Source organism: Mus caroli, unplaced genomic scaffold, assembly GCF_978045245.1.
Source record: "Mus caroli unplaced genomic scaffold, Mus_caroli_1 scaffold_13, whole genome shotgun sequence".
NCBI lineage: Eukaryota > Metazoa > Chordata > Mammalia > Rodentia > Muridae > Mus > Mus caroli.
The window spans coordinates 79,755,110-79,898,741 of record NW_028227268.1 but is presented as its reverse complement, the minus strand read 5'-3'; the positions used below and the strand labels follow the sequence as shown (position 1 = coordinate 79,898,741).

Here is a 143,632-nt window from a genome sequence, read left to right as displayed (position 1 = left end):
GGACCAGTTTGGTGTTAAGAAAAAATAAAATAAGAGAAATATATCTAATCAGATGTGGTGGTGCATGCCTTTAATCGGTGTGCTCAGGAAGCAGCAGCAGGCAGATCTTCGTGAGTTCAAGGCCAGCCTGATCTACATAAATTCTAGAAAGAGAGAGAACTCAGTAAGGAAGCCCTGATTGGCATGTAGTTTTCGTCCATATAAAAGCTGTTATGTCTCTGAGCCCCTCACACCCCAGAAAGGGTTTATGGCCAGTCTGCCTTTCTTTTCTCTAATTTGCTTTCTTGGCCTTGAGACCTTATTCTGTTGACTTAACTGATCTGTTGAAGGATGATAGCCAGATGGCTAGTGGAACATACAGATGACTTTACCATAGTCTTCTCTTCCACAATCAAAAAATACCTTTCTGCACAATGAATAGCAAATAGGGATTAGAAAACCAGGCCTAGTGACTCGAATCTGCTACTGAAGAACAAGGGAGCTAAGGTTAAAAGAATGCTGTGAGTTTGAGGCCAGCCTGGGCTACAGAGTAAGATGCCATGTGTTTGTGTATGTGTTTGTGTGTGTATGTATGTGTGTGTGTATGTGTGTGTGTGTGTGTGTGTGTGTGTGTAGTATAGACACGATCTGAGCCAGCGTGACATGGTAAAATCAAGTATGAGTTGGAATCCCTACTGCAAAATGAGGCCTTGGGTAGACAGCTTGATCTATGTAAGTCTCCACTTCCTTAGTGTTTCATTCAAGCAACAAATATTTAATAAGTTCTCAATGATGTGACAATTTTACCGCCACTCTTAACCTTCCAGATTTCATGGGTTATATAAAAAAACATATAGAATTGCTTTACAAATTGTAAATTATAAACATGTACCATATGTTATTAAGACAAATTTCTGATTAACTGGGGTTGGAGCTGAGGTCAAATAAGAAAATGTTGCCAGATTCTAGAACAATCTGAGAGGGGAATCATTATCACAATTTAAAAAGTGCCCAAAGCTGGCTCTTAGGAACCACACCCAATAACACAAACTGCTGACAGTCAAAAGAAACAATACTGCCCTGAGCTAAGGAAGTACACACACAAACATACACACACACTCACATACACACACACACTCACACACACACACACACACTCACAAACACACACGCACACACTCAGACACACACACACATACAAGTGCCTTAGAGAAAGTGGAGATTAGGGACCCAGAGCTAAGAGGACCAAAGGTGTAACACCAGAAGCCCCAGTAGCTTCTCATCCCATCCCCTGCCTGGGCCTTCCTTCTAGTGTCTGAAATTAAGGGCCAGAGGCTAATCCCTTAACCTCTAACAACACAAGCAAATGCAGTCTGAGCAGACCCCAGCCAGCGATTCAACCTCCCTTATTCCCTCTGAGTTTCCACACAGAATTCTAGGTGCTTATCCAATGCAAGCAGTGAATAAAGACAGGAGTGAGATTAATAATAATATTAATAATAATTAATAATAACAATAACGTTGATTCTGCTCAAAAGTGCAATACAATACCAGGAACTAGAGAACAAAATATCAGCAACCAGAAAAGACTGAGACAAAAAGCAAAGCTGAATAGGAACAGATGAATAAAACAATATTGACTGGAAATACCTCAAATGTGAAGAAAGCACTGTAATAAATAATCCTGAGGCCCATGGGTTTCATGAGAGAAAATTTTACATTAATGTCAATTAAAATACAAGTCAAGTTTAACAGAAAACAATGCTTTTGAAAAATAAAAAATTCCTTTTACAGACAAGACTGAAGGAAACCAAGAACAGCCATACAATAAATAAAGTTGTATGTCATAATTCCCATGCACCCCCACGCTCCATATTTGACAATGTAATTTTTTTATTACTGTCACTAAAAGAAAATTGATGACTTGCCAGATAGGAGCCACAATCCCAGGATTTAAGGAAGCACCTTACTGTATCACCCATATTGCCATCCCACCCGAAAGTTACAAAAGGCTAAATTATCTTCCTTTCAGAAATAGACCCATGCTTTAACTATATTACTGGAAAAATTTCTAAGCCACTGACATTTTTATATTTACAGCCCATGACAAAAGTCTCACCTACTTTAACTCTAGTGTCACTCACTACGCCTTGAACATCTTGATTATATCTTTAATGCGCCATTCGCTCTGCAATAATCCACTGTACAAAAGCTGGCTGACTCTCAGACAACAGATAGGTGCATAGTAAATCAGCTGGCAAGGACTATTTTTCTAACCCCAATTCTCCGTGAGCTCAAATCCCAGTTTCCCTATCTTTTCCAATGTGGCTTTCCTTCTTCTCCCTACCCCTCCTCATTTTGCTGCTTCCTAGGCACCCACCCCCTTGCCGTGGCTGCCTGGCTGGTTTTACCACTCCAATGGACCCCCGCTGCCGCCATCCAGGGAGAGAAGAGAGATGCCAAGAGCCTTCCAGAAGAGCATCTTTCTCTTGGCTCACTGGGGCAGAGGAAGGAACTCACAGGCCAATTTGCATATGCTTTTATTCCATTCCGCACCCAGCGAGCTAACTCTCTCTGGAAAGTCCCTTCTCAATTCCCTCCTCGTGGCAGCTAGGGAGGAAGCGGCTGAGCCGGAATCGAAGGTTCCAGCCCAGCCAGGCTGTGTCAGCATCTTAGGGCAGAAGCCAGCAGCTCCCACCTTAAAGCCAACAGAGTCTAGACCCATGCAGATGCCCGCAGGGACCCTCTCTCAACCAGGCGGGCTGCTGACTACAGCTAGAATGGCCTGCACATTCTAGACAGTTCGTTGCAAGACAGAGTAAGCTCCAGCCTCCCCTGAGGAAGTGCTGGTCAGGCGCTGGGTCCCTGGCTTCCTGTCTGTACTCTCCCTAGCCTGTGGGGAAATCCCGAGAGCTTTGTCGGCTGCCCAACGAGCCTGTTGGCTTTTCAAGTAGGCGTAGGCAGAGTTTCGACCAAAAACCTCAATTTAACATTCAGATAGATAGATAGATAGATAGATAGATAGATAGATAGATAGATAGATAGATAGATAGATAGATAGATAGATAGATAGAGTAGCCTGTGTCCGGATATTTTAAAAGAGAAAGAATTGGCCTCTGGGGAGGGGCAGGGGGCAGGGAGGGGATTAAGCCGAAAGATTTGTGCCTAGCTTCAGACACACAGGCGTGGATTGGTTCCGCAGGGGAACAAAGAGGTGCTTTCAACTACGAACTGACAGCTTAAAGTGAATGTGGACCTGGCAGGCAGGAAGGGCGCTCAGAAATCCATTTGTTCCCAAACATCCATCTGCAGAAGGGCAGTCCCTGTCTCTGTTGATGGCAGCAGCAACCTCTACATTTTAATGAGGTCCCACCAGACAGCAGGCACTCTGACAAGTGCTTCACAAACAAGATCTTTCCCGACTCCAAGGTTTTAATCTTTGGTTAGGGGTCTTGCCTGACGTCACAGAATCCTTCTGTGGGTACCCTTCGCTGCTTGTATCCCCAAGTCAGAAAACCCCTACAAGGTCTTTGGAATGTGCAAGGACAAAGTTCAAATTCCCAGTCAAGATAAATAAATATAGCCGCCCTGGGAAATTACCCACAGGCAGAAAAGAGACAGGTCAAGATGGTTGCTGCCCTGAACTCTCCAGATGGTAACCATTGCTCATCTTGCTGGGGTAATAACACTTTGTTTAAACTTCTCTCGCACCTAGCTTTTTGGAAAGGAAATATTTGTTGAGCATCATTGAAAGTCAGACACAATGCCCTATTTAATCCTCACCACCACCACTACCACCACCACCACAACAACACACACACAAATGTAGTTACTATTCTTAATCCCTGGGTTATAAGTAAGGAAACTGGGGATCTGAAAGGCGCTTGCCCATGGTCACCCAGAAATTAGCAGAGCTGGGATTAGAAAGGATGTGTGTTGTCTCCAGGTCTCTGATGTCCCCATATGTTACCTCATACCCCCACTCATGGAGTTCTACACTCTAGAAAGGGGCTTCCTTGGTGTAGTAGAGGCATAGCTCCAGGCATCGGAGTAGACTCTAAGCCAAATTTAGCATTCCCTGAAATCCTGGGTGTGTGGAAGAGATGAAGCATCCCGGTAACCAGAAAGTTAAGGTAGAAAAGACCTACTTGTGAAGCTGTCTCTGAAAGACCAAAAGCTACAGCATGTCAGTGACAACCTTATTTTAAAAATGCTGAAACCGTTTGGAGCCATTGGGAGCGGGGGGTTGGGGAGTGGACAGACACGGATTTAAATGGAATTATCAGTGGGAGCTCTAGCCTGGCCAGTGTCTGCTGACGGTTTCACTCCCCGGTTTGACTTTGCTAACTCCTGCAACCCAGTGTCTCCTTCTCAACACCTAGGTTCCTTCACTGTGGCTTTCAGAAGCAGTCAGGAGGACGCTCAGAGCCAGATGTGTAACTCTTTGCTGCCAGCTGCACGGGTTTCCCATCGCCTTCCTTTTGCCTCCGGAAGCAGAGACTAAAAGCAAGAAGCAGGCTTTCATATATGAAATGCGAATTGAGCCTCCTCATTCCACTATAAAAATTTTAACATGGGGGGGGGGGGTACAAGGCAAAATGACAAGCCTAACTATCATTTGTGAAACTTATGATGCACACCAGGCAGAGCGCTACACACCTATGTGTCATTTGATCCCTATCACATGGCTATTTCTAACCCCTAGAAAGAAACAGAAGACAGAAGCTGAGAGAAGTTAACAACTTAAAGGGTGAGTCTGGAGGGGCTGGGAGAAGAACTGCTGAATGAGTAGGAGGCCATCCATGTAAGAATACTCACTATCTTTCTTGGTTCAGAGCCCCAGTCTAACTAAATGCCATTGTGGGGGTTGCAAGAATGGCTCTGTGCTAGTTAAGAGTTCATACCGACCAGCGGGTGATGGCGCACGCCTTTAATCCCAGCACTTGGGAGGCAGAGGCAGGCGGATTTCTGAGTTCGAGGCCCGCCTGGTCTAAAGATCGAGTTCAAGGACAGTCCGGGCTATACAGAGAAAGCAGAGAGAGAGAGAGACTCTATGTTAGTTCATATTTCTCACCCAGGGTACCAAAGTCCCCAGCCATCTTCAACTTTGACATGTTGAATCTTGACTGATCCCTGAGCTTGTCCCATCAATTCCATTCAACATCTTTCGAGCCCTGCGTGGTTTTTGTTTTGATTCAGCCCCCAGGTCTCAGCCCCCAGTTCTGCATTGTATTAGACATCACGAAACACACACACATCCCACAGTCAGTATTGTAAACCGGCCATTCTCAATTTCACACAGCACTGTATTACCTGATACTTGCAAATATCAGAACCAGGAAGAAAGCTGGTGCTCAATGCGCGGAGTTCTGATGCCACACTGCGGACGCATTTGACTACACATTGTTCCGTTTTCATTCTGTAGTTTCCCTTTTGAATTTTCGAAGCAACTCCCCCCCACACACATACCTCCACACACCCACTGTGAGCCCTGAAAAGCTATGCACCCAGTCCCCAGAGTCCCTGGTGTTGGTACCTAGGTCCATGTTTAAGTCACAGTTTTGTCATCTGTTCTGAGGAAGGAGGAAGTGTAAGGACACTTGAAATGTCACAGTTCAAAAGTATGCAAATGTACAACTGGAGAGACGGTTCTCAGGCGCACCCCAGGCACAGTGGGGAAGACGCCACCATTAGGGAGTCCTCAGACTCGTCGCTCTTGTACATGGAAACTGTGAGCGAGACAGCTCGGAAAAACACCACCAAGCGTCATGACGAAGCTTATATCTCCAGCCTACTCAGCAGCTGATACACTTCGGGCTCTTGAACCCAGGAAGTACAAAGCCAAATCTGTAGCTTCTGTTGGGGTTAGAGTGGGTGCCTATCAGCCGGCGGCTGCGTGCAGCCTTCTTAACATTTCATTCGTGCACAGTTGTTCTTACTAACGGATTTACACACGTGTAAATGCAACAGAGAGTAGTCTAAATACCCACGCCTTGGGCTCCAGCTGAGACAAAGCAGCTCAACCCCTTAAGTGACTCTTCCAATAAAATCAAGAACACCTAACCTGGCAGAGTTCCACTGACTATTATATTGATCTTAAAGTCAACAAAGTACCGAATGGAATGCCTGGTCCACCATACGCCAAAAGGACAAAGCCAATAGCTGGAGTTTTAGACAGTCGTTAGCCACTTCACACAGGGTGTGGGCAACAGGACTCAGGGACTCCATAAGGACACTAAAGTGCTCTTAACCGCTGAGCAAGCTCATACACATACTCACAAATACTCATACACAGACTCAAAACTACTCACACCATATAGATTTACCTTCTGTGTGTGAGTATTTTGCCTACATGTTTGTAGATGCTCTGCAAGCATGCCTGGTACCCTTGGAGGTCAGCAAAGGGCTGATGGTCCTCGTCCTTTGGAACTGGAATTACATGTGCTCCACCATGTGGGTTCTGGGAATTGAACCCGGGTCTTCTGTCAGAGCAACAAGTGATCTTCACGGCTGAGCCAGCCTCCCTAAATATACATTTTAAAGGAATTACAAAAGGCTGTGGTTGTCATTTAATGTCTTTGTGGGCGGGGAAGCCTTGAAGACATCAAGCACACCAAAAAACTAGTTAAGAGTAGCTCTTTGTAGACTGGCAGTAGATAGAAATAAGAAAGCTCTTTCTTAGCTTTCGACCCTATTTTCTATGCTAATAAATAGATTTTTCACTATCCCTCCTCTCCTCCAAACCCAGTTCTCCAGGTCTGTTGCAGACCATCTGCTGTGCCTTCCCCTTCCCCTCCACCTCCAGCATCAAGCAAATCTCCCACAGGCTCCCTCACCACCTCAGCCCTTTGTCTCAGCAGCCAATTCCCACAGACATTCCTTAGGATCCTGCTTTTAGGAACCTGGCAAGCTGTCAGGGAAACAGGCAGAGTGGGGAAACAAAATGGAGATCTCCAGATTTTCACTCAGGCTCCTCTGCTCCAACTCCAATGTCCCAGTCTCATTGTCAGCTCTGTAGCAGACTACCAACTGTGGGCTCTCCCTGCTCCCTGCCTCCATCCCTGAGGACTAACCAGATCCTGAAGGCACACCCTACTTTCCATCCTCCTGTGGATCTCTTCTAGCACATCTGAAGCCCTAGTGTCAGCTCCCATTATGAAGAAACACATTCTATTTGGAACCTGCAGTGGCCACATGTGACAGGATCTCAGAAGCATTCCCTACCAGACAACACACGGCATCCACACTCTCCTAAGAACCACAGAGGGAATAATACTAATAAGGAACAGAACACTCGCCTAACAAAGACCAGATATTCTAGATAAAATTCTAGATATCAGCAACTAGAATTACAGTCTTCCCAAACCCAGATGCCTAGACACCAATGTAAAAGCACGATCAATGACAACGAGGACATTGTGTCTTCATTACAGTCCAGCAGGCAGACTACAGTAGGCCTTAAGTAATACAGTACTGAAGGGAGCGCAAGGCAAGGACTTCAAAATAGCCTTTATCAATATGTTAGAAGTCCTCAGAAAGGAAACTAATTAATCCATCAAAGAAATCTACAAAACATGAGCAAACAGGGGAGAGAAATGAATAAAACAGTTCAAGACTTGCAAGTGGAAAGGGAAACAACAAAGAAACCCCAAACTGAGGGATAACTGAAAATAAAAATTTTAAGAACTCCAATGGAAAACTTAGAGACAACCCTTACCAACAGAATACAAGAAATGGAAGAGAGAATCTCAGTCACTGAAGACAAGATAGAAGAAATAGATAACTCTGTCAAAGAAGTTGTTGAAATATATATGTGTGTGTGTGTGTGTGTGTGTGTGTGTGTGTGTGTGTGTGTGTGTGTATGTATGTATGTATGTATATTTCAGGCACAAAGCATCCAGGAATCTGGGGTTGTATGAACAGACAAAATTGATGAATAATGAGAACAGAGGAAGAAGAATACAAGGCCAAAGGCACAGAAAATTTTCTCAACAAAAATCTTATAAGAAAAACTCTCCAACCTAAAAAAGGAAAGAAATGCCGATCAAGGTAGAAGAAGCATTCAGAGCACCACACACACTGGGCCAGAAAAGGAATTATGCCCCACAGAACATAATAATCAAAACACTTAATGTACAGAACGAAGAAAGAATACTAAAAGCTGTCCCTAAAAGAAACACAACTACAGCTTAAATCACATATTGACCTTCACACAATGACTGGTGGGGGGCGGGGGGGGGGGTCAAAATCCCATTCTCACCAGTAGATCATTCAGATAAATGCTATTGGAGCTAACTGGTGTCACAAACCAAATGGACCTAACAGATATTTACAGACTATTTCACCCAAATACAAAAGAATAAACCTTTTTTTCTCAGCACCTCATGGAACTTTTTTCTAAACTGACAATATACTTGGACACAAAGAAAATCTCAACAGAGATGTGAAAACTGAAATAACTCCATGCATCCTTGCTGACTACCGTGGGTAAAAGCTGGATATCAACCACTGCAGACACAACAGAGAGCTTACTAACTCATGGGAACTAGACCACTCACTATTGAATGAAAAATGAATCAAGCCCGAAAGTGGAAAGACTTTCTAGAACTTACTGAAAATGAAAAGACAACATACCCAAAGTTATGGGACACAATGAAGTTGGTTCTAAGAGGCACGGAACTAGCACTAAGTACCTACATAAAGAAGGGGGCGGGAGACGGCAATGAGAGATCCCGGTAATCCCAGTAATTTAACGGCACTGAAACGGACTGAAAGCCTTAGAACAAAGAGGAGGAGGAGGAGGAGGAGGAGGAGGAGGAGGAGGTGGAGGAGGAGGTGGAGGTGGAGGAGAAGGAAGGAAGGAAGGAAGGAAGGAAGGAAGGAAGGAAGGAAGGAAGGAAGGAAGGAAGGAAGACAGGATGAATGAAAGAAAGAAAGCAAGTCCAAAGGAGTAGATGACAAGAAATAATGAAACTCATGGTTGAGATCAATAAAATAGAAAAAAGATACAAAGAATTAATGAAACAAAGAGGTGTTTCTTTGAGAAAAATCAATAAGATTGAGAAACTCTTAGCCAAATTAACTAAAAGGTAGAGAGAGAAGATCGAAATTAACAAAGTTAGAGACAAAAAGAAGAACATCACGACAGTCACAGAAGATATTCAGAGAACCACTAGTTCATACTTTAAAAACCTATATTCCACCGAATTGGAAGATCTAAAAGAAATGGATAATTTTCTTGATACATACCGCCCATCAGAGTTAAATCAACACCAGATAAGCAATTTAAACAGACCTAGTGAAATCCAAGCACTAATTAAAAGTCTACCAACCAAGGAAAGCCCAGGGCCAGATGGTTTTAGCACACACAAAATTCTACCAGACTTTCAAAGAAGAGTTACCCCAATACTCTTCAAATTATTCCACAAATAGAAACAGAAGAAACATTTCTCATTTCTTTTTATGAGGCCACAGTTACTTTGATACCCAAACTTCACAAAAACTCAACAAAGATAGAGTAAAATGGACCAATTTCCCTTATGAACATAGATGTAAAAATTCTCAATAAAATACTTGCAAATGGAATCCAAGAACACATCAAAGAATCATTCACCAGATTGAGTGTGCTTCATCTCAGAGATGCAGGGACGGTTCAATGTACATAGGTCAATAAATGCCACCCACCAAGTGAACAGTTTGGAAGACAAAAATCTCATTAGATACAGAAGTAGCCTGAAATAAAATTTAACTCCCCTTTATGGTAAACATCCTGGAGAGATACAAGGGACATACTTAGACATAATAAAGGAACTTGGCAGCAATCTCACAGGCAATATTAATTTAAATAGAGAAAAACTCAAAGCATATCCACTAAATTAGGAACAAGGCAAATTAGGAACACTCTTCCTATGCCTATTAAATCCAGTACTTAGATTCCTGTTTGCTTTCTAAGGAGAGACAGGATATGGAGCTAGATAGAAGGAAAGATGAGGAGAATTGAGGGAAAGGGAAAACAATAACTAGACTATATTATATAGAAAAAAACTATTTTCAATAAGAAAAAAAATTTTAATAAATAAATAAAGAATAAAAAATAAGTAAATAAAAATGCATGATAATTTACAGAAAGGGTAGACATTTTAGTTTGAGAGAGAGAGGAGGAAAGAGGAAAAGGGGGAAAGAAAGAAAGGAAATCAGATCACAGACACATCCCACCAAGCTCCTCCCACAAGGCTCCTCCCCAGGCTGTGCTCCTCTGCTCTGCCTCTTCAAAGCTTCAGGGCAAAGCCCAACAACACTGGCCAGGCCCTTGGTAAAACACTGCAGATGATGAACTAGGAGCTTGCTAGCAGCAAATATTTACAGATGAAAGATAAGTACAATCTGGGGGTGATTTTAAACACAAATTGCTTTGTCTTTTCCACAGGCTTCTAAAAGCATGAAAACAGTCTGAAATTACCCAAAGGCTTTCAACTAAATGGGATGGCACACAGCGATGCCAGCGTCATTTTCTTCTGAAAGCATCTATCATTTCTAGCACAGAGTATTAGGGAAATGGTTTTGTGGACCAGAACCTCTTAGAGAGAGGGTGCCACCTGTGTAGGGTAAACACCATGACTTGGTGTTGTCACCGGGAACTGCACTGTCTAGGCCCATGGGAGCCAGGGTGGACACCTACCAGATTTCATAATGCTGCACTGTTTCATGCAAAAGATTATTAAAATAGCAGGTCTCAAGGGGCTCTTTTTTTTCCTTTTTATATTTATTTATTTATTTATTTATGTGAATATACAGTCACTGTTTTCAGACACACCAGAGAGAGGGCATCAGATCCCATTACAGAGGGTTGTACGCCAACACGTGGTTGCTGGGAATTGAACTCAGGACTTCTGGAAGAACAGTCAGTGCTTATGCACCAAGCTATCTCTCCAGCCCCCAACAGGCTCTTCTTAGGATTAAATTAGTTGGTGCATGCACACGTGGTACAACACATTGCCTGCTGTAGTCCCTATTTCCCTCCCTAGGACTATCCCAGATCGCTCTAATAGAAAGACAACCTTGTTATTTTTGGTGGAATTGATCTTAGTCTCACCTCTAAATCTGGGCACCGATTGGCTTCAAACAAACTTCTTAACAACAAGGATTGTCTCAGGAAAGGGGTCATGATCTTGACAAGCCATGTAGAGAGGAACAACCAATCCTGAGGTTTAAAGAAACACCTTCAGAAGAGGCACTGCTGTAGGTAAACGGGATGCCTTTGGCTGCCATGACGAAAGGGGGCTGCTAGAGGGGCCCTTGTGAGAGATGAAATGATGACATCAGTGCTACAAGAAAGCACTTGGTGATGGATCCCTGAAATCCCTAGACCCAGCCTCACACACCCAGCTCAGCTCTCCTGTGGAACATCTCACTGAATATGGAGCATAAATTGACTGTGATTTAAGCTGCTTGGTTTCGTCTTCTATCGGCTGTGTGTAAGAGGCTTTACTTCATGTGTTTTTCTGAGGCGAACAATTCTTTGCATTTCCTTCTCTGCACAATGACCATATTCACGGCATTCTCTGCGTTAATAGGATTAGATATGAAGAGATGAAAGAAAATGAAAGCAAGGCTTTCCACTGCTTCCTGTCCTTCTTAACTGCTTCAATCCACCACAGCTTCCAAGGCAGTCGCCTTCCAAACCTAACCATAAGATACATGGATGGTTGAGGCATTTGAAAATTTGGAATAAGAAACACGGGAACTAAGCCAAATGTGTGAAACTCTGAATTCAAATTACTTGTGTGTGTGTGTGTGTGTGTGTGTGTTTGTGTGTGTGTGTATACATGTACAATGTATGTGAGTGTGTGTATATGTATAATGTGTGTATACATGTACAATGTGTGTGAATGTATGTGTATACATTACAATTGTGTGTACACATGTACAATGTGTATGTGTATACATGTACAATATGTGTGTATGTACAATGTGTGTACAATGTGTGTGACTGTATGAGTATACATGTACAATGTGTGTGTACACATGTGCAATGTGTGTGTGTGTGTGTGTGTGTGTACAATGTGTGTATACATGTACAATGTTTGTGAGTGTGGGTATGGGTTTTGTTCTGTTTTTTTGTTTTGTTTTGGGGGGATTGTTTTGCTTGGGGGGTTGTTTGTTTTTTCGAGACAGGGTTTCTCTGTGTAGCCCTGGCTGTCTTTGAACTCACTCTGTAGACCAGGCTGGCCTCGAACTCAGAAATCCATCTTCCTCTGCCTCCCAACTGCTGGGATTAAAGGCATGTGCCACCACTGCCCGGCGAGTGTGTATGTATATATGTACAATGTGTGTGAGTGTGTGTGTGTATGTATATACATGTACTGTGTGTTTGTGTGTGTGTGTGTTAATGTGCATGTGTGTGTGTGTGTGTGTTAATCCAGTAACTAGTCAGAAAAAGCCAAGAATCATGTCTTGCAATAATACAGTTACTCATTTTGAGAGGGTTCCACTCTGAATGTTTCTGGGAGTCATGATGCGTTGTTCCTAAAAGACTGAGGCCCATTGATCATACAGCTTTGACTCACCTCCACATGCAGGCTGGCGTCACAGCTAACAGATGCCACCACACTTGCAGGCCTGAATGACCACTACAGAAGGGATGCCATTTCAGACTATATCTGTAACCATCTATTAAGCACCCATCACCCACCAAGCCCTGGGCAAGTACCTCCGAGCACTCCTGACCCTTCATTCCTATTTATACAGGAAGAAATCAGCTCTGGCAACTTGCTCAAGTCCAGGCAGGTAACAAATGATGGTACTAAGATTAGAGCCCTCTCATAATATATAAAAGATCCATTGGCAGTGTGGCTTGCATCACATGAGTATCAGTGGATGTGAGAAAGGTCATATAATCACAAGATTCAAAGGTCAAGGGCAGTGGTATTTCCGAAGTGGGAGGTTGGGTGATGTAGAAGGGGAGAAAGCAGAAGTTTGTACAGCTGTGGTGCGATCAAGCCCAGTGACATCAGCAAAGCATCCATTCATTCTTTTGTCCAGTGAGTACTTATGAAGTGTCCTACCAGCACTCAGTCGGCATCAGTTAGTGGTACAAGTGTGAGTCTTCTTATAGCACTTTCAAGGATCTTAAAGCACAGAGATCATCTCATCAAGTTCTCCTTTGACTCTGGGATGGACTAAGACCCAGAGGCAGGCAGAGACTTGCCTAAAGCTACACAGTGAGTTGCTCAGTGGCAAAGCTGGACTGAAAGGCAGCTCTCACCCATATTTCTCTGTTTAGTTCTTGTCCAGTGGCCTTTCCATTGGTGGGATGTGGGTATTGAAGTCTCCCACTACCGCTGTGTGAGGAGGAGGGTGGGGATGGGAACAGGAGGGATGGGGTGGATGGAGGGAGAGAGTATTGGTAGAAACAACTAGGGTTGGAGGGCATTTAGGGGATAATGTGGAAACCAAGTGCAGTGAGACAAGCCACGACAGGAAGCCCATGCCTGACACTTCCTGGAGGGTCAGGAACCAGAGACCTAGGATAGAACCAAACACAACTGGCAAAATTAAAAAGAAAAAGTCACTGAAATTATTTCTAATGATTTTCTGCTATACTCATAGGTCAGTGCCTAGACTAATTATCAACAGAAGAGAGGCTTCTTACAGCAACTAATGGGAGCAAAGACCCACAGCCAAACATCAGGCAGAGCTCAGGGAACCCCGAGGAAGAAGGGGAGGAAGGATCATAGAAGCCAGAATGGTTGAGGACACCACAAGAACACAGCCCACAGAATCAACTAAGCAGGCTTCATAGGAGCTCACAGAGACTGACTTGACAATCAGGGAGCCTTTGTGGGTCTGACCTATGCCCTCTACATATATGTCATGGTTGGGTAGCTTGGTGGTTTTATAAGACTCCTAACAGCGCAAATGGGCATAACTCTGACTTTTTTGGCCTGCTCTTAGAACCATTTTCTTCCTACTAGGTTGCCTTATCCAGCCTTACTATAAGGGAATGTGCCTAGTCTTATTGTAACTTGCTATGTAGTTTTTGTTTGATATCCCAGGATGGCCTGGGAAGGCAGATGTAGTGGAAGGATATAATGTATATGAGAAGAATAAATAAAATTGTTTCAAAAGAGTCAGCTCTCTATTTGGCTCATCCCACTGCTTCAGACACGGGAGGTGTCCCAGCCTTATCCAGCGCAGATAACTGACATAGGGGATCTGAAATCAACTTAGAAGGTTCATTGTGATGAATGAATTGTCCATCCCAGCAGTCAGGGGTGCACGCACACAATGACACTAGAGACTGCAGAACAGTGCTCCAAGTGAAGGGCTTCTTAAGTGAACTTGGCACATCAATAGAGTGCATGCTTTTGCTACAGAAAACGAAATGAGAGCCAAGGTTTGATGTATTGTCTCGGCCTGGAAGAGGGTGTTTTGTTGACCGGTAGGGAAAGCAAGCTGCAAAGTAATGAATTAATCCCACCTCTCGTTCCTTGTTTTTAGATGAAAATTTAGATGTGTTTTGTACACCCATGTTTGACCACAGAAAGAGCTGTTAAGGAGGCTTTTCTCAGACAGTGTGAGTGGAAGACATAAGCAGGGAGTAATTAACAGCCTTTCGAAGCCTGGTTATCACTGCAACTGAGAACTTACAGAGACATGCCTACCTCTGGTTCCTTTGCTTTTCTTTGATTAAAGGTGTGCATCACAATGCCTAGTTTTCAACTTTTTCTTAATATACTGCCTATATCATCTGACTTGAGACAGGTATATACTTTTTGTTTTGTTTTGGTTTGGTTAGTCTGTCTGTCTGTTTTACAATACTGCAGACTAAACTCAGGGCTTCTCGCTATCCCCTCCCCTATTACGAATTTGTCAGTCTTGGTAAATAATCCTGTCTAGCCTCAAACTTTCAATTCTCCTGTTTCAACCTCCCAGGTAGCTAGACTTACAGGCATGTGACACCATATCTGGCTAATACTTTATTTTTGAATAGGTAATATTATTCACATGGTTCAAAGTCCAAAACAAACGTAACAGAGTCAGTGGTAGAGTATGTACCTAGAGTGTGTTCAATCTCTAGCACCATAAAAAATTACACTAAATAATATTCAAATGAAAACAAAAAAAGGTTCTACAGCATCATATTCTAAACTCCAGAGTGGGCACTGAAGCTCCCAGCAGCCATCAGATTCCTATGTACTTCGACAGCCTGAAGTCGTGAATGTCATGCTAGCAGTTCACTCTGCTAGTGTGATGTTCTGCACTGTATAAACACAATAAAGCATTTATTTCTTATGTTCTGGGGCTAAGGTCTGAGATCAGAGTGATAACATCCACCAGGGTTGGAAGTGGATGTTTTCTTGTTGAATTGGGGTAGTGGGGAAGGAGTGAAAGAGAGGAGAGGGAGTAGGTGTCTGGAGACTCAAATTACCTCCCAAAGGCCCCACATTCTGATACCACCACCTTGCAGATGAGGCCGTAAACTCTAAATCTGGGAGAATAGGGTTGTAGAAATATTTAATCTCAATCTGGGTGTCTTAGTTAGGGTTTTACTGCTGTGAACAGACACCATGACCAAGGCAAGTCTTATAAAAACCACATTTATTTGGGGCTGGCTTACAGGTTCAGAGGTTCAGTTCATTATCATCAAGGTAGGAGCATGGCAGTATCCTGGCAGGCATGGCGAAGACAGAGCTGAGAGTTCTACATCTTCATCCAAAGGCTACTAGTGGAAGACTGACTTCCAGGAAACTAGGGTGAGGATCTTATGCCCACACCCACAGTGACACACCTACTTCAACCAGGTCACACCTATTCCAACAAGGCCACACCTCCAAATGGTGCCACTCACTGGTCCAAGAATATACAAACCATCACACTGAGTTACCCTGCCCTTGACCATTTAGTTCCCGGATAAAAGACACATACAACCTTTATATTTATGATAAGCCTTAATCATCACAAAAGCTGAGCAGATATCTGTCCTCTATATGCTATTATGTCTATTTCCCAGCCAACAATCCCATTATATAATTTGCCATGTTTTGTCTGGGCTACTCTTAAATTCAATTAGCCAACCCACATGGCCATTATTTTAAGGTTCTTACCCCATGGCACTTTCTTCTCACTTCATCTTCTTTTTCCTCCTTGTGGTTTTCTCTGGTCCAAACAAAGCCTGAGAACCCTAAACTCTGCCTATGTCTCTTCTCACAGCTATTAGCTGTCAGCACCCTTATTCACCAATCAGAGATAACCTGGGGGGCAAGGTCAAATACCACTGCCTGGGTATGGTCTCTGGGGGCAACCAGTATCTAGCATATCAAAAGACCATACCTCAACAGAGAAGCTTATGTTCAGTCCTTAGTTCCCACCACCTCACACACACTACACTTTCTTTGCTAAAGCTGTGTTTGTTCAACCAACTGCTTACTGGTGGTCATCTAAGTAACTTCTGGTCTTTTATTAAGTGCACAATGCTCAAAAACTAACTTGTTTGAGACAGGATACCATGTAGCCCAGGTTGGCCTAGAACTCACTGTATAGCTAAGGATGACTTTAACTTTGAGCCTCCTGCCTCCAGCACCCAAATGATGAGAACACACCCACGTGCTACCACATTCCCGTTACACAACACTGGCAGTTAAACCCAGGGCTTCACCAGTGCTATATAGGAGCTGTACTAACTGAGCTACATCTTTAGCCCCAGAATAACCTTTGGAATTGGTCTTTCAAAGTTATTCTTCTACTCAAAAGTCTCTAGCGGAACCAGGTTTTATTCAACCTAAGAATAAAAGGCCTTTCTCTGCCCATCCCAGTAGAATCTGCTCCCCTCACTTTACCTGTCAAGCCTGGGACCTTATTTCTACTGCCTGTCATTTGCACTGGCTAACAAAGAGTCTGTTGTGGGTTCTGGGAGCTCAGCTCCCAGCTGTGTGTGCAGGTCACTACCACTTCTCCCTCAAGGGACCACTCTAGATCTTCTCTGTGGCTTAGCCACACTGTAAGCAGCACATGCTCCAGGGCCATTATCCCACTCCACACCACGGTTATACAGTGCTAACCATCTTCCAACACTATCTAAACTGCTTATTCTTCATATTATTTCTTTAACCCTTACTCCCCTAGCTAAAAATGTAACTTCCTTGCAGGTCAGGATTTTATCTGACTTAATCACTGGTGGGCCTTCAGTTCCTAGAATATAGTAATTAGTCCATGGTAGACACTAAATAAATATTGGGTGAACATGATTGAATCTCCTATGTGTATGAATGTATTGTGTTGCATACTGGGACAGGGGGAATGTTGAGATCGGGTGTTTTGTGTAGCCTTGGCTGTCCTGTAAACTGGGCTCCTAAGAGATCTCCTACCTCTGCTTCCCAAGCACCGGGATTAAAAGTCTATGCCACCACTACCGAGCCATATGCATTGTTTTAACATTTAAAGAAAATTAAAAAGAAGGAAAGATATCTCTCAGGTAACCGCCATGCAGACTTGTAGCACACATACTTAAAAAGGTCTTTTGTTTTTTTAATTTATTTATTTACCTTAGAGCAGAGGTGAATTGTATCTGATACCCTGAGCTCTGTCATCTGGCCCACAGTTCTCTCTGTCACCTCAAGGAGCCTTGCAGGACCCCAGGAGTGTCCTGGTCCTAACGCCCCCCAGGAGGCCTGTGGGTGGCTCCAGGATCATCCAGCTTAGACCCCTAACCCACTAACCCACTGCCAGTTGGGTCCACCTGGAGCACAGCCAGCAGAGGTGAGGTATGTACTGTCCCCTGACCTCCATCATCTGGCCCAGGGCTCTTTCTGCCTTCCCGAGGACATTTTGGGGTCCCAGAAGCATCAAGGTTAGACCCCTGCTCAGTCAAATGTGTGCCTGCTGGGTTCAACTGAGCCAAAGCCAGCAAAGGTGAGGAGCATCCTATTTCCTGAGATCCATGGTCAGGCTCTGTCTGCCTCTCCCAGGCGTCCTGCTGGCACCAGGAACATTCAGCCAATACCAAGGACAGGCAGATGGCTGAAGGACAGCATAAGAACACAACCAACAAGAACCAGGACAATATGGCACCACCAGAGCACAACTGTCCTGCTGCAGCAAGCTCTGGATATCCTAACACAACTATAACAGAAGATGACCTTAAATCCAATTTTATAAAGATGATACGAGCCCTTAAAGAGGAAATAAACAAATCCCTTAAAGAAATACAGGAAAATACAATAAAACAGTTGAAGGACATTGATAAAACTGCCTAAGAGCTGAAAATGGAAATAGAAGCAATAAAGAAAACACAACTGAGAGAATTGGTCTGTATGAGGAGATAAGCTTTTGTTTTTCCTCAATTAAATGTATGGCTTTTATTTCTGAGTCGAGCACCAGAATAACTCCATATTTAAGCATTCTAATCTAGTCCCGAAAATATGGAGGCTTCTGACCACCTCTCTCCAATTCCTTGTTCATAAATTTTCCTAAATACCTTGGCTTCCTTATGTAAAAGGGAATTTATCAGACCTGCCCTCAAGAGTCCACATTTACATATAAAGGAATACAGAAATAAATGATATTACCCATCAATAATTCACTCACTTAAATTAATCACAAAGCGAAAAGCTCCATAGAATACTAGGCTGCCCTTAAAGCAATAGATTAACTATGTGTTAAGGGAAGTCACCTCCAAAATCCATTTTCTATATGAAAAAAAAAAAAAACCAAAAAGCAAGGGAAGAGTCACATATACACAGCTCCCAAGCGAGCTTGCTTAATGATAGCCGTATTCACATATGCTGATTTATACATGGAATGTTTCCAGAAGGATAAACAAAGAAACTGGTCCTAGTAGTTGCCTCTGGGGATTAGAGTGGGCAGCCTGAGTACTGAAAAGGAAACTTAATTTCTCTCTATATGCCCTGTGCTGTCTTTTTATCATCCAAGTACAGAACTTCTATTTGACCAGATTTATGTACCATGTTGTTCTCAAAATCATAGTGACAGGAGATAATAGAAGATCGATTAGAACCCATTAACTCCCTGAAGGCTGGTGGCCATCTACTATATATGTGCAATCGCCATGCAGAGATGTCTGAGACAACTTCCTTTAGTCAGGAGGGTACCAGAGTTATCTTCTCAAGCCCCCGAAGGAAGGAGAATAGATACAAAGTGTCCCCAGGACTCTCACCACTTCTTTGATGGTGACTGAAGGAAAATTGAATCACAAAAATATATTCTAAGAACTTACTATTCTCTACCACCCCAGCCCCATGAGAAATAAAGGTATCAAAGCAAGTGACATGTTCTAGGTTCTTCACAAACTAAAACCATGGGGCATTACTGTGACAGTTCTTAACCTCTGGGTGAACTAATGTACTGGGTCTTTGAAAATCAGAAGCCTTTATATCTTTTGTGTGTATAGCATGTGTGTGTGTGTATGCATGTATGTCCCAGGTATGTGGACACATGCACATGTGTGTGTACAGGATTGAAGTTGGCATCAAATTTCTTCCTCCACCACTCTGCACTTTACTTCTTGAGGTAAGGTCTCCTGCTGAACTCAGAGCTCACTAACCCAGCTGGTCTAGCCAGCCAGGTTACCCAGTGGATCCCATCTCTGGAACCCTAGTGCTGGGGCACGAAAGAAGCCGACACCAGCCTTTGTCATGGATTCTGATGGTCCAACTGCCAGTCCTCACACTTGTGTCCCAAGTGTTTTATCCACTGAGCCAACTCCCCAGCTGTAAGGACCTTTTAACTTTTGATAGGCCACAGTCACTTCTTCAAACTTGAGAATGTAATAGTCAGAGAGTGAAGGCCATCTTACTGTGCAAAAACTTAGAGGATCTGAGATAATTCCCAAGAGAAAAGTAGGACTTCATAGGATGGGGCAGAAGGGAGCAACATCAATACAGAGCAGCAATAAATATAACTACGGGATAGCTAAGAATCCAAAGTCAACATGGAGACCAGGGAGTGAAGTGGGCTCAAGTTTCAATTGCTACAAGGAGAAACACACAGAACAAGGTAGATACTGATGCTGGTGAATGAGAAGCAGTGGACTCTAAGAAGCAGTCACAGGCCAGTGAGTGATCGTGGAAATAATGCAGCAAAAGCTGACAGTGACCCAGGATGTGGCCACCACCTACATTATCTGAGCACTGGTGTTTATTTGGGACGTTAAACATCTAGAAACAGAGGAGTTAGCAAACTGGTTAATGCAATAAATCCAAGTTTTTCATGAGAGTAAGAGGGAGAAATGGGGACTTGTGAATGTATAACACTGCCAAGCATGCTTTACTGTTGAGTCCCTACAACATCTGGAATCCTTGAGCAAACATTTTAAAAATTCTTTCAATAAATGTAACATCAACGGCTGTTTCATGAATAAGCCATGAAGAAGACATGTATTTATTGGGGGGGAGGGGGGAGAAAGAGAGAGAGAGAGAGAAAGAGAGAGAGAGCCACATGTGTGGGTGGGTGCTCACTGAAGCCAGAAGTGGGTGTCAGATCTCCCAGAGAGGAGTTAAATAGGCAGTTGTGGGCCACCCATATGGATGCTGTGAACCAAACTTGGATCCTCTAGAAGAGCAGCAAGCACTCTTAACCACTGTGCCATCTCTCCAGCTCCTGTCTCTGGGATCTTTAACATCTCCTAGGGAGTTCCAGATAAATTAACAGCCCGTCACAATCATGCCAGGGTAGGATAACTCCTGGCACATTGAGATATCAAGTAAGGGCAATTCAATTTGTATATCAGCAAAGGATTCAGAAATGACTTCAAAGCTGAGAACAGAACAGAGAAGTTTGATTTAAGAAATGAAAACCAGCCAGGCGAGCTGGAGAGATGGCTCAGTGGTTAAGAGCACTGACTGCTCTTCCGGAGGTCCTGAGTTCAAATCCCAGCAACCACATGTAATGAGATCTGACGCCCTCTTCTGGTGTGTCTGAAGACAGCTACAGTGTGCTTAAGATATAAATAATAAGCCAGGTGTGGTGGCGCTCGCCTTTAATCCCAGCACTCAGGAGGCAGAGGCAGGAGGATTTCTGAGTTTGAGGCCAGCCTGGTCTACAAAGTGAGCTCCAGGACAGCCAGGGCTATACAGAGAAACCCTGTCTCAAAAAACAAAAACAAACAAGCAAAAAATATATACATATATATATATATATATATATATATATATATAATCTTGAGAAAGAAAGAAAGAGAGAGAGAAAGAAAGAAAGAAAGAAAGAAAGAAAGAAAGAAAGAAAGAAAGAAAGAAAGAAAGAAAGAAAATCAGCCAGGCATAGTGGCACACACCTTTAATCCCAACCTCAGGAGGCAGATTTCTGTGAGTCTGTGGCCAGCCAGGTCTGCCAAGCAAGTGCAGAACAGCCAGAGCTTGTTACATAAGAAAATACCTGTCTAGGAAAGGAGAAGGAGGAGGAGGGGGAGGAGGGGGAGGAGTTAAAGACTAAGGAAGCATAGCAAGCAGCAAATGTGATTGCTAAATAGGTGAAGCATGGCTGACTAGAGAACAGGGATAGGATGGGAGTGGGTGAAAGATTTGTTAGGACTTCACAGAAAGAAGGTATTCTGTGGGCATTTCTCAGTACCAGCATGAAGCTGCAGGAGTCCTGTGCCTATAGCTCCCGTATGCATCCTGAAAAGGAGTGCCCCTGGCACACAATCCCACAAGCTTTTTCCCAAACCCTAGCCATCACCAAGCCTGTGCAGAAGTCCAAACCGGGCGAGTGAAGCAGAGCTGAGCTCTGATTTGAAGAGATAACTTTACTTTTGTATTTGGTTTTTTGTTTTTCCAGCCTGGCCAGTGTCATGTGTACTGTCTCCTTTCACCTATCATCTTTGAAAAAAAGGAAACAATAACCCTTATGCAAACATTCTATCTGTATGAAGGCACTATTCAGACATGACAAAATGGGACATTTAATAGCACAGAACTTGTCACTTCTTTGAACTATGTCAACAGCTCCAAGACGTTCCTAACAATCACTCCCCCCTCGGGACATAATAAGCTGTTTGCATTTGGTATTAGCTCTGATACTTTAATTGCTATGTAACCTGACTGAGGTCACCTAGCATTCTGTGGGTCCCTAAGAACAGAATCCTTGGCTTCCTTGTTTTACTGCGGAACTCTCCCACTCACCTCCTTTCTGCTATTTTTATCTTTCTCACTCTTAGTTGCACATAACGAAGTCTTCCCTTCCACCTCCAGTGATGGAGGGAGGGTTAAAAGTGCCGGCGAATGAATAAAGCACCACAACCAAGAGAACCTGAGCTGTGATGAGCAAAACTACTGCAGAGAACAGACCGGAAGATTCGGCTCTTTTCCCAAGGAAGCCTCGGTGCGTGCGGTAGGACATTCCCTCCCTCTGCCGTTTCTGAGTCAGCCAGTTTCAGAAAGTTGCCATTCCTTGCTGCCTCCTGCCACCCAGCTGCACAGTCTTGTTTCTCAAAATCTGGTCCTGGAGCAGAACAGTGTCTCCTAGCTATGACAGGGATGCTGCACCCTGGAACTTAATGACCAACTGCCTGTATAAAATCTGCACAAGAGCAAGCCAGTCAATACCTTGGCGTGGAGCCAAGAGGGCTTATGAGCCCAACCCCTAACCAAGGAACTATTGAAAATTGAGGGCTTCTTGGGGAAGGAGAGTCCGTTTTCTTCAAGGTTATGACTCCCAGTTGATTGATCGTGCTCCAACAGATGACCAGATAAAGGCAGCACAAATTGGACTCAATATTTTTGATGTTGTTTTGCTTTGTTTTGTTTTTTAAAAGGGTGCACAATGTTAAGAAGGAGTGAGGGGATGGGAATGTATCTAAAAGAAGTTAAGGGAACGGGAGGAGGAGTTGGGTAAATAATATCAAAATACACTGTATGCATGTATTAAATTCTCCAATAGTAAATACTATATGAAAAAGAATATCAAGCTACAGACAGTTAGACATATAAAATGAAGATAACTGGATCTGGGAAAAGTCTGTGTGTGGGGGTGGGGGGTGAATGACTAGGCAAATGGCCTAAAGACCCAGGATTATGTGAATAATATAACAAAGCAATTTAAGTTAGATGCTAGAGTAAAATGACCTATAATGGCCAATTTAAGCTTTAATGCCATCCTCCAGCTACATGAATTTTATAAGATACAAAAAGAAAAAAAAAAAAAAAACCAAAGGTCAAGAATGTTCTGCATGCAGATTTTATGGCTTTATAAGAAAAACTCAAATACCTCAAATTACATGAAGAATTTTGTAAAAGAAAGTAAAACAGAAACCAGCAAGTGTGAAAAGGAGATGTATATTACAGGCATAGAAATGTGTTTCTGGTAAAAAGAAAATGTTTTTTTACTAAAGGGGGAATTATATGGTGAAATCCAGTTTTACTTTACAACTAAGGAAAGGACTGTTTCAAATGGAAACAGGGGGAAAAGTAGGACAAAGCCAGGAGGTTAAAGTATGTCACAAGAAATTAGAACTTAGAGATGGTATGGCCATGACTAAATTGACCATAATCCAAAATTATTAAAATTTCCTAAGATCAGGATTTAATGTACTGATGCAGAACTGGAGCCCAATTTTCTGTCTACAAAAAAAGGTTTTCTTAAATGTTGACCTATTCTCTATAACAGTTACCAAACACCAGCTTAGAGAAAAGGGATTTTACATTCTATCAAGGTAATTGCTTATATTATCTGCTGTGTTTTTAGGGCTTTTAACTACTTAGGAAACACTCCCAAAAGAGCAGTGGCTCCCAACCTTCCTAATACTTCGACCATTTAATACAGATCCTCATATTGTGGTGACCCTCCAACCATAAAATTATTTCTGCTGCTGCTTCATAACTGGGACTTTGCTACTGCTATGAATGGTAATGTGGTTTTGGAAATAGAGGTGTGCCAGGGAGTCATGACCCACAGGCTGAGAACCACCATAATAGAATCCTGCCTATCTGCAAAATCTGTTTTGTCCAATTTTATCTGAGTGTTATACAACAACTATATTTTAAGCCACTGTTTGTGATTCAAAACTACTTCTTCTAATATAGGCGTCCCTATCATCTCAGTACTTGCAAGTAAAGGCAACAGAATCAATAGTCAAGGTTATACTCAAGTTCATAGCAAGTTGAAACCAGCCAGAATGGATGAGACCAGGCCTAAGATGAAACACTAGTTCAACGGATCTGAGTCTTTGCCAGTCACACATTGTATGCCAATGCCCAAGGAGCTGAAAAGACAGCTAATATTTTGACCCCATACCCCTTCCTTGTCCATTATGTCCCACTGGACTCCATTAAAAGCATCCCAAAGCTTGGGAAGCTCATGTCTTCTTGATCAGAAAAGCTACGGGCCTTTGGTTAGTTTGGACTCTAATAGATATACATCATGTGAAGAGGAGAGTCGATACAGAGACGAATACCCTCAGTACCCCCAAGGGTACCAAGTATGCCCACAGTCAGTGAGACCCTGACCCACATCAGCACATGGCAAAACTAATAGAGCAAACACTAAAGTCGATAAGGGACCTTTCCCACATCCCTAAAAGTAACCTTGAGGAGATTATTAGGTTTTTGCAAGCCTCCTCATTCACCCCAAAGCATGGCTACTGACATGTCAGGATTACAGACCAGAGCTATAGTGAGACTGAAGGATTCTGGTGCTTTTCCTAACCTAACTGTTACGGATGCGTTCTGCAGCCTGAAGCCTGAAGCCTGGGGAAGCACTTCACCCCCTAATCAGTGATCTCTCTCTTATGGGCTTTTAACTCCCTACAAATCACCCATTAATACCCTAGTGTTGGCCAAAAAGTTTAGTAGAGACTCTGGAGCAGTGAAGCTGTGTGCCCAGGCCTCTGTATACAATTCCTTCTAATGACCAATGATCACTGTCCTGCATCTTAAAGATGCCTTCTTCCTGTATGTCTCCATAGCATCTGGGTCTCAATTCATTTTTGCCTTTGGGTGGACCAGTGTGCAACATCAGAATAGGCACCTCGCCTAGACTTTTCTTCCCTGGGTTTCGGAGCCAGCACCCATGCTTTTGGACGGGCTTTAGCTAGAGGTCTAAATGACTTAACTTTAAATAATGGGATGGTCTTACAATGCATGGATGAAGTTCTTATATCTGGCCTCCTTCTTTAAATGAATCCTCAAATCACCTAATGCAGTCTTTAAATTCCATAGCTGACAGAGGGTATGGTAGAATCCAAAGATCCAATTATTATCCCTAAAGGTATTAAATTAGAATTTATCTTAACTCTAGAGCATAAAGCTCTTTAGATGATTGTATCCAAGCCATCCAGGCCCTTACAATCCCCAACACTTAGAAAATAACCTAGGGTCTCCAGAGGCCTTTGCAGGACTAATAGACTACTCAAAGCTTCTAAGTTCTGGATATGGCCTCATAGCTGAACTTCTATATGGATCCCCAAAGGGGAATAACAACAAGAATAACAAAAGCTTGTGATAAATTAAAAGCTTCTTTTTCTAAAACAGGGTTACTATAATTTGATGAGCTTTTAAAGTGAATGTCAGTGAGTAATACTGAGAGTCTCACCAATACCTTGAAATCAAAACCGTCTGCCTGGCGGACACTTACCAAAACTGCTTGACCAGGGATGACCAGGATTCAGTAGGCTAACACGTGCCTCTGACATAAGGAACACAAAGCTGTATGGCTTCAGATAACCTCAGCCCTCGGGAGTAGCTGTTGCCATTGTTACCAAGGTCAAACACCGTGTATATATTCCCCATAATCCCACCGCTGCCTTGTCTGCATTAAGTGATTTGCAAAATCAAATTGAAAACATGTCAGATGCCAGCGATGCCTTCTTGCTAACAGCTTTTGAATGGGATCTCTCTCTGGGTGTTTTGTAGTAGAAATGGGTCATGCCTATTACAATCTGAGAAGTGATTCTATTCATCTTTGGTCCTCTGTGTTTACCTCGTCTCCTAATTTTATCTCCAAACTGTGTTGCATCAGCCCAACTCCGTTCTCTGGCTCCCTTGATCACTTTCTGAGGGCTGAAAGTTAGCAAGAGAGTAAACCCCACTCCATGCTCCATTTTAGCCAGAATTGGCCAGATCAACTCAATGTTCATCTGCTAAATGATTTTTGGGTCTCAGGTCTTGATGGACATTGTTATGTAGCTAGTTGGAAATGAGCAGGCTTGGATGTCTTTGGAACTGTGGACCCATTTCTCATAATCAGCAGGTTTTAAAACAGGGGTTCCCAACCTTTCTAATGCTGTAACTTTTTCATACAAATCCTCATGTTGTGGTGACCCCCAACCATAAAATTAGTTTTGTTGTTACATCATAACTAATTTTGCTGCTGTTATTAATGGCAATGTAAATATGTGTGCTTTCCCACGATCTTAAGTGACCCCTGTGAAATGATCATTGGCCCCATCAAAGGGGTCACAACCCACAGGTTGAGAAATGCTGCTTTAAAGTCAGAAACTGAAACTAGAAGACTGGTTATTAGCGTGGGTTCCAAGTCCTACTTCTCACCCTGGAAATGACATTCTGACTGTCTGGGAGGTCAGTGACAGATAAACATTTACACCTGTAATATCTACCCCTGAGTAAGGTCTAACCAAGGCCTTCTGCTAAAGAACAGGAATGGCTCTTGCCCCTTCCTGTAAGGGCCAACCAAATAGGTCTATCAATTATATGGACAGAAAACCATGCCTGCTGGAAAGCTATGTGCTCTAGAAAGTTTCAAAAGAGCATACGGCCTGCCTGGAAATGTTTGTTAGTGTAACAGTTCCTCTGGCCTTTATCTATTCTTACCTCTCAAACCTGCCACTTTACCTATAATAATTCTACATATCTCCTGCACACACACACATACACACACACACACCATACACACCACACAAAAACACATATATACATACAACACATATACAAAACCTATACCAAAAAAAAAAAAAAAAAAAAAAGCCAGGCAGTGGTGGCACACACCTTTAATGCTAGCACTTGGGAGGCAGAGGCTGGCGGATTTCTGGTTTTGAGGCCAGACTGGTCTACAGAGTGAGTTCCAGGACAGCCAGGGCTATACAGAGAAACCCTGTCTCAAAAAAAAAAAAAATACAAACACACACAACACATACACACATAAAACTCATACATACACAATACATATACACACAACAGGAAGCCCAAAGAGAGGTAGAGAGAGAGATCACTAAACAAAAAAATATTGACAATATATAAATATGTTTATAAGATATTAAAAAGCACAAACATAACATAATGGCTCCAGGAGGGAAGAATAAAAATAGATTGTAAGTTTCTTGTGCTACACATAAAATGATACACTTTCATTCAGGGATACACTGAGACAGTTAAGGAAATATTCTATAAATACCAACAATGTAACCACTAAAATTTACAGCCAAGTAGATAAAAAAGAGATTTCCTCTTTGAGACAGGGTTTCTTTGTGTAATACTGGCTGTCCTGGAACTCACTCTGTAGACCAGTCTGGCCTCAAACTCACAGAGGTCCACCTGTTCCTGCCTCCTAAGCAAAGAGCATTTTAATAGCGCTCAGCTGGGGCCAGTGAGATGGCTCAGCATGGAAAGCGCTTGCCTCCAAAGCCTAATGGCCTGAATTCTATCCCTGGAACTTTGCAAAAGGAGAAGGAGAAAACCAACGCCACAAAGTTGTCCTCTGACCTCCTTATATAGACCTTAGCACAAGTATGAACATACAGGAGTAACACCCAAACACACATGCAGGTGAACTCCAACCCCTTCTTATCTCAGAGATCCTGCAACTGCAGTCTCCTCTTTCTCCCCTGGATCCCCAGCAGTTGGTTTTATGACACACCTCTCAGCCTGTAAGAACCCTCTTGGTCTTGTTCAGGGGATTCCCCTCTACAAGCTCCTTCCTGGGAAGCAGAGAATAACATTCACTTTCTTACAAGTCTTGAGAGTAGGATGGTTCATCACAGAACTCTCTGAGTGTGTGTGTGTGTGTGTGTGAGAGAGAGAGAGAGAGAGAGAGAGAGAGAGAGAGAGAGAGAGAGAGAGATCTACTCCAACATCTTCTTTTGAGGGGTGAGATATAGAGACCCAGAGAGGGCATATGCACAGAACAGAACATACAGCTCTTAAGTAGACCCTACCTACACTCCGAATCCAGGGAGCCACTGACCACCCCACACCTACTCTCACCCCGCCCCCACAATGACTGGCTGTTTGTGCACAGGATATGGGAAATGGTTTGAAGGCTGAAGGATGCTTTATAGAATGTCAATATACATGGTGGGAAAATTATTCATGCTGCATTGCTGCTCATCCGATTGGCTACTTGAAGGATGGTCAAGACTCTGCACTAACTTGTCTTTATGCAGATAAATCTTTCCCTAGACAAAGCTTTAGTGAGAAAGAGACCAGACAGGGTCAGGGTCAGCAAGAATTTAGTAACACTGTTTCTGTTTTCTTCTCTCTCTCTCTCTCTCTCTCTTTCTCTGTCTCTCTCTCTGTCTCTCTCTCTCTCTCACACACACACACACACACACTCTCTAATTATGTCAATGATGCAAGTTTTATGCCTACACATCACTTAAACATTAAAAGTTACCATTTAAACACATGTAATATCAGGTTAAACAAAAGTTTAAGTCGATTAAAAAATTATTCAGTAAAGACTCATCACCGGCTATCAAACATAGAAAAAAACCCTATTTCGACGAGAGTAAATGTGTTAGTTCATTATCACCTTGCAGAAAAGTGACAAGTAACAAAATTAAAACTGTCAAGCACATAACTGAAGTCATGGTGAATACCAGGTGACTAGAAATCTACCACACTAAGTTGGGGGTCATCTCTATGCTCTGTGACTTCCTCTCTTCACTTCCCTTACCATCCAGGAGACCTCCAGTCCTCTAACAGAGACCCCTTGTCACCCACAGAAAAGGATTAGGAACCAAGCAATTTGCAGGGGTTGAAGAGGGTATACCGCCCTCTGGTGGAATACTTGGGAATTGGTGCCCACATGCTATATACCTTTGGTACTGGCAGCAAGTCATATATTTTTTTAGGATAGATCCTTCTTCAGCTGGCCACATCCCCAGTGGTGGGTGTACAAGGATATGTCACCACGGCCAGCTTGCGTGGAAATCAGGTCCTCACTTTACTGACTGAGCTATCTCCAGACCCAGGATTCTTACATGGGGCAGCTCCAAACACCAGAGCAGATTCTGAGAGCTCCAGCCAACAGAATGAACACATAGCATTTACAGGAGAAAAAAAGTGAGACATGAAAAATAATTGGCTACACCTTAGTCGTCAGCCCGGAGCTCAGTTGCAACTTAGTTAATTGGCTGCAAGGCCTCGGTGATTGAATTCCATATTGGTTTGGTCTGGTCTGTTTGGCTCAAAACAAACAGCCAGCCAAATTACTTATCACAAAATATTTGTTACAGAAAGCATTGTGTCTGATAAACCCAGGAACCACTCTTGTAGAATAAAACCCCAAACCTATGCTGGGCTTTTCTTACAGCCAGCCGGGATATGGCCCTGGGGAGAACCACTCACAATATCAAATGTCCCGTCAAGACAGATGTAGCAGAGATTACTTAACCAACTAGATTCTGAGCTTGCAGTCATTAGAATACAAGTACAGCCACCCTGCACACACTGTGGCCCCGCGATTCCAGGAGATGCCCGTGAAATGCCCTTGGCATGGATCTGGTGAGAAAACAGATGCTCTGGAAAGGCTGGGCAGTGGCAGCGACGTTCATCCCACCGCCCCAGGTTTATTTAAAGACATTTCAGTGGGGCTGTCGAGATGGCTCCGTGGTTAAGAGCACTGACTGCTCTTCCAGAGTACTGGGATTCAATTCCCAGCAACCACATGGCAACTCAAAACTCTCTGTGACTCAAATATCTAACACCCGCACACAGACACAAAACATGCAAGCAAAACAACAATGTATATAAAATAAAGTCAAATTTAAAGCATTTCTGTAAGCATTGCTAATTTTAAAAACAAGAGACAGTCTGGATGTGGCAAAAAACAAAAATGTGCCTGTCATCTTAGCACTTGGCAGAAGTCAAGATCTGGGAGTTCAAGGCCGGCCTCAGCTACACGTTTAAGGTGGGCCTGGGCTACGTGAGACCCGTGTTTAAAAAGACTATTTCTCAAGCAAAATGTAAGGCAGCCATCAAGCTAAACATGCCTCACATCACAGCTAAGACTGCAGAAAGAAAAGCAAATGAGCAAGAAATGAAGGGGGCGCCCTCTAGTGGCTGATTACACTATCACAAGAAGACAGATTCTGGAGGCGGAATAGAAGAGGACTTGGTGCTTGTCTTCAAGGGAAAGGGAAAACCGCCTGATGTAATGGACGGTACGCCTGAAGTGGACACGCGGAAATGTGTTGTCCCTTCAGTGGATCTCTATAAAGGCATATAGTCTGGCTTTTCCCAAAGAAAGTGACTAATTCGAAATCAGACCATAAATCCCAGGCAGGTTCGGAATCTAACCCAAAGGTACAGACTGACAACCTGGGCATCTCTGCTCTGCTGAGTGACAGGACCCTTTTAGAGTGGGAGCTGTGACGAACGCCATTGTACAGCCTTTACAGCACTTAGCAGATGGTTACCCACAGAGAAGACATCCCATCTTTTTTTATGATAAGAATAATTAGCATTTTTAAAACGATCAGTGTCCAGTGCTATCTTTTGCTGGTCTCAGTAACTGAATAAGGAAAGTAACGCTCTACAGATAAGGAAATTAGGTCTCAAAGACGGTCAGTAACTTGCCTAAGATGACAATGGCGGAGTCTGTACCCAAACACTTAAGCCCCGGAGTCTATAGACCCTGAACTAACAATTCTCAAACGGGTTGGGTTGATCTCACGAGTCTGTTACTGTGGGATGGCTCTGTCAGTGTGGTGCTTGCCTGCGAGCACAATGACCTGGGTTCAATCCCAATTTAAAAGGAAATAAAGGACTGAAAAGATGGGTCAGCCATTAAAAGGTAGGCTCATAACAAGAAAGAAAGAAAGAAAGAAAGAAAGAAAGAAAGAAAGAAAGAAAGAAAGAAAGAAAGAAAGAAAGAAAGAAAAGAAAGAAAAAAGAAAGAGAGAGAGAAAGAAAAAAGAAAGAAAGAGAGAGAGAAAGAAAAAAGAAAGAAAGAGGAAGGAAGGAAGAGGGAGGGAGGGAGGGAGGGACGGAGGGAAGGGCTGGCTGGCAAGATGGCTCAGAGGGTAAGGGTACTTATCACCAAGACAGGTGATCTGAGTTTGATATTTAAGATCCATGAAGTAGAAGGAAACAGCCAATGTCCTGCAGGTTTGTTCTCTGATCTCCTTATGTAAAATAGTGGTACATATACCACTCCATACCCATGCCCCCCCCACACACACACACACACAATACACGTAATTACTTGTAAATCCAGGCATGGTAGTGTGTTCTTTTCATCCCAGCATTGTAGACGCAGACAGAAAGCTCACTGTGTTGCTGGTCAGACACTCTAGTGACTTGCTTAGGTCCATGCTAGTGGAATAGCCTGTCTCAACCTAGTGGTAGTGGTGCATGCCTTTAATCTCAGCATTCAGGAGGCAGAGGCAAGGCAGATCTGGGAGTTTGATATTAGCCTGGTTCATAGATTGAGTTCCAGGATAGCCAGTGCTATACAGAGAACCCTATCTCAAAAAAACAAATCAACAAAAGTGCATGGCTCCAAAGGTCTGAGATTTTTCTCTCTCACACACACACACTTACACACATACGTGCACACAAATGCATCTGCACAACGATGAACATACATACACACAAGTATTACAAAAGATTACTAAAGACTACAAGAGGTTGTATTTGTACAGATTCTGTCCATATGTATAGTGATAAAAAATAAATCTGAGGAAACCTTTTAAATATTTACTAGTTGATTTAAACATGAGTATAATAAGCCTGTTAATGTTAACACAAAATATTCTACGAAAAACCACCTTTCCCTCAAAGGAAAGAAAACAAGTGAGAAGGCTGGCGTTGCTTCGCATGCTTGCATGGCTCGTTAACATCTGGATCATAGATGACAGCTGGAATCTTGGAGATTCTTCTGCATTCAGTCAGCTGTGCTCTCACACTTAAAGTCCTGTCTGGAAGAATGGGAGAGAGATAAGAGGTAAGCAGGTGCTGCTATCAACAGAATCGACTCAATCTCATGAATTCCTACAAAAGTCTTGAGTACCCCTGGGGTTCCCTAGACAACCATCAGGAATTGCTACTCTAAAGGACAGATGACAGACAGAGGCCTCTGCTCCCCCAGTAGTCATGTATCCCGGGGAATTCGTTGTGCCTGTCATTTTCTTGTCTACTTTCCCTGGCAATGTTGTGCATCCTGGGCAGATCTCTTCCCCTGTGCTAGGCATGCAACCACCAGCAAGATGATGACCCTGAAGAGAATCCTTCAAGCAAGGAAGGTGGCCTCTGGCTTAGTCCTAACAACTCTTGCTCATTGCGACCAAGAATAACAACCTGATGGCTCCTATTCTGTTTCTAGAAAGAGAACTTGTGGGAAATCTTCACACAATCCCATGGAGTCTAAGAAGTTTGGTATCAGAAGCAACCCACCTCTGCATGTTGATGAAAATATGCAGCTGGGGATGCATGCCTGCAATCCTAGCATCTAAATGCTGAGGCAGGAGGATCATGAGTTCAAGACTAGCCCCAGATACATAGGGAGATAACTGTCTCAAAATGTGCAGTGTGTGTGTGTGTGTGTGTGTGTGTCCATCCTTAACAGCAGCATGCTACTTAGTATTTTGTTAACTTGACACAAGACCACCGTCAGCAGGGAAGAGGAAATTTCCATTGGGAAAAATGCCTCCATCAGATTGGCTTCATAAATGGTTGATGAGGGAAAGCCCACACACGCTGTGGGTGGAACAACCCCTAGGCAGATGGTCCTCAGTGGTACAAGAAAACAGGCTAGGGCTGAGGAGATGGCTCAGCTGCGAAAAGCTAGGCTGATGCCAAAAATATAAGAAAGCAGGTTAAGTGAAGCATTGCGCATGTCCGTAAGCAGCACTCACTCCTCCATGGCCTCTGCTTCAGTTCCTGCCTCCAGGTTCCAGCCCTTGAGTTCCTGCCCTGACTTCCCTCAAGGTTGTTACAAATAAATTCTGTCCTCCCCAGGTTGCTTTTGGTCAGAGTCTTTATGGCAGCAATAGGATGTACACTAAGATAAGCCGTCTCATACAGGACATACCTCATACCCAGATTACCAGACTGCCCTCTGGACTCCACAGTCTCTTAACTTACCAAACTTCACATCTCCATGAGCATCAGTGGAGAAATCTCTGTTCTGCTGTCTTCTCGGGTCCTCACTGGGGTACCAGCCACACTCCCTCCACGTGGCTTGAAATTTCAGGTCATTTCGCAGTACCGTTTTTTCTCTTCCTCCCATGAACACATTGGTCTGTTCTGGCACAGTTCCTCTAACAGCAAATCAATTAAAGAGGCTTGAAAGGGACCACATTTGAGTCTCCAGTCTCTAACCTCCAGAACTGTAAGAATAGATCTCAAAGGTTTCAGCTACCCAGCCTGGTAGACTCCTCTACAAGAGCCAGAGTGCACAGCATCCATCAGGGTCATTGTTAAACTTCGGAGATGCTTCCCCATAAAGTTCAACAGCCCCAGGCTTGCATGCCCACCTTATGTGATTTTGTGTCTGCTTGGTTAAGATTTATTTTCAATTATGTGAGTTGGGGAGGCCATTTTGTGCGCATGTGTGCAGATGCTCAGAGGCCACAAGTGCTGTAAACTGCCTGGTGTGGTTCTGGGAACCACAATCCCACTCAGTTACTTGTTCCTACCTAACTAAAGAACCATGTCTCCTTATCTCTGTTTTCTTGGTTTCCAGTCTCCTGGCTCTTTCTACTGTCATTTCTCTATCCAACTGCCCTGTCAGCATGACACCCGTTTCCTTCTGCCTCAATAACAAAGTGGGGCTGGAACGGCTGCTGTAAGTATTGCTCTAGCTCAGAGGCTCTCCATCCTCCCAAGGCTGTGACCCCTTAATGCAGGTTCTCATGTTGTGGTGACCCCAAACCATAAATTATTTTCATTGCTACTTCATAACAGTAATTTAGCCACTGTTATGAATTGTACTGTAAACATCTGAAATGTGACCCCTGTGAAAGGGTTGTTTGACCTTCAAAGGGGTCGACACCCCCAGGTTGAGAACAGGTAGCTACATGCCACGCTTTCAACCTGGAAATGTAAAACAGTGCTCAATTGAATCTTTCCAGAAAAATGAAGATGTTTCCCGAGTCAGGTGCCCTTGCCATTCACTTCTGGTTAGTGTTCCAGCCCCACTACGATTCCCGCCCAAAGGTCGAGGTACAGCTGTGGAAGATAGAAGCCAGCTACAACCTGATCTCTGAGCAGCCTGCCAAGGGCAGACAGCTCCCACTTCTGCATCCAGCAGCAACCGTGAGGTAAGTGGTAAGATCTGCCATCACCATGGAAACCCCCTCCCTCCCACTCAGCATATTGGAGGGCCTGCAGCCTGTTCCACTGTGTGGTCTGAGAAGTGGACCATCAATCCCTACCTCCTCCCATAGGACAATGAGGCCTCTTCATAAGGTATGATTCGTCCTCGAAGTCGTGTGTACATAGAACAAAGGACACTTTGCAGTCTTCTTCCTTGCAATCCAGTTCCCCAAGCTGATAGTTTATCTAGGTCAGTCTCTAAGAGACTTGGAGACTAACAAGGTTGAGACCCTTGGTAAGAGTTGACTCTAGCTGGACAGGAGGAACAGGTCCCACATCTGGTTGTTCCAGTCATTTGATCACATGTGGCTGAGGTCTCCAAAGCCGCTGAGTGCAGCCTATTCAAACATCAGCACTGGGGCTGGCGAGATGGCTCAGCAGGTTATAAAGGGTTTTGCTGATAAACTTGACAATTTAAGTTTTATCTCAGGTAGCAGAGACTCCCAAAATTGTCCTCAGACCTACACACACACATACACAGATTTAAGTTAGCTTTGGGCTGAGATGCCAGCCCTGAGCAACAAGCACCCTGAGAGGAGGGAGGACTGAGGAAGTTAGCCAGCTTCTGGGGTGAGTGCAGGAAAAAGCCAAGTCCACGGCTGCCCAAGAGTTCCTCCCTTCCTGCAGTCATATGAAGCTGTGAACGAAGACTGGAAAGTCATCTTGCCCCAGCTGCACACGGCCTAAGGTACAGAACCTGTAGGCCCACTCTGCCACCACTGGCCAAGCAAAGCATGGCAGGAGAGAAGGCTGCTGGGGCACATCCTAGAAATGAAGAGTGTGGTATCCTTTCCCACCCCATCATCACAGTACTGAAGACACAGGATCACTGGCAGGTGGAGATTTACCTCAACTTGAAGACTGCTAACCTGCCTCCAAGTCCGGAAACTCATCAACGTGGGACACCTGCTACGGCAGCCCAAGCCTTGGAGACTTAAGATCCTGATGTGGTGGGAGACCTTCATCTACCCTGGTTCTCTGAGGTGCTCAGAGTATTGAAAGGATCTCAAGGTTGTGCCTGGAAGGGTAGACTCCAGATGGCCCCTTGTGGTGGGTAGTTTTGCCAACTTGATTAGGTTAACAAATGCCAGCAAGGATCACCCGAGAGTAACTGAGGGGGTTTTCAAGAGAGGATTAATTTAGAGAGACCCAACTCTGGAATGTAGATGGCTCCATCCCATTGGCTGGGATCCTGGATTGACTAGAAAGGATAAAAAAGCAAGTAAACTAAGCACCAGGCCCCCTTTTCCCTGCTTCCTCGTGGAGATGTAACCTGATGCCATGGTCAGCAGGCACTGCAGCCACCATGCTCTCCTGACATGATGGACTCTCTACTAAAAAGTGGGACCAAGACATGGAGTCACTGCCGCAATTAACCTGACAACGTGGTCTTGCAGACGTTGGGGAACAGGTCAGTGTAAGGGAGTTAGAAGAGTTTGGAGATGCAGAGCTTAATGGATCGTTCTGGGAGGAGTTCAGAAGACTGGAACGCTGCTGGAAAGATGGCCAGAAGGACTGCTCCCCGGGTTAGGGAACAAGCGCGCTCAGCGGGAACTGAAAGCCACTTGTGTTAGATTTGGTAATGAATCCACCTCCATCCCAAGCAGACTCCGAGAGCTGGGTGGGGCTGAGCTCACAAGTGGACTACCTTATTGGTGGCTACAATTAGGACAGCACAGAATTCACACTGCGACTCGGTTAAGAGCTCACGGCTTTACCCAGCCTCTGTGAGAGCGGCAAGCACAGAAAGGAGAAATGAGGCTTGAACCCAGTTAAAGCAGAGGGCAGGGCTGAGGCAGATGTGGCTCTAGTTTAGAGCCCACTCCTATCAAGGAGAATCTTCAGACTTCACACACAAGACTGCACCCACCCAGAGCTCCATGGGACAATAATTAAAACTCACTTTTAAGGGAGAATGACCCCCCCCCCAAAAAAAACAGAGAACCCTTCCAGGCACCCTGCTGGAAACTGGCTTCCTGGGGCCGTGTCTTCCCGGCTGCAGATGCAAAGCACAGCAGAGGACTTCATTCTTCCAGCCCTGAAGCTCGGAGCTCCTGATCATTCCCCATTCCCACACGTGTCCTATACCACATCCTCGAGAGGTAAATTAAGATGCTAGGCCCCTCCCGCCTCAGGACTGAAGCCCCACATCGTTTGCAAAACTTGTCACACTTCAGAGACCAGCATGCTGTGACAGTTGCAAAACATAGTTCACTTGAAAACAAAGATCCCAGTCCCATAATGTCCAAGAATATAGGCTTAGACGTCAATAACACTAATGCTTATCAAATACTTATGTGCACTATTGGATACATAACCAACTTCTATAGTCGGGGAACGAACCCTACTGTAAGTAAATTATCTGCAGTGATCATTGAAGCACCAAGAGACCCTGCGGAGACGGTTCTCAAAGATTCAGAGCCTTTCAAATTCTGGTTACTGAATACTAAAGTCATTAGAACTAAACCAATCTGGTGGATGCCTAACAAGACCAGGCAGTGGTGGCGCATGCCTTTAATCCTAGCACTTGGGAGGCAGAGGCAGGTGGATTTCTGAGTTCAAGGCCAGCCTGGTCTACAAAGTGAGTTTTCCAGGACAGCCAGGGCTATACAGAGAAACCCTGTCTCGAAAAAAAAAAACAAAAAAAGAATGCCTAACAAACACTTAATGAGCTGGGAGTGACTCCTTAATTAAGAGATCTAATAACTGTCACTAGCTAACAGCCACAAAAAGGTACACATTGAGGGGTCTACTTCCAAAGGAGAACAGTGGCGTCTCCTAACGCCTAAAAAAACAGGGTTGATTAAGTATTCATGATCTGAACATATGCACAAATGCTTTATTAATACAACATACATACAGAAACTATAAAGGAGTAAGAAGTTTAAATATCTGCATCGTAACAAACAGGCGGCAATTCAACATCCAGAGTGGAGAGGGCACTGGGAGGAGAGTACAGCGGATCTGGAGGAAGAGGAGTTTCTTGTTAGATTCTGCACGTCCTTTATAGCCATCATCCATAACTAACATTAGCTGCTAACTTTCATCCTACATTCATCTAATGAATCTCACGCACAGATGCAGATCTTTTACATGCAGCATCAGTGTCGGCATCAGTGGGGGCAGTCAAAAAGCAGGTCTTTAAAATACTCAGAAGCTACTTGTTCTCCTGAGCATAAAGTCTCATGAAATCATAAAATCAGACCGGCAACCCATCTCATCTGAGGCACTTTCTCTCTCTCTCTCTCTCTCTCTCACACACACACACACCTGTTCTAACTAAAGCCTTAAGCTTTCAGTGGTTGACAAGTTACTGTCGGTCTACACTGGTCCTCTGACAGCCGCAGGTGGAACCTGGAGTGCTCATCCAGTCTCAGTTACCACAAACTTCAACTCCTAGCCTAAGAAGCTCTGTGTTCAACTTCACCGGCTGCTATCACCAAAGGCTGGCCAAGGTTCCAGAAAACCTTCTTTTGGGACTCAACCATAATGACCGAGGGAAGTTCTTATTCTAAACTTGGCCCCAACATCCCAAAGCTGCCCACAGACTCACCTGTACAATTCGGTCCCGACAACAAAAACGTGTCATGTGACAAGTTGCTGTTACAACCCGTGTTTGAACTGACTCCCTTACCAGATTCCCATGATAGAAAGGGTGTCTTCAGAGGGCTAGGGGGGCCCAGGTGCAGCAGCTTCTCCAGCCCTCTCTCTTCATTCAGGGTCATGAGCGGCACGCCATTCAAGGGGAGACGTGAGATCTGGTGCTCCTCAGGCAGGTCAAAACTCTCAAAGTCTGCCACAAAGGGAAGCCAAGCATGGGGTAGTGCTCCCTGGGCCAGGGAAGTACATCCAGTCAGCCTATTCTCTGCCACTATTCGCCATTTAGAAAAATAGACCCTAGGGGCTGGCAAGATGGCTCAGTGGGTAAGAGCACCCGACTGCTCTTCCAAAGGTCCCGAGTTCAAATCCCAGCAACCACATGGTGGCTCACAACCATCCCTAACGAGATCTGACTCCCGCTTCTGGAGTGTCTGAAGTCAGCTACAGTGTACTTACATATAATAAATAAAATAGATAAATAAATTTAAAAAAATAGAAAATAGAGCCAACTTAACAAAAGCCAGTTAGATAATAAAGTTACTGCCCCAATGTAACTATTACTTTTGCCAAACTTGAGGGAAAAGTGTAATTTTCTTTCATGTATATATATATATATATATATATATATATATATATATTTTTTTTTTTTTTTTTTTTTTTTTTTGGTTTTTCAAGACAGGGTTTCTCTGGGTAGCCCTGGTTGTCCTGGAACTCTCTCTGTAGACCAGGCTGTCCTCAAACTCAGAAATCTGCTTGCCTCTGCCTCCCAAGTGCTGGGATTAAAGGCGTGCGCCACCACTGCCCAAAAAAGTGTAATTTTAACAGTCCAGACCTTAAACAGTCTCTTAATAGGTTCTGGGAAGTATCATGGCGGGATGTGGCTATCATCTGAGCATGGGAGAGGGTGAGAGAGGAGCAACATCACTGTGAGTTCAACACTGAACTACAGAGCAGCTTCCCATTCCCTGTCAGAGATTCTGCAATGAGAACCTCTGCACACCAGAAAACATGACAAGCGTGCCGATGTCGCAGAAAATGGATTTACAGTGATCTGAGCTGCAAGCCAAGCCTGGGGTTTTGTTTTTGTTTTTTCCTGGAAGGCAGTTTTCATCTGAAAGTTGAAAGTTACTTTATACTTGGCCTTTTCTTTTTTGGTTTATTTCAGAAAGGGTCTCTCTACATAGCCCTGGCTGGCCTTGAACTCAAGAGATCTGTCTGCCTCTCCCTGGGACTAAAGGCATGCATGTCCAAGCGCAGCTATACTTGGCCCTTACTGATGGCATAAGAGGGGATATCAAGCAATGCACCGTCATGGTTGCACCACAAGACACAAAATGTTTCAATATTTGGGTATCTACATCTTTTCTTTTGAGAAAGGGTCCTTCTACATAGCCCTGTCTGTCCTGGAACTTGCTCTGTAAATCAGGTTGGCCTTGAACTCACACAATGATGACCTTGAACTTCTAACTTTTTCCTCAACATCTTTGTTCCCTTTCTCCCCCATGACAGAAGGTGATGCTCTGGCAAGTGAGTCCCCCAGAACGAGTCTATGTATTCAAAGTAAGTCAGGTTCAGACAGTCTCAGACTCTAGGGCTACACGTTAGAGTCGCACGGAGTTAGAGTCTAAGAGAAACCTCAAACTGAGGGCCTGCCCATCGTGCCAAAGACATTGTTACCTAGAGGATTGAAAGGGAAGAACTTTTCTATTTCTGGGTAGGCATCATCAGGAGCAGGAACCGAACTTTGTGTCTTAGTAGACTTCTCGGTGATCTAGAAAAACCCAAGAGAACAAGCACTGTGAGAATGCAGTCTCACCCACCTGCAAGGTAGCTTGAGGTTGGACAGCCTCTTCCAATGATGACATCACTACTTCAAATTTGTTCATTCTGTGCTGTCTTCTAAGAAGTCACAGTCCTTAGTTTTCAGGATTCAGTGTAAAGGTAAGGAGAAAACTGACTCCTGGAAGTTGTCCTCTGACTCTGATATGCATACCATCACACGCACCGGCCCTGTCCTGCCACACACACACACACACACACACACACAAAGCAGACGGGAAGACGGCTCCGTGGTTCCAAGCACTTGCTGCTCTTACAGAACTTAGGTTCAGTTCCCAGTACACACAGGGTGGCTCACAACTATCTGTAACTCCAGTCCAGATGAAGCAACATCTCATGTCTTCCTCAGGCACGTGGCACACTTACATACTGTGATGGTTTGTATATGCTTGTCCCAGGGAGTGACAATATTAGGAGGTGTGGCCTCATTGAAATATGTGTATCACTAAGGACATGGGCTTTAATACCCTTGTCCTCGCTGCCTTCAGATGAAGATGTAGAACTCTCAGCGCCTCCTGCACCATGCCTGCCTGTACATTACCAAGCTTCCCACATTGATAATGGGCTGAACCTCTGAACCTGTAAGCCAGCCCCAATTCATATTGTCCTTATAAGAGTTGCCTTGGTCATGGTGTTTGTTCATAGCAGTAAAACCCTAACCAATACATATACCATACAGGCAAACATCCAAATACATAAAATAAAAGTATTCTTTAAGTCAGACCTCTTAGCACCTGTCCACATATATTATCAAGAATCCCGAGCAGGGTTAATTCAGAGCTAATCAACTCAACTGTTCAAACCTAACAGTGGACAAAACAGGCTTGAGGCACCCCAGAATAGGGGCTAATCCTGGAAGTCAATTTGACCTTATAAAAGTGTCATTTTTCTGCCACTAATTATTTACTTGGTTAATACTAACAAGTTTGTGTTCCTTAAGAAGCAGCAGAACCTAAAACATCCAAAGAATTACCAGGCAGACAATCAATAGCAGCAGGTCAAAACAGAAGCCTGGGCACTCTTGATCCTATCCGATCTGTGTGTATGTATGCCAGAGTGGGGGCATGTAGTTCAGGCTAGCCTCCAGCCAACCCCTCCTCCAGCTTCAGCCTCCCAAGTGCTGGGATTGCAGGTGCTTATCAAGCCCAGCTAAGTACTTCACACATCTGTCACATGGCCTCTAACCAACTGCTTCCTGGTACTAGTTAAGAACAGCTGAGGCAGAATCAGGGTTAGCTATTCCTAAAAGCTGCGATCTCAAGATGTTGAGCAACTGGAAGTACCAGCCTGATATTTCTCTGTGAGTTTGTGGACCTCTCTTTACCTCCTACTGAGGGGAAGAAAGGCAGATGGGAAGTAAGTTTTTAAGCATCAGAAGTGCTACAGTGGGGCTTAGGATGGCTCAGAGGTTAAAAGCACTTGCTGTTCTTCCAAAGGAGTCAGACTCAATTCCAAGCACCCAGAGCCCTCTTCTGGCCTCCTTATGTAACTGCACACATGCAGTATTCATCTACTGCTACGTATACATGAATAAAAATAAGAATAAACTTTTTTTAAGTGCCAACACATGTACAAATATTCATATTCATAGCCCGCACTCACCTTTTTCCCAGTCAAGGTTGGCTGTTTTAGTTGGAGGGGTTTACCAGTCTTCACAGGCTTTTCGGCAACTCTGTTGACTGTCCCCAAAGCCTTTCTGCTGGCTTTAGGCAAGGCTGGAGCATTGAACACTTTGCCGACTCGAGGCGTTGAAGCCTGCAATTTCCCATCTAAGGCCTTGACTGTTGAAAAAAGGATAATCATAAAAAAAAAAAAAATCACAGACTCAGTGGGTAAATAAAGGAGCTTTCGGCTAAACCAGACAACCTGAATTCAGTCCCCAGAACCCACACAGTATAAGGAGAACCAATTTCCACAGGTTGTCCTCTGACCTCCACAGGCACACCACAGCACGAGTGTGAACCCACACATACACAAATAAAGGTAATAAATGTATTGCTCTTAAAGATTAGGCCATACAACTTAATTCTTACCCACAAACCTGTGCCTCATTTGGGGCAGTGACTTAGCACTCTTAAATAGCCTCATTAAGACAATAAGTATGAACATAGGCACCATGGCGCACGCCTTTAATCCCAGAATTTAGGAGGCAGAGGTAAGTGGATCTCCTGAGTTCAAGGCCAGCCTGATCTGCATAGCAAATCCCAGGCCAGTTAAAGCTAAGTCTCAAAAAATAAAAATAAAAAAACGATTTAAGCAGAGCGCCTGGACACTTGACTTAGTAGCATTTGAAAAGCTCCAAGTTCCATTCCCGGCAGTGCATATGCCAGGCACAGTGGCCCATGCCTATAATCACTGCACTGGGCAGGTGGAGTCAAAGGATCAGAAGTTCAAGGCCACCCTAGGTTACATTGGGAATTATAGGCTGGGACCATTCACAACACCTGTGTATCTCAAGGCAGGCAATACTTACCACCAGAGCCCAGCTTCAACCCATCCTTAGATGCCAAACGGCTGCCGGGTTCTTCATTATCCTTATCAACAAAGATAAGAGTAGCCATTCTGGATTACTCTAAGGGAGAGACCTGAATATTAGGATACTGGCATTGAGGAAGGCTGGAAAAACTACGCAGTAACAGAGACCAAGCTTTACCCAGGGCACCTATGCCCAAAAATGTATAAGTAGCTGGAGAAGTCAACAGGCTTAATCCAGATCCTAAATCTTCACGCCAGGGTCATAAAACACTCAACTCTTTTTTTTTTTTTTTTTTTTTTTTTTTTTTTTTTTTTTGGTTTTTCAAGACAGGGTTTCTCTGTATAGCCCTGGCTGTCCTGGAACTCACTTTGTAGACCAGGCTGGCCTCGAACTCAGAAATCCACCTGCCTCTGCCTCCCCAGTGCTGGGATTAAAGGCGTGCGCCACCACGCCCGGCCAACACTTAACTCTTACAGAAATCAGTTGATGTTGGCACCCATCAAAACTGTCTCCAGCCTACAATCTCAGCTCTAAAGAGAAGCCAAGAGGATGCTCAAGCTTGGCCTCCTGCTACATAACAAGTTCAAAACCAGCCCGGGCTGCTTGAGATCCTGAAGTGGGGAGGGAGAGGGAAGAAAAGCAAAAACAGCGTTGCACGCCAAGAGCGCCTCGGGACGCGGGGCCGAGTGAAGCACACGTCCCGACCCCGCTTCAACGACCCTGCTTCAACCTCCAGTCCCGGGTCTGCCCTCCCCCGCCACCCCAAGCTCGCCCAAGATGCCCTCACCCACGACAAGCTCGCAGCTAAACTCACCCAAGACTGCGCCACCAACGACCCGGCACACCGCAGTTTAAACTGTAACTCGCGCCTCAATTGGTCCCTCCAAGAGGAGGTGGGGCCTACAGCCTGAGAACCAATGAGAGCAACGGAAGTTTTCAGCCACCGCCCCGCCCTCGCGTCTGTCTCCAAAGTATTAAGGAAAAAAACAAAACAAAACAAAAACCTAGAATCGTACATTGTCCAAAACTCCTGTGAGAGGCTTTTTGTTTGCCACGACATGGACCTGCGAAAAGGTACTCACCCAATAAACGTCTTGTCCCTTTAAATTTTAAGGGCTTTTTTTTTTTTTTTTTTTTTTTTTGTGGAAACAGGTTTTCACAGGACTCAGACTGTCCTTGAACTCGCTGTGCAATGAATGGTGAATGACTTTTAACTCCTGAGACTGCTTCCGGTCTTCCAAGGACTAGATTAGTGTCTGTGCCACTGCTCCAGGCTCACTTTTATGGTTTTGGCTTCTTTGAAAAAGTCTCTTACTACCCAGTTCAGGCTTTTCGGGAACTCACTAGCCCAGGCCTGCTTCTGACTCAAGATTCTCCTGCCTCAGAGCTCTGATCAGAGTCGCCAGAGTGTATTCTCTAGGGGAACAGGCCTGCACAGTAGATACTGGAGTTTGGGAAAGACTAGTAAGGCATAGTAGTACAAGAGACCAACATATACATAAAAACTTAACTGAAGAAACCAAGAGGTTTAATCCAGACCTTAAATCTTCAAGTCAAAGTCAGAGGCACTAATCTACTGAGAAGATGGTTTGGGTCTTGGATCGGCCCCCACCAAAACCTATCCAAGACTGGAGAGATTCCTGGGCAGTTACAAGCATTTACTGATCTTGAAGAAGACCCTGGCTGTCCTGGGAATCACTATGTAGACCAGGCTGGCCTGGAACTTAAGACATCTGCCTGCCTTTGCCTCTTAAGTAGTAGTTAATTTCTGCTTATTTGGCCGATCCAAGACCCAAACCATCTTCTCAGTAGATTAGTGCCTCTGACTTTGACTTGAAGATTTAAGGTCTGGATTAAACCTCTTGGTTTCTTCAGTTAAGTTTTTATGTATATGTTGGTCTCTTGTACTACTATGCCTTACTAGTCTTTCCCAAACTCCAGTATCTACTGTGCAGGCCTGTTCCCCTAGAGAATAAAGTTCCTTAGTCTCCTTTGTGTGTTCCTGAAAACATTCTAAAGTTCCATGATTGATACTGGGATACTTGTACTAGGAATTTCACCCATCCCCCTCCTGCTGGACAGACCCTTTCTACAATGGTGGTGACAGCTTGTAAAGTCCTCAGCTCTATGGAGCCCCAGGAGATGCTGATGTGTGACTGGTGAGTGGTAGATCAAGAAAGCTTGCTTGCTTGCTTTCTTCTTCTTCTTCTTCGTCTTCTTCTTCTTCTTCTTCTCTTCTTCTTCTTCTCCTTCTCCTTCCTTTTGTTTGTTTGTAGAGCATGAGTTTAATATTTTTAGCTGTTAATATTCAATAAACAGAATAATTATTTTAAGATATATTTCATTGTTATGTCTCTCTTCTCATTTCTGATTTTATTAATTTGGATACTGTCTCTGTGCCCTCTGGTTAGTTTGGCTAAGAGTTTATCTATCTTGTTGATTTTCTCAAAGAACTAGCTCCTGACTTTTTTTGGGTTTTTTTGGTTTTTTTTGTTTTTGTTATTTTGGTTTGGTTTGGTTTGGTTTGGTTTGGTTTGGTTTGGTTTGGTTTGGTTTGGTTTGGTTTATCGAGACAGGGTTTCTCTGTGTAGCTCTGGCTGTCCTGGAACTCACTTTGTTGACCAGTCTGGCCTCGAACTCAGAAATCCACCTGCCTCTACCTCCCGAGTGCTGGGATTAAAGGCGTGCACCACCATGCCCGGCTTCTGATTTTTGTTGATTATAGTTCTTTTTGTTTCTAATTGATTGATTTCGACCCTGAGTTTGATTATTTCCTGCCTTCTACTCCTCTTGGGTGTATTTGCTTCTTCTTGTTCTAGAGCTTTCAGGTGTGCTGTCAAGCTGCTACTATAAACTCTCATCAGTTTCTTTTTGGAGGTACCCAGAGCTATGAGTCTTCCTCTTACCACTGCTTGCATTATGTCCCATAAGTTTTGGTATGATGTGTCTTCATTTTCATTAAATTCTAAAAAGTCTTTAATTTCTTTATTACTTCCTTGACCAAGTTATCATTGAGTAGAGCATTGTTCAGCTTCCATGGGTATGTGTGTTTTCTGTTGTTTTTGTTGGAATTTAAGACCAGCCTTAGTCTGTGGTGATCTGATAGGGTGCATGGGGTTATTTCAGTCTTCTTGTATCTGTGGAGGCCTGTTTTGTGACTAATTATATGGTCAGTTTTGAAGAAGATACCATGAGGTGCTGAGGAGAAGGTATATTCTTTTGATTTAGGATGAAATGTTCTATAAATATCTGTTAGGTCCATTTGGTCCATAAATTCTGTTAGTTTCACTGTGTCTCAGTTTGGTTTCTGTTTCCATGATCTGTCCATTGATGAAAGTGGGGTATTGAAGCCTCCCACTATTATAGTATGGCATGTGATGTGTGCTTTGAGTTTTAGTAAAGTTTCTTTTATGAATGTGGGTACCCTTGCATTTGGAGCATAGATATTCAGTATTGAGAGTTCATCTTGGTAGATTTTTCCTTTGACCAGTATGAAGTGTCCTTCCTTATCTTTTTTCATAACTTTTGGTTGAAAGTTGATTTTATTCGATATTAGAATGGCTACACCAGCTCATTTCTTGAGACCATTTCCTTGGAAAATTGTTTTCCAGCCTTTTACTCTGAGGTAGTGTCTGCCTTTGTCATGGAGGTGTGTTTCCTGTATGCAGCAACATGCTGGGTCCTGTTTACGTATCCAGTCTGTTAGTCTATGTCTTTTTATTGGGGAATTGAGTCCATTGATGTTAAGGGTTATTAAGGAAATGTGATTTTTACTTCCTGTTATTTTTGTTGTTAGAGGTGGAATTATGTTTGCGTGGCTATCTCCTTTTGGATTTGTTGAAAGATTCCTTTCTTGCTTTTTCTAGGGTATAGTTTCCCTCATTGTGTTGGAGTTTTCCATCTATTATCCTTTGGAGGGCTGGGTTTATGGAAAGATATTGAGTAAATTTGGTTTTGTCATGGAATATCTTGTTTCCTTCATCTATGGTAATTGAGAGTTTTGCTGGGTATAGTAGCCTGGGCTGGCATTTGTGTTCTCTTAGGGTCTGTATGACATCTGCCCAGGATCCTCTGGCTTTCATAGTCTCTGGTGAGAAGACTGGTGTAATTCTGATAGGCCTGCCTTTATATGTTACTTGACCTTTTTCCCTTACTGCTTTTAATATTCTTTCTTTGTTTAGTGCATTTGATGTTGATTACTATGTGATGGGAGGAATTTCTTTTCTGGTCCAAATAGACTATTTGGACTTCTGTAGGCTTCTTGTATACACATGGGCATCTCTTTCTTTGGGTTAGGGAAGTTTTCTTCTATAATTTTGTTGAAGATATTTAGTGGCCCTTTAAGTTGGAAATCTTCACTCTCTTCTATACCTATTATCCTTAGATTTAGTCTTCTCATTGTGCCCTGGATTTCTTGGATGTTTTGGGTTAGGAGCCTTTAGCTTTTTGCGTTTTCTTTGACTGTTGTGTCAATGTTTTCTATGGTATCTTCTGCACCTGAGATTCTCTCTTCTCTCTCTTGTATTCTGTTGGTGATGCTTGTATCTATGACTCCTGATCTCTTTCCTAGATTTTCTAACTCCAGGGTTGTCTCCCTTTGTGATTTCTTTATTGTTTCTATTTCCATTTTTAGATCTTGGATGGTTTTGTTCATTTCCTTTGCCTGTTTGTTTGTGCTTTCCTGTAATTCTTTAAGGGATTTTTGTGTTTCCTCTTTAAGGGCTTCTACCTGTTTACCTGTGTTCTTCTGTACTTCTTTAATGGAGTTATTTATGTCCTTCTTAAAGTCCTCTATCTTCATCATGAGAAGTGATTTTAGATCCGAATCTTGCTTTTCTGGTGTGATGGTGTATCCACAACATTCTATGGTGGGAGAATTGGGTTCTGATGTTGCCAAGTAACCTTGGTTTCTGTTGCCTATGTTCTTATGCTTACCTCCCATCATCTGATTATCTCTAGTGCTACCTGCCCTCGATATATCTGACTGAAGCCTGTCATTCCTGTGATTCTGGTTGTGTCAGAACTCCTCAAAGTTTAGCTGTCTCTGTGATCCTGTGATTCTGGGATCCTGTGATCCTGAGATCCTGGGTGTGTCACAGCTCCAGGGAGTTAAGCTGCCTCTGGGACCCTGAGATCCTGCTGTAACCAAGCTCCTGGAATTCTGTTATCCTGGACATGTTAGAGCGCCTGGGAGTGGAACTTCCTCTGGGTGTTGTGGAACTAGCTGAGGAGTTCTCACCCAAGGGCTTCTCAGGACACCGGCCAAGATTGGAAGGCAAGAAAGCTTTCTATTAGGAGTAAAATAGCAAAACTTTATATTGCTAGTCAAATCCTCCATCTCATTCTCTGTGATTCTTCCTCTCATTCTAGACACAAAGGGGCACCTTTGTTTCCTCAGCACCAACAGATTCTGCTTAGCTTCGAGATCTTTGCATAATTCTATCCAAAGAGGTTCTTCAAAATGAAGAAGCCAGACATAGTGACACACACCTTTAATCTCAACATTTGGGACACTGAGTCAAAAGGATGTCTGTGAGTTAGAGGCCAGCCAGGTTTACATATTGAGTTCATGTAGCTATACAAGACCACATGGTGAAATCTTATCTCCAAAAGAAAAAGAAGGAAATGTTCAAAGAGAAGTAGTGGATATAAATCTTGGTTTTGTGAAGTGACATAGACAAACATTTTGGTGCTGATAAAATTTAAGAAATGTATACTTATTTTGAAAAGTTTCATATATATGTACATATACATAGAGAGAAATAGGTAACACTATAAAATGCATGACTGCTTTTTACATTTATAATCAAGAATTTCCAAGGCTAAGGCCCAGTTGATAGAGCACTTAGCTAGCATGCTGGCTAAGTGCTTAGCATCCAGTGAGGTGGCAGACAGGAGGATCAGAGGTTCAAAGTCATTCTGTGCCATGTAGTGACTTCAAGGTCAGCCTGAGAGAGCAGAGAGAGGAGGAGCGGGGAGGGGACATGATCTCTACCTTTAAGAAAGGAATTATGATCAGACTTATGTCAAAGCACATTTTTTTCCAGAGAGACTTTTTGGGCATGATATTCTTAAGCAGTCTTCTGAGGGCTGAGTATATGGCTGCATGGTCGTGTTTGCCCAACATAAGGAAGGCCCTAACCAGGGTGGGGGAGATATTTAGAAACTCAAAAGAAGAAAGTAGCAAGACTGTTTTCCTAATGTCAACTAGATGACTGTTCATCCAGAGAAAAAAGGAATCAAATCTAAATTTAAAGGGAGAGAAAACATTTGAGGAATGGCTTTACAGCCATCAGTCTGCAGCTAAGGGAAATGAGCACGCAATTGTCTACTTTCAACTAAAAAGGGGGTTGGGGAAACCTATAAAGTGAGACGGGGAAACAGCCAATACTGGGTTTAAACACTCGCAGTAGAGTAGAATCAAAAATTAGGAAGAGCAGGAATCTGGGTAGATGCAAGAGCAGTTTGATGTGTGTAATTCCTTTACAGTTGGGGTTGAGAGCTATTCCCTACACAGACATCACATCAGACTGGGATCTGTCTTACTACACTTCCTTAAATCTGTTTGTGCGCAAAGGGATGTCCCTAGTAAATATGTAACTCAAGCTTCCTTTAAATTCATTCAGCAAATATTTACTGAGAGCTATGCTAATCATCAAAAGAAAGAGGAGTTGAAGAATAAAAACAACACACGGGGGCCCGCACGCATGGACACAAGCACACACGCACCACTTATACCTTTACTGGCCCTTCTATTCCCTGCTCCTTTTATCCCCTCAACCTGTTATTTTCTCTCTGCATCTACTTCTGAATTAAATCACCAGCACACAAAGAGTCTTGCTTTCAAAAATAAATCTGTATACATTCCCACAGCTTTCACGTGAACATTGTCTAATTCCTTGAGAGCTTTTCTTCCCCTCTCACCAACAGGAAACATTGCTTTTCCCCAGTCCACTGCAAGTGTAAATTATATCACCAGCCTGTCTCTAAAAGGACATGGTTTTCTGAGTGATGGTGTCCCCAGGCCAGCTTTGTGATTCCCCACTTGTTACTGGGAAATAATGTACCTGGTTGGTAAACTTATAATAGAGTCCTCAGCTAATACAAGTCTCTCCTAATTTAGTTTTACAGAAAGCATTCATCCAAAGATAATCCCTGCCTTCTTGGTCCCTCTCTCAAGCCTTGCGCTCTGAGTGAGTCCGCAGGACTCTGCTCTGCCTATAGCTGCCTTGAAAAATCAAAATTATTTTTACATTCTTAACACACTTCAAGTTCCTTTTTTAAAAAGTCTACTACTTTGGGCTGTTTGACTGAGGTCGTGGGGACGTTAGCTATAGTCCTGTATATTTGAAGAGCAATTCATGTAGGGGAAGTATAAATAACCACAAGACAGCATAAAGAAAAATTTCCAAGCAATGGCTCAGTAGTCAGTACAGGTCATTCTTGCAGAAGCCCCCGGTTTGGTACTCATTCTGGTTCACAGTCGTATATCTGTATTTCCAGTCATAGATGATCTAATGTCAATGATGTGCAAACTCACACACATAAAACATAAGGCTTTTTTTTTTTTTTCTGAGACAGGGTTTCTCTGTGTAGCCCTGGCTGTCCTGGAACTCACTCTGTAGACCAGGTTGGCCTCGAACTCAGAAATCCACCTGCCTCTGCCTCCCAAGTGCTGGGATTAAAGGCATGTGCCACCACTGCCCGGCATAAGGCGGTTTTTTGTTTTGTTTGTTTGTTTGTTTGTTTGTTTTAAAGAAAAAAAATCCACCAAAGTCACCTATTTTCCAGGAGTTTGTTTTTTATGGGGATTTTTTTTTTATTATTATTATTTTGTTTGTTTGTAAAAAGGGTCTAACTATGTCACTGGCCAGGACCTCAAAGATACGCCTATCTCTGCTAGGATTAAAGGTGTGTGCCATTACGCCGATCTTTGCAGCATTTTCAATAAACATTTTTGCTAAGATTCTGTGCTGTAGGCTGGCAAGGTGGCTCAGCAGGTAAGAGCACTGACTGCTCTTCTGAAGGTCCTGAGTTCAAAACCCAGCAACCACATGGTGGCTCACAACCACCATGAGATTTGACGCCCTCTTCTGGTGTCTCTGAAGAGAGCTACAGTGTATGTATAATAATAAATAAATCTTTGGTTGGGAGCAAGCAGAGACTGAGCGAGCGGGGTTGACGGGAGCGAGCAGGGGTCCTAAAAAAATTCAATTCCCGACAACCACATGAAGGCTCACAACCATCTGTACAGCTACAGATTATCCATATACATAAATAAATCTTTAAAAAAAAAAAAAAAAAGATTCTGTGCTGTTCCAGAAAGAAAGCTGCACTGCCATCACTTCTCCACAAGATGTACAACGAAGTCCTTGCGCGGACCGCCTTTCTGGGTTAAAAAAAAAAAAAAAAAAAAAAAAAAAAAAAAAAAAAAAAAAAAAAAAGCCAAACGCTTGCAAATGCGCATGTGCCGATCTCCCGGAAGCTATCGCTGCGCAGCCGGAAGAAGACAGGGAACCCGGAAGTAAACATCGCCGAGTCGCTTCGTTTCTGGCGGATGGTTTTGAGTGGTCTGTGGCGGGACTGGGTAAGTTGGGGTTCTTAGATTGAGCAGACGAACTGGGGACCTCGGGGGAATCCCCTGCAGTGAGTCCTCGCGGTGATGAGCCGTCGTGGAACGGTGGACCCGGGAGGAGACTCCTCAAGGAAAAGTCCTGGTCAACGTGGGCCGGACATCCTGAGCAGCCCGTACCGAAGCTGAGTCCTCTGTCCCCAAAAGAGTTCCTTTGAGGTTCAGTTTTTTCCGTTAGGTGGAGATTATCTTATTATGTGAGGGCCAAATTAGAATGTCCGTATTGCATCAGTGAGTGGGAGCTGTTAAAGTTCTAACTCGGAGAGAGCCGGACCCTCTGCAGAGCAGTGGAACCTAGTGACAAAACACTTCAGTCCTTCTTAATCTTGAATGTGACAGACCTGCACTCCAGTGTCTGTGGTTTGTAACAGAGGTTGAAGGACCAACAGTAAAGTCAGGCTTGGGTTTGCGATCTGTCGTCTCTCACTAATGTCTTGTTGTCTGAAGGTGTTAACCCCCCGCCCCAAACTTGTTTCCTCGCCATAAAATAGGGTGGTTGTAAAGATTTGGTGACGGTCTGCATGGTAAATTAAAGAAATGGTAAATGTTAAAATGAAGATGATTAAATCAGTGCCTCTAGTATAGACTACCACGGATTTCTAACACTTCTATTTTTATTTTTATGTCTATTTTATTTTAATTATGTGTATAAGTAGGTAGGTGGGTTTGCCCTTGTAAGAACGTGTGCAGTCTTGGAATCCCTGTAGCTGGAGTTAAGGACAGTTGTGAGCCACCTGACATAGATGCTGAGAACTGAGTTCGGGTTGTCTACAGGAGCAGTAGGTGAACCGTCTCGCCTGCCCCATACACAGACCTCTATGGTGGCATATGCCTATAAAGCCAGTACTCGGGAGATGGAGGCAGACTCAATTTCACAGGAAAGTCATGGAGTTTAAGGAATGCTGTGGATAAATACTTAGTGTTCTGGGTGTGAATGTCATGTATACAGTTGGTTGTGTAGATTTGAAGATCAAATGAAAAGTCTGGGGCAGAGAGATAGTATGGAACCCCTACTGTCCCTCCTGAATCTTGGCACTGGTATTGTTTAGAGTGGTGAGTGAGGCTCTTGCTGCACCGTAAGGAATCAACCTCTAAATAAATGTGTGCAAATAGATGAGCCTGCAGAGGAGCCGAGAACAGGAGAGGCGTTCACAGAAAACCAGTAACATGTTATAGAAGCCAAGGAATGAGAATCTCGGACAAAGGAAGGCATGTGACTGAAAGGTGTTCAGTGAACTTAGATGCTGATGGTTATTCACTTGGTTAATGTCGTGGTGGCTTTCATTGGAATGGTCAGGAATGGAAATGCAGTCAGTGACCAGGGCAGAGGAGTGCAGAGCAGAGGTGTAAAAATAGGCACACTATGAATATGGGTGATTTTGTGGTGTGTGTTTGTGTGTGTGAGACAGAGACAGAGAGAACTAGATATGTTAGGCATCCCTGAATGTAGAAGGACCCATCTATATTTCTTTCTGACAAGGTCTCATGTCTTGAACTCTTTATATATGCAAGGGAGACCTCGATCTTCTGGTCCTATATTCACATCAGATTGCTGGATATCAAGTATGCACCACCAGGCCTAGTTTTTGTTGCACTGGCAATCAAACTTCTGTGCATGCTAGGCAAACACTCTGTCAACTGAGGCTTCATCCCCAGCCCTGAACTTTGGTAATTCTTAAGGCATTGGGCCTTCAAGGGGAACAGTGATGCGCTCTGTTTTTTTTATTTATTTATTTTTTGTTTGTTTGTTTTTTGTTTTTTTGCTGTGGAAGAAAAGTTTGAGACATGCAGGAGGGCTAATTTAGGAACATCTGTATGAAAGTCTTTGAATTTTTTTTAAAGATTTATTTATTGTTATATGTAAGTACACTGTAGCTGTCTTCAGACACACCACAAGAGGGCATCAGATCTCATTACACATGGTTGTAATGCTGGGATTTGAACTCAGGACCTTTGGAAGAATAGTCAGTGTTCTTAACCACTGAGCCATCTCTCCAGCTCCTTAGAATTTTATATACATGGCTTTCTCTGCTTACAAATTGGAGTGTTGAGAGAATTGTCACTAAGAATACGTAAAGATTTTTTTTTTTCTTTTTGAGACAAGGTCTCACTATATAGCCATGGCTAGCTGTGGATTCAATACGTAGACCAACCTAGTTCCAGACTAGCCTCCAACTCCAGAATATCCACATCCCTCTGCTCTCCAGGTGCTAGGATTAGGTTGTATATTCCAGTGCCCAGTTTGTAAAGCCTTTTGAATAAGGAAAACCGTTAGAACCAGTGAGATGGCTCAGCAGGTAAAGGCACTTGCTGCCGACCTGATGACCTGAGTTTGATCCCTGGGACCCACGTGGTGATTGGGGGAGAACCAACTCCTACAAGTTGATCTCTGACCTCTGTAGTGATAATTTTGGAGTTCTGGTTTCTTTTAAAAACATAGAAATATTATAAGAATATGTTATCATTTTAATCCCATGTAGGGCTGCTTCAGACTGTTGCAGTAGCTGACTGATTTGCTTCATGCCCTAGCAGAGGCTTTGCCAGCAACTGCAGGTAATTGCTGTGTTCATATGACATTTGGAATTCTGGGGACTTGGCCTTAAGGGTAAATAAATGCTAGAGCCCCAAGAAGTGGGGTGGGTTGTTGTTGATTGTTGGGGGTTGAGGTTTGTTAGGTAATCTTGTGCAGACAAGAAAAAAAAAAAATCAGATATCCTGACAGCAAAGATCAAACTTGCCCCAAGGAACTCAGTGCCCCAATCAGCAGGAAGTATGCTAACGATAACCTCTCCCCTTCTGACTCCTGGCTCTCTTCAGGGATCTCTTTCCTTTCCTCTCTCTCCTTTTCTCTCTTATATCTGTTGATAGGGGGTTGAAAGGGTAAAAGAAAGGGGATGGAGAAGGAAGGAGAGGAAAGAACCCACGAAGAAGCCAAATCCCGCTACAGACCTTCCCATAGAGTTTATGGCACTCTCGGTCCTTACCGCACCCTTCCACACGGCTGCACACAAAACAAATAAATAAAATGGAAAGAAACCCTCCTTTATAGGCACTTTGAAAGAATAAGAACATAGGAGACTGGAGAATGCTGTTAGTGCAGCAAGGACCCAGTTTTGATCACAACACCATAAAAAGTTTGTGAAGTATCCATGCGTGGTGGCGCACGCCTTTAATCCCAGCACTTGGGAGGCAGAGGCAGGCGGATTTCTGAGTTCAAAGCCAGCCTGGTCTACAAAATGAGTTCCAGGATAGCCAGGGATACACAGAGAAACCCTGTCTCAAAAACCAAAAAAAAAAAAAAAAGTTTGTGAAGTAAGAGGGAGAAAAAAAGTGTAAGCAAGAGAGACCCTGGTAAAGCTCACCATGCTCAGACCCCGTTCAGTAGTGTCAGGGTGTATTCCAGGAGACCTCCATTACTGTACAAACTTCCCTTTTTTAGAGGAAACCAGTTCACCATGTCGGCGACCGCTGTGGACCCAGTTAGTGCGACACCCATGACGGGATCAAAGGAGATGAGTTTGGAGGAGCCGAAAAAGATGACCCGAGAGGACTGGAGGAAGAAGAAGGAGCTAGAAGAACAGAGAAAACTGGGCAATGCTCCTGCAGAGGTCGATGAAGAAGGAAAGTAAGTCTTGTCTTGCTGATGTGTTTAAAAATCCACCCCCAGTTCATCAGGGGCCCACCCTTTGCTTTGGTAGGGGTTGTCCTTTACTGTTCACAGAATGTGTGTTCTTCTTTCTTGTCTCCTCAGACTCATAAGTATGTAGTTTAGTAGACAAATGCTACTAAAGAGCTCATAGTGACTAGCAGTTGCCCTTTTTTACCTTTTTTCTGCCCCCAGCCTAAAGTGGCTACTTTTCCATGCTCTTATTTTGAATTTTTCACGTCTCTGAATTATAATGCCTCTGTGATTGCTTTACTCAGTTGGCTGTGTGCACTAGTTTAACTTTCAGCTCTGATGGAGGGAGCTCGCTAACCCCTTCCTCCGTCTCCTTCCAATTGTACCTTAGTCTCCGCATCTCTATTAGAAAGTTCCTCGGTGTAATATGACATCGTACATCTTTATTCTTAGTTCTTCTGCTAATGGAGATAGCAACCGTCTTCCCTCTCCATCCCACGGCAGGGTTTCTGTTCTTAGCCTCTGTGCTCACTACCTTTGTGGTTAAAATGCCATTTTCAAACTTCCTTCTTCACAATTTCACTTAAATTTTATTACAGAGATATCAACCCTCATATTCCTCAGTATATTTCTTCGGTTCCATGGTACATTGATCCATCAAAGAGACCCACTTTAAAGCATCAGAGACCACAGCCAGAGAAACAGAAGCAGTTCAGTTCATCTGGGGAATGGTACAAGCGAGGCGTAAAGGAGGTATGTGGGTGGCAGCCTGTGTGCCCTTTTGCCAGTGGAGGTTTTTTTATGAAGAACTTAAGAACTTTGATGAGATGCTGTTTAAAGTAGGAAGGTGTTGTGTGACCCTGGTGTTGAAATTCACAGTGTATACAGTGTTAGTTCCAGTCTTTTCTTATTTCTTCTTTTATATTATTAAAACCTTTAAACTTGGTCATCTCAGAACATGAAGGCTACCTGGTCTTCCTTATTTTAAAGATTTATATTTATTAAGTATACAGCATACAGTGTTCTGCCTGCATGTATTCCGACAGGCCAGAAAAGGACCCCAGATCCCATTACAGATGGTTTTGAGCCACCATGTGGTTGCTGAGAATTGACTCAGGACCTCTGAAACAGCAGACAGTGCTCTTAACCTCTGAGCCATCTCTCAAGCCCCTGGTCTTCCTTTTATCAAATAAAGTGTTTTAGTAGACAAGATAGTAAGAGCCAAAGTTACCTCTGATAAGAAGTTTGTTTTGTTCTTTTCTGTCCTTGAACAGAATTCTATAACTACCAAGTACCGCAAAGGTGCATGTGAGAATTGTGGAGCCATGACACACAAGAGGAAAGATTGCTTTGAGGTAAGTTTACTCCAGTCCTGGTGGGAAAACGTCAGCTAGCCTTTTGTTTTCCCCTTGATGGAAAACTTCTATTTCCTAAAGTTGTTTTAGAAAAATAAAAATGAATTTGCTTGAATTTAGTCTGGTATCATTACAGTTTCCTGTCCAAAGTCTGCCTGATAATTAAAGACACTAAAAATGCCACGGTGTGTCTGCGCCAACTCTGTAAAAGTTGCAGGAAGTCTTCTCTGTGCTGCAAGTTCTTAGGGAAAGATCTGCTGTCTTTCAGAGACCGAGGCGGGTTGGAGCTAAATTCACAGGAACTAACATTGCTCCAGACGAGCACGTCCAGCCCCAGCTAATGTTTGACTATGATGGGAAGAGAGACCGCTGGAATGGCTACAATCCGGAAGAGCACATGAAGATTGTCGAGGAATACGCCAAGGTTGATCTGGTAAGCTAGTCCCCTGCTTTCTACTCCCTAGAGAAGATCCATTCTGCTGTGTCTCTAACCTGACAGCGCTTTTGCACATCTTGGGGTGCTCTGAAGATGGTGCCATTTCTTATGTAGCATGTCTAATTCAATGGTGAAAGTGCTGTGGTGGCCCTACTTGGCAGCAGTGTATCCCTCACCCCCTCCCCATCCCCTGAAACAAGGTCTTTCTATGTAGTGCTAACTGTCTTAGAACTTGTTGTGGAGACCAGGCTGGCCTTGAACTCTTGCATCTGCCTCCCAGATACTGTGATTAAAGGCAAGTACCACCACACCCGGCTGGCAGCAGTTTCTTGAGTCTTTAGTTCCAGTGTGACCAAAGACACTAGACCTGTAAGAACAGACTGACATCCAGATGTTCTATTTACTTGGTTTTTTGTGGCAGTCTCATCATGTAACCCTAGTTTGCCTAGATCTCACTATGCAGATCAGGCTAGACTAAAACTCACAGAGGCCTAGCTGCCTCCTGAGTGCCAGGATTAAAGAAAGGTGTGACATCACCACACACAGCTGATTCTGGCTTTTAGAAGTTCTGAAGTCTTCATCCCTAAGCTGCAGCTTGTGTCTAAGGATGCTTTATAGTTGTCTCACATCCCATATAAGAATAGCTGATTGGAATAGTTGATTCCTGTACTAGGAATATGGACATGTGTCAGCATGCCTGGCCAGATCACGGGACAGCATATAAGCATCTAGATGTCATGTTTTTCTGAGCGTTGAAGCATACAGACAGAGACCTGACCCTGCTGGAGATTGGTCAGCCAGCCACTGTGAGTCAGCAGTGCCTGCCAGTGTTGTTGGGGCTCTCTCTGCAGTTACATCTAGGCTTGTTCATGCAAGAGGTTAACTCTCTATAAACCTGCCTGTCCTTTCCCCTCCTCCTCCTCTTCCTCTTCTTCCTCCTCCTTCTTTGAGATCCAATATCCTACAGCTAGCTCTAAGTGCCATTTCTTTTTCTTTTTCTTTTTTTTTTTTTTTTTTTTTTTGGTTTTTGAGACAGGGTTTCTCTGTATAGCCCTGGCAGTCCTGGAACTCACTTTGTAGACCAGGCTGGCCTCGAACTCAGAAATCCACCTGCCTCTGCCTCCCAAGAGGACCATTTCTGAAAGCACTAAAATCACCCACTTTAAGTATGTACAATTTAAATGGCCATCTGAATGTTGTAAGTAAATGTCTTTTTTTTTAGGCAAAACGAACATTGAAAGCACAGAAACTGCAAGAAGAGTTAGCCTCTGGAAAATTAGTGGAGCAAGCTGTAAGTAAAGATACAAGATATAGTCAAGCAAAATATTCAGACTTTTTAAAACAGTGGTTCTCAACCTCTGGGTCATGACCCCTTTTGGGGGTCAAACAGTTGGTTCACAGGGGTCACCTAAGACCATTGGAAAACACAGATATTTATATTATGTTTCATAACAGTAGCAAAAGTGCAATTATGAAGTAGCAACAAAAATTATTTAATGGTTGGGGGTCACCACAACATGAGGAACTGTATCAAAGGGTCACAGCATTCAGAAGGTTGGGGACCACTGCTTAAAACAACGAAGTGGAAATTAGAGCAAGAATTCACGTTATGTGTCTCTAGTTAGGTTGGAACTGAACTTCCTATCTCCGTCTCCTGAGCACTGGAGTCACAGGAGTGCACTGTGTACATGCAGGCTTCCCTCTTAAAGTAGCATTTATTCAGACCTTCTTAACAATATTCACTGTCATATATTTTAGTGATACATGAAAGAAATAGAAGACCACTTTAGAAAAAGATCCATAAATTCATGGTATTTTTTTGTGTAGTTGGTTGGTTGGTTTTTTTGGTTTTGTATTTTGGTGGTTGGTGGTGGTGTGGTTTTTTTGGTTTTACTATTTTGCATATGTGTTGTGTTGGGGTTTGAACCTGGGTTGCAAACATTCTGACAGCATTTTCTATTTGAACTTGATTTTTAGAAACCTAGCAAGGTTAGGGGCCAGTGAGATGGCCCAGTGGGAAAAGGCAGTTGCATGGATTTGGTCTGAGTCGCAGCGCCCACATGAGGTGGCAGAGGAGAACTGCCTTGATGGACTTGTCCTCTGACCCCGACATGTGTACAGTGGCATGCACTGGCCCAGTAATAACTAGAAAGGAACTAGTCAGGCTTAGTGAGTGTGATGGAGCCAAAGCCTGAACCACATGGAAGTGAGGACCTCCGGGTTCTTTAGTCTTCTCAAGCTTTGTATGATTATAATCTTGTCCCAGGAGGCCACAGAGCTGGCTCCGTGGTTAGGAGCACCGCTTGCTCTTACAGAGCACTTGAGCTCCGTTCCCAGCACACACGTCAGGCAGCTTACAGCTGTCTGAGACCCCAGATCCAAGCAACTCAGTGTTCTCTTCTGCCCTCCAAGGGAACACACACGCATGTGCATGCACCCCCACAGACACGTACATATGAAACACATTCTACATCAATAAAGTAGTTCACAGTAGCTACTGTGTCAGAGTGTATGTGCTTGGGTCAGGTGTGAAGTATTAGAGCGTGTTGTTGAAATGAACCAGCCAACCTTCCCTTCCTCCCCCTCCTTCCCTTCCCTTCAGTGCTAGGAGTTAGACTCAGGGTCTGGTGCGTGCTAAGCACACAGCAAACTTCTCACATATACCCACTTATAGCATGTTTTTTAAATTTGAAGTAATCTAAATTAAATGAAAAGGATTTACAGTTGTTTTCCTTCTGATGCAGAACTCTCCGAAACACCAGTGGGGAGAAGAGGAACCCAACTCGCAGATGGTGAGGCGTGCTCGTCCTTTCTGGCTGCAAGCTCTCCTAGCTCCACTGGCTCGCAGTAATCGTGGTCATGTGATAACTTTAAGTCACACAATGAGCCTTTGTTTAAAGGGGAGCGAAAACAAGACCTCAGTGCTGCGTCCTCTTGCTCAGTTTTCTTGTCCCCAACTCTTCCTTTCAGGAAAAGGATCATAACAGTGAGGATGAAGATGAAGACAAATATGCGGATGACATTGACATGCCTGGGCAGAATTTCGACTCTAAGAGACGCATTACTGTTCGCAACCTCCGGATTCGAGAAGATATTGCAAAAGTAAGTCACGTTAGCCTGACCTCCGGCTCTGAGAGATAGAGGTTCCGCACTTGCCCTGCCTGTGCAGTGTCTGTGTGTGGTTTGATTAGTGTAATCAGAGGTACTTGGAAGGCCGGCAATGTCAGCTTCTCCTTGTACAGGACCTACACGTACTCTTGGTTAATCAGAGCCTACTCCTCTGCCCAACTGAGCCCTTTCTTGCTATAAATCAGTGGTAACACAGTCTTCAAATATTTTTCCTTTCAGTATTTGAGAAATTTAGATCCAAATTCTGCCTATTATGATCCAAAAACCAGAGCGATGAGAGAGAATCCTTACGCCAACGCAGGAAAGAATCCAGATGAGTAAGTATCCAGTTAAACTTACTGACTTTGGTGTAAAGGGTTCTGTGCTTTCTAATTTGATTTTATAAATGAGTTTTTCTTAAAACAGTCTCTAACAACTGTGCTTTCAGAGTGAGCTACGCTGGAGATAACTTTGTTCGATACACAGGAGATACCATCTCCATGGCTCAAACACAACGTAAGTGTTTGTTCTATACCAAGGCCTTTTATTTAGACTTTAGGGATGAGGACCAGCAGGATGGCTCAGGGTGCCTGCTGTCAGGCTTGATACCAGAGTTCTGCCCCCAGCATCCACACGGTAAATAGAGAGACTCGAGGTGTCCTCTGACCTCTCATGTGTTCTGTGGCATGAGCATTTGCACATGCAGATAAATAAATGTAAAAAAGGAAACTGGAGATCTGAAAACAGGCATGATGGCATATGTCTATGACCCTACTACCTGGGACACCAAAGCAGGAAGATTGCTACAAGCTTAAGGCAACTGTCTCAGAAAAAGCCAGCAGACAGAAAGAAAAGAGGGAGATAGGAGATGGATGGTGGCTACTTAAAGCTTGCTTTAAAAATGCAAAACCACAGGGAGCTATCAACTCATTGAGACACTTTGAATTCTTCTAGTGTTTGCTTGGGAAGCCTACGACAAGGGGTCTGAAGTGCATCTCCAGGCAGATCCGACAAAACTAGAGCTGCTGTATAAGTCCTTCAAAGTCAAAAAAGAAGACTTCAAAGAGCAGCAGAAGGAAAGCATCCTGGAAAAGGTAAGGCTAAGAAACCTTTACCTACCACGTTAGAGGCATTAAGCTTGGTGTGCAGTATGGAGAGCCCCTTTTAACCTATGAGGCTTCTCTTCCTGTCCTTCTGGCAACTCAGTTGGTGCAGACTTTTGCATCACTCACAACCCTCCAAGATGGAGTGCTAAGATAAATGCCTGCTCTTTCTCACACGTTGTTATGGCAGTGGGTCCCTGAACCAGCACAGCTCACATCTACATCACAGTCTTGCTTTCTCAATCCCAGCCCAGCATTCTAAAATGCTTTCTGAGGGCTCCAGGGCAAGGCCACAAAGTATGTCCCCATGTACAAAACACACCTTTGCTTTCGTCACATTTTCTAGCTTCCACACATCCAAACTCCAGGGATGGAGAAATTGGCTCCATCTCTTGATGGGGAAACAGTAAAGTTGTGAGGCAAAGAATATCAGGCATGTGCACACAAAAATCTCTGGCCATCTTGAAACTACCAGATAACTAACAAGGGAAACTTCTTATTTACCATAAAGATTTGATATAAAAGTTTGGTTATAAAATGTGTTTTAAAATGCTCAATGTCCTTTAGTACGGTGGCCAAGAACACCTGGACGCCCCTCCAGCTGAGCTGCTCTTAGCCCAGACAGAAGACTACGTGGAGTACTCCAGGCATGGCACAGTCATTAAAGGTCAGGAGCGGGCTGTCGCCTGCTCCAAGTACGAGGAAGACGTGAAGATCAATAACCACACGGTCAGTGCTCGCTGGGCTCTGGGCTATTTCTCTCTCACGTACTTGAGATGAGACAGGCTGACCATCGGCTTCTCTTTGCTGCTGCTGCTGCTGACAGTTTAGCTTTGCTTTATGATCTGTTTTCTGAAGTGAAAAACAATATTATTTCATCTGCATGCTTATCCAGAATCAACACAGTTTTTGTATGTTGTACCATTTATACTTTGTCTGGGTTTGAATATACACACTTGCAAGTTGTATTTAATAGTTTTCGGCAGAAATATTTGGAAATCACAGGTATGACATTTCACTCAAGCACGTCTTCTAAAAACGAGCGTGCACATGTGCAGGGGTTAAGTTAGAGTTGACTTCCTCCGTCCACTGTTGTGTGCATCCCAGGAATCCACTCAGGCTCATCAGCCTTGTGTGTGAGCACATTATCCTCTGATCCTTCTCAAGTTAAGCCTGTATTGATCACTGACCAAGTCTGGCATGGAAACTGTCTCCTGCTCTGCATCCGCCTGTTTCCTAACAGGATCATAATCTCCCCCTGTTCCCTACATGCCTTAAAACAAGGATTGAGGGCCAAAGCCCAGATTTAGTAGAGCCTAAATTTTTGGCAAGAATATATAGTAGATGATACTGTGTCCCTTAGAGCATTACATCATAAAGCACGCACACACACACACACACACACACACATGTATTTTTGGTGCTGGGGAGTGAACCCAGGGCCTCAGACATGCTTAGCCATGGTCTGCCACTGAGCTACAATCTTGACCCCATTTGTTGTGAACCTAAACTAACAAAACTTTAAACATCAAGGATCAATAAACTTACAAACTGTGGCTGTACTATGTAGAGTAGAAAGAGCCAAACAGACCTCACACACTGTCAGCATAATATAGTCTAACAAGGGTCTACGCACTGTTCAGCAAAACCACTTATTAAAAGTAAAACCTTAGGTTTAAAATGTTTCACACCTTAAGAGAATCAAATACTAAATTTTTTCATAGACTTTTTTGGGAGTTTGTGGGGTGGGAGTCAGTTTATTGAGACATGGTTTTACCCAGGCTGGCTCAAACTTGAATATTCTGTCTCCATGCTGGGATCATGCCTGGCTTTTGAGAATGGAACTTAGACCGTTATAACTACAGTGCCCAGCTTTCCAGCATTTGACATTGACCCACCCTCTGTCTCTGTTTTACCCAACAATGGAAATAAATTCAAGGTGGCTGCATCATTTTATACTCCTGCCAGCGGGATGGAAGAGTCTCTAACCCCAGGCTCCTTTCCAGATAACCTCTGTCTCTCTCTCTCTACAGCATATCTGGGGATCTTACTGGAAAGAAGGCCGCTGGGGATACAAATGTTGTCACTCGTTTTTTAAGTATTCCTACTGCACTGGAGAAGCTGGGAAGGAGAGTGTTGTGAGTATTGCCCTCTAGCTTTTCTCTCTCTGTGGAGGAGATGAGTAAGGAGATGAGATGGGGTTTCATGTAGGCATGGCTAGCCGAGAAGTCACTCTGGCCAGCGGTGCCCCTGAGCTTCTGACTGTGCTGGTTATGCATGTGCTCAGGCCTGGCTTTAGGAGGTGCTAGCTATGGGGCCCAGGGCTTTGCAGGCTAAGCAGGGACTCTACCAACTAAGACACACCCATAGCCCTTGCCCTCTAGTTTTTAAAGGTATAAGACAGTCAGGCTGCATAAATCATATCTTCTCATGTTTCAAATTCTAACCTGTTCTTCAAGTGATTCATAACTATAGTCTTCAACTCAAATTATATTTCTTTTCCCACAGAATTCAGAGGAATGTATTATAAATGATGCGACTGGAGAAGAGTCTGTGAAGAAACCTCAGACCCTCATGGAGGTCAGTGTGTGATCGTCTGCTCTGGATCACTAAGTCCTGAGCAGGTGTGGAAACGTGCCTGAGCTCTTTACTCACGTAGCCTTTTATTCTCCTTCACAGCTGCATCAGGAGAAACTAAAAGAGGAGAAGAAGAAGAAGAAAAAGAAGAAGAAACACCGCAAGAGCAGTTCTGACAGCGACGATGAGGAACGGAAGCAGGAGAAACTGAAAAAGGTACTTTGTGACATCTCAGTCAGGAAAGTGACAAGCAGCAAGCCAAACAGGGGCAGGGGTGGGGAGTGAGCACTTGGGGCTGATGCTGCCGTTCCTGCCTGCCTGCAGAGGAGACCACCCTGAGTGTGCATTGTTTGCCCAGGTCATATAAGTGGCAATTGAGTGAGTCTGACTGTGTGTGTGTGTGTGTGTGTGTGTGTGTGTGTGTGTGTGTGTGTGTGTACACTCATGCAGAGGTCAGAAGACAGCTGGCCCAAGTTGGTTCTCTCCTTCCACCATGTGGATTGTGGAGATGAAACTGGAGTCATCCGGCTTGGCAGCAGTTGCCTTTATGCACTGAGCCATCTCGCCAGCCCCTTAACAGAGTTTCTTTAACTTCTTAAAAAATGTCATAGAACACTTTGTACTCTATGGAAAATAGTAGATGAGCCAAATAGTAAGTGGTTGTTGTTTCGCAGTGCAGGGGCTGACTCCATTCTTTCAGACAGTGGGGTTTTTGATAGAACATTTCTATTCCATGGAGCCTTTTGTGTTCCGGTGTGATGGAGATTCGTGGTGCTGATTTTTCACATCTCGCCACAGGCACTGAATGCAGAGGAGGCTCGCCTTCTTCACGTGAAGGAGATCATGCAGATTGACGAGCGGAAGCGGCCCTACAACAGCATCTATGAAACCCGAGAGCCCACAGAAGAGGAGATGGAGGCCTACAGGATGAAACGGCAGAGGCCGGATGACCCCATGGCCTCTTTCCTAGGACAGTGACTCGTCAGGATTGGACACATACACAGCATGTTCTTTCCAGCACCTTGTCACCGAGAGATAGAAAATCTTATCTGTCCTTCTTGCTCCCTGACATTAATAAATTTTTCTGAAGTCTCAAAGTCTTCTCAACAGTCAAGAAACAAAGCAAGCAAGCAAAAGCATCCAGTTGTGATTAGGGTTAAAATCATCCATCCTAATTAATGATTTGAAAAGAGTTTGACTCTCTTCCTCTCAAGCGTCTTGTGGAGTCTGCATTATGGCTCATCTTGTAATGCTGGCACCTGAGAGTGGTGGAGACAGGGGGGTCAAGAGTTCAAGATCAGCCGAGTATGGTAGTGCACACCTGTAATCCTGGCACTCAGGAGACTGAGGCAAGAGCCTCATAGCATTAGCTACATAGCAAGTTTGAAACCAGTCTGCACTACATGAGGCTTTGTCTCAAAATGAAAAAGTTTGAGACTATCCTAGGCTACATAGCAAGAAGATCTCAAGAAAGAGACGAAGGAAGGAAGGACGGAAAGAAGAGAAAAAAAAACAAAGTCATTTGTTCATAGTGAGGTCTCCAGCTATGTGCCACCAGTCCTCTGGTCTCTTGTATGTTGCCCCACCCTGTAGGTCCTCTCAAAGCCAGAGCCCTGTTCTTAAATTACTAGTGATTCTAGTAGTGACATCATTAGTAATTTAACTCCATAATTGCAGTTACAGCATTTGGTTTTTGCCATCTAAGATTTTCTTGGTTTTAAACAAAAATATTCTATCTTTATCTGCAGCACAGAGGGAAATCTGCCGGGCATGCAAATATCTGTGTCCCCATAATCCTAATAATAAATCTGTTTTTCATTCAGTTGTTAAACGTTGGATTTTCGTACATTTCCTTATACCTTACATCTTTTAATGGTCGTTGACTGCTTCACACTTACCTTGCTGAACATGAACTTTCAGACCTAGAAGTCCCTTTTATGATTTATGATATATGATGTGTTTTTTACTATTGTATGTCATTTAATTCTGATCTGTTTAACGCTACAAAAGTAAAGTTGTAAAGATCTAAGACATCTAGTTACCTAGACTGTGTACCCAGCGGGTATCATTTGGTAAAAATACAAGAGCAAAACCACTTAAGACTGAAGGTTCTTTAAAGACCGTAAGGATGGCTTCCGACGTGTCATGCTGCTGCTGCTGCTGTGATCTTCAGCCTGCCTTGCCTGGAAACATGGCAAAGACAATGCTGACACCACTCCACTGTGAGAGCATAGTCTGGGGACACTGACTCGGTGAGTGTGTTCCAGACTGACTTCCAGGACACTGTGTGACGTCAGCATCTCAGACAGGCAGGAGAAAAGCACCAGATACCTGGCTCTCCATGGTGTGAGCATTCAGACTGAGATTAGAACCGCAATGCAGGTTTGGGGGATTGGCTCAGTCAGAGAAGGCCTTGCTTTGCAAGGATGTTAAAGAGAAAGCAGGCCAGCCAGACGCAGTCAGTGGTGTATGCTTGTAATCCCAGCCCTGGGGAGGCAGAGAAAAATACCTAAGGCTCAGGCTCACCAGCTCCACCAAATCTGCAAGTACCAGACCAGTGAACAGCTCCTGAGTGACAGGTTGTTCTCTGACCTCTACATGTATGCCACGTTTGTACCCACACACGCGCACACACACAGAATTATAATGCAAATAGATCTCTGATCATAAAGGCCAAAATTGTGTTCTATCTCTACCTCGACATGGGTGGTTCAACACAAAGTCAGTTATTGGTGTCTATTTTGTGTATTATCTCTTGTTAATAAAGATGCAATTGAGAATATTTAGCCATGAGTTGTTTGAAGTACCCCTAACTGTTTGGCAGAGAAATGGATTATGGGGATGCTGAAGAATGTGGCTAACTTTTGTGTTTACAAGAAACTTTCAGCATCCTTTATCAAACTTAATGTTTCTCTTCCACCCTGAGGCCTAATTTACTCTGCTTTTAGAAAGAATTCTAGAATACCCCTAGTCATATTACTGTTAAGTTGGGGAAGGGAGTGTAATGTGCAGATCTTGTAGCTGAGGACAAACGTCCTACCTCCAGCTCCCAAGTGCTGAGGGTACAGGTGTACACCACTGAGCCCTGCTTTGTGAACTTTCATTTTGTTATCTCAGAAACAGTCACCTTTCCCAGTGTTGGAACTGTGAGCTGGAGCTGTCATGTTGTCACAAATACATCTCATGGAGGGCAAGATATTTATATTTTACAGTTAGCATGAGTCCTTACCTCTAAACAGCTTGCTTGACGGCTAACAGTTAAAGCACTGCAGCCAACTTATGTCAGATCCAAATGTTGCCTTCTGTCAAGGCTTCGGGTTCAGGCTTAGATAGCTGCTGGTCTTTTGCAATTTCTCTGACAGGCTTTCTAGTATCTACATTGACATGGACATTGTAGTGGCTATTCCTGGTTGTCAACTTGACTATATCTGGAATGAACTGCAATCCATAATTGGAAGGCTCACCAGTGATCCTAATCTGGAGGCTGGGAGATAGAAGTTTCTGATCTGGATCTTGGTATGGAGATCTTGAGGCATAGTGGCTATGGATTCCAGAAGATTAAGACAGGGATATCTTCAAATTCAAGGTCATCTGGGATTAAAGGCATGGTGATACACACCTTTAGTCTGGGCCACACCTGCTGGAGACCATATAAGGATATTTGAAGAAGGAAGATGGCCTCTCTCTTGGCCTGCTTGCCGTGTGGGACTGAGCAACTACTAGATCCTTGGATTTCCATTCACAGCTGCTGCTGACCATTGTTGGGAGTTGGACTATAGACTATAAGTCATCAAGAAATGTCCTTACTATATTGAGACTAACCCATAAGTTCTGTGACTCTAGAGAACCCTGACTAAGACAGACATTGACTTTTAATAAAGTCGGTAGTGTGAGGTCATGACATTCCCCAGGCTGGAGAGAGTGGAAGAGCACTCACTGCACTGAAGCATACAGACCTCAGTTTGGATCCCAGTACCGTGTAATAGCTAGCCGTGCCTGTACACACCCACTGACCTCTCCCTCCGGCCTCCATGCACAATTAGCAGGAACACCAAGAGAAGTTCTCAACTGTGCCTCTCTCAGGGAAGCGAAGATCAGTGAAGACTGAGACCCACAAGCATTGCACAGCTAGATGTTCCTGCAAGCCAAGCTCTGTCTCCATCACTCCTCTGAGTCCTATTTATACCTTCCAAACATCACATGTCCTCCATGTCCCTTGCCTCAGGACAGGTCTTGCCTCAGCACATGCATCCAGTCAGCCCAAGTCCTCAGAGTCCAAACAAATGGAACTCAACTACACAGCGTAAGGCAGACTAATGCAAGTGTGTTGTTAGCAAAGAATCCATCATGTGTCCTTTCATGTGTTTTCTTCTCTAGCAAAGCATCCTCTCTCCTGTGTCTGCTTCCGTGAAACGTTCCTTCACGAGTCTGCCTTAGTTCTTCACCTGTGTCCACTTCAGGAAAACACTCCTTCACGTGTTTGCCTCAGTAAAACACCACCCCACACAACTGACTCTCCAAAGAACCCTTAAGTTTCCACTTCATATTCCTGCTTAATCCTTATTAAAAATATGAGCCACTTTGTCAAAACTCTGCCCTTCCTTTGAGTGTTGGGTGAATCGTTCCTTTATTTAGTCCATGGTTCTTCACTTAGTGGATGCAAATCTTTGGTACAGAATGGATGGGAGAGATGATCGTGGGGTATTCTTCCTAAGAGATTCAAGATAGATCAGGTTTATTTGTAATATTATTGAAAACAATTGTCATAAATACAATTTTATAATAAAGGACTCATAGATATTAATAATTTGCCCGAGCCCAACTCTTCCATGTGAGAGTTGTTGGGAAATCACTTCCACCAGGACATTAATTCTATCTCAGTGGCTGGCTTTGAGTTGGATTGGCATGCTGCCTGGACTTTGTCACAGGATGATACTTGATGTGGAAGGGATAGCATGTAGGGACAGGCCAGCTTGTAATGTGGCTTCATTTTTAATTCAGGGTTATAATGTACTCAAAAGCACAATTCTGTGATATCTCTGGAACATTCTCTGAAAATGTTTGTGTCCCATGTGAAAGGAATGCAAGGGGAAGATAATTGTTACTGGTCCACCTGTACAATGATGGAGGTGGTACTCAGCGTCCGCGGTGTGTGGTGTGTAGCAGTGCATTTCAAACATTAACCTCTGGCCATCAAAACTGTCAGACTATTTCAATGAACATTGCCATGGTATTCCCAGACATAATCTCCATAGGCTGAAGCACAGTCAAAAACACTTGGATCACTTGAGAGCACCTTACCCCAAGCATCATATTAATTTGAATATTTATGTGCCAAGGAGTAGTATCCTCATACCACTGCTGAAAAAAAAATCATCAAATCTTATGCATTTGAAATAACACAAGTCAGAAACAGCACAAATCTTTTGGGGCCCAGATGTCCAGAAGAAACTCAGAAGTACCTTTGTCAGACGGTGTGATCCATTTCAGAATTGACAAAATGAGCCTGGACATCCAACAACTAGTTCTATAAGATCTCAAAGCCAGCCCTCTTACTGTGGGCATTCAGCTTGCTGAGGCTGTGGCGTTGGTGAGGCAGCCACTAATGGCATTTGTGCAGTACCAAGGTAAAAGGGAGAGAGAGAGCACAGAGGAGTTTCTGTTCTGCCGACCTTCGTGGTTATCCGAGAGAGAGAGAGAGAGAGAGAGAGAGAGAGAGAGAGAGAGAGAGAGAGAGAGAAATATCTAACCAAATTACTTTTTAAAAAAAAAATTAAATAAACACCCGAACATTAAATATGGTCTGATAGGTTAGGAACTGAGCCAAGAAGTGGGTTGGCCTGATGGTGTCTCTATTTGAATGCTAATATTGGTTCATTAAGACTGGTTGCCCCAGAAACAAGAGTCCTCATGTAGACACCATGTGAAGTTGCCCCCAAGTTATTTCTGACAGGTAAATAAAGATGCCTACAGCCAATAGCTGGGCAGAAGAGAGGTAGGCAGTTTTAGGATTCCCTGGCTGGGGGTCAGAAGAGGACCATGAAGAGAGAGGAGAAGTCGAGGAGAAAAGAGGAAAAGGTGAGGAGGAAGGAAGAGAAGCCTGCCATGGGCTGAGTGAGTCATGAAAAGGTGGCCCTGAGGGCTGACCTGTTGGAGTTAAGAGCAGCCCAGATGAAACAGTAAGTAGTAACTCAGGTTATTGATAGGAAAGTAGATTCTAATAGCATAGAGAGTAGGCATCTGCCCAGCTCTTGTGCCGTTTTAAGCTTATTGCAAATATAAATAATGTGTGTGTGTGTGTGTGTGTGTGTGTGCTATCTGGGAACTAAATGGTCAAAGGCAGGGTAGAAACCCTGGATTGGGATTAAATAATTTCCATAACACCCATTCTTAAGGGCAAACTGACAGTGGCCCCTCCCTTCTCTGTGAGGATTGTTACCAGGAAGCATTCCCAACACCACTGTGGATTATGAAAGAATGTAGTAGAAGGGTGGAGTGTCCTGCATAACACTTGACTTCTAAATTTACTCTCTGGAGTCAACCTCAGTGTCTTCTCCTTTCTCTCCCATGCTGCAGATGTGACAATCCTGAGAAATACCTAAGTACCGCCCATTTTAAAAATTATGTCAGTGCTCAAAGTCAGTAAGCCTGCTGAGGGTTTCCTGCACCTCACCACACAGATTCTGAAGACAGTCCTGTGGTAAGATGAGAGGAGAACCCACTACCCAGAGTGCACCAACCTCGGCTGCTTCTCCTACCCCTATTCCTTCACCCAATATCTTCACATCACACATTTCCTTAGATGTACTTGTCTAAGACAGCTCAAAGGTTTCGAGTGACTAGAGTATAAATTATAAATAAGATGGCCTGCATATGTGACACTCACACAAACAAACAAAAAACACATGCACCAACTTTCCATAATAATATCCATCTTGGCACAGATCAACCATACGTGGTCTTTTCTGACTTCTTCCTTAAATTAGTTCAGACAGATAATGACAGATTATAACCAGTAGGTGTCACTATCTGCAGGTTTGGGTGGACGCAAACTTCTGAGATATGTTAACGTTAAATATTTATAGAAAAGGTATTAGGGGCTGACGAGAGGGCTCAGCATTTAAGTGTATGTAATGCTCTTACAGAGTGTCTTAGGGTTTTACTGCCGTGAACAGACACCACGACCAAGGCAACTCTTATAAGGACAACATTTAATTGGTCTAGCTTATAGGTTCAGAGGTTCAGTCCATTCTCATCAAGGTGGGAACATGGCAGGGTCCAGGTAGGCAGGGTAGCTGAGAGTTCTACATCTTTAGCTGAAGGCTGCTAGCAGAATACTGACTTCCAGGCAGCTAGGATAAGGGTCTTAAAGTCCATGCCCACAGTGACACACCTACTTCAACAAGGCCACATCTTCTAATAGTGCCATTCCCTGAGCCGAGCATATACAGTCATAACAGAGGATCCAAGTTCAGTTCTCAGCATCCACAGGAGTAGGCTCACAACCACCTGTAACTCCAGAGAAACTCTGTCTCACAAAACCAAAATAATGATGATGATGATGATGATGATGACGACGATGAGGATGACGATGATGACTGGCCAATTAATTGTCTCTTTTGACCTGCCCAACATTCATTGGTTCATCTGCTGATTTTCATCATAGTGTCTTTATTTTGCATGAGACACTTTCTTTCCCGGTCTGCCAGTCCTTCTGGTCTGTTCTTGGCTAACCAGATTCAGCCCCGGTACTTTCCCTGGAATAAGTGCGGAAGATGCCGTCCATGCTAGATGCGCAGGATGTGTCTAAATCCTCCAGGAACTGCAGCCAACAGTCAAAGGGGAAAGATCCCCGATCCGTTGTTCCAGCTGCTAAATGCAGCCATACTCACTGCTCCCCGCTCCACTCTTTGAGGCCTCACGTTCCCTATGTTGCAGGCTACTTTCCATCACAAACCATCCAGAACCCACTTCCTCTGTTTGCCTTCCAATATTAGGACTGAGTAATGGGGAAGGTTCCATTCCAGTTTTGTTACATGGTTTGGGGCAGCTCTTACTTCTTCTGGGCCTCAGTTTTCTCCACTCTAAAATCAAACACTTGGAAAGGTTTTCTCTATAGAACCTTTATGTTTCCCCCCCAAAAAAGTTTATATTTTATTTGCTTAATTATGACTTTTTTAAAAATGCACTAGCTGTATAAAGACATTTTCCTAGCTCTACTCAGAAGTAGGGATCCGGTTTGTGGTATTTGAGGATTTTTTGATAGAACATCAGTTTGATTGGAATGGTCAGAAATCCATTAATTACATCCTAACCAAAGCTCTGTCTGTTCTGTTTTCAGAACTCGATCTCCCATGTCTTTGTTTATTCTTACTGTATGTATGTGTCATATGTGAGTTTGTCCATGCACATGTGGCATGGCACATGTGTGGAGGTCAGAGGATTACTCTATGGAGTCAATTCCACCTCTACTTGGGTTCCTGGAATCAAACTCAGGTGATGAGCCTTACACAGCCAGTGCTTTTACTTGCTAAGCCACCTTGCCACCCCATCCCACACCAGAGTTTTATTATGAAAGATTTCAGGTATATATACATATATGTATTCATAAATATATTTGTTATATAATTATCTAGTATATATACTATATATTTTTCTAATATACAATACAACAAAATACATTCATATAAAAATACATATTACATATAACATTTTTATATTTTGTATATTATGTATTTATTATAGTTATATAAATACTATTAAATATCTCTTATATGTTAAGTATATAAAATATATTAGTATGTGAAAATATTTCATATATATTTTAAATCATTAATAATAAAACACTGATGGAATTAGTAATAAAATATATATTATTATTAACTCCCAATTTCAACTATATGATATATTATAAATTATATATTATATTTGATATATATTTTATATAATAGATAATGTTGGAACAGGAGTATTGTTAGCACTCATATGACTGTTTCCAGACTTAAAAAACATTAACGTTTGCCATAACTGTCTCTGTTTAAATGCATGGGTCCAATCAGGAAGCCGAAACCTCACCTGTTTTAACAACAAGTAGAATTTAATGTAAAGAATCGGGAGTCAGCTAGTAGCAAACTGTAAGGGCCTAAGGGGATACTGAGGTATCACAGAGGCAGCAAATATAGGATCCAACCAGCAAACCAAGGGCTGGGTGGACGGGAGAGGTTGAGATCACTGAAGCATAGAGAAGGGTCCCTTGGAATGATACTCCTTGGTCTCAAAAAGATCACCTGCTTGGCTGGCATTGATGCCCTAGCAGCTCAGAAGTCTAAAGAGCAGCTGCCAGTCTCTGTGCTGCCAGCCCTGAGCATACCGAGGGAGGGGCCCTGGGGAGTATGGAAAACCTAGAAAGAAGTCAACTACCACTTGGAAGGAACTTATTCTCAATGTGAAGAATCTACAGCAAGCAGGAGAGGTGAGCAAGTGCCCTGACCTCTCTCTAGAGGCCTCCTATGTCGTGCAGTTCTTATTTATAAAATAAGGGGTAAGGTGGACAGTAAAGAAAGCCATGGTGTGGGGCTCTATAGCCCCTGCATCATAGGGCATACAGTGAGGGAAGGCTAACACTGCAAGCATTAGATTAATAGCTAGCACACTCCATTACTTTGGCTGGTTAACATCCTTTCTACTCATATTGAAAGTTCTTCTAGGGGCAGGTGCCAGAGAGATGAGTAATTTCCATTCAGTAAACAGTTTTGTTAAACAGGATTGCCCTTTCTATAAAGGTAGTTTCTTCCCAGAATAAAAATGCAAAAAGTCTCAATCCTCAAATTTACTTAGTAGTAGCATGAACTATTTTCCCTAAACACTAAATCCTTATATCAACTTTAGTGATAATCTTTACATAAAATAGTCAACCACTCCTGAAATCATTCATATGTCTTAATGTTGAGTTACACACAGATCCTGTACAAATCAGGATGTGTGACAGAGCCAATAATGGCCTAAGTCCTAAGGCCTTAGGGGAGTTTCAATTTCAGATCCTGAAAACCCAACTCTTTCCACCCCAAGGGACTATGGTTATTGGTCCCAAGGCCACTGTGTGCTCGGTTTGTGGTGCCCTTAAGAAATCCTGGGTTCCCCTTTGTGCAACATTGTCTGATAAGTTTCCCACTGACTTCATCCCATTGTATGAGAGCTTCCTGCTGACATTGTCCCATTTCTGCCTAAAATCTGTATATATGACACTGCACTTCTTAATAAGCATGCTTAGCATAAGACATAGCTTGTGCAAGACCTCCTAATACCAGTCTTTTCTTTTCTTTCTTTTTTTTTTAAATCATGTTTGCTTTAATAAGATACTGGTCGAAGGGGTCACACTAGTACATAAATTAAATTTTCATAGCCCCAGGACCAAGTAAGGACAGAGCAGTTTGGTATCCTTAATCTTGAAGGGTGATGATTCCGGGTTAGGACCATTTCTTCGAGATGTTGAGATGTTCTAGCTGGTCTGCAATGTATCTATGCTTAGGGAACTTGGAAGTGGCCGCTGCCTTGATGGTTCAAAAGCCTTGGCCCTTCGCTAAGTGGCATGGCCGTACTTTGCTGTCATGTAGGGCATGCTCAGCCAGTAGTGGTTCTTGGCCTCCACCTCCAGGCGACAGATCATGCTCTCCTTCGCTTGGAAAGACAAGGTCCACGGCCACTGGTGCTTCCCGATCCACTGCCTGCCCGGAGGAGGACAGCGGTGAGGAACATGGTGCCTCCTCACATACCAATCGACCCTGGACACTCTCCCCCTCGGCATTTTGCGTACACTGACTGACGTGGCCGATCTCAGTCTTTTCTATCTCATTATCTTCTGATCGTCCAGTCCTCTCTCAGGAACCTGCCACTGGAGAAGGACCTGCTGCTCCAGATAGATCAGCAAAGAATGAATTAGAAGGAAAATTAGAAAGTATTTTGAAATGACAAGAACAAAATGTCATATGTCAAATCATGAGATGCATCAAAATCAGTGCTCAAAGGGAAAGGTGGAGCTGTAAATGCTTATATTAAAAATAGCCAGGCTTGGTGGTGCACACCTTTAATCCTAGCACTAGGAGGCAGAGGCAGGCATATTTCTGTGAGTATGTGGACAGCCTGGATCTACATAGTGAATTCCAGGACAGCCAGGGTAACATAGTAAGACAGACAGACAGACACACAGACACACAGAAAGGAAGAAAGAAAGAAAGAAAGAAAGAAAGAAAGAAAGAAAGAAAGAAAGAAAGAAAGAAAGAAAGAAAGAAAGAAAGAAAGAAAGAAAGAGAAAGAGAGAGGGGGAGGGAGAGGAGAGAGGGAGCGAGGGAGAAAAGGGAGGAGGGAGGGATGGAGGGAGGGAGGAAGAGAAGAGAAGAGAAGAGAAGAGAAGAGAAGAGAAGAGAAGAGAAGAGAAGAGAAGAGAAGAGAAGAGAAGAGAAGAGAAGAGAAGAGATAACCTGGACTTGTCCCTTCAGAAATAAAACTAACCCAAAGCAAGAAGGAAGAAAAAGAGAGGGCAGAAATAAATGAAATAGAGAAAAATCAATAAAACCAAGAGGCAGTCCTCTGAGAAGATCAATAAGGAGCTAAGGGCATGACTAAGGGTATGAGCATTTGCTCATCCAATCGATCATATTTGTCAATTAGATAAAGTACTCTACTATTTATCCTGACTTAAAAGTTTATAATTCTATGCTTGAATTATGCTTTAACTTTTAACTTATATTACTATCTGAAAACTACCCTTTCTATATCATCTTCCTCGATGTTAAACAATGTGAGTTTGATTATGAGACAATAAGTCATCTTCAACCTTATCGGACATCCAAGAATGAATTAAGTATTCCCTGAAGATACAGGAAGGACAAAACATAGATTTCAAAACTTAACTGATTTGTAGACAGCTAACTACTTGGAAAGCCCCTCATTCCTCAAAATGTTGGAGCATCAGTCTTTAGCGTTTAGGTCAAGAACCAGCTGACAGACCTTGAAATGAAGAAGGAACTTTGAAGGACTTGTTTACTCAGTCTTGGCAGAGCTAAGCTATTGACTATGCTGTATCCTGTGTCTGTTCTTGAACAGTATTTTTTGTCTGTAGATGAATAGGGCAATTTTTGTCCAGGTGCTACATTGCTATAACTGGAGCAACTCCATATGGAGGTTTTGATGCTCAGTTTCTTCTTTGAACTAAGAAGGGGTTACTGTCAGGAGCAGACATGTCTCTAGTCAAATGATCTTTAATAATGAATTAATATCAAGTGTTATATTCTGTGGATTTCTGATGTTTTAAAGACTATCTATCTATATAAAGTGTATCTGAATTGTTGAACCTTGACTACTCTTTGCTATTTTCATTTGAATATTATAGAAAGCACCTTAATATAACTAGATCAGAATCTAATATAACCATGAGTTTATTACCTGGCCTTTAACTTGAGCTATTTAATCATCTTTTTGTTTGTTTTTGTTTTGTTTTGTTTGTTTTTTAAGATGGGGTTTCTCTGGGTAGTCCTGACTGTCCTGGAATTCACTCTGTAGGCCAGGCTGGCCTTGAACTCAGAAATTCTCCTGCCTCTGCCTCCCAAGTGCTGGAATTAAAGGCATGTGCCACCACCGCCCAGCTTATTAAATCTTCTTATACAGTTTGTAATAGCAGTTATTAGACGGACTGACTCTAAGCCTTGTATTCTTAAATGAGTTGTATAGGCATGATGCTTATCTAAGAGTAACAATATTAATTGCAAATTTTGTAGCAATATAGGAAACTTATATCAATTAAAACTTTAATCTGCATCAATCCATAAACTTTGTATCAATGTAAAATTATAACTTCCATTTGTATCAATTATAAAGAAAGTTTTCTACCCATGTAAGATGATGGCTATATAATGTTTTGTTTAAGAATAGATTTAGTAATCCATCCCAGCCATTTCCTTCTTGTTCAAAATTACGACCATTTCCAAATTATTCCTTAAAATGGCAACCTATCTATAATTTATAAAATAACCATAACCAGACACCCAAACCCAAGAGATCAGGTTGGCAATTCTCCATAACTTCTTCCTGTTTGATAGGAATGACAAGAAAATTCTTTAAAGCAATGGGGAGAGGTAGGAAAATTAGAAAATTTGGTTAGACTTAGGAAAGATAGCTTTAGCGCCTGTTATCCAGTCTCTGTGTGCTTAGAAAGCTGAGGACGTGACTGACGTTCTGATTGGAAAGGCTGGATGAACTCAGTCCATTGGAGATCAGCAGCAATTCCTGAAGCTGTTCTAGAAGCAAGGCTCTGAACAGCATCAGGAAGCAGGGGCCTGGAACAGCAGGCCATTTCAGCGTCCTGGAGGATGAATCTTGCCAGAGCTGTACATTCTGCAATGTATAAATCTCATAACCAAAATTTTAGTATTATTAAGATATTTGTATGAATTGTGCAAGGTGTACAGATCAGTTAAGAATCAATTTTGGGGGGCTGGCGAGATGGCTCAGTGATTAAGAGAGCCAACTGTTCTTCCGAAGGTCCCGAGTTCAAATCCCAGCAACCACATGGTGGCTCACAACCATCCGTAACAAAATCTGATGCCCTCTTCTGGAGTGTCTGAAGACAGCTACAGTGTACTTATATGTACTTATATGCTCTTACCCACTGAGCCATCTCACCAGCCCAAATCTTTTTTTTTTTTAAAGAATCAATTTTGGTTCTTCTTTGAGTAGGTGAAAGACAACTGTCTTTTATATAATTTATTTATTTATTATATGTAATTACACTGTAGCTGTCTTCAGATGCCACAGAAGAGGGTGTCGCATCTGGTTATGGATGTTTGTGAGCCACCATGTGGTTGCTGGGAATTGAACTCAGGACCTCTGGAAGAGCAATCAGTGCTCTTAACCCACTGAGCCATCTCTCCAGCCCCCGACAACTGTCGTTTTTATGAGTTAATTTGATCAATAACCAATTATAATAAATCTTCATTCATGACATATGAAGGAGGGCATGAAGAACCTTAAGGATTTCATAATCAACAAGATTTATTGTCTAAATTTAGCTGAGGTTTTGGCTAGAGACATTTTTATGTCTAAGCCAGTTATTGGCTGTTTCCATGTTGAGGAATTAGCAGATCAAATTACCTGTCCTGTTTGATCTTCTTAATTTTTTCTTTTCTGTCTATAGCCAAGATCTTCAGGGGGTCTTCCCTATCAACCGGATCCATATCATTTTGAAAGGGGTCCAACGCCTTTTCCCCCTCTCCTGTCACCATAAATACAGAGCCTCTCTCCCAAAATAGCATGTCCTTGGTCCAGTAACTGGAATTCATTAAAGGTATAGCTTGGCCTCTCCCAGAGGAATTTTAGTATCATAAATACCACCAAACTTATCATCTTCATTTTGATAATGAAAACAAATCAATTAAAACAAACTAAACAAATAGTATCTGTTGAGATAGTGCTCCCCCACCATCTACTGTTTTCTTCTTACACGATTAATTTTTAATAGTGAGATCAAGGCCTAAGTTCTTATTGTCTGAGATAGGTTAGGCTGCCTACCCCCTGCTTTTGGACCTATAATTTAAGATCAAAAGCCTCAATCATTTATTCATCTCAGTATATTTAAATTCTACCTTCTTTGGAGATTAATATATCTGTGAGTATATATTCCTTTCTCTTTATATAACTTGAATTAACATAACCTTCTATTATCTGTCGAGGTAAGTTTGTTTATACTTACCCCCTGCTCTTGACCTACAATTTAAGAACAAAAGCCTCAAAATATTTATTCCTTTATGTATTTAATTTTAACTAACTTCCCTTCTACTTACTGTATAAGTCTATTTCCAGGCTCTGTTTTTTGTCATACCAGGCTAAGCAATCCCTGAATTCCCAGGTAGACCATGGTCAAAGACTTTCTGTATTTGCCTTGGCAAGACTTTTACTTTTCTTTCAATGCATTTTTCCCTCATTCTTTCTATTCTCTCTCCCTGCCTTTATTTCCTACATTTGAGATCGAAGGCCTGGATTTCATTATTCCATATATACTTAAATACAATTAAACAATTACCATTATACTCCCATTTATCCTTAAAAACAATTAAATCAAATTTCACATGAAATCTTTTCACATTAATATTCTTTTTTTTAGATTTATTTATTTTTATTGTGTGGGTATACCTTGACTGCATTTGTGTAGGAGCACCACATGTATGTCTAGTACCTGTAGAGGCCAGAAGAAGACATCAGATCCCATTATAGATGGTTGAGAGCCACCATATAGGTACTGGGAATTGACTCGGGACGTCTAGAAGAGCAATGAGTACTCTTAACTACTGAGCCATCTCTCCAGCCCCCACAAGAGCATATTCTTGACCATGTTTCCTTTATAATATATTCCAAAATGACTTCTCATGACCTCAGATGAGCTCCAGGATATATCCACATAGTGCATAGATTCATATTGAGAAACCCTAAACTAATTCTCTTCTTATCTGTAAGGTCTATTCCGTGCCTCTTTGTGAGTCCATGACTACACATCAAACCTTTAGTACTTAGCCCTTAACTACTGCAGCTTACATCCATCATTCTAGGTATTGCTTAGTTCAGACACAGTAGACACCAAATGTCATGCTCAGAACTCTCGCTGGGAACACCGTTTTTTCAGGAGATTGAATTTGTAATGCTGAAAGTTTTTACAGCAATCAGTAGTGTTGGTCAGAATAAATCATCAACCAAGGTGTCTTTCTTCCACTTAGCTTATCACGAGGAACCTTCACCCCTTGCAGACAAAGTCATAAAAGTTGAAAAGAAGAAAGAAGAGGAGAAAGAGGAAGAAAAAAAAGAAGGAAGAGGAGAAGATGAGGGGGAGGAGAGAAAAAAGGAGGGAAGGGAGAAAGGGCAAGGGGAAAGGAGGAGGGGGAGGCAGCAGCTGCCTTGTGGGAGGAAAGCGGAGTTGTTTGTTATGTGACCCAGGTAAATCTTGTGCTGTCTACATCTTCTTCCTTGTCTCCTGTTTTATGTTCACTAATCCAAGTTATGAGCTGTAGAATCAAACAGCATCCAGCACCATTGTAAAGGGCTCAGCCTCCACAAGACTTAGCAGAAGACCATGAGCTTATTACTTCTCAGAGTGTGGATTTTCTCAAAAAGCTCTGGAGGTCTTCCCCTATTGGTATTTAGCACAGGCTCCATACAGAATTTCCATTTGGTCATCAAACTATCGTTGGATCCACTAGGCCTAAAGCTCCAGATGGTGGAGCAGCAGCTAGCACTAAAGCCAGGCGTGCTTCAAAGCCATTCATGATTGGCTCTCTGGCTTAAGGATTACTTGGTACATGGGATAGAAATTACCACAAAGGGCTATCAAGCATTGTGCTTCACCACCATGGTGAGGAATGAGAAATAGTAATTTGCTTTTTGCCATTAAATAGCTGTTACATTACACTCTATAGTATCAAAACATCAGAAATTTCAGCAAAGTTGATTCTCTGACTCACAGGCATTTTACTAAAATGGAGGGTATGTTATCACCTCATTAGATCTGATCTTCATAATGTCATTAATGAGATGGATTCACTTGCTGAAATGATATATGTTCAGCCTCGGCTACAGAGCAAAGACACTATCCTGCTTTGTTTTGTTTTGTTTTGTTTTGTTTTTTAACTTGGTTTTTCTTTTGACCTTTTAAAAAAAAAAAACATGTTTCACAGTTAGTCTGTAACACACACATGTGGCACTTTGCAACCGTCCCAAGTCCCAAGCTCAACTTCTCTGTCACTGGAGCATGAAAGTTATAGATCCTTAAAGAGATGACTCTGCACACAGATATGGTTTGCTGTGGGTAAACACATCTGCTAGGTGTGAGCAGACCTACCATGCAGAACTCTCACCTGAGTGTCACTGAAGGGCAGAGCTTCCCCAGACACAAACAGCTGCAGACAGAGTCTCTTCCCAGACTCTAGCTCATTCGTGTGCACGGCTCAGTCACTGTCACATCTTACTCGGAATCTGGGTTGTCTGCTTTTTCTTCCAAGCCAAAGTGCAGAGATGGAGAATTTCCTTCTCCTTTACTCTTGCATGACTACACTGGCAGAAATGGGGCAAGTCCTGCCCATACCTGCTCTTCATAGCTTAATTCTGCAGAGCAGTTTACAGCACCCCTTCAAACAGTGTATCTGTTTTGTTTTGTGACTACGTCTTACTCTGTCACCCCCTATGTAGCCCAGGCTTGCTCCAAATTCTCAACAATCCTCCTACATTAGCCTCACAGATCCTGGGATTCCAGGTGTGAACCACCATGCCCAGCTTCTTCCTTTCTGAGCCCTGCATTTGAAAAGCCTTCTCAAGAGCCTTTTCTTTCTGTTTCCTCCCTTTTCCTTTCTTTTTTTTTTCTTTTCTTTCTTTTTCTTGTCTTCTCTTGTCTTTTCTTTTCCCTTTCTTCCTCCCCCACACTCTCTTTCTTCATCTGATTCTAAAAATGAGATTTCTCCAGCCAAGGCCTTGCAAGTTACATCTGGAATCTGAATGGCGCTTTTCTGGCCACTTCCTGTTGAAGGGACGTAGTGTCTATTTTGGTTTAATTTCTGTCAGAGCTCCAGCCCTTTCGGGACTTCAGCGTTCCTGAAACCACTCTGCTGCTGGAGACTCCATCTGTTTACTCTTCCCTTTCCCATGGAAACTTCTCTCTCTTGCTCTAATAAAGGACCTTGCGCCCAGGACTAAGGGTTAGGTCACCTCAGCTCCCCGTCACTAATGCAATCTTGGGGAAAGACCAATCCTTGTGCTCCACACATTTTTTTTCCCTGTGAAATGGAAGAAAAAACTTCCATCTTCACTATTTCCATAAATAAAATGTGCCATTGTATGGAGTTCACTGTTAATTTCCCGAAGTCTCTGGCACACCTGTAGATCCAAGTCCATCCATAACAGTGAAACGAAGACTCTCCAAGAACTGTTTCACAGGACTTGATTGTTTTATTTTGTTTTGTTTTCTTTTCTTTTTGCTTTATCAGAAAGCAGGATACTGAATTAGTAAAAACACTCCCATGGCTTTCAAACGCACATCATTCCAAGATACACAGTGGAAAATAAAAGGGTCTCCAGTTTTTCAGTTCCTCTCTCTAAGGAATACAGTTCCCGTCACGAAATTTTGCTTTTTGTTGTTGTTGTTTTGCTTTGTTTTTTTGTTTGTTTGGGGGTTTATTTTTTGTTTTGGTTCGTTGGCTGGTTGGCTGGTTGGTTGGTTGGTTGGTTAGGGGTGTGTGTGTGTGTATGTGTGTGTGTATGTGTGTGTGTATGTGTGTGTGGGGGGGTATGCGCGCGCGAGCGCAGCATTTCACTTGGAAGTCCAGTGACTCAAACTCCTAATCCCCCTGTTTCCACCTCCTGAGTGCTGCCATAAAGGTTTGCTCCACCCACCACACTCAGATGGGATATTTTGTGTTCCCTTCTCAGTTTTGCTTTTGTTGTTTGTATCCAAGTGTGTGCTGACTTATTTAACTTCCTCCCTAACTGATTTACGTTCTTTCTCAGTTCAGCGGGTTGAAAGACATAGGGCACACTTCCAGAACAAACTCCTCAACTGCTATGTCCAAAAACAACACCAAAACAAAATTTATATGTCACATAAACCTACATATTTTCTTTTGTGCTGAATGACTGTCTCATGGCATCCTCCGTGACAGAGGAAGCTAGTGTCTGCTTCAACCTCATGGCCTTTTAACTTGACCTTTTCAATCAAATGACATTACAACCGTGAGTACAATTCCCCAGGCCCACCCACTCAGGAGCTCTACAATGGCAGCATGCCTACCTCACCAACAGCTGTCTCCCCACCCTTGATTCATTCCTGACACCCCATATGGAGTGACCTCATTCTGGAGAGCTTCTGCAACACTAAGCCTTTACTGAAAATGAACATCTGAGTTCTTGGGTCTTGGCCACTAGCTTTTGGAATGACTCAATAATGGTGTGTAGACACTTGTGTGCCAAGGGTGGAATGAAGGAAGAGTTGAAAAGGGCAAAGAGAGTAATCCATATTTTAGCTATGGGTGTAAGTCAAAGGACCGGCTCCACAGCTATCAAGCAACTGACGGCCGTCTCTGGGCCTTGTGGCATTGTGCATGCAATGGGGACCTTGGCCTAAATTCTTTTTCAGGACCTTTCCTCCCTAGTGATTCTAAAGACTCAGACGCAGCCTAGACCAGGGCATGCTTGCCTACCTGGTATATGCAACAGGTACACAAATCAGGACATGGCTCTAGCCAGTGGGAGGAGCAACTGAGAAGGGCTCTAGACAGTGGTGTTTCAGGCAAGCAGGCTAGAGGCTGACTCACACTGGTGATTTCTATTATTTATTGTTCCCCCTTACAATATGTCAAACTACCAACACAGCATCGTTAGAGTTCAGAAGATAGGCACAGAGAGGCTGTGGGGACCCAGTAGACCACCAGTTAATAATTCAAAAAATGGCTTCATTCACATCATCTCACATTGAAAGAACTTCACACAAAAGGAAAGGTTTGAAGTAGGTATGGGAGGCAGACACTGCACTGAGTCTCCTTCTATAGTTACTGACAGGAACTCATTGAAGCTAGTTTAAAGAGAGGATAAGAATAAGAGAATAGGACTTCTATCACAACTATTACAAGTATCAGAACAAAGGCTTTGATAAAGTAGCCATGGCACTCTATCCCCTCCAGTTCTTATGTGATACTGTCACTGTCTCTTGTCATAAGCAGGTTCTTTCCAAGCGGCATGAAGCTATGGCTCAAGGACAATAGGACTATGTCTCTGAAGTTAATACTTCAAAAGAAAATCGGTACCTTTCTTTCTTTCTTTCTTTCTTTCTTTTTTTTTTTTTTTTTTTTTTTTTTTGGTTTTTAGAGACAGGGTTTCTCTGTGTAGCCCTGGCTGTCCTGGAACTCACTCTGCAGACCAGGCTGGCCTCAAATCAGAAATCTTCCTGCCTCTGCCTCCCAAGTGCTGGGATTAAAGGCATGCACCACCACTGCCTGACTTGGTACCTTTCATGAAGATCACATGGGAGGGTGAATTGGTTCACTTGGACTCATATCTATCTTGTAGGCATGGCCAGTCTGAGACCCACTGACCTCCACACACATGCATATAAACATAAATAAATAAATGTAAGTTAATCTTTTAATTTGTTGAATAAACATTGAGCCCACTAACATCTCTTTCTATCATTACTTATTTTGTATCATACAATATAATGCTAATATATATGATGGTATTAATATAACATTTATGATCACTACAAATTATAAAATTATGTAATATCAATACTGATCACTGCATAGCTTGATAACTTCCAAAGTGTCTTATGGGTGAGTGTCACAGCTAAGGGAAAGAAGGCAGGTGCAGGTGAGACCATTCTTTTTCTTCTGACATCTCTGGAAGTGAAATACTGTCTATGCAGTCCACTGACGGGTCTAGGGGAGTGGAATCAGGATTGGACTTTGGAGGCATTTCTGCATTAAAATTCTGACTGTAAAGTCTGCATCTTGTGACAGCTGTTAGCCAGGTGCTCCTGCTGCCCAGTGGGGAATACTAGGAGCTAGAAGAAGGGAGCAGAGGAAGGAAGGGAGAGGCGCTAATAACAGGCCTTTGGGGTTTCTTCTTCTAGTATCTGCTTGTTATCTAACTGAGATCCCTCTGATGTCTTGGGGGCTGAGATCACCCAGTGGGTTCTCTCTCTCTCTCTCTCTCTCTCTCTCTCTCTCTCTCTCTCTCTCTCTCTCTCTCTCTCCCCCCCCCCATGACTTGAGGTAGGCCTCAGAGTCAGAGGGATAAAGCAGAAACTCATCTGCAGAGGACACAGAGAGAGAGAGAGGGAGATGAGGGCAGGGACATATATGTTCCCATATGTGTGGACATTGACATCCAGAGAAAATCCCCACAAATTTGCTTGTGTGTGTGTGTGTGTGAGTGTGTGTGTGTGTGTGTGTATACAGAAAAGAAGCCACTGAATACTCATCAATGTCACCTCACACAGATACCACTATCAGACACACCCAGTATACTCCCAGTTACACACTCAGCTCAGTCTTCACCATGAATCTGCAAATGCATACTGGGGTCTGACGTATGTTTGGATGAATAACCTACACGCACACGTGCGCGCACACACACGACTCCTCCTCCTCCTCCTCCTCCTCCTCTTCCTACTACTCCTACTCCAAAACATGTATGTATTCCTTATAATCACTCTCCAGTGCACGAACATTCAGTGAACAAGGAAATGCTCTCTCCTGAGACAACCTCGGATCCACCAAGAGATTAATGCCCACGTGTACACACAGATGGCTCTGCAGACACTGGCGAACACCGACGACTCGTGTACTAAACCTTCAAATGCTCTGACAGCTTCTACACACATAAATTCACCGACACACCCAAGTTGCCCCCATCGCTGGAAGTCTTTCTAAAATCCGAAGGAAAAAAAGAAGGCCAGCTGCTAGCCAGCGCACGTGACCGGGAAGGAAGGCACTCCCGCCCATGACGGGATGGGAAAACTATGCCTGGGGCCGGCATCTCTGGCTGCTGCAAGCAGGACTGAGCACCACCGGAGCAGCGACGTCGGATGGCCCTGGACGTGGCTCGGGGCACAGAGGGTGAGTGTCGTGCCCCTCAGGACAGAGAGTGGGGCGGACCTGGAGGAACCTTGGATGTTGCAGGCGCGAGATGAGGTAGCAGAGAACTCGCGGGATAGACGTCGGGATGGGCCCCTCTCCACCTCTGCCTCCCTCGGGCATTACAGCCCAGATTCAAACATTTCTAAGGAGCATGCCATGTGCCAGGTTCTGACTGCTGGCTCGCAGGTTAAGAAAGAAAAGAGCTTTACTGCGAACCTATTTGGTCCCACGCCCTCAGGCCCTGAACTTGTGCGCTTTCGTTTCCATGACAACTTATTTATCTTCAAAGGAGGAACTCACTTTAAGGACAGGCTCTGGGCTGCACAGGCAGCAAAGGTGCTTAACTCTTTGTGTCCAAATTGGATGCTTGGGTTCACAGAGTTAACCTCAATAGGGCTCATTATCTCTTTTATCTCTGGACATTTTCTTTAAATACATTAAAATGGGGAGAAGGGTGGTGCAGATTGTGCTCAGAAAGCTACAGTAAATGACAGAAAATTACATCAAATTCTTCACAATTCTCTCCTCTCCCCCTCCTTCATCAAACTACTTGTCTCTAAGCCTTGTCTTTATTTTCATCAGAGCCAGGGTCTCCTATGGCTCATCCAACCTTGAGCTCACTATGTAGCTGAGGGCTACCTTTGACTCCTGCTCCTCCTGCCACTGCCAATGGTGTGGTAGGATTCCCCGTGTGTGTCACCACATCAGATTTATTCAGTTCCAGGGAGCAAACCCAGGTTTTTTTGTCCATGCTGGCCAAGCTCTCTCCCTGCAGAGCCATACCCCAAATGCCCTTCCTCATTCATATCTCTATACAGTTCACATTTTCTACCACCACTGCCCTCGGATCCACTCCAGGAACCTCAACACTCAGCCAAACTATCACAGTGGCTGATGGTGGTGTCCCAGCCCAGCCAGTTCCTCCTGTAACACATGAAGGCCTTCGTACATCTCAGTGTGGTGCTCCTCTGCCGTGACCATAAAACTGGTCTGCAACATTCCAGAGCTCCTTCCGGTAAATGACCATCTGCCAGAAACTGTCCACAGCAGACCAGCAGCGTTAATAATGACAAAGGCATTTAGCATTATTAAAAATCTCTCTTCCCACTGTTTTACTTCGGCTCTCCCATCTACACAGGATTATTTGGTATCTGGTTGTTACAATCATTACTCCGATCTCCACCACCAACTAACTCAACCCCTCTGCTTGCTCTCTCTCCAGACATCGCCTCTGCCCCTTCCTGATTTAACTAGCAAAGCACACTCGAACGTGTGACAGCTTCCCAGATCATGACTTTTGTTCCAGTAGGGTGAATCAGAATTCTTTACACAAGTTCAAAGTCATCTTTGAAGCTACTTGACTCCATGAAGAAGTCAGCAAGATCCCCCAAGAAATTTCTGTGTGTGTGTATGTGTGTGTGTGTGTGTGTGTGTGTGTGTGTGTGTGCGCGTGTGTGTCTGTATGTGGATGTATCTGTGTCTGTGTATCTGTATGTCTCTGTGTATGGATATATCTGTGTCTGTATATGTATGTATCTCTGTGTGTCTGCATGTGTGTGTTTTCTGTGTATGTGTGTTTATGCATGTGTCTGCATGTGTTTCCTGTCGTGTGTGTTTTCTGTGTAAATACATGTATGTATGTGTTTCTCTCTGTGTGGATGTATCTGTGTGTGGATACATATGTGTCTGTGTGTCTATATGTCTCTGTGTATGGATGTATCTGTGTATGTATGTTTCTCTGTGTGTGTCTGCATGTGTGTTTTCTGTGTGCGTGTGTCCTCTGTGTGTGTGTATGTATGTATGTATCTGTGTCTGTGTGTACGTTTTCTGTGTGTATGTGTTTGTGTGTGTGTGCTAAGGAGGACACATATACTTGAGTGATGTAGAGGTAAGAGGACAATCTCAGATGTCATTCCTTAGGAGCTGTCCAATGCCACCCATTTCCAGTCTGGCTTTCTCACAGGCGTGGAACTCACCAAATATGCTAGGCTGGTTTTTCAGGGAGTCCCTGAGATTTGCCTGTCTCGGCTACTCCAGGGATGAAATTACAAGCACGTATTACCGGTTGACTTCCTTTTTTTTAATGTAGATTTTGGGGATCAATTTCAGGTCCTTCCTTATATTTGCTAGTATTTGTTCTCCAGCCCAGGAAGTAACTGCATTCTTTCTTGTCTCGTCCTGGCCCTGCTGACTATGCACTCTTTCCCATAATCTCTCACTGATGCTCCTGGCTCCCCCATGCTCACTAGGAGGTAGCAGACAGATACTTGTACTTCTCCAACTTCTTCCTGCCAATCAGAGCCCTGCAAACTGCATCGACTTCCATGAGAGGAACTCTGACTTGCTCAGTTAATCCTCTTCTATTCTAGGTCCAGTGTTGGAAGCAATTCTCTGCCAAACCCTTTCTAAAGTCAATGATCCTCCCCTGGATTTTTCTCCTCTGGCTTCTTTCTCTGCACACATGCCAGGTCATGCCAGCATCACTAACCTGTTAGAGACCTCCCTGCTAGCAGAGGGGCTAAGATGGAGGACCCCCGAGCTCTGGGCCTAGCATTGGCAGGCCTAGTTTCCCCAATATGCTTGGCATGCGAAAATTATTTTACACTTTTCTGGGCTTTGTTTTGTCTCCTGCAAAATAGGGAAGCCGTTATCAGCCGCTTGGACTGTGAAGAGCAATACAAGGCCCACAGGACGCCAGGTCTCCCAGAAAAGCTAAATACTTCCTTTCTCTCTCCCTTTCTCTCTGGTTGTGCATGTGCCTGAGTGTGAACACAGCCATTCTGCAGTGTGCATGCACAGAGCACAGAACAATTTTAGGTGCTGGGTCTTGCTTTCCACCTTATTTGAGGCTCAGTCCCATGTTTGCTTCTAGCTGTCTTGTGATTTTCCAAGGAGTCCTGTGTCTCTGGTTCCCACCTTACCCTAGGAGCCCTGGAATTACATATAGACTCACACTCCAGTTTCCAGCTTTACGTGGGGTCTGGGGATTTGAACTGAGGCCTTCACACCTGCACAGGAAGTGCTTCGCTCACTGGGTCATCTTTCCAGCCCTAGACATTTTGAATACAAAAATTACCTTAAAATTAGAGGGAAAAAAACCCCAGAAATTAAAAGTACAGTGTAAAGCCAATTCTGGTGGCATATACTGTAATCTCTGCACCTGGGAGACCCAGGCTGAAAGGTCAGAAGTTCAAGAGCTTACCAAGAGGGTTCTGGGAAATGAACTCAGGTTGGCAGCACCCACATGGCACCCCTCTTTAGCTACCATTTCAGTGGCTCTTCTGGTCTCCATGGGCACAGCATGCAATGGTGCATATGCATACAATGGGCATATGCATGCAATGGGCACAGCATGAATGGTGCATATGCATGCAATGAGCACAGCATGCAATGGTGCATATGCATACGAAAATCCTCAGGTACTCCCCAGACATGCCGTACTCTAAAGAAGTATCAAACCTACTGATATTTCTTTAAGATTACACTGAGTAAGAACTGGTGGGTAGAGGCTGAAAAGCTACAGAAAACAACTTTGTCCCTGAGAGGATTCCATCTCAGCAAGAGTCATCAGCTGGAGGCTGGGGAGATGGCTTGGTGGGCAAAGTGCTTTACTGCCAAGGCCTGTAGATCTGAGGTTACATCCCCTTGCGAGTTGTCTACTAACCTCCACATGTACTCTGTGATATACTTTGGTATGTGCAAACACACACAGAGAGAGAGAGAGAGAGAGAGAGAGACAAACACAATCAATCAATCAATGTACATTAGTCAATAATACTAAAAGTTAAGTTGTAAGTGTGGGGCTCCAAAGTTAGTGTTAATCAAATATTGTAGAATGTGGGACTGGAGAGATGGCTCATCAGTTAAGAGTGCTGAGCGCTCTTCCAGGGGACTCAGGTTCACTTCCAGCACGTACCTAACAGATCACATTGCTCTACTCCAGATCCAGTGTGTCCATCAGTCTCTTCTGGTTTCCATGGGGCACCCGACATACATGTGGTGCAGACACACATGCAAGTGAAACGCCCATATGTGTAAAATAAAAATACATTTAAAAATACTTTTTAAAGATGGTGAAATGTCACACTAATCATTATTTTGAAGACTGAACGTTCGGATGAGATGGTACCTTGACCTAAATAACATTGAAAATAATTTCACCTGCTTCTTCTTACTTTTTAATGTGATCATAAGATAATTTTAAATGACATATGACTTGTGTCCTCTTCCTATTGGACAGGGCTGCCCAATTATTCTCTCCAACCATGACAGCCGGTCTGCCATGCCAAGGTTGACCCCCTAGAGACACAAAGATAGGAGAACAAACAATCTCACACCTCTTCTCTTCTCATCCCACTTAGCCACTGCATCCTTCTTCACTGTCTTCCTTGGTCCTCCACGTGACATGATAGCCACAAGTTCATAGGAGCTTGATGGTCTCCCATTTCGATTACCAGGAGCCTGACTCCACCTCCCTGACCCCTGTAGCCAGTTCTTCAGTGGAATCTCAAAGACCCGTAGCAGCCTGGACTAGAGGGCTGACCTGCACTGCCCACCATGTTGAATGGTATGTTTGTTGGCTTTGAAGAACCTGAGCTATAAATAGCAGATGATAGAATCCTTCAATATCAATCCCAAGACTGACTTCTGCTTCAGAAGTGCCTGCTGAGACAAGCCCAACCAGGTCCTAGCTCATTAGGTCATAATTTATCCTTGGACCTCTGTTTCTAGGGAGAGCCAAAAATGAGAAGGGAGAAAAAGGAAGAAAAACTTTAAAAAAGAAAGAGGACCTCGTCCCTTTCAACTCTCTTTATTCACCTTTTAGTCGCCCGTCTCTTTCCTCTGGGCCCTGCAGTTTCCAAGTGGGCAACAAACTTGAGATCCCCCAAAATGGATGTCCTGAGAGCTCTGTTTGGAGCTGCAGCCAGCCCCTCTCCTGCAGGCCACCTCAGCACTGAGAGACACTGGGGAGGGCTGCTTCTAATTTGCTTCCTGGAATTGGTAAAGGCAGGGTGTTTTCCATTAGAGCATTCTCCCATCAAAGCAGATTTTCCAATAGTCTTCGTTCCTCTGCAAGCAAGCTCTCTTTAACCCCTTTAAGTCCCCTTTAAGTCCACACACATCAAGAATTGCCCAGTTGGATCCAAGCTGGAGGTCCTCTTCTGCTGAGGATACGGCCAGGCAAGGCATCACTCCAGGGTCTCCTGGTTGAGGTGGAGACTTGGAAGGCTCAACTGAACTGCTTCTTTAGCATTCGGCTCTCTACATTCTCAGTAGCCATGTGTGACTTTGTCCATCATCGACATCTTGTTGGTACTTCATGGATCAGGAGTGACCATTGCAATCAAGGTCACTTAAGTTGTGCTGAACACGTACTATATGTGCAGCGGTGCTAAGCTCCAGGGTTACAGAGAGGGACAGGCAAGGGCCCTACCTCCCGAGATCTCCCAGCAGGAAGAGACAGAGGTGAATCAAACCTCGCCACAATTGGGTCAAACATGTTGGAAGGCAGAACAGGGTAGCCCAAGATCATTATGAGTCAGATACTTTTAGACTGTGGGCAGTGTTCCCCAAGGAGAGGAGACCAGAGCTGAGGCTTCAAGGAAGAGGAGGCCAGCTGAGAGGGAGAGCTGAGGCTTCAAGGAGGAGGAGACAAGCTGAGAGGGCTTCTGGGGAGCAGATTACAATTTGGGAGCAGGTAGCCAACTTCAGTATTTAGTGTGTCATCCTCTGGCCTAGGTGTTTGGGGGGCATAAGCTCATTCTTGTCCCAGACAATGTGGGTTAAAAATAGCATTGTGTCCATGAAATAGTTAAGCAAACAAGTGTTGTGTCCGGGTTTTCCCAGGGCTTTTAACCACTGAGGATGACAACTGTTGATTTGGGATGTTTAGATCTTCAAGGGGAGATTGGTTAGCACCTGGACCTCACAGCTTCACTCAAGGTTCTGACAGCATCCCTGCCCTTTGTCCTTGCAGAACACTTTCCAGAGAAATAGAAAAAAGGCCAGGGTCCCCACCTCTGCCACTTCTCATGTCATAGTTTTGACAGAAAGCCCTCAAAAATGAGTGGGAGGCTATGTCCTGTGAAGGCGGAGGGAGAAGGCTCTTCCCCTACAGCGACCTCCAAGCTGGAGCCACGGTGTCCCAGAGCTTTCCTGGAGCATGTGCATCCACGAATCAGCAGCTACTTTCCTGCAAGGCTGGAAGCCTGGGGCTGCAGAGATTAAAACCAGACTTCAGAATGCATCCAAGTTTAACACCTCATGATTCCATTTCTGGGATTTAACTATCTTTTTTTTTTCTTCCTTTTAGCAAGAAGACTTGATGAAGCCTTTCTTCCCAACCCATACCCAGAAAGAACAACTTAGATGACAATTTTTAAAAAGGTAAGGGGGGGGGGGCAGGTCATGGTTAACTTTTTATTTGACCGATTAAACCTCTCTGTGTGGGGCATTTGCTGTATGTGTGGCATTCTGCAAGCACAGCCCCAGAGACAGGGACAGAAGGGCAGACTGAGCAATCCAAAGGAACTGCATTTGCTCTGTCTATGCCATTGAAGAAAAACTGACAGAAGAAAGAAACGTTTCTCGAATTAGGGGTTTCTATGACCTATAGTGTTTAGACCCCCTTTTTTCTTCCCTACAGACGTTCTGAGTCTCAAGCAATTATAAAGCAGCTATTTCTTTTATTTTAAGATTTGCTTGTGTGTGTGTGTGTGTGTGTGTGTGTGTGTGTGCACGTGTGCATGTGCGTGCACTCATGGGTACCCTCTGATACCAGATGACGATGTCAGACACCCTGCAGTTACAGATGGTTGTAAGCTGCCGTATATAGATGCTGGGACTTGGATCCAGGTCCTTTGAAAGAGCAGAAGGTACTGTCAACCACTGAGCCATCTCTCCAGTCCCAAAGCAGCCAGTTCTTAAATATCTGCTTGAAAGTTTGTAAACAGGTGGCCAGCTGAGGTCGTGTGCTCACGGGACTTAGACATGAGAGAGATGATACAGTAAACAAACAAAAGTGGTTGCATGAGCCGGGGAAGGGGAACTGCCCGAAAGAGGGGAATGCTTGGAAGAAGGTTGAGAGCTAAGCCTGGAGGCACAGCATGATGGAGGCCCTGTAGCTCTCCAACAAGCAAAGGAAGAGAGGAGCAGAGGCTGGGGTGAGGCTGAGGCCAGGTCATTTAGGGCCATGTGGGCCCTGTTAGGAGATCCCGTGTTTATGTCCTGCAGCCAGAAGCTACTGGACCAGCTTGAAGAATGAGGTGGCTGGCGGATGGACTTAAACTCTGGCTGGGGCGTGTGGGAGAGGTTGGGAGTCTGCAGCAAGCACAGGAAGGGAGGCTGTTGAAAGTGCAAGTGAGGAATGAATCATGGATAGGGCTAGGCTTTGCAAACCTGAACCCAGTCTTGGCTTGGATCCTTGCTGAGTTCCACATCATGAACGCTCCAGAGGGGTCTGTGGTGGGCCAGAGCCCTGGAGACTTGTGTCTATTAAAGCAGGAAACATTTTATTGTTTTGTTCTCTCTCTCTCTCTCTCTCTCTCTCTCTCTCTCTCTCTCTCTCTGTCTGTCTGTCTGTCTGTGTGTGTGTGTGTGTGATTTTATTTTATGTGCATTGCTGTTCTGCCTGCATGGTATATCTGTGTGAGGGTGTCAGACCCACGGGAACTGGAGCTACAGACAGTTATGAGCTATCATGTGGGTTCTGGAAATTGATTCCAGATCCTCTAGAAGAGCAGCCAGTGCTCTTAACTACTGAGCCACCTCCCCCCCCCAAGCCTCCTTTATTGTATGTTTTTGAGACTGGGTCCCTTGTAGTCAAGGCTGACCTTGAACTTGCTATATAGCTGAGGATGGCTTTGAACTCCTGATTCTTCTGTGTCCACCTGAGTCGTGTGATTACAGATGTGCACCTCCACACCCCAGAGGACAAGAGATTTTTTTTCAAGTATCTGATTACCAAAGTAATATCACCTTGACATTTTCAAAGTCATATGGGGCGCATGTGTATAAAACTGTAAAATAAAATACATCTCAAAGAATGTTATGTGCAGCTTTGGCCTGTACTTCAAGGTTTTGTCTATAATCTGGGATGTTTGGAAGGAAAGCATCTAACCAATGCTGACGGCCTGGAAAGCGTTTGTATATCAGGGGCAGCCAATGCCAAGTTCAAATATTACTCATGCTACTGATATGAGCAAATTGCCTCTCTGGGTATGTGGGAGGAAGGCACAGAAGAGAAATAGGTAATGTGGGGTAAGCGTGGTCTCAAGGTATGGCTGGCCGTGGGTGAACCCTGCTCTCTGATGCTGTGACAGTGGATAAATCACTACACCTCTTAGAGCTTCAGTTTCTTTAACACTTCCTTTTGCCTTCGTTGGTTTACTGTAGCCTTCCAATAACACAACGCAGGTGAAGAGTTCCATGCAGACCCTGGATCATCAGGGTGCCTAATAATGTCACTTTGTCTCTGCCTCCGTTGTCATTGACACCCTCCCCAAGTTGGCTATACCTTTATGTAAAAGCCAGTGAGAGAGTTACCCCATCTAGACGGGCTGGGGTCTTGCTCCTACCCCTTGCCCAGTCTTCTCTCCAGGGCCATCATGTGCGTGGTGGTGTGAGCATGGTATTCAAGGGGGAGCAGAGCTATTTGGAGTCTTGTTTTTCTTGGAGGTGCCTGGGAAGCAAGAAGACTTTTCTCTGCCTTTAGCTCTGGAGGCAAATTGAGTCCCCCTGCTTTTCTTTCCAAAGCTATTCCTGGCTCCAGCTGCAGGAATGTCTCTGGGGCTGCAAGAACCTTCAGGCTCCAGCTTCAGAGAAAAAATAAAACTAAAACATCTCTCTGTGTGTCTCAGAGCAGCCCACCCCTTAGGCTCTTGGGCCTGCTCCAGCCAGCTGTTGCTGAGAGCCACTGACCCCTCTCTGTCCAGAGAAGACAAGGCTGGAGAGAGCAAGTGTTCTCCCTCAGAGGGGCCTTGTGGCTGTACTTTGTAGAATAGACATGAACTCTGTGATAGATTAGCTGTCTTCCTGCTGTGACTTTAGCTGTTCTCTGGGTTCACATCTACGTGTAAAAGTCACCCCACCTCTCTCCTTCCTCCCTCCTTCCATCCCTCCCTTCCTTCCTCTCTTGCTAATATGGAATGTTTATAGGTCACAAACTTCCAGATCATTTCTAAACTGCTTGGAAAATTAACTTTCATTCTTAAGACCCCCAGGTGTGCTTTAGCTCCTAACTGGACTAGGGAATGTTGTTCAATGGCAAAGCACTTGTTTAGCATGCATGAGACCCAGGATTCAATCCCCAACTCAGGAAAAAAAAATTGCACCAACCCATTTCCCACAACTCTCATCTCATTGGGCAGAAAGAGGAAAGGGTGCAAGGGCCTGAGGGGTGCCTGGGCCAGTTTTCCAGGAGCATCCACCACTGATGCAATATTAACATACATTATGCTGAGAAAGCCTGACACAAGGAATACAAAGTATGGTCACTGTACTGGCTAGTTTTGTGTCAACTTGACACAGCTGGAGTTATCAGTTGAGGAAATGCCTCCATGAGATACAACTGTAAGGCATTTTCTCAATTAGTGATCAAGGGGGAAAGGCCCCTTGTGGGTGGTGCCATCTCTGGGCTGGTAGTCTTGTTCTATAAGAGAGCAGGCTGAGCAAGCCAGGGGAAGCAAGCCAGTAAGGAACATCCCTCCATGGCCTCTGCATCAGCTCCTGCTTTCTGACCTGTTTGAGTTCCAGTCCCGACTTCCTTGGTGATGAACAGCAGTATGGAAGTGTAAGCCAAATAAACCCTTTCCTCCCCAACTTGCTTCTTGGTCCTGATGTTTGTGCAAGAATAGAAACCCTGACTAAGACAGTCACCTATGTTTGCTTCCCTTTGTTCCTCTGTAAACCCACCAGTCAGTGGCTGGAGCTCAAATCTAGCCTGAGAAACTCAGTGAGGAGGGGCCAGCTTGTCCCCTGGGGAACAGCCAAAGAAAGCTCAAAAGCCTGGGCAATTGTCAGCAGGATGGGAAGCAAAAGGAGTGGAGAAGGACTGTGAAGGACTCAGGAGGAACCCTGAGCTCCAAAGCTTGAGCAGTGTCCCCATCCTGCCTCCAGCTCCACACCACCCATGAGCCCTTACCTAGATGCTAATAATGTGGTCAAAGGCTGTGTAGGAGCCATGAAGCCAGCCACTCTTCATATCCATATAGGGAAGAAAGGCTAAAGATGAAAAGGCTCAGCTCCAGAGCTGGGTGGGTCAAACTGGGACTCAGATAACCATCAGCCCTAGCCCCTATGGATGCAAATTAGCCAGCCCGGCCCTGAGCTACTCGCGCATAAATTCAGGGTTTGGGACTCAAGCGTCTGCATTTTAACAAGCCCTCTCCCAATCTGATCGATATAGACTCATTAAAAAACAAAAACAAAAACAACTGCTCTCTTCCAGCCCTTTGCTGTTTGGGTAGGAAAACTAGGAGTCGGAGAGGAAAAGGGGCTAGCCTTAGGTCACAAAGCAAATGACCACTGAGAGCCATCCATACAGCAAGAAGTTATGGCTGCTAAGTTTGCTCACCCTTCTAGCTTCCTCCTAGGAAGAGAGGCTGTGGATAACCAAGCACCCAAGATAGTCTGTTGCTTGCCTTAAGCAAGCGCCTGCCGTCTGCTCTAAACCCTAGTTTGTGTATCTGCACAGAGAAGGTGGGGAGGAGAGGATCTCCCACTGTGCCTCACATGGATGATCAAACCTTAAGGATGGTCCAGGCCAGAGCAGGAGGAGGCGATCTTTGGAGCTGTGTGGCTTGGGTCAAACCCCAGCCTGCTATGTGACTTAGCCACACCCATCACCTCGACTTTCCGAGCCTCTTTTCTCCCCATGTGCCTATTCCATAAGGCCATTGTACTGTGAGATGGAGCGTCGATTGACAGCCCTGTGTCCTGAGAGTGAGCCTGGGCACCAGAAGCATTTAGAGACTTCTGACCATGGCCACCTAGCAGTGTGGCTGCACCCTCGTGTGGGATCACCACCCTCAGTCGCTGAATCCCCATCTCCCACACTTGCATCCCCAAGTCCCTGTAGGAAGCAGCTTAGCTATACTTCACAATCTGTAAAGTGTTTCTGCCCTTGTCACTGTCAATAGCATAGTCCACTGAAGCCACAGGTCAGGCACTAGTGCTGTGGAGGCTGGGGTTGCAAATTCCTCCTGCATATCGGCCACTTGGATGAATGAGAGCCTACTGGTGAATGGCTTGCCTCAGGATCCCTGCAAAGTATATCTGAGCACAGGATTCACCCATCCAAGTATGCCCTTAAGACGCAAGGGCACTCACTGTCTACATCAGCAGTTCTCAGCCTTCCTAATGCTGCGACCCTTTAATACGATTCCTCACGTTGTGGTGACCCTCAACCGTGAAATTCTTTTCACTGCTACTGTACAATTCATAACTGTAATTTTGCTACTATTATGAATCATAATGCAAATGCCCGTGTTTTTCAATGGTCTTAGGTGACCCCTGTGAAAGAGTCATGTGACTCCCAAAGGTTGTGGTGACCACTTGAGAACCACTTGTCTAGATGGATATCTGTGATGGAGGAAAGGTAGACAAAAATGCAATTGTGCCCATGCCTCCTCTTCCCCCTCCTCCCCTCCTCCTTCCCCCTCCTCCTCTCCCTCTTCCTCCTCCTCCCTGCCCTCCCCCTCCCCTCTTGATGCCTTAGTCAGTAGTGTGTCAGCACCATGTCTGCTCTCACCTGCTCTTATGTCATCCACAGGTGACAACCATGATTTCCTGGGTACTCTTGGCCTGTGCCCTTCCATGTGCTGCTGACCCAATGCTTGGTGCCTTTGCTCGCAGGGACTTCCAGAAGGGGGGTCCTCAACTAGTTTGCAGCCTGCCTGGTCCCCAAGGCCCACCTGGCCCTCCAGGAGCACCAGGGTCCTCAGGAGTGGTGGGAAGAATGGGTTTTCCTGGGAAAGACGGCCAAGATGGCCAGGACGGAGACCGGGGGGACAGTGGAGAAGAAGGTAAGAGACCTGTACCTGCCCTCTTGTCGCACCCAGGGTTAACAGCATTTGTCATGGAAGGTGCTTTAGAGCTCCTAAAACTAGCTAGCACTCATCAGTACCTTTTAATAACCAATTGGAAGAGAACAGATGAAGACCATCTATCTGCTGAGTTTTTAAATCGCTACAGGGTGAGTTGATGCTAGCCTGTGAGCTGTTATTCAAAGCACTTGGTTTGCAGTTGACATCAGCCCAATTAACAGACCCAAATGAGATTACTTGACTCATGAAACTGTGAAGAAAAAGAGCTGAGATTCAGAAATGGCTTGGCCCTGGGGTATAATTCTTTTTGCTGAGGCTCTGCCTCTCCTTGTGTGTTGGTTTCATCCCCCTAAAAGCTGGATATTCTGAAAGAGCCATCAATGCGTTCAGGTCTCCACCCTTACAGCTTCACCCATACCCATGTTTTTTAACCTTTTTTCAGTGAGATGTGGGACCATCATTTGCCAAGGTTGTATCCTGGGCCAGCCCTGGATGTTTTTGAGTGGGTGGTGGAAACACTTAGTCATTGTATTTGACAGCCCCACGGAGACCCACACAGAGTCTACCTGATCTACATAGGGATCAGGTAGACATGGAACAGACTAGATACTGTCTTTCGGTTCCTTCCACTTAGACCTTCCCTTTCACCCCTGCTCTGTATGATATCAACATCTTCAAATGTACATCTGAAACGTAGGGAAATTATAGCAGTTTTCTGTTGGTACTGCTCGGGATTGAACCCGGAACCTTGGGCAGGTCAAGCACACATCCCACCCTTTCAGTCTCATGGTATCTTTTACTTACATAGCATTTAAACCCTGACAAGGCATGTAGAGTAAGTCGTTCATCAAATTATCAATACCATCTTGGGGAAAAAAAATGCCCTTATTATTCCAAGTTTCAAATGAGAAGAGTAGGAGTCCAGGTGGCAAGGTTAAGAGAAGCTTGTCATAGCTGCAAGAATGTAAACTCTAAGATCAACCTGGGATATTAATTTTAAACAAGTGACTTAACCTCCCCTAACCACAGCAACTCATATATGCAGCAGCGATACCAATAGTGTATCAGAATTCCTCATCCAAGGTCCTGAAGTCAGGGTTACAATGTTACTCACTGTGTTAGTCAGGGTCCTCTAGAGTCACAGGACTTATGGATGGTCTCTCTATAGTAAAGGAATTTATTGATGACATACTGCCTGCAGTCCAATTCCCCACAATGGTTCAGTCGCAGCTGTGAATGGAAGTCCAAGGATCTAGCAGTTACTCAGTCCCACACGGCAAGCGGGCGAAGGAGCGAGAGCGACCAATGTCCTTATATTGTCTCCAGTAGAAGGTGTAGCCCAGATTAAAGTTGCGTGCCACCACACCTTTCATCCCAGATGACCTTGAACTCAGAGATCTCCCTATCTTTTTTTTTAATATTTTTTTATTATGTATTTTCCTCAATTACATTTCCAATGCTATCCCAAAAGTTCCCCATACCCCCCACCCACTCCCCTACCCACCCATTCCCACTTTTTGGCCCTGGCGTTCCCCTGTACTAGGGCATATAAAGTTTGCGTGTCCAATGGGCCTCTCTTTCCAGTGATGGTCTACTAGGCCATCTTTTGATACATATGCAGCTAGAGTCAAGAGCTCCGGGGTACTGGTTAGTTCATAATGTTGTTGCACCTACAGGGTTGCAGATCTCTTTAGCTCCTTGGATACTTTCTCTAGCTCCTCCATTGGGGGCCCTGTGATCCATCCAATAGCTGTCTGTGAGCATCCACTTATGTGTTTGCCCTGGCTTAGTCTCACAAGAGACAGCTATATCAGGATCCTTTCAGCAAACGCTTGCTAGTGTATGCAATGGTGTCATCGTTTGGAGGCTAATTATGGGATGGATCCCGAGATCTCCCTGTCTTAATCTTCTGGAATCACTATGCCTCAAGATCTTCATACCAAGATTCAGATCAGAAACTTCTATCTCCCAGCCTTCAGATAAGGATCATTGGTGAGCCTTCCAATTCTGGATTGTAGTTCATTCCAAATATAGTCAAGTTGACAACCAGGAATAGCCACTACACTCACCCTAACTGAACTTAGATTTACTGAACTTAGACTGACTCCAAACCCATGGTCTTTCCTACCGCACAAAGCCAACTCCTCCAAATGTACCTCTTCCTAGGGGAAGACCTCTGACAGCATTGGAAATGCTTGAACCCGAGGAGGTCCTGCGGGGTGGTAGGCACTAGATATCACTATCCCACATTCTTTGACCCCGTGGCATGTTCTGGCCAAGCAGGGCCTTCCTGGGGATTTATTTACCTGTGGATCCCGTGGGAGATGGTGGTCTCTGGGTCAACAGCTTTCCTTGATCAGGAACAAGAGGGGAACAGGTCTGGGATTCTTTGAGTTATCTCTCCTGCCAGAGGTCAAGTGACAACTAAAGAAGGCGGTGTGCAGAGGTAGAAATGGAGCAGTGTGGTGTGTGTAACCCAATCAACTCCAGGTCACCTAGCAACAGGAGCAGGATGAGGTCTAGCCACACCCCCAACCAACAAACTGTAAACCCATCTCTAGAAAGATTTCCAGGAGTCAGTGTTTCTCCTGAAGCCTTTCAGGTGGTAACACAGAAGGAGGCAGACCACCCAGTAGGAGGTAGAAGTTCCTACCCTTTCCTAACAGTATTGCACCGAAATCCTTTCTCCCCAAATTACTTTTCTTATGGTGTTGTCCTAGCAATAGAAACCTAACTAAGACACCAAGGCAACTCTTAAAAAAGAAAGCATTGGGCTGGGCAGTGGTGGCGCACGCCTTTAAGCAGAGGCAGGCGGATTTCTGAGTTCGAGGCCAGTCTGGTCTACAGAGTGAGTTCCAGGACAGCCAGGGCTACACAGAGAAACCTTGTCTCAAAAAACAAAACAAAAACAAAAGACAAAATAAAATAAAGCATTGAAGTGGGGGCTTGCTGGCAGTTTTAGAGTCTTAGTCCATTATGAGAGAGAGAGAGAGAGAGAGAGAGAGAGAGAGAGAGAGAGAGAGAGACTGGGAGTGAGCGTTCGAAACCTCAAAGCCCATCCCTAGTGACTCGCCTCCTAACCCCTTAGTCTATGGGGGCCATTCTCATTCAAACCACCACATTCCACTCTGTGGCCCCCACAGGTTTGGAGCTGTATCCTAACACAAAATGCATTCAGTCCAACTTCAACAGTCCCCATCGTCTATCAGTCTTAAAACTGTTTAAAAGTCCAAAGTCTCTTGTGAGACTCAAGGCCATCTCTTGTAACCTTGTAACCCCCGTAAAATCAAAATTTAAAAAAGCAGCCCACAGACTTCCAATATGCAAGGCACACGGAATATACATGACCATTCCAAAAGGGAGGATAGGGGGCTTAGTGAGGAAACGCTGGGCCCAAGCGAGACTGAAAACCAGCAGGACAAACTTCAAGTTCTGCATCGCTATGTCTGATTATCAAAGCGCTCTTTGGAACTCGAACTTCTTCCAGCTTTGTTGACTGCAACAGTTGCAAACAGAGGATGGGTCAGATAGTCCAAAATGACCATCTGCATGGTGGGAAGGCGGAGAACTCAGCGGCTGCTCAGTCCACGAGGCGGGTCACCTCAGCAATCCCAATCTGATGGCGGCCGTGGCAGCAGTCTTTCCCAAAGATAGATCTCTTTGTATCTGGGACACTGCCAGAAGGTGCTGTCCATTCTAGGACACCTTCTTCCTCATTCAGTTAATCCTTCCCTCACAGGCCTGCCCAGAGGCGCGTCTCCTGGCTGATTCCTATCCAATCAAATTGACAACCAAGATTAACCATCACATAGTGAAATGCCAACATACTACATACTTAAAAGAAACAAAGTGCCTTGTCAAGGCATAAAATTCCTACAATGTCTCCCCATCCTCCACATCGTTGCCCTGTGTCTGCCAATCTCAGATGTTCATGAGTACCAGCATCTCTCAGAAGCAAGGCCTTCGATGGGCAATTGGCACGACTTTGCATGCAACCCTGCCATTCAGACCAGGCATGGCTATGTTACGATAGAGCACAAGCCCCCTCCCATGTGTGTGGTTTACACCAGGATCCCAGCATTCGGGGGTAAGGAAGGGGTCAGCAGGCTATAGCCAGCCTTGGCTTTGCAGCGTGTTCACACCAGCCCTAGGGCTACATGAGACTGTTGTTGTTAAAGGATCATAAGTATAAATGTTTCCAATACAATCATTGGCACAAAGATGCTGTTCGTAGGAAACTGTGTATTTTATGAAAACTCAGTATTAAAAACCACAAAGTGGTTCCTGAGCAAACATTTAGGGATGGTCTGCAGGATCTGCCAACCGATGTTTAACATTGAGACGGTGTGTGCCCAGCACTGTCCTGTGCACCGAAGAACACAGGAATCAATAGCATTGGTGTTTCCTTGACACCTGGAAGTTTCTGGCACCTGCTGCTGTTTCCCCTCAGTGGGCATCACAGCTGTCTTCATGAAGCATGGGAATCTACCTCCTTCCTTTTGTTTTCCTTGAGACAGAGTCTCACATAGTCCAGGCTGGCCTCAAACTCACTATGAAGCCAAGATGATCTTGGACTCCTGATCCCTACACCCCTGCCCCCAAACACACACACACGCGCGCACACACACACACAGAGAGAGAGAGAGAGAGAGTACTAGGACTGCATTAGGATTGCTGCAGTTTGTCACCATGTCCAGTTTTATACTGTGATGGGGATTGGACCCAGGAGTTCACACATACTAAGCAAGCACTCTACCAACCGAGCTGCATCCCCAGCCCAGTGAATTGTCCCTCTGCTCTGATTCCCAGTGCTACTAAACACATCAAAACCCTGGTTTTCCAGAAAAGACCAAGAGAAGAAGTGCCTGGGGCTGTGTTACCAGCACCTTCCACGTGCTCCACAGCCTTCTCCTCTCTCCACCCAAGGGCTCTTCTGGGTTCTTACATGTCCCTGATTAAATCAACTATTCTGTGTTCCAGGTCCACCTGGCAGGACAGGCAACCGTGGAAAACAAGGACCAAAGGGCAAAGCTGGGGCCATTGGCAGAGCTGGCCCTCGAGGACCCAAGGGGGTCAGTGGTACCCCCGGGAAACATGGCACACCGGGCAAGAAGGGACCTAAGGGCAAAAAAGGGGAGCCTGGCCTCCCAGGCCCCTGCAGCTGCGGCAGCAGCCGAGCCAAGTCGGCCTTTTCCGTGGCGGTAACCAAGAGCTACCCACGCGAGCGACTGCCTATCAAGTTTGACAAGATTCTGATGAACGAGGGTGGCCACTACAACGCGTCCAGTGGCAAGTTCGTCTGCAGTGTGCCAGGGATCTATTACTTTACCTATGACATTACGCTGGCCAACAAACACCTGGCCATCGGCCTGGTGCACAACGGTCAGTACCGCATTCGGACTTTTGATGCCAACACGGGCAACCACGACGTGGCGTCGGGCTCCACCATCCTAGCTCTCAAGGAGGGTGATGAAGTCTGGCTGCAGATCTTCTACTCAGAGCAGAATGGACTCTTCTACGACCCTTACTGGACCGACAGTCTGTTCACCGGCTTCCTCATCTACGCTGACCAAGGAGACCCCAACGAGGTATAGACAAGCCGGGGTTGAGCCTTGAGGTAGGGACTAAGATTCTGCATGGGTGCCTGGAGGAAGATCCCTCGACTGGGGCTGTGGACTGACAATCTTGGGAGCTTTTATTCCCAGGCAGGCCTCCTCTATTGCTGCTTAAAAAAAAAAAAATCATTAAATCCAAGCTATTGATTCGTCTATTTCTCTGTCCACTCATCAAATGGTCTTAGTATCTGTTGAGTAACCAGCACTGGGCTATACTCCATGAGGTACATACACCAGTGGGAAGACAGAGTGCCTATCCTCCGGGAAATACAATTCACAAATAAAGAACAAATTATATAAATGACCATAGGGACATAGCTGACATGTTTATTTAATATAGAGTTGATCTCTTAAGTCTACTTGCGTACAGACATACATTCTACGTGAAAAACACGGATTTTGACTTACATGTGTACCCTGTACCACTACATAGATGGGGGTGGGGGGACAGCTACCACTCTTCCGACCCCTGCTCCCATCCCCATACCCCACCCCCATCTCTCACAGCTCTCTGAGATTCCTTCAAGCCAGGACAGCTACTCCTCTGCTTCCGTTGGGATTGCATTTAAAACACAATAAGTTTTAAAATATTGCTCAGTTAAAGATACATTCAAAAGTGAGCATTGGGGCCCAGCCACATGGCACACGGAAGAGCAGTTGTTCACCCTGACAGGTTGCCTACTGTCACTGTTACAAAAGCCAATGTCCTACACAGGGACAGTGAGGGGAAAGATCAAAATTCCAGGCAGTTCCTGCTGAACGTGTGTTATATTTATACCTTCCAAAGTTATCCGTAGGTCAAAGAATTGTAAATCAGAGCCCATGAGTACACGGAGGAGCTGGGCTCTGAAGCAGGACACAGGGCAACAGGAGAACCTGAAAAGAATGTTCTTCCAGCAAAATGACCAGGCCGCCGGTACAAATGCCCTCTCTACCCAGGGAAGAGCTGGGTGCACTTTAGGAACTGACTGGAGCCAGATGAATAGGGCAGTTAAGAAGAGAATTGAGACTCGTGAGGGTGGAAGTTCACACAGAACCTCATAGTCATGTTCCTTCCGATTAGAAAGCTGCTTTAGCTTCTGCCTGTAACTCCAGCATTCTGCTGGCTGAGGCAGGAGGATTGCATTGAGTTCAAAGCTAGTCTGGGCTAAGGGTGAAACTTTCTCAAGAAAAAAGAAAAAAAAAAAAGAGTATTAATTTACCAGTATGCAGAGGGAGTGTGACGTTACTATGGGGTAATCCTGAGCCTCCTCAGAATGTAAGTGCTGTTCATCAAGGACCCAGGCTTTTTATTATTTTATTATTTTATTATTTGTTGGCCCACTGCTCAGTTGGTGATGAAGAGCAGGGTTTCACTGCATGCCTGGTGGCAGGAATGAATAGCACTGAGGTGAGTCTACCCTGGTCAGGTGTTTTCAGAATGCAGGGCTAAAGAAGCCTCCATGCCAGAGTGCGGTGAGCCCATGATCAACGCTTAGAGATTTTCCTGATAGGGTCAAACATTCAAGCAGCTTGCGCTCACTGCCCCCTGGTGGATACTCATGGAACAACAGGTAGGGCATGGGCTGGTCCTGGAAAGCGTGGGCCCAGTGCTAACAAAATAAGGTTTATTTAGTCATTCTCACTGAGTCCGCCACAAATGCAATGGGATAGGGAAGTGTCTAGAAACCAGACAGTACTCTGTGGCCCAAACAGATCAACAGGTGGGCAGGGGTTCTGCCCGGGGTCCCCGCAGAAGGGTCAGCCTCTGAGATGGAGTGGCACCTTCATTTGTAAAAAATTTTTCTTTTCCTTTCTCTAAAAAAAATTTTTTAACCAGGCATGATGATGAGAATCCCAGCACTCAGGAGGCAGAGGCAGGTGAATCTCTGTGAGTTGGAGGATAGCCTGATCTACTTAACAAATTCCAGGCTAGCTAGGGCTACATGGTAAGACCCTCGTTCCTAGTCCTATCTGTGGCTTCTTGAATGCCTTGAGAACCTGGGCCTGTCTGCGGTCTTCCCTTTATGTAGGCACTGAAGAAGACATAGAACTTGGTGAGCCTTTAATCCAAAAGCCTTCTCTCCTTCAATACACTCTTTGAAAAGCAGCTTTCCGCTTCACGGTTTTCGAGACAGCGTTTCTCTGTGTAGTGCTGCTGTCCTGGAACTCACTCTGTCGACCGGGCTGGCCTGGAACTCAAAGAAGTCCTCCTGCTGGGATTAAGGCCTGTGCCACCAGACCCCAGTTCAGTGCACTCTTTGAAGGGCAGCTACCCGCTTCTGAAGCAGCCTGGAGAACCCCACCTCTGATCATGACAGTGCAGAGAGCTTCCAGCCCACACTGACAGACAGACCTTAGGTCTCCCCTGACAAATGAATGTTGTACTCTGTGTACATAAGGGCTCTTCCTCTGCAGGTTTATGATCAAAATTACGGCAGGAGAGAAGTCTGACATCCATCTCAGACACAAATTTTAAAAGATGACCAAAGACTCAATAATATATACAGATAATATTTTAATATAGAATGTTAATAAATCAAGATTAATACAAAAACAAAGAGCAAAAGTCAAAGTTGGGATCTGACAGGGCTGGGATTAGGGTGAGGTAAAGGAGAGACAGTGCGGGGATGGGGGCGAGTTGCATTGGAGGCTTGACAACCAACCCCCAGCCTCCCCAGCCCCACCCCACTCTTCCCTATCCCCACCCCACTCTTCACCCCCACCATAATAGGAAGAAACGGCTTCCGGGCTGCATGTAATCCTTATTTGTGCCACTAGAGGGAGCACACCTACCACACAAACCTCCAATAAGCCACAGGGGGCTGGAAAAACCAGCAGGCCTCTGCAGCAGACAGTTTCCTAGCCTCAGAGCCCAAGACAAAAGGGAGAGTCTCAGGCCAAGGTTCTAGGGTGGCTGTGATCTTGTGCTGGGAAAAAAAGAAAAAGAAAGAAAAGAAATAAAGTCAGTCTCACCTTTTCCAGACATCTGCACTTGGGGCAGAGTTTTGAGCACCCTGTTTGTGTCAGAGACCAGCCTGAGACTGGGCAGGAGTACCAGCTCTTGTTAAGCAAGAATGGGGTCCAGTCCTGAGTGTCTTGGGGTCCCCTGTGTGGTTTGGGTGATAACGTTTGTGACTTCAACAAAATGAACGGCTGGGCCAGAAGATCTCAGGACCAATTTAGGCATCAGATGTTGATCTCTCTCTTCAAAGCAGTCAGGAAAGGACGACAGCACATGTACAGTGAGTAGCACTGCTGCGGGAATCAGCCAGCATGTTAAATCTCCACGCTCAGGCCTCTGCTTCTACTGAAGACACGTGTGTGTGTGTGTGTGTGTGTGTGCACTCATGCACACACTGAGGCCAGAGAAAAATGGCGGGTGTCCTGATTTACCATCTCATCTTATTCCCTTGAGTCTGAATCTGTCACTGAACTTGGATCTCTGCTGATGACTGACAGTCCCCAGCAATCCTCCTGCCTCTGTCCCCAATAGTACTAGAGTGACAGACTTGTGTTCATGCATGCCAGGCTTGTATGTGGGTTTGGGGAAAATCTGTATTTAGGGCCTTTTCTGCCCCTAACCTGCTTTTCTGGCCAGTGCTTTTACACACTGAGCCATCTTCCCACCCCTCAGTGAAGACTTCTGTTATAACAAATCACTGTCAAATCTTCTGAGCTACACTAGAAATGGCGGCAACGTTTACTGAACACTGGCAGCAGGCCGCCTTTGATGTGTGCGGACTGCTCCACAGTTCACACTATTGTCAGCAGCTTCCAAGACCACCAACCTCACTTCATAGACACAGGGAAGCAGAGACCACAGATAGGGGGCCCCTGTGAGCAGGTCTGTCTACCCCATGCTTCCCAGCAGGAGTAGCCTGATAAACCAGGAGAACTGTCTAGGCTTTGATGAGTTTCTGAGTAGGATAGAATTGGATCTGAGGGGGGGTCTCTGGAATGCATGGGTGTCCTCAGGTCAGACCTTTGAAGCCATTTGGTACTACAACCTACCCAGGCTTTCAGAGCAGTGGCTCGCCTCTCCTTGGGACCCTCTGATTCCATAGTCTGAGAGTCACAGACCCAGCTCCTTGCACATGGGTCTGAGGGCAGGAGACCCTACATTAGTGTACCCCCCTCACTCTTCAAGAGCTACACCCTTTCCCTGCTGTAGAAACAGAAGCCTAAAAAGAACTTTCCAGAAAAGTCCACAGATAGCTCAGGGAAAATGCTACACCCTCCCCCACACAACATTTAAGACATTCTTCATCTACTTCATAATTTTTCCCCTCACATTAGTGCTAATTTAAAGACAAGATCAGAGCTGATGCCGTCATCACCACAGCCGGCTTCTTGTGTCTGCCTCACACAGAATCTTCCTGCTGAGGCTGGCAACCCTCCAGCATGGTTTCCTAGGGTGAGTCATTTACTACACAAGCAGAGCTGCACATGGAGGTCTCTGAGATCAAAGGCTATCCAAGGCATTCACCCAGAGAGCGGGCCATCTTCCCAGCTGACCCACCATGCCTTGGCTAAGCCCTGTGGGCAAATGGCTTTCAAGACTTCTGAAGAGTAGCCCCTAAATGGCTGCTAGACTTGGCCAAGTTTGCATTCAACAAATATTTACTGAATTGCATCTATGTGCCAAGCTTCACCTTAGGAACGGGGGACCCTGAGGTGAGCTTAGGACCGGATACAGGAGACAGATATCGGGTAAATAGTCACACAAATACAAGCAAGATGTCCACACGAATGGCAATAAGAGGCTTTGTCTGACAAGGTGCAGGGCACACTTTACTGGTAGTCACAACAGGCGGGGGAAAGTGGGAGTGAGGCAGAGGGTCCAGGGATAAAAGGCATTTGGGAGACAAAGTGTGGAAGGTGGAAGGAATCAAAGACCCCACCTCTCTCCTCAGGGTGGAGCAAGATGATGCACACCATCAGCTGAATCCACTTCAAAGGCTGAGATGGCAAATGGAAGGCGTGCACCTTGACCCTGAGAGTAGCAGAAACCATAGAATGAGTTTAAGTGGGCAAGCGGTGTATGCCACCCACCTGACTGCATGCAGATGCGGTGGTTTGTATATGCTACCCAGGGAGTGGCACTATTAGAAGGTGTGGCCCTGCTGGAGTAGGTGTGGCCCTGTTGGAGCAGGTGTGTCACTCTGGGCGTGGGCTTTAAGACCCTCATCCTAACTGCCTGGAAGCCAGGTTTCTGCAAGCAGCCTTCAGATAAAGATGCAGAACTCTCAGCTCTTCCTGCACCGTGCCTGCCTAGATGCTACCATGTTCCTGCCTTGATGATAATGAGCTGAACCTCTGAACCTGTAAGCCAGCCTCATTTAAATGTTGTTCTTTATAAGACTTGCCTTGGTCATGGTGTCTGTTCACAGCAGTAAAACCCTAACTAAGACAGTGGGTTTGTTTGGAGGTCACTCCTGTGGTTGTAAGAACAGGTTCAACCTAGCCTGAGGTAAGGCTGTCTACCGGAGTGCTCGGCCTTAAGAAGCCAGAACGATCAAAGCAGGTACTTACAGGAGTTCTCCATAGCTCAGCCTTGCACATGAGCTTTCACAGATTAAAACACTTGCCCTTGAGAATGACATATAAGTGTATTCTATGATGCACTTTGATGGAGGAGGATAGAGAGAGTCAGGAAATTGGTAGAGGTCACCCAGTAGAGAAGAGGCAGAACTGACTGCCCAGTCCAAGTCAGTCTAACCCCAGAGCCAGGTGACTAATGAATGCAACGCCCTAAAGAAAAGCTGTATGAGCCTCAGCCTCCTCTTCATACAAAAGCAGGTCAGGATTGGGTGGGTGGGTGTGAAAATCCCTCATACTTCAAGACTCTGAAGCAGTCTCCACAAGGCAACTTTGGCCTTGGGGATTCCTGGTAACCCCAAGAAGAGTTGAGGAACACCCCAACTTTCTACCCACCCCACCCCAGGGTACGATGCAGCCTAGGAGCGTTATGGGGGCAGAACCGTCTCCAAAGCAGGACCTATTGACTCCACGTTTATGTCCAGTTCAGCTAGTGAGTTCTCTGTGGTTTGCCAGTTTGGCTCCCATGAAACCCTTCTCCAAAATGAATGGATTTCTAGGACAGACAGGACAAGGGGATTTCAGTGGCACCGTGTTAGTTCAAATGGCAGGACAGGTGGGGGCAAGGTCTCCAGACTGCCTTTCTGAGCCCAAGCCAGTGCCCTCCTTCTGTCCCAGAGCCAGGAACAGACTAGCAGAGCGAGAGGAGAGGAAGATGGGCAAGCACAGATCTTGAGCAGCCGTTGCCACACATGGCTGCTGCTGGCTGTTCTTTGAGAAGGCAGGGGGGCTGTGGAGGAAGGTGGAGGCCTGTAGGGGTGGTTCTGATGTTAAGGTCCTGGGCAGGGCTGGTAGTATGGTTTGTTACCTGAGCTTAGGTGGGGTAACAAAAGGTACAGCAACAGAGACCATCTTCAAAGTGAGTGCAAGGAGACTATGCCTAAAGGTTGCAGGACGGATGGAGAGGCAGAAAAGCATTATTGACGCACCCCATTATAGTTCCTTGGCTGCTGTAACAGCTTCTTCTATTTAACACTATTTACTTTGGGGAAGCCGGCACACGTATACGTTACCGCACACATGTGGAGGTCGAAGATGGGGTTTTCTCCAACCATATGGGTCTCCCGGGATCAAACTCGGGTCATAAGACCTGAAAACAGTCACCTTTACCAACTGAGCCATCTCTTGCTCAAGGCACTGTAGCTCTTTGAAGTTTCTGCTGCTGGGACAATGTTCCCCATCACCGTCTGCCACTGCCTGCTACTTGATGCTGCATGCTCCTATCTCCTCTAGGCTGCCGCAGCATTCAGCATCGGCAGCATCTGGCATCGGCAGTTCCCAGCCTTGCAATAGCCCTTCCTGCCATTCCCTTGCTTCCTTTCCACCTTCCTCAGGTTCTACACCAGGCCACGCCCACATGCAACCTCCTCTGGTCTCTCCAACCCCTCCCCAGCTTAGCTCGCCTCACTCCTAAGCACATCTTTTTATTTCACACATAGCCTGCTTTGCTTTATATTAATTTTTTTACACTTATTTGTGTGTCAGATGTGCCCTTCATTACTCTCTACCTTGTTGGTCCCTTGTTGTTCTGCCTGCCTCAGGGCACAGCTGCTTGGGAGGAATAACTCCAAAACAGGGTGCGGTGTGGCTTGACTGAGCTTATCTGACACCACAGCTATGCTGGGCTTCAGGGAAGCGCCTAGACACAGGTCTGGGGATGGGAAAGCACAGTCTGAGATGTGAGAAAGTCAGAGCTGGTATTCCTTGGCTTTCAGGGGCCCCCAATAGCTGCTGGAGAACCATACAGAGAAGTTGGAATGTGGGGTGTACCTACAGGCCCTCGACAAGCCAGGACTGCGTGGTCCCAAACTCCCGGACATCTAGGCTTCTCAAGAAGTAGGGAGCAGAGGGGAGGGGGGGGCACGAGCTGAGACAACACGGAGCTCGGGGCTGAGGAGTAAAGGGGAACTCTGCTTAGCTCAGTGCTGATTGTCTTAGCCTGGCTGCTGTTGTGGCTGGAAGCACAGAGAGGTCTTCTGCTGGAGGCTTAGGCTACAGCTCAGTAGTCCAATGCCTTCTCCGTGACTCGTCTCTGTGAATTTTGATGTAAGAGACAGTTCATGGTTCTAAACTGTTTATTGACTGTTCATCTTAGCAGATGGATGCATTTGGTACCATACCAACTTCTCAGGGTGGAGCGAAGATTAAATACCTTTTGCAGGGAGAAATGTGTGGAAAGGGAAGCTTATTGGCTAAACCCTCAGGGCCTCTAGGTACCTCATTAGCATGGAGAAAGCTGCATGGCCTAGAATTTGGCAGGAAGCAGGGAGCCACCTAAATCTCGGGTATGTGATGTGGATGCCCTAGTCCTCATGGCTGCAGGGTAACTCTTACCCACTGGACCACCCCTTTGGCTCCCTGTTTAATTATTTCACCTTAATTTTTTATTTATTATTCACGTGAATATATGTGTGCACACATGAATATTCTGTTGAGGTACATGCTACAGAGAACATAGGGAGGTCAGAGGATAACTTTGTGGAGTGGGCTCTCTCCTTGCACCATTGCTTGAGTTTGAGAAGTCGCCAGGCTTGATCAGCAAGCAGGGATTACCCACTGAGCCTGGTTATATGTAAGGGCCTGGTTATGTGTAAGGGCCTGATTATGTGTAACCAGGACCTTTTGTGGCCAGGCTTTTGTAACTGCAGAGTCTGCATGGGAGCTGCAGCCCTTAAAGAGCAGCAAATAGAGGCGTGCTTGCTGATGTGGCTGCCTGAGACAGAGAAGCCAGAAGAACTCATGATTAGTGGTGAATGAGAGCTCTAGGTGCAAAAGCAGCTACGCCTAGAATCCTCACTCCTAGAAGGAGGCTGAGGCAGGAGGATTGCTGTGAGTTGAGGACCAGCCTGGGCTGCAAGAGTGAGATCCTATCTCAAAATTAATTAACTTAGGAGTCAAAGGTTTTGTCTTAGTCAGGGTTTTACTCCTGTGAACAGACACCATGACCAAGGCAAGTCTTATAAAAACAACATTTAATTGGGGCTGGCTTACAGGTTCAGAGGTTCAGTCCATTATCATCAAGGTGGGAGCATGGCAGTATCCAGGCAGGCATGGCTCAGGCAGAGCTGAGAGTTCTACGTCTTCGTCCAAAGGCTGCTGGTGGAAGACTGACTTCCAGGCAACTGGGGTGAGAGTCTTAAGCCCACACCCACAGTGACACATCTACTCCAACCAGGTCACACCTATACCAACAAGGCCATACCTCCAAATGGTGCCACTCCCTGGTCCAAGAATATACAAACCACCACAGGTTTTAAAGCAGGCTCCACACATATCCAGTGTAGGATATGAGCAAATTTACCCATATGCTTAGTTTTACAGCTTTACAGTTGGTAAAAGGGGAGTAGAAGAGCTACCAGTGACAGAACACACACACACTCACTCACTCACAGTCACACACATACACACACTCGCACACAGTCACACACATACACACACTCGCACACAGTCACACACATACACTCACACACACTCATACTCACACACACACTCACAGTCACACACTCACACACACATAGACACATACCTTCACACATACGCACTCACATACATAGATATACACACACACAACTCCAATTAAATCCCATCAAATACTTTCTTTACTCATTGCAATTTCCAGTAATAATAACAGTTCTAGAAAATAGATAATGAAAAATCCACCCTGAGTCATACGCTTCCTCTCCCATTTCCTGGCTCCTAGCTAGAGAAATCAGCAAGAGGCATATTCTCTCTCTCTCTCTCTCTCTCTCTCTCTCTCTCTCTCTCTCTCTCTCTCTCTCTCTCTCTCTCTCCTCTCCTCTCCTCCAACCCTGTGTGTGTGTGTGTGGTTTGTCCTTTTGATATTATTCTTCCTATAAACCAGCTTGTGCCAGCGCCTGAGAGTCTATTGTTAAATTTTCAGGTATTTCAATAGCTGGCTGTTAAACACAGCCATTATTGAAAATAACCTTTGTCTTTGTTCTGAGTTTGTTTGTTTGTTTGTTTGTTGAGTCCTAGGGATGAACTCAGAGACTCTAACAGGGTAGAGAAAGTGCTCCTCCACTGAGCCAGACTCCTGCTCTGTCTTTTCCAACTTGCTTCTGTGGTATTTATCTCCAGAACGGGCCAGGCTTCCTTATTATCCCGAATAATAAAAATAGGGGTGACAGATGGTTCAGTGGGGAGGACCAGAATTTGGATCTGCTGCAGTCACACAAAAGCCAGGCAGGCATGGCAACTGTGTGTGATCCCAGCATTCGGAGGCAGAGACAGGGATCCCTGAGCAAGCAGACTCTGTTCTGCAGACTGAGCTGTGAGCTTTGGGGTCAGAGTCCTAGCTTCAATAAAATAAAGTGGACCGTGATCAAGGAAGGCACCCCATTAGGGAACCTGTGGCTACACACACACACACACACACACATGTATATGTATATATACCTTTGTAGAACTATTAGGAAGTTAATATTAAGAAGTTAACTTATTATAGGACTGCAGAGATGGCTTATGATCTTCCAGAAGATGTGAGTTTGATTCCTGGCTTTCACATTTGACAGTTCATATCAATTCTAACACCAGCTCCAGGGGATCCGATGCCTTCTTCCAACTTTGGGGACACCCACACTCACATATATAAAAATAAGTCTTTAAAAAATGCAGATTCTTATAAAAGATTCAGGTCCCTAAACCCTGATCTTCCCTCCGCACCCTCTCACTGTGTACAGATCTCAGCTTTGTGTGTGTGCACATCTTCCCTCGCCCAGCGCCATCACATTGGTAATTTAAAATCAGCTTATAGCAGTTGTATTTACACCTGCAGGTAAATATTCAGAGTGGAAATGTATCCCTTTCCCCCCACAAATGAGTTACTATTTGCCATTCCATCCCTGCCTAACCACGAATCCTTCCCAGCTTCTCATTCCCTGATACTCTCAAAGAGTTTGTCAAATGCAAGTTACAAGTTAGACATCCATAAGCAAGAAGGTTTTTAGCTTAACTTCAAGCCTTGTTAAAAATGACCTCAGACTGGATCGCAGATGCAAACACAAACCACTAAGCTGGAAAACAGTGTAATCACTGTAAGAGCTGGCTAAGCAGAGAGCTCTTACCCTTGACAACAAAGCACAGACAATGGAGAATTGATAAATTGGACTTCACCAAGAATTATAAAAAACATTTACTGTGTGATTCTTACTTAAAAGGAAAAGATGTACCAAGGTATGATTCAATGGTTAAGTAGCAGGTTAGCATGTGCCAGGCCCTGGCTTCAGTGTCCAGTATCACATACACACACACACACACACACACACACACACACACACACACTCACACACACTTATACAGTGGGAAATCTCATCTGCACAGGACTCCTTCAAATTGAGAGAATGTCACAGAATTTTCCCTGTCCAATTACATTAGTGCAGAGAAGGTCTGTGATTGGACAGGGAAAAGGGAGGCAGAGCTAAGAGTGGCAGGAAGAGAGAGAGAGCGTCTTAGGGTAGGAAGAAAAGGAAAATGGATGCCAACGTGAACCTGCGTGGCGTTTACCAGCCACAAGTAGTTGTGGTATTGTAAGGTTAGATTAATTGGGATAAAGCTTTTATCATTATCAATTGTAATTAATTATTGTAATAATAATTGTAATCAGAAATTATTGTATTGGCATCTTGTAAATTGTGATATTATTGATACATAAATCTGATTAGTTAACTATAAGCTTAAGAGTGTTAACTCTACTGGGAAATTGGGTGATGTGATGGCTGACCATGGGGTGCATGGGGCATTGTGTGGTAGCGAGAAGAACTCAACCTCCCCTCCCCCCAAGAGAGATGACCAGGCAGGAGCCCTGTGGTGCAGGTTCCTTTTTAAACATTTCCCACAACAAGAGAAAATATTTTCAAACCATAAATATGACCGACCAAAGACTAATATCGTGAATGTCTAAACTTGCAAATGTCAGCAGTGAGAAAGCAAGCAGTCCAGTGAGAGTATGAACAGAAGAAATGGAGAGACATGTCTCTGAATGTCTTAGCCACTCTTCTATCTCTGTGCAGAGACACCAGGATCAAGGTGACTCTTACTAAAGAGAGCATTTAGCTGGGGGCTTGCTTACAGTTTTAGAGGGTTAGTTTATCATCATCACAGTGGGAAGCAGAGAGGTGTGTCACTGAAGCAGTAGCTGAGAGCTCACTTGAGGCAGCAGAGATAGAAATAGAGACAGAGGCAGAGGCAGAGGCAGAGGATGAGGCAGAGGATGAGGCAGAGGATGAGGCAGAGGATGAGGCAGAGGATGAGGCAGAGGATGAGGCAGAGGATGAGACAGACAGAGACAGAGACAGAAAGACTGGGCCTGGCAGGTTGGGCTTTTGAATTCTCAAAGCCCATTCCAAGTGAAATGCCTCCTCCAGTAAGAACACAATAAAGAACTATAAAAAAATACATCCTAATCCTTCCCAAACTGGGAATACAGCATGCAAATGTATGAGCCTGTGGGGGCCAATCTCACTCAATTCAAGACACTGAAGAACATACATAGAAAGAAAAATACTCAAATACACACACAAAAGATGCTCAGGTGCCTACACATAAGAGGGATGAAAATTAGAACAACATTACATACCATCAAAATATCCATTTTTTTTTAAAGTGGGGGATGTTGGAGATAAGCCTCAGCAATTGAGAGCACTTACTGTTCTTGCAGAGGACCTGAGTTCAGTTCCAAGCACTTCAGTTCCAGGGTTTCTGGCACCCATGTCCCACCTCCATGAATACTGGAAACACACAGGAGTGCACAAACATTTATGTAGACAAGACATGCACACACATATTTTTTTAATGATAAAAGAGCTGGTGAAATTGCTTGGTGTGTTAAGATGGCTTCTGCTGAGCCTAATGGCCTGCATTTGATCCAGGAGCCTACAATGTGGCTGAAGAAGAGAGCAAACTCCTACAAGCCATTCCCTGACTTGGGCTGGTAAGGGTGCAGATAAACTGCATGGTTCCTGTACTACTGCTGAAGGTCACACATCCTACATCCTCTGATGAACAGTTTGCTTGCTGGAAAAGGAAATAATAGCCACTGATCAGCCAGCAGTCGCACAGCTGAGCTTTCTTTCATCTTTGAGAAAGGGATCGTGCTCACACCAGTGACTGTCAGTGATGGCTTTCTTCCAGGTGTCGGTCGCTCCAGACTGGAAACAGCCCATATGTCCTCCAGTAGATGGGTGAACAGTTCAGCAGGCCTGTTCATAACTGCCATAACGCCAAGATCTGACACCCTGACACAGACATAAATGCAGTCAAAACATCAATAAAATAAAAATAAATACATTATTTTAAAAACAATTACATCTGTCATTGAGGCCAGGTGGGTAAAGGAGCTTGCCGCCAAGCCTGATGACTTGAGTTCAATCCCCCAAACCCACTGTTGTCCTCTGATCTCCAAAAGTGGATTGTGTCTCATGAGCATGTGTGTGCACACCCAAATACATAAATAAATAAATAAATAAATAAATAAATAAATAAGCAAATATTTATCCATGATTTAGTCTTTCTACCCAAAGACCACCTAAAAGAAGAAACTATTAAATACATAAATAATAGGTATTGAAGCAGGTACTTATTGCCTATATGTACCTGGGCCTGTTCTGAGCTTAGGAGATAAAACTGAATGACACAGGGAAATGAGCAGTAAACCTGGTAAGAGGTAAAATGGAATGCTAGGTGGCTGTGGGACTATGGGAGAAAACTGGGGGGAGCCGATTGGTGGATTACAACTGGTCAGAGGATGCGCTACTGCAGAGGTGGGATTTTAATGATAAGATGGGAACATCTGAGGAGGTATGTAAGGCTGCTGGTGGTGACAGTATTCCATACAGGGGGGACATCAAATGCCAGCACCTGTCACAGTGGCATGTCTGAGCTGAAGAGAAAGCAACTGTGGCCAGTGGAGCCCCTTGGAGAGGTCTTAGAAAGCAGATGGCATAGGGAGAGTGGGATGTCCATCTAAGACTCACCTTGGGAACTGTTTGATGGATGTTTTTAAATAAATAACTTGCCATAAATAGAAAATAAATGATAGCTCCAGATGGCCCTATGGAGATGCCAATCAAAGGGACCAGAGTATGACCTTGCACTGAGATAGGTCTCATAAGGATTAAACAAGAAAGCAAGTGGGTAGGCAAAGCTCATGGACAGGCATGTCCCTGGTCTCAACAAGTTCTAGGTAAGAGGTAATCCATAAGCCAGGTTGGTGATGTCGCTCTCTCCTTTATCATCTGTGCTCTGAGAAGTTGACATGGGAATCTTAGCAGCTTGGAGGCCTGGGAAGTGGGGCATCCTGAGCCTGCAGCTCTGCCCTCCTCCTCCTCACCTCACCCCAGGGTCAGACACTCTCCCAGATGCTTTTCAAGCAACAGCTCACTTTGCAGCTACTTTGTTTTCGTGGCAAGGGTCTCTTGCAGCCCAAGTTGACCTGGAACTCAATGTATAGTAAGACAACCCCGAACTTCTCGTCCTCTGGTTCCTCCATTCTAAGTGCTGGGATTACCGGCCTTCATTACCCTATCGGGTTTTCTGTCGTGTTGGGGACCAAATTGGGGCTGTTGCGCATTTTAGGCACACTCTACCTACTGAGTCATATCACCAGCCTTTAGACAATATCTCATTTGAACAAATACCACCTGTACAACAGTCATAGGACCTAAGTCTTAGCTATTTGGTTACTTATTCCCTCTATGAGACATCTTCAGTTTTAGATATTTTTTCCCCGTTACCTCTTCAAGTAGATTAATGTTCACACACAGTCTCATGAGCAGAAATGTCAAAACTGAACGATAGGGTTCGGAGATTCAGAGTGACTGCAGCCACCTCGCGGATAATGAAATTCGGCCTCCTGTGCTTAGAAGCCAACAATGAGAGCTGGCTCCACAGTGTCCTGCTTTGGCAGAGGACCTGAGTTTGGGACTAAGTGCCCACATCGGGTAGCTCAGAAATGCCTATAAACTCCAGCTCCAGGAGATTCCACACTCTTTCCTGCCCTCCAGGAGTCCCCACGCTTACATAGCACACACACACACACACACACACACACACATACACACACTGGGAAAAGGACTTGAACCCATAGCCATTACTTCCAGACGTTTCCTCCATTGTGGCTTACAGCTCATCCAGAGCTCAGTGCAGAAATGCAGCGACCTTCTTCTCCACCACAGAGGGTTTGTCTCAGTCCTTTATCAGTAAGACCTGGGTCTGGCAGGTGGAAGCTTCTCTCGGTTGACTCCTTGCTCCATAGTTCTATTTTTGATGCTACATCTATCTCACTCTTTAGCACCAACGTGATTTTGACATTCTACGCACTTACATCTCTGTAGCACAAACAAGACAAAAATGCTTTCCTCTGCCAAATCTTTGAATAATCCTGAAGCATAAGGGAAGTGGGCAGTAGCCTTGCGTGTCTGGAACACAATGATAAAGCCCCTCTATTTGCTTGTGTGTTTCCAGTTAGTTGGCCACAGCTTGGGACTTGGCAGCTCTGGGTCACAGATGAGAAAGCACTCCGGGTATCTGCATGAATGTGTGACGGAAGCCAACTAAGTCAGGGAAAATTTGCAAAAATGAGATACACGTTTCTGAGAAAGCCACCCTATTATCGGGCTGCAATATTCCAAAGAGACATCTTTATGAACTGAAATCCAAGAACATGCCACTGGTAAATTCTTGATTTGAAAATGAACAGTGACCTTTCTTGGTGCTAGCGGGAGTGGTGCTGGTGGTGAAGTCAAGATAATTTTTTAACGACCTCCACCTAAAGCCCATAAACAGTTCTTGAATATTTTTCTCATTTTAGAAATGTATTGCTTCATCTCTGACGACATCTCTCCATCCTAGAGAATGGAACATAGTTTACAGGTGCGAGGCCAGAGTGTAGTCCTGAAGTTAATTCGAGACATTTGGGGGATGAAACATACTCTGCCCAGACTTAGAGTGGATGTTTGTGGTTATAACAGCTCATGTTCCCTGAGTCTTTACAATGTGCCAGGCCCTGCAGTGAGTGTTGGGTATGAACTACCTAACTTAATAACCTCTTCCCCTGCTGCAGTGTCCTGGGCCAGCAAGAGTAAACATTCCTTGATGCAAGTGGCTTTAATGTCCTTGGTCCTCTCTCCTCGACTTTTTTTTTTTTTTCCCTCAGAAAAAAAGAAAATTAGTTTGGCTAACTCTAACCCTCTTTTTCTCCAATTCACACATTCCCAAGAGTATGGAAAGAAAACACACACCTGTTTTGATGAGTCTCACTTTAAATTCATAACAGCCGAGCACTGTGGTACACACTCAGGAGACTGGAGAGGGACCTGAATTCCAGACCCACCCTTACAAAGGAAGTTGAACACTATCTAGCTGGGTAGCTAGAGAATTGGCTCAGTGACTCACGAGTTAGGAGCACTGGCTACTCTTCCTGAGGACCTGGGTTTGACTCCCAGCATCCATGTGGAGACTCACAGTCATCCATAACACTACATTCTGGGGGTCCAAGGCCCTCTTCTGACCTCCACGGGCACCAGGAACACATGCAGACAAAACCAAATAATAACATAAAGTAAACTAAATTAAAAAGAACAATGTTGGCTACAGTGTGATCTCATGGACAGCCTGGGCTACAGAGTAAGTTCTGAGAGAGGCTGGGATTCACAGCAAGAGCCTGTCTCCTCTCCCACCACGGTGCTGGGAAGAGAGCTCGGTTGAGAAAGTCCTCATTCATGAAAGGATGAGGAACTGAGTTCAGATTCCAATTAGCTGTGTGAACAGCCAGGAGTGGAAGCACTTGACTGTAGCCCCCACCACCAAGGAGAGGAGACAGAAAGATCCTGGGGTCTGCTTTTCAGTCAGTCTAGATGAACTAACTGGTGAGCCCTGAGTTCAGTAAGAGAGCCACCATGTAGGGGCAGAGAAAGAGCTAAGTGAATGAAGTCCCAGCTGAATGGGCATTGCCCACATTAGCAGACCCCAGAGTTTCAGACCCATGCAAGAGTGGAAGAGTCTTCACCCTAGAGTTCAGTTCAGACACAGCACAAAGCCGTCCTCAGGGGGCAAAGTCCAAGTGCTTACAGTACATGCAGAATATGCCCACCAAAGCTAGCTTTCCTCCTGGATGTTTATGGCCCAAAGACTGCTCTAATACAGAGACTAAGAAATTAGCTAAGCCTAACTCCTTGATTCAAGCATAGCATAAACCCGGCCTCATTTAAGTATATTCAATAATCCCACCTCTCTGTTCAAATCTACACAAGCACTCTGAGCTTCCTGGGTGCTGTGGTTTCTCCAGAGGAGAGCTCAGACCACCCAACTCTAGACTTTCACTTGTGTGTCTGTCAGTACTTGTCTTTTCTTCATTTCCTTACCACACCCAGTCAGTTCCTGCTACTATGCAGGGATGTAGCAACCCTGTCTTTAAAAAAATTCAAGAGAAATTGAGAAAGACAACTGATGTCAATCTCTCTCAATCTCTCTCTCTCTCTCCTCTCCTCTTCTCTCTCTCTCTCTCTCTCCCTCTCCTCTCTCTCTCTCTCTCTCTCTCTCTCTCTCTCTCTCTCTCTCTCTCTCTCTCTCTCTGTCTCTCTCTCTGTCTCTCTCACACACACAAGAACACATACACATTTACACATTCATGAACACACATAGATGCACACACATTTATGAACACCCATAAACAAACACACACACACATTCACAAATACACACACACACACATCCTCCTCACCCTCACACACATACACTAACATTCACACATTCATGTTCACACACAGACATACATACATTCATGAGCACACATAAACAAGCACACACTCCCACATTCATGAACACACACATAGAGACACACACATTCATAACACACACATGCACACTTACACGTTCATGAACACACAGACACACACATTCATAAACATTCACACATACACACACTCATGAACACACACACTGTCTACAAATCTCAACTAAGCTCCCTCAGGTCCCCAGTCTTCTCTGTGAGAGGTCACTTTGATTATTTTGGAATCTGAGTGATGAAGATGACAAAAGACATCAGAGAGGGTCCAAGTACCAAGTCATGAATGCCCTTCTTTGATATTGCTTGCCCCTTGTGCTTAGTGATGAGAATCACTGGAAAGTTCTGGGTGGAACAGAGATGCAGTCTGACTTAGATTATAGACTGAAATGAACAAGAACAATAGACATTATATAGGCGGTTGGTGTCATAATCCAAACAAGAGACGGTGATGGCTGGATCCAGGTAGTCACAGGGAGGAGTGGAGAAGGGATCTGATTTGGACTCTGACTTTGATAAATATATATTATATTATTTATATTAGCTCCAGTTGCTGTCTGTGGATTCCTTGGGCTTTTCTATATATAGGAAAAGATTTAAAAATAGTGCTTACAGTTTCACAGAGATATGACTGTAATTAATAACCTCGAACCATACATTTGAGCATTTAAAAGGCTCTGTGTGTGTGTGTGTGTGTGTGTGTGTGTGTGTGTGTTTTCTGACAGAACATCATCCATCTCAGGCTGGCTTAGAACTTGTTACTTAGCTAAGGATGCCCTTGAATTCCTGATCCTCCTGCCTCCACCTCTCAAGTGCTGGATTACAGAGCATGGCACCATTCCAGCTTGGCTTTCTTATCTTGAGAATAACAATGCTCTTAACAATACGGTAGTTGTGAGGACTGAATAACTGACCATATGTAATGCTCATGGGCATTGGTGACCAAGACAATGGTGAGACTTGCCCTGGGTGTCCTAGATAGTCAGTGCATATTTTGAATTGGAGAGGTCTTTAAAGTGCCTAAAATTATTTAAATTGGACACATTAACAGGTACTATGTGATGCCTGGTAAAGATACATGGTGCATGTCCTAACAATGTTAAAAATATCTATGTCCTCAAACATTATCACTCGTGGACTGGGAGGCTTCAGAAGCTGTCATTGTGGGGCTTCACGCCTGCAACTGTAGCGCTATAGAAGGCTGAGTGAAGAGGCTCACTGAGGGTTTAAGGCCAGCCTGGGCTGCACAGTGAGTACTGACCAGGTCAGCAAAGGCTACATAGCAAGATCCTGCCTCAAAGAAACAAAGGAAGGGAAAAAAGGGAGAGAAGGAAGGAGGGAAGGAGGGAGGGGGAGGAAAAAAGCTAAACCCGACCAAGGTCAGCACACATCTGTAATAAGATCCGGAATTGAAGGCCATCCTCAACTACAGAGCGAACTGGAGGTCAGCCTTAACTTCTTGAGACCATATCCCCCAAAGCGAACAACCTCTATTTTTTTTTTTATGAAATGTATAGCATATTGTCATCTACAGTTGCCCTGCCTTGCAATAAAACCCTGCAGCTTCCTTTCCCTCGTTGACTGTAACTCCCTGGCCATTGTTCACACTTTGCAGAGGCCTCTACACATCCTCCAACTCCCTCTGGAAGCTGCCATTCTACTCGACTTCTATAAAATGAACTCCAACCTTCTCTAAAGCCTTGTCCTCAAACAAGAGCTATGCAACCTGGGGTTAAGGGATAGATGGGTAGTAGAAAGAGTCCCTTGGTCACCAAGGCTGTTGGTAAGCAAGATGGGAGCTGAATCTCACAGTGAGGGTGACCCACACAGTTTTAGGAGAAGGATGAGTGCCTTCAAACCCACAACAAGGCTGGAATTGCATGCAGATCTCCATCTGACTCTGAGCAGGTCCAGGGGCTGCACCATGAAGCCTGGGATGTGCATGGGGCCTTGGTTTCTATAAAGCACTGGGTCTCACTCTGGTGGGCCTGTCTCTGCTGTCTTTCATGCTCTACTCCCCATGAGTGACTCCCTAATGCATCCTGTGTAGCGTCATGTTGGTGAGAGGACAGTGGTGGCTGTGTCAGTCACCTGGCCTAAACTGGTTTCAGTGGCTCATTGTGGCTTTGCTCAGAAGTGGTTTTCCCCATGGTGGACCTGGTACTGGCTTTCAAGAAAGAAGTCCAGAGCATAATTCCCTTTCCCTTGTCGAAGCTGGGTGTCGGGGGCTGGTGAGATGGCTCAGTGGGTAAGAGCACCCGACTGCTCTTCCGAAGGTCCAGAGTTCAAATCCCAGCAACCACATGGTGGCTTACAACCAGTGTCTCCTACCATGCTGATAGGGATTGGGGGAGGGGTGCCACAGTCAGCCTCTTTCCTCTTACCTCCCCAGATGCAAATTTTCATTTTGTTTGGCTAACAGCAGGCAGGACCTCCAGATTTGTGAAGTCTGTTTGACATATAAAAAGGAGGTCTGAGTTGGCATGTCTGTGGATCAGGCTCACTGAGGGATCTTGCTGGGAACCTTCTTATTTTGACTCTAGAACATCCTTAACAAAGGATAGGTAGAGGGAGTGGTCACAGGTGTACCAACAGAAGTCATAGGTGAGTCACACATCTCTTAACCCCAGGCTACTTGGGTCTTGCCAGGCCTGTGTTTGAGGACAAATCTTTAGAACTGTCACTCCCAGAGAGGAGAGTCTTGAAAGCCCTCACTCACTCAGAGAAGGTTAGAGAGAGTTCATTTTACAAGCTCAGCGGAGCTGCTTGGAGATTCTCCTCCCATTCTTCTGTGCTCTCTCACATAGAAAAAGGAAGCATTAAATATCTGCGTGGAGAGGAGACAGAATGAAGTAGTCACCTAAGAGAAAGGAAAAGAGAATAAACTAGAACGATGAATTCGTTCCAAATTCACATACCAGACTCACCCCAGAGGGCCTGGCAAAGCAGAATGCCAGACTCAAGAGGGCCAAGCTGGGACATGAGAAAGCTGATCACTTAACAAAGTCCCAGGTTAGACCCATGTTGCTGGTCAAGGAGCTGCCTTTAATTAAGGACTGCTGCACAAGAATACAGGAGCCTTGGCTAGCTACGTGAAAGGTTTACAGTAGAAAATTCAGCTCTGGGTGGCGAGTTCACTGGAAGGCTATCCCTGTGACAGTGGCTCTCCAGCCAGGTTCAGCTGATTATTGGCTGGTGTTGCAAGCATACTGTTCAACCTGAGTCTAACTCCATCTGAGTGCTTGTCACCTCAAGTCACCAGAGAGGCAAGAACACTAAAGGTGGTTATTGGGGGAGGGGAGTGTGTGATTGACTAGGAGTTGAATCTGGAAGAGGTAAAGAAAGGAGGAGAGACAGGGGCAGGATCCAGGGCTTCAAGGATGATTGGTATCTAGGGCTTAGAGGGAGTGAGCTGGGGATGGTGGGAAATGGAGCCCAGCGAGTGGTTCACAGTTGTGCTTGTGGGTAGGGTGGCACCAGAGCAACAAGTAGTGGAAGGCTGGTGACAGCAGGAAAGGACAGAGTTCCTTAAGGGACTGGATGTTGAAAACACCAAGAGTCAAAGCAGATGCTGTGTTGGAGAGTGACCGTGAACCAGGCATCAAAATCCTCAAGTAATCTGGACTGCCTGGTGACTGTAATGACGAAAAGAGCTGGGAGGTGTTCTCCAAAGGCACAGAGTTCATGGCCAGAAGATTCTACCGCCACTGCAAAGAAGCAGTGATAGTCAGGGGACCAAGGAGGGACCCACGCCACACCCAAGCCCACTGTGTAGATGTAACATGTAAGGCCGCTGCCAGAGAAGTGAATTTGGCAGGAGCAGTCAGGGTCTGAGTGTTTGTCTGCCTGTCCATCTGCCTGTGGTTCCCCCCTGGCCTCTAAATTAAACACCTGGGAAACTTAAAGCACATAATTGGTCTGGCATGGAACCCAGGCTCAGAGCTGTCTTTAAACCCTTCAGGAAATTTGCAAGAACAACCCCGAGAAAGAGTTAAGAAGCTGGAAGTAGGAACTGAGAGGATTGGCTTCGTGGTGTTTCTTGGGAGACAGTGTCAGAATAAGGTAGAGTAGAAGGGAGGATTTGAGTCTGGATGAACAAGGCAGGTCTGGGAGGATGAGCCACCCATGGTCACAAGGAGGGTCTTAAGGCAGTACTGAGAGCAGCAGTGGAGGGGGAGGGGCTCAGCAGGAATACAGAGAAGGTGGAGGGCGCTTTGGTCATGGTGTCTCTTCATAGCAATGGAAACATTAACGAAGACAGTGGCCAAGCCTCAGAGGCCATCTACAGAAAGAAAGACTACAGGCCACCGTGGGTTCTTACCGACTTTCCTTAAAAATCCAGAATACCAGAAACCAACTTCTGTCTTAGGGTTTCCATTGCTGTGAAGAAACACCATGACCAAGGCAACTCTTATAAGGGACAATATTTAACTGAGACTGGCTTACAGGTTCAGACATCTTGTCCGTTATCATCACTGGAGGAAGCATGGTGGCGTCCAGGCAGACATGGTGCCAGAGAAGGAGTTGAGCATTCTACATCTTGATTCTTCTGACTAAAAGAAGACTAGCATCCTCTGGCAGCTAGCAGAACGCTCTCTTCCACAACAGGTGGAGCCTGAGCATAGGAGGAGACCTTCAAAGCTCACCCACACAGTGACACACGTCCTGCGACAATGCCACACTTCCTAACAGTACCGCTCCCTATGGGCCAAGCATATTCAAACCACCACAAATGCCCGTAGCATGTGAAAAATCATGCAGTTCAAAAGAGAAGAAAAAGATGCCTCTATCCGTTCCCCTGGCAATGAGCAAAGAGACACCTTGTTGGTGACATTGTTCATATATCAGTCAGAGGCAGAGCAGATGGCAGTCTATTGTTAATCCTAGCTTGATGCCTGGCTTAGTGGCCAAAGATGTCTTATGTCTAGGCTTCATACAACTCAAATTAAATCTGATCAAATCCAGGTAGCACAGCACAGGAAGAGGAAGACAGAGACTTTCAGACTGTCATGCCACTCACAGACCTGCCCTTCAGCACATGGCACAGGTGAGCCACAAACACCCACTTGCTACCATGCCAACAACAGCACCAATGGAGGATGTCACCCAGGGCCCACCAGCCACATGGCCAGCCTGCAGTGGGAGCCACCACAATGTGTGACCATGTGGTGGTCAGATGGGAGAGAAAGAGAAGTGGAACAGCTTGAGTGTTATGAAGAGAGATGGAACTGGAGACTCAGGGGTAGAGAGGAGTGACCACCCCTGCTACCTGGGGCCATGATGAGGTCCCAGCCCCAGCTGACACCGAGAGCCATGTCTGAGTCCATGGCTACACAGCATCAAGGGTTGGTATCAAAGTCTGTGACTCACATACACCATTAGAGAACATGAAGAAGTCCCTAAGTTAGGACAGTCACTAGGGAGCACGTGGATATGTCTAGGAGATGTGTGTAACTGGCCCTGCCCCCCACTGGATATGGCACTCTGGAGATCTGGCCCTGTCTCTCATCAGTGGTGGCCCTCTGGAGGATAGGCTCTGAGCCTCACCTGGACAGCCCAGTGGAGCTGAACTGCCACCCCTGGTGGAGGGGTGTAAGTTGGTCAGCCCCAAAGGCATGAGTGTGAAAGAGCTGACCCCACTTCTCCCAACCCTGCACCACACACACACACACACACACACACACACACACACACACCGTCACCTCCAGCAGTTGATAAAGCTATGTCTGCATTTTACCAGCTGCAGTATTCAGAAGAGCGGGCCCTGCACCTCGCCTGGGCAGTACCACAGAGCTGACCATGGTGTCAGGGACACAGGTGAGCCAGCTCAGGTGCAAGGGCATGGGAGAGCTAGCTGGTCCTGCCACTTGTCTGCCAAGAGGCAGTGTGGCTGTGGGAGTGATGCTTCCCTCCCCACCTCCCTGTTTGCCCCTCACCACCTGCAGCAACTGGGAGAGATTGCCCTGGGGTCATGAGAGTGGGAGAGCTGGCCTTGCCCTTCAACAGCTGCAGCACTAGGAAGAGCAGTTTGAACCTTGCCTGAGCAGCACAGTAAAGCTGTTCTTGGTGGTGGGGTGAGGGTGAGCCATCCCCAAGGGATAGCTGGATCTGTGACTCATCTGCTATAAGGTGGCAGGGTGAAGGGGTGATGCTCCTAACCCCTAACCACCTACAGTAGTTGAGAGAACTAACTGGCCCTGGGGAGGTCTTGAAAGAGGGTAAGCTGCCCCCCCCCCACACACACACACACTTGGGAGAGAGTGGGCCCTGCACCTCATCTGGATAGCACCGTGGAGCTGGTCCAGCCGGTTACAGACTGCTGCACTTGGGAAAGCAGACCCTGCAGCTTGACTGGGTAGCACAGTGGAGTTGGCTCTGGAGGCATGGGTTCGGGTAAGCCAGCCAGGAGACCCTGAGAGCTGACCCTGCCTCCTGCCTATGGCGACGTTGCCTGGTCTGAGCAGTGATGGAGAGCGCCTCCTGGTGGTGCAGATAAAGGAGACCTGACAGGCTTACCAGCTCAGCTACCACCCAGGTCCAGATCCAGGGTTCTGAGTTGACCCACCCCCAAATCTATATCATCTGGGAACGGTTGGGACATGTAAAAGGGCCAGTCCTGATGCCCAAACTTGTGGGATTTCTACAACATAAGGTAACAACAGGATAACTAGGAGGAGTCCCGATGAGGATCGAATATTGATGGTGTCACAGAAGCCAGAGATCTCAAACCAGAGCAGTGACTCATTGCAAAAGAAGATGCGTGGACCGAGGGATATACTGCAAGTCACACATACTATGACGTGCTATGGCCACTAAGGTGAAATTTTTTTCTATGCTTTGTTTCTACTCTTTGTATGTGTTCTATTTTGGGGATAGGTTGCAAGGGTGATATACAAGTGGTCAGCGAGATGAGCAGGATGGGGGTGCATGATATGAAACTCACAAAGAATCAATTAAAAAATTTTTTGTTTTAAATACCTCTAAACCAGAAAGCATGTCTAAAGACTTTCCAGAAAAGATGGCACTAGCTGAGGTTTAGAAGAAAAGCAGTGCCCCATCTCCTGTGGCAGTGGGGTGTGCAAACACTCCCAGCATAGGAGACGGTATGAGCCACAGTATTCCTTTTCATAAGGAATGACAGGTGAGAAGGTAGGGACAGCAGGAGGAAGAGCAAGATGGTAGCAATGGGTTGTATGTTACTATAGAGACCCTGAGCCTTAGGCTCATATCTACTCTTAAGAGCTCTCAGGGACAGTTAAAGCCTGTGGCAAGGAGCAGTCAAAGCAAAGAAGCCACCGAGGAGACCATTGTAACTGACTCTGTCAGTGAGCCTCAACACCACAGGGTTCCAGCTCTCAACAGCATCACAGAATGCCGAAGCAGAGACGAAGCCTAGAGGTCAAGCCAACTCCATTCCCAATGACAGATGGGAAAGCTGCATCCAAGCTCCCATCCTCAGATGGGAGGCCACACAGCAAGTGAGGGCAGAGGCGAGCCTGGCAGCTATGTTCCCACGAGCGAGCATGCATGCCAGTGTGCTTCAGAACCATATAATCTCACAAAAGGAAGTCGGAGGTCTGGCTGCCTGCGCACTGAGGTCAGAGCAACCCAACGTAAAGTCTGAAGACAGCCGAAAAAAGACAGGCAATGAATCCAGTAAGACCAGGCTTCCTGTTTTAACTTATAACCTTGTTTTCCTTAGCAAGATTCTAGTATGTCAAAGATGGATAAAAGACAGTTTCTAGGGGCTAGAGAGAGGGCTCAGTGTTCAATAAAAGTAATAAAAGTATTTATTACTCTTGCAGAGGACCCAGTTTCAATTCCCAGTATTCACATGGTATTATACAACCATCCAAGTAACTTCTGTTCTAGGGAACTCAGCACCCTCTTCTGGCCTCTGAAGGCATTGAGCATGCATATGGCATACATACATACATGCAGACAAAACACTCACAAATAGAATAAAATGAATAAATATAATTTTTAAAAAATTTTTAGGAAAGTTTCTAAAATATAAATGACAGATACTCATACATTTTAAATGTTTAGTTTTGTTTTTATTTATGTTCATGTATGTGTGTGCGTATGCTTCTGCTTCTATTTGTGAATGCAAGTGCGGGTTCCCACAGAGACCAGGAGAAGATGGTAGATCCCCTGGAGTTGGAGTTACAGACAGTTATGAGCTGTTCAAAATGATTTCTGGGAACAAAACTCCATTCTTCTGCAAGAGCGGTATGCATTTTTAATAGCTGAGCCATCCTTCCAGCCCCAGATACTCATAGTTTTAAAATTCTAGTTTTTCTGGAAAGCAAAGAAGTCTGAATAAAAACTGTGTATTTAATTTCACAATCAATTTAAGGGCAAGTTGAAATACACATATTTTATATTTATATATTTGTATATATTTCACATATTTGTGCATTTCATATATTCACATACACTTATAAATACGTCATATAGAAAATATATTTATGTGTATATTTTTTGCCTTCATGTTTGTCTTTGCACCTCATGCATGCAGTGCCCTTGAAGACCAGAACAGAGTGTCAGATTCTTGGAACTGGAGTGACAGATGGTTATGATGGACAGGTGCTGGATGCCAAGCCTGGGTTCTCTGGAAGAACAGGCAGTGCTGTTCACTGGTAAGCCATCTCTCACCTGAAGACACTATGTTTGGATTATTATTTCAGTGTTTATCCTACACAGGGAAAAGCCAGGATCTACATTAGAGTTATTGATAGATCTGAGTTTAAAAAAAAATCTGGTTAAATACACTACAGGGTTGGGGGTGTAACTTAGTGGTATCAGACTTGTCTAGCCTGAGTGAGGTTGTAGGCTCAGTCTCCACTACCATGAGAGAGAGAGAGAGAGAGAGAGAGAGAGAGAGAGAGAGAGAGAGAAAGAGAGAGAGACTTTTTATGTTAAACTATTATAAAGCCATTAAAATGTTTTTGGGAAGCCAAAAACATTGCTTTGTTAGCTCATCAGAGATAATGGTGTCTCATGACCCGAGTTTAATCCCTGGGACCCACACAATGGAAGCAAAGACACAAAGCCCAAAATTGTTCCTTGACCCCTACACACGAATGCTCATGTATGGAATACTCATGAGTAAAACATGCTTACACACACACACACTAAATAAATAAATAAATAAATGTTTAACCGAAAAATTTAAACATTTTGAAAGATTTTTTTTAAAGTGACTTATAAAAATCCACAGGAGGTAATTTGGGACTTAAAAATAGCAAGGCATTAAACTATGTATACATCTGATGAGACTTTAATAATTCCATGTCAATTTGGCTCAAACTTACCTGGTTATTGTCTACGTGATCTGTATTACAATCACTCGTACTTAATATAGCCCTGTAAGGTGACCACTGTTAGAAAGACCATTTGCAAATGCGGAATCTGGAGTTAGCAGACTTCTTGGCAATCATCAGTGGGACTGAATGGAAGCCAAAAGTGAATCTGAGGGACTCTTTCTCAGAGCCTTTACTGTCCCCTCTGGGCTGGTGGGACGTGGGCATGGCAGTCCATGCCCAGTGGAAAACGCACAACAAAAGGCCATCCATCTAAATGTCGAGGTAGGTGAGGCATGGCAGTCCATGCCCGGTGCAAAACGCACAACGAAAGGCCATCCATCTAAATGAGGTAGGTGAGGTAAACTACCCCTTTCAAGTGCTCAGAAAGAAAACTCCCTTCTTTCCCTCATGCCTCACATCTAGCCCATCTGACAATCCTAGCAGCCCGGGTTTTCAATCCCACCCAGCTTGATCCCTTCTGACACCGTTCATTTCTTCCACCAAGTCAACTTTCCTTTGGAGGTATGGCCTTGTGTACCCAGGCTGGCCTGGGACTCCTCACCTGCCTCCCGAATGTTGGAATTATAGCCACAACACCCAGCTATATTTTTAAGAACTAGATTTACTGATCCCTCCTTCCACGGTGGCCGCAGCCTCCTCTGCTGAGCAGGCCACTCCTCCCATCTTCAGCTCCTTTCTCTCCTGTCCGCACACCTGGAAGCTTTGGCTTCCTGGTGGCCCAAGGGAAATAGCGTCCTGCCGCTGGCTGTTTCCCCAGCTTGAAGGAGTCTTGTCTGGTCACTTTTTAATGTCCAGTCTCAGCCTTCTTCCTGTCCATTGTCTGTCTGTCAAAGGAGGGAGGCCTGGAAGGCTCCCCTGGGATCTTTGAAGTTAATGGCTCCTTTTATTTCCTCCTGCTGCAGTCATGAAGTTCTCAACTGACTACTTGCTTCCCTACTCCCCACAGAATCCTAATGGGGCTGGCAGGCTCCTATCACACACCTTGTTCAGAGCTCCCAGCCTGGGGCTGGGGCCGGGGCCGGGGCCGGGGCCGGGGCTGGGGCTGTGTGTGGCCTATGTGGAGTTAGAAAGAAAAACTATATTTTAGAATCAGGGGATATAGATATCACTCAGGTACCACAGGGATTTTATACAGAACTTGCCTCAGATAATGAAAAGCGGTGCTCTGAGAATTTTATTTTAACAATAAAATCGCATTAGTCAATTGCTACAGTCATTTTCAATATATTTGCTAATAAGCGGGAGAGAATGTATCGTCTGTGGAGTGACTTGTTATTTAACACTAGACTATGGTAGGTGCTCTCCAGTCTCCTTTCACGGCTGTATTGATCCTATAAGGAAGGTTTGTTCCTTTTGCTAATATGATCAAGAAGGTTCACAGAGCAGAAGAGCTTAGCCAAGGCGACATAACCTTCCCAGTCTCACTTGGGAAATGGGGACAATAGTTTTTTACAACATGGTTCCTTTAGCTGTCTGTCCCCATTGGTCTGCTATCTGTGTGACCACAGTTGACTAACTCAGAAACCCTGCACTGGTACCTTCTTTATGGCTCATACGTGTTGTGTGCTGGTGATGTGAATGTGAAAGAGATACATGCCTTCCTTGCCTTCAAGGGTCCTGAGCATTGTGAGCAGATATGGATGGAGAACTAGAGAAGAGGAGAGGGGATGAACCACTGTTTAAAAACTAGGAACAGCTTGGGATGTGTCATGGGCCTGGCATATGCTAAGTGCTCCACAAACAGTATACCTTTCTCATATTTATTCACACACACACACACACACACACACAAAGAATTACCATAGTAGGACTAGATAGATAGCTGAGCAGTTAAGAACATAGACTGCTCTTCCAGAGAACCCGGGTTCAATTCCCAGCACCCACATGGCAGCTCACAACTGTCTATAACTCCAGTTCATGTATGCAGGCAAAACACCAATGTGCATAAAATTAAAAAAATTAAAAATTCACCTCTTCTTCCATCTCCCCTTTCCTATGGCCAGGTGCTCATCTACATTAATAGATAAACACCGTGGTTCATCCTGTGAATTAGAAGAAGGAGAAGGAGGAAGAGGAGGAGGAGGAGGGGAAGGAGGAGGGGGAGGAGGAGCAGGAGGAGGAGGAGGGAAGGAAAGAAAAGGAAGAAAGGAAGGAAGGAAGGAAGAGGAAAGAAGAATTACCATAGCAATTAAATAATACTTTTTAAACCAGCAAATAGGAACATATTGCTCAAATGATTTCCCTACTGGGATAACGGGAAGTTCGGTTAGCAGCACTTCAGCATGGCATATCTTTAGAAGGAAGTATAAGTGGATTTCCTCCAGGGATAAAATTCACGGGACACAGGATGAGAACCTGAGTACATAATTTGTAGGAAGCTGTGCAAAGTGAAAACTCTGGGCCTTTGCTCAAATAGCAGGAAATGGCACCATCAAAGTTACAAAAATCTGGGCTTTCCTTTTCCTTTCCATCAAGCTCCCTCAACTTGACACGATGCTTTTAGCAATTCTTTTTTAAAATGTTATTCACCCTATGCGTATGAGTATTTTATCTGCCTGTATGTCTGTAAACCATATGCATGCCTGGTGCCCTCAGAGGACAGAAGAGGGTGCTGGATCCTGGTACTGGAGTTAAAGGGAGTACTGGACTCAAAGACAGTTGTAAGCCACCATGTGGGTGCTGGGAATTAATCCCAGGTCCTCTGGAGGAGTAGCCACTCCTTTTAATGGATGAGCCATCTATCTCTCCTGCCCAATCTTGATGGCTTAAAAATATATGCTTATAAAGAAAAGTTCAACCTACCAATGTGTGTTGATCATTCATTTTTATATCGTAAAGTTCCCATCGTAAATGCAAATATAGGTCTCGAGATCTCAGTGGGTAAAGACATTTGCTGCTAAGCCTAACGACTTGACTTCTATCTCTAGAACCCACAAGGTGGAAGGAGAGAAAGAACTCATGCCTGCAGTCTCATAAAGTAGGTCAATACAAAATAATGTAACCGCAAACATAACTTTAACTTACACCCAGAACCACTGAACTGCTCAAACTCCTGTTTTGTAGTGGTTCAGACATGGATATTTAATTCTTACACAGTGGTGGAAATACTACATACAATGATTGTGCTTTTATTTGACATCTTAATACATGAACTTCCAATCAGCACTCCCTGCCTTTGGCTCACTGATGAGTTAAGCAGAGATGAAAGAAGAGGGAGTATGGGTGGCCTCACTGCTTCCTTTCCCCATAAGAAAGCATATAACAGGGTTTCTTAAAATGCTATTCCCTCTGGGGACAAACAATGTTCCCAAACAATGTGCTGAAGTGACTTTATCTTGGGAACACAGTCATTATATACTTCATTGGTTAAAGTGAGGCTGTCCTGGGGACTAGGAAGGTGAAGAGACCAGGAAACCCAGAGACCAGGAATTCCTCAGAGAAAGCTTACAGAAATCTCTGAGATTGATTGAGAGACCCTGCCTCAGTGAATAAGGAAGGGTGATCAAGGATGATTTTCCTAAGTCTCAGGCTTCAGTGTACCGGTGTACCCCTCACACGAGTCCCCACGTGCTCAACTATGTCCACATACACACATTCAAATGAAAAAAGAAAACAACACCATACAAGAGTAGGGTGGGCCCATAGTGCAATATAAGTGGTGTATGACATCAGGATGTCCAGGTGAGGACAGGAAGAAGACCATAACCATGAAGCATCGTTTGGTGTCATGTGACTACGGACCAAGGCCACCCATCGAAAAAATGGTAAAGGCAAAAGAGGTTCTTTAGTGTCTTCAGAGGCAGTGTGACCCTGCTGACAATGAACTTCAGGCTTCTGCCTTCCAGGATAGAGAGATCACATTCTGTGACGTTAAGTCACCCAGTAAGGTGCTCGGTCACAGGGGCCCCAAACTCACAGCACCATCTATCTGTGTTCAAAGCAAGTTCTGTTTCAAATGGAATGCATGTCTGTAGCCTCCCCTCCCCCGGCCTTAATGGTTCCACTGTTTACACCTGGATGGAGCTTCCCGCTCAATCGATCTGCCACGCCCCCTGCTAAAACCTGCCGCTTTGCTGGTCCGAAGCCATCACGTGATCACCCTGCTACTGGACCCCAAGATTATTTGGCGGGAATTGGGCCCCTCCCCCTTCCTTCATAACGGAGTGCCGGATTAGTAAAAATTAAACCTTGAACAGAGACCTTTGTCTTGGTTCCTTCCTTATCTCGCGCAGCCCAGCCCCTCTTCTCTTCCAGGTTTCCAAAATGCCTTTCCAGGCTAGAACCCAAGTTATGATCTACTGGCCAGACACAACACATGTCCATTGCAGGTTGCCATTGAGCCCCACCTAATGCCTACTTGTAGATTTAGCCCATCTGCCTTTAACTCCCCTGGAATCTCAGGCATCACAGATTTGCAGGAATTCCATGCTCCCAAGACATAAAGGATGTAATATCCCAGTGGGCTACAAGAACAGAAGAACACTTGTTGCACATATCTGCTGGCTTCATGCACACATTTAACTATTCTGGAAAATATCATTACAGGACACAGGATCAAAGATGAACTCTCAGAGTGTCAACAGACTAAGGATATAGTTCAGTGGCAGAGTGTGTGCCTAGCATGGGTCAGGTCCTGGATTTGATCCCCAGAATTGTCAAATAAAAGCTCAAATGCATTCTGTAAATGATAATAATTTATGTAATGCATACATATATATACATATATATGTATATATGTATATATAGTGTGTGTGTATGTGTGTGTTGTGAAACAACTACACAGGTCAGACATCTATGTGTCATGAAGGAAGTGCACTTTCATTTTGTAGCTTGTTGGTTTTATTTTATTTTTTTAACTTAAAAGGGTAATAAGGGACCAGCTTTGCAAATGTCCTAGACTCTCTGTTTTGAAACAAAACGCTACCTTTTTATTCTTCCTGTTTGATTGTTGAGCTTAACTTGCAGAATTCTTATCTAGGCCACGCTCTTAGAGGACTTGGCCAATACTCTTTCCATTCTTCAGAACACATGGCTGAAAACAGTTTGAAAGGGTTACGTAGTTTTGGTCAAAAACCAAAGTGTAATAAGGCAAGTGTCTTCCTTCTGTCCCTGTTAATGCAGCCAGCTCTCACACTCTGGGTTCTAAATAATGTAGTTGTGAACTACTAAGACCAGAAGAAACACTACTTAAAGTGTTGGCTTCATCTTCCCTTAAGAAGTTATACTGAAGGAATACCTACAGGCCCAGGATCTTCTCCACAGTGTGACTGTGGCTACAAAAAGCTACACAATGTCTAGGTGTTCTGCAAAACAAAATACCCATCATGATGGATCTAACTGTCAGACACCAGAGTTCCATGCAGCTCTGTGGACATGACCATGAAAGAACAAGAACAGAAGGATGTTCGTAGCATGCTCCATTAAAGGAACAATGTCTATGTTGGTAAATACAGGTCACTCTGTGCGCACTTGTGTGCATGTGCACATGTGTGCATGTGTGTGTTTGTGTGTGTGTGTTTGCAGACTAGAAAAGGTCAAATAAGGTCTGCTTATATGCTTCTTGTTGGGCCTATATTTTCTATCTAGCTCAAGGTGTTCTCAAACTCTCAGTAGCCCTCTTGCCCCAGTCTACTGAGTAATGAGGTAACAGGGATAGCCCTTCCCTGTCTCACCAGTCACTTTTGAAGGGGAAGAAAGAACCAGGCTCTAGCCCAGGCTGGCCTTGAACTCACTACATAGCCAAACTTCTGAGTCTCCTGTCTCTACGTCCTGAGTGCTGGGGTGACAGGTGTGTGCCTCCACACCTGGTTTATGTGATTAAACACGGCGTTTTGTGCAAGTGAGACAAGTGCTCTAACTCAGCTTTGTCTTCGTCAGCCACTTCAGATTTCTTTATTTTTATGTATGTGCCTCTGTGTGTGTGTGTGTGTGTGTGTGTGTGAGTGTGTGCGTGCAAGTGCCCAAGGAGGACAGAAGAGCTGGGGTTACCGAAAGTTGTGAGCTGCCTCACAAGAATTCTGAGAATTGAAGGCCAGTTGCTAGTTGCCTGCAAATTCGGCAAGTACTCTTAACCACAAGCCATCTCTCTGGTGTCCCATTCCCATAAGTCACTTTTGAAGGAAACAAGCTAATGGCCATCCTTAGTAACAGAATGGGACCAGGAAGAGCTTGTATCACATGAAAGGGGGTGACAGGAGGAGGTCGAGGGAAAGTTTATTGCGGAGTTAACAGTCAATAGTAACAAGGTGGAAACACTAGACTCGCTGTTAACAGTCAATAGTAGCAGGGTGGAAACACTAGACTGGCTGTCTCTAAGTGAAATTGGAATGGGCAGAGTTTTCTTTTCTTCTCACTTTATACGTTGGTTAAATCTGAAGGTAGCTAGAATGTTTTTGCCTCAAACCTCTGTTTCCTTAACTGTCAGCGCTTGGGGCAGAGGGTGGAAGAGCAGTCATTGGTCCTAATAAGCACTTAGTAAGAATTTACTTTTTTGAATGATCAAAACCTCTTCGCAGGACTGGGAGAAGTAAGCCTCGCTACACTCTCTCCCAGCTGCCAGCACAGGAAATCGCCGCTGCTGAGGGCACCTGCGGGCAGCCACCAGCCTCTAAAAGCATCAGTTTATTGGTGCAATGTGTTTTTATTCTTCAGAGATAGCAGGAAAATGAGGGAGCCCCGAGGATACACAAAAGAGGGCTGGGTGAGTGTGTTTAGACTCCTCTTAAAACAGCTCCTAGAGAAAAGCCCAAAGTGTGTGTTTCTCCTTCTGTTATCGGCTTCCTTAATAAACTCATAGCTGATGTTTAGGGAAGGGGAGACAGTAAACTAGTGAAGGATCAAGGCATTTCCTTTTTCCATGTAGCCAGAATAGGGAGATTATTGCAAAAGAAATAATGGTTTTTTTCCCTTTAAATTAGCAAAACACAAACAATACTGTAAGGCGTTCATTGCTCAAGACGGGCCTCCCCAGCAAATGTAGCACTTGGGTACTGAAAATAACATTCACCCCCCCTTTTTTTCTAGTTATAAAAGCAATATATGTTTCTTGTAGGAGATTTAGAAAACACGGGTCTACTGGAAGGGGGTAAATTAAAGATTTCCAGGACTGAAGATGAAACTGGGAGGCAAAGAATGCTTGCCTGGGATGTGCCAGTCCCTAGGTTCAATAGCTGGCACCAACTCCTTCCCCTCCCTCCCTCCCTCCCTCCCTCCCTCCCTCCCTCCCTCTCTCCCTCCCTCTCTCTCTCCCTCCCCTTCCCTTCCTTTTCCTTGCCCCCCCCCATAATTATCACTCTGATTATAGTCAATGCTTTTATGGATATTTTTCAATTTCTTTTGTGTGTGAATAAAGATGCTTGGAAGGAGTAAAACCCTCTTCTCATCTCCTGCTTACTTACAATATTGTGACTGCTACCCTACCCCCAACTCATTACATATTCATTCCTCTCAAAAACATCATAAGAAGATCATCCTTATCCAATTCCACTGCCCACGTGGTGTATGTGTGTGTGTGTGTGTGTGTGTGTGTGTGTGTAGGGGGGGCGGGGTTCCGAGTTTTCTTTTTTGAGATGAGGTCTCATTGTGCAAGCCTTGGCTGGCCTAGAACTCACTATGGATATCAACCTGACCTCAAACTCTCGGAGGTGGAGTAGTTGGATGCAGTTGATACTTTGAAACTTGTTTTTTTTTTTTTTTTTTTTTTTTTGGTTTTTCGAGACTTGTTGATTTATGTTCTTTTTCAGAAAGATGGCATTTGCATTCCCAAGAACGTAGTATATTTACCCACCTTAGGAGTCCTGTGCTAAAAATAAATCCTTGGCAGTAGGGGAGGGATGATGACTGAGAATAAACTATGAGGACACATAGGTGCGAAATGCCACAAAGGAGCCCATTACCTTGTATGCTAACCGAAAACATTAACAAACACTAAAAACATCCTTGATAAAGATCTGCTCCAGCTTTTAAAATTGTAGTTTGTATCTGTTTGTTATCTGTTTGTATCTGTGTATCTATTTGTGTATCTGTTTGTTAGTGAATAGGGCATGAGATTTTTTCTTTGATGGCCTGCCTGTCCATGCTTTGCACCTGATTCTTCATGAAGGTCTTAGGTCACATTGATCTAAAGATATGTATACATGATTGCATATATATCACATTTGTTTAATCCCAGGTATTTTTTATTTTATTTTATAGGGCTCATAAATGCTAAAACTACTTTTCAGTACAAGTTCATCAAAGCTAAAAAAAAAAAAAAGAAAAGAAAAACTCACATAGCCTAGACAGGGTTCAAACTTCTGTGTAACTCAGGCTGCCCTTGAACTCCTAATCCTTAAGCTACAGACAGCCTTCTGAGTGCTAATGTCGCAGGCATGAAGAACTATAGTAGCCTTTCAAAACTAAGTTGTATTTTTAACCCGTAAAATTTTGCTTGCGGCTTGGTGATGGGGGTACACACCTTTAGTCCCAGCTCACAGGACTCTAGTCCTACAAGACCTCCCTCAGATCTCCAAGTTCGAGGCCAGCCTGCTCTACAGAGCAAGTCCCAGGACAGCTGGGGCTACACAGAAAAACCATGTCTCAAACCACAACAAATATCTATCTTGTAGAAAACTAGGCAGAAACTAAAGTCTTTTTCGTGTAATTATTTATTGACTGGTGACTTTCTAACGGGCCTAGTGGTAATCCTCTTTCGTGTCCTTTCTCATTTAATCATAATGTATCCCCAGCAGATTATTGTAGTTTGTATCCCTATATTACCTAAAGCCAAGCTCTAAGTGGTTGAGACACTGGGTGAGCAAAAACACCAAGGTAGTTGGTGAATTTGATTCCAAGTTAGTGGGATCACCAATGGGCTCACAAAAATCAGCACAGCAGGATGTTATTCCATTATACTCCAGAAAATGCTTTTCTGAAATCAAGTGAATTAAAAGGGCTTTCTATCCCGCAACCTGCCATAAGGACTGTTTCCCTGCAATGCTCGGCATGGATGCACGCTTAAGAGTACAATAAAATACTCACTGAGCCCCCTTTATAAAGAGGAACTCGTGCGTATCCAAGGGTGTCTTCTCAGGGGCTCCTGTGGGAATTGTTTGAAAATCTACCTCCCCATCGCAGGGCAGGCTGAAAAAGAAAGAAAGACAGGTGGAAGCGTCTGCAGGTTGGCAGGAGCAGCGCATGCGGAAGTCAGAACTTTCTGGGGGCGTCCTGGCCGCTGAATCCACGCGCGGCACACGCAGGTGGCGCCGCGTCCCCCGCGCTCCAGGATCAAGGGGGCAGGGTCACTGGGGATCGCCCCCAGAGTCCCAGGGAAGGTGAAGCCTAGCTTTCTGCCGGGGCGAGGGAGGAGGGTGGGCAGGAAGCGCAGCTCAGCGCCGAGGAAAGAAAGACTGCCATTCCCAGCCCCCCGCCCCGCGGGGCGCGGGGTGCTGGCGGCGCATGCGCGAGGCCCGGCCCCCAATTCCCCGAGCGAGGGAGGGAGGCCCCCGGCGGCCCGAACTGCCAGCCGCGGCGGGACCGAGCGCACGCAGGGGCGCGCCGGTGGCCGGGCGGGACGGGCTGCAGAGGCGGCGGTCGCGAGCACGCGAGGCCAGGGACCGGGCGGCCATCGGAGGGCACTACGTACCCGGTGCGGGAAGGGACCCGCCACCCGCGGCCCCCCACGCCGGGACAGCGATGCGTGAGTCTGGCCCCGGCTCGAGGGCAGGATGTGCGAGCAGGACAAAGGCTAGGCGGCGGGGGAGGAGTTGGGGACTCAGAGCCAGTGACCCAGCCAGCCCCGGGAGAGCTACTGCAGCCGACAACTTTGCAACTTTTGCTGAGGGGCACATTGGATATTCTGCAAGTTGTTGCACACAGTTCCAGATAGCCCCAGGTTGGGCGGGCAGAGGGAGGGGAGCGGGGACACTGCTGGCTCTTCAGGACAGCGGGCGACAGCCAGCTCCACGGTGCAGGGCAGGAGGGGGCGCCCGTCCCAGACTGGGACAGGGACCGAGGAGGATCAGGGTCACTGAGGGCAGGGTGAAGGAAGAGTCTCCGATCGCTGAAGCTCCTGGTGTCCTCGCAGGGTGCGCCCCGAGATCCCGGTAGCTTCATATCTGCGGCGGTGATGGATGAGCCGTGGTGGGAAGGGCGCGTCGCCTCGGACGTACACTGCACTCTGCGCGAGAAGGTCAGTTCCTCCCCGCCCTTGTCACTCGCAAGGACTGGGTATTTAAAGTCACTTTCGGTCTCCTGTAGGTGTCTTCAGGATGCCCCGCGTGGGAACTCAGCACTCTTGGTGCCCTTTTATTTGTGCGCCTGCTCTTTTACCTTCATGGGGAGTGTGGTCTTCTTCCAGGGAAAGGACCTGGAGATCCAAGAACTTGAAGTCGGTTTTTCACGAGTGCAGAACACCAGCCAACTAAATGAAGAATAGTTCGTATCCCATTGGATTTCCTCCCGAGGTTACTTTACATGGTACAAGAATGGATTTAAAAAAAAAATACTGTGTATCCATTTCAGTGTGTAATTCAAAGACACATAATATCACCTACTATACATAATGCTGATTTTCCCTATCATTGTAATGATGATGTAGCAATTGCTTTTAAAATAAAATTACTAGACTAGTGCATAGCTCAGTGGTAGAGCAGATGCCTAAATAAATCTATGCAAACGTAGTAAAGTTACAGTTCGGTGTAAAGAAATATTAGGTAGATGGTGGGGATTCATTGTTAAGGCAGGAACTGAATGAAATTTAAAAGTCGGGCCTGGGGGCAGTCCTAGCACTGTGAAGACAGCAGAAGGATCTCCACAAGTTCAAGGTCAACTGAAGCATCAGGAGGAGCTCCAGGAAGCACAGGGCTACACAGTGGGACACTTTGTCTCAAAATGAGAGAAAGAAAAGACACACTAACCTTAACTGAAAGAGGTTGCAGACTAGAAAGCTAAGGGAGAAAACACAAACTCCCCTGCCAGTTGGCCTCCTGTGGTAGAAGGTGGGCTGGCTGAAACTTGATCCCCTCTCAGTTCACCTCCCCTTGCTGAGGCTGCTGTTGGCCACTGGGAAACTGGGAAAACCCAGAGGACTGCAGGCTTTGCCTCTTTCTTCCCGTACCTGGGCTGGGAAGGATTGTTTGGAGACTTGGTGTGAATGGAAGCAGAGCTACTGTAACGAAGTACTAGAGGCTGGTGGGCATCCTGCAGTGAAATCAGACGTTGGAAGGATACAGAGGATCCTTTTGCTTTTGAGACAGGGTCTTGTTATGGAGCCCAGGCTAGCTGTATAGGTACTGTATAGTCCAAGCGGTCTTTAAATTCATGGTTCAATTGCCTCAGCTTTCTGAATGCTCTTAACTTACTGCCTCTGTGTCATCTCCTGTCTGAGGGTCTGTGTCTGTTTCCTCGTAGGAGCCCACCCTAACCCAGTAGGGTGTAACTTTACTTTAACTGGTACATCTGAAAGGATATGACTTTCAAGTAAGGTCACATTCTCAGGTTCTAGACCGACATGAATTTAGGGGAGAGGTAGTCTCGACTGGTTTGTCAGGCCAGTGTAGGACAGAAGTTGTCTTATTGGGGCCTGTAGATCCCTGCAGAATTGGGCTCCCACTTTCAGCAATACATACTCAGTGTCTGTTATAGAGTCTCCAGATTCTCTGGTGAGGTGAGAGAGGGGGACTTGCCTCATTAGGAGTGAATCTCTTCTAGTCACACAAATGCTTTATTTTATTTATTTTTTTCTCTTTTCCTCTACCTGCTGACATGTCTCTGGCATTGCTTTCCCGTGTTCCTTTGCTCTGTCCAGAACAGAATGTTCCAGTCTGGGGATCTGGAGACAAAATTGGGTCCTGGTAGTTCTTTGCAAAAGCAGGGCATGGGAGTTTAACTAAGCTCTCAGAGGCCGGAGGGTCAGAAGTGCCAGGCCAGAAGGCAGAGACAGAGGAGGTACAGTGGTACATGAAACAGTGTATTCTTAGCCCTTTCTAGAAGTATTGGCTGAATGCAGGTAATGAGGGCCACTGGAGAGCATGCTTCCCTGATTTAAGGTAGCTAAGTGGTTGCCATTTCTGCATGTACCTTAGGGCACTAAGGGAAGCAAAGGCTTTGTGGAAACAATGTAACTCCAGAGTTACTTCGCTGAGACACTCCAGGCTTGAAGCTGACCTTAGGGTCAAATCTCGTGTCCTTTTAGTTACAATGTCGCACTTCCTTCAAATACTATCCGCTGTATTCTTGCTGCATTTTTCTCCCTCTTCAAAGATGTTTAAGAATGTTTAGCTTGGTGGAGTTTTGAGTGAGCCTACATGATAAAGGGACTGGTACCCCGTTGATCTCCTGTTTTTGAGGAACAAGGGCTGGCCTTTTGTCTTTCCCAGACAGGATAATTTTTTTTAATTAAACATCAACTCTAATAATGTGTTCCCAGTACTGCAGGACAACTTTACAAGTGCCTGGCACATGCTGGACATTCCCCCTTTGTTCAGTGTTGCAGACGAACACAAAGCGTGTTTGCATACAGACTGTGCAGTTGTTTTTGTGGAACCACTAGCAGCCATCCTCTCCTGGTGGCTGCAGAGGGTACAGCTGCCATCTCGGGAATAGTAGGAGCCGCACTTTGTTGGATGAGAGAGTCTAGTGTAGCACCATACTGACAATGTGGAAGAGCTAATACCATATAATCAAGTCTAGGTGCTGAATGCAAGCTAGCAACGGTGGTATCTCTTGAGCTGCCTAATTTACCTGCTCTCGGCCCAGATGCTGTGGCTTGTTCTTCCCCTATGACCAGAATTCCACTGTGTCAATTTCTTGCTTCAAGACCTTTTTGCTTTAAATAAGATTCCCAGGGGACTGGAGAAATGGTTCAGTGATTAAGAGCACTGGCAGCTCCTGCAGAAGGTTCAATTCCCAGCACCCACATGGCTGCTCACAGCAATCTGTAACTTCTGTCCTAGGGTATCCAGCTCCCACTCTTCTTGTTTCTGTAGGCACTGGGTGCATACAGTACATAGCTATACTTGTAGGTAAAACACCTATACACATGTTCAAATAAAATTGCCAGTCCACACTATTACCTGGAGACCCTGAGGTAGCCTCCTTGGTCTACTCTCTTATCTTGTCCCCTCTCCCTCCCTTGGAACCACAGACTTCCTTTCTGTCCCTTGGACTTATCAATCGTCTTCGTGCCTCGGGCCCTTAGTACTGGCTGTTCTTTCGCAGTCTGTGTTTCTCAGTCTGTCTCATAGTAACCTCTCAGTAATTTATTATTCCCCCACGGGATTATTAGATCACCCAGTTTTAGTCTCTTTATAGCATTTACTAGTATCTGAAATTGTCTGCTGGTAGTTTGCAATCTTTCCCCTGATTCTAAAAATATGCGCTGCACAAGAGTCTGCCTACGTGCATCTCAGGCTGTTCTGGGGCCTCCAGACCTAGAATGGAGGCTTCTCTGTATGTTCAAATGATAAAAAATGAATCAGTCAATATTTTCTCCTATAAACTGGGGAGAAATTGTTTTTAGGAATATAAGGATCAGGGGGAGACAATCTAAGAATATGAGCTATATAAAAGGTATGCGGCTGGTGTCCTGTCTTCTCCCTTAGGATTGTTGGGTGGGAGGCCAGTGGACCTCTTCATATAATGTGTGTTCAGCTAAGGTTTGGGTTTGTTTCTTAGGGGTTCCTAAGTGTGACAGTGATTCCTATAAGAAAGGTATCTTAGGGGCCTGGGGAGGTGGCTCAGTAGATAAAGTGCTTGCTATGAAAGTGTGAAGACCAGAGTTCAAATCCCCAGTATGAACACAGAAACTAGGAAGGCAGGGTAGCTCCTGGTAATTCAATCACTTGAGAGGCAGAGAGAAACTGTCTTAAGGGCAATTAGAGTTCCAGGTTCAACAAGAGACCTTGCCTCAATAATTACAGCATGAATGGAGAAAACATTCCGTGTTAACTTTCAGGCATCTACACACATGTGCACACTCACACGCATGACCACACACATGCAAACATGCATGCAAGCCACACATATTCCATTTGATTGTTTGTTTTTCTTTTAAAAAGGCATCTTAGCTCTGTGTGGTGGCACACAACCATAATTTCAACACTTGGGAAGTGGAGGCAGGAAGGTCAGGAGTTCAAGGCCAGTCTTAGCTATGCAGTAAGTTGGAGGCTAGTCTGGATTATATGAGAACTTAACTTACCCTCCCTCCCAGAAAAATAAAAGGGGGGTATTTACATCATATGAGACCAATGTGTGATGGTGGGTAAGGCTCAAAGTGAAAGGGCCAAAGCAGTTTGCTAAAAGTCTAGGGATGAGATGGCTCACCCAAAGGCCTTCCACCCAGTCTAAACAGGCATCAGGAACTAATTGGGGGCAGGGTATCTTTCTACTGAATAT

At 44.8% G+C, this 143,632-nt stretch overlaps 4 protein-coding genes and 1 pseudogene across 6 annotated transcripts in view; 3 read left to right on the top strand and 2 right to left on the bottom strand.

Annotated features, from left to right (window-relative positions):
* Positions 1 to 37,308: 37,308 nt before the first annotated feature.
* Pttg1 (PTTG1 regulator of sister chromatid separation, securin) lies at positions 37,309 to 43,272 on the bottom strand. Of its 2 annotated transcripts, none has more exons than XM_085829305.1 (6): positions 43,214 to 43,272; positions 42,397 to 42,495; positions 41,526 to 41,704; positions 39,762 to 39,855; positions 38,119 to 38,277; positions 37,309 to 37,448 (listed from the first exon to the last, which is right to left on the bottom strand). In XM_085829305.1, the coding sequence occupies exons 2-6, from the start codon at positions 42,482 to 42,484 to the stop codon at positions 37,369 to 37,371; spliced, it is 600 nt and encodes a 199-aa protein (XP_085685431.1). In that variant the 5' UTR covers positions 42,485 to 42,495; positions 43,214 to 43,272; the 3' UTR covers positions 37,309 to 37,368. The 2 variants fall into 2 exon arrangements, with proteins under 2 accessions (XP_085685431.1, XP_085685432.1); XM_085829306.1 differs by lacking the exon at positions 43,214 to 43,272 and adding an exon at positions 43,187 to 43,210.
* Positions 43,273 to 50,884: 7,612 nt separating this feature from the next.
* Positions 50,885 to 65,060, top strand: Slu7 (spliceosome associated SLU7). The gene is made up of 17 exons (XM_085829020.1): positions 50,885 to 50,986; positions 53,512 to 53,584; positions 54,471 to 54,656; positions 55,250 to 55,403; positions 55,925 to 56,005; positions 56,274 to 56,438; positions 57,664 to 57,732; positions 59,186 to 59,233; positions 59,412 to 59,543; positions 59,790 to 59,887; positions 59,998 to 60,065; positions 60,504 to 60,643; positions 61,220 to 61,381; positions 62,686 to 62,790; positions 63,161 to 63,232; positions 63,332 to 63,445; positions 64,028 to 65,060. Exons 3-17 carry the CDS (start codon positions 54,487 to 54,489, stop codon positions 64,205 to 64,207), a joined length of 1,758 nt encoding a protein of 585 aa, XP_085685146.1. The 5' UTR covers positions 50,885 to 50,986; positions 53,512 to 53,584; positions 54,471 to 54,486; the 3' UTR covers positions 64,208 to 65,060.
* Positions 65,061 to 73,695: 8,635 nt separating this feature from the next.
* On the bottom strand, positions 73,696 to 73,984 carry LOC110304246 (large ribosomal subunit protein mL63-like; annotated as a pseudogene).
* A 10,787-nt stretch (positions 73,985 to 84,771) lies between these two features.
* Positions 84,772 to 102,751, top strand: C1qtnf2 (C1q and TNF related 2). Of its 2 annotated transcripts, XM_021178153.3 has the most exons (4): positions 84,772 to 84,870; positions 91,205 to 91,278; positions 96,662 to 96,914; positions 101,916 to 102,749. In XM_021178153.3, exons 2-4 carry the CDS (start codon positions 91,261 to 91,263, stop codon positions 102,527 to 102,529), a joined length of 885 nt encoding a protein of 294 aa, XP_021033812.1. In that variant the 5' UTR covers positions 84,772 to 84,870; positions 91,205 to 91,260; the 3' UTR covers positions 102,530 to 102,749. The 2 variants fall into 2 exon arrangements, with proteins under 2 accessions (XP_021033812.1, XP_029339733.1); XM_029483873.2 differs by lacking the exons at positions 84,772 to 84,870; positions 91,205 to 91,278 and adding an exon at positions 96,400 to 96,487 and having other exon boundaries at positions 101,916 to 102,751.
* Positions 102,752 to 138,760: 36,009 nt separating this feature from the next.
* Positions 138,761 to 143,632, top strand: part of Ccnjl (cyclin J like) — a 58,563-nt gene continuing 53,691 nt past the window's right edge. Inside the window, exons 1-2 of the mRNA XM_021177708.3 lie at positions 138,761 to 138,935; positions 139,323 to 139,427. Of these exons, the coding sequence (XP_021033367.1) occupies positions 139,365 to 139,427 (63 nt within the window). The 5' untranslated portion in view covers positions 138,761 to 138,935; positions 139,323 to 139,364. The remainder of the gene's footprint in view (positions 138,936 to 139,322; positions 139,428 to 143,632) is intronic.

Excerpts from the sequence above, each read along its gene's own strand:
- Pttg1 (XM_085829305.1), bottom strand. The coding sequence starts at position 42,484 with ATGGCTACTCTTATCTTTGTTGATAAGGATAATGAAGAACCCGGCAGC. Across the intron at positions 41,705-42,396 it reads GTTGAAGCTGGGCTCTGGTG|TCAAGGCCTTAGATGGGAAA; the intron begins GTAAGTATTGCC and ends TTTTTTCAACAG. Across the intron at positions 37,449-38,118 it reads CTTTCTATCATGGGAATCTG|ATCCGCTGTACTCTCCTCCC; the intron begins GTAAGGGAGTCA and ends CTCTTCCTCCAG.
- Slu7 (XM_085829020.1), top strand. The coding sequence starts at position 54,487 with ATGTCGGCGACCGCTGTGGACCCAGTTAGTGCGACACCCATGACGGGA. Across the intron at positions 60,644-61,219 it reads AGGAAAGCATCCTGGAAAAG|TACGGTGGCCAAGAACACCT; the intron begins GTAAGGCTAAGA and ends AATGTCCTTTAG. Across the intron at positions 61,382-62,685 it reads TGAAGATCAATAACCACACG|CATATCTGGGGATCTTACTG; the intron begins GTCAGTGCTCGC and ends CTCTCTCTACAG.
- C1qtnf2 (XM_029483873.2), top strand. The coding sequence starts at position 96,464 with ATGGATATCTGTGATGGAGGAAAG. Across the intron at positions 96,488-96,661 it reads ATATCTGTGATGGAGGAAAG|GTGACAACCATGATTTCCTG; the intron begins GTAGACAAAAAT and ends TGTCATCCACAG. Across the intron at positions 96,915-101,915 it reads GGGGGACAGTGGAGAAGAAG|GTCCACCTGGCAGGACAGGC; the intron begins GTAAGAGACCTG and ends TCTGTGTTCCAG.